At 38.8% G+C, this 144,179-nt stretch overlaps 1 protein-coding gene across 1 annotated transcript; it reads left to right on the forward strand.

Annotated features, from left to right (window-relative positions):
* Positions 1-14,474: 14,474 nt before the first annotated feature.
* PPARGC1A (PPARG coactivator 1 alpha) lies at positions 14,475-112,145 on the forward strand. The gene is made up of 13 exons (XM_004579175.2): positions 14,475-14,661; positions 19,547-19,726; positions 70,919-71,113; positions 73,253-73,375; positions 74,200-74,404; positions 78,253-78,298; positions 78,408-78,481; positions 92,023-92,938; positions 93,477-93,581; positions 93,735-93,855; positions 103,956-104,077; positions 104,423-104,574; positions 111,554-112,145. The coding sequence occupies exons 1-13, from the start codon at positions 14,614-14,616 to the stop codon at positions 111,655-111,657; spliced, it is 2,391 nt and encodes a 796-aa protein (XP_004579232.2). The 5' UTR covers positions 14,475-14,613; the 3' UTR covers positions 111,658-112,145.
* The last annotated feature ends 32,034 nt before the right edge of the window (positions 112,146-144,179 follow it).

Here is a 144,179-nt window from a genome sequence, read left to right on the forward strand (position 1 = left end):
CTCTCAGACTCAAACTGGATACGATCTGTATTGACCTGTTCTGTGCATGTGATTTTAAGGGTTTGACTCTTGCCTTTCATTCTGCTGGGTTTGTATTAATAACAGGGACAAAGGGTGACATAGTCCAGCCAAGGTTTGTGTGGTCACCTGACAGCATATTCCAAATAAACCCTAGTTCCAACTACGTCTTCTGCTGGTATCTTTCATGTGAATAGTCACCCGTTTGCAAATGTGTGGTCAGTCAGTAGCGAGGAAAGATGTCTTGAATAGCTTTATTTGATAAATATCATCACAGGACAGAAATCACAGGGCGAGTACACCGAAGAAAAATTACAGTACTGCTATATTTATTGAGTGCCTGTGCGCTAGGGTTTTATTTTCCACAGTTGGAAAGGGAGCCACCTGTCTCAGTTGCTGATGTCAGAGAACTCCCTCGAGACACAGAGCTGTTGGAAAGCACATGATACTGTACATATTTGCTCTTACGTCCATATCTGGCCAAGATTGAGTTTCAGACTTGTGCCCTGTGACGAAGTTCATTGAACAGTGACTCTGAGGTGCCTCCCACGTCATCATGCCCTTGTGAATTAAAAAGTAGCAAGTTTAAGTCCCAGGGTAAACAGTCCCTCAACTTGCGATAGGAGTATTTGCACTGCAGTAAAATGAATGACTACCTGCCCGCAGTTATCATCTATGGCTTCGGCTTTGCAAGTGAGTATCAGGAGGCATTGTCTCCATCCCTAGGAACCATTATGTTGCTGTTTTGGGGGATATTTTTTATTTCTTCTATACACATGCACACACACACACATATCAGAGTTGGAGGTTTTATGTGTCAAAGAGCAAAAAAAAAATAATATGTAGCATTTCTCTTTTTGCATGTAGAGTTTTATGCGTTTTTAAGCTGGCACTGTTTTGTGTGGACAAATTCTCTAGTAGAGTGAATGAAAAGCCTAATGTGGAAAGCCTGCGTATTATTACCGTGCGTTTCAAGTGATCTGCTGCGTTAGTTGTGTAATGTTTTTTAAGGTTTCCAAACCTGCTGCAGTTCTGTGTGCCTGAGGGCGGGGAGGAGGGCATTAGACCTTCTAAATGTAACTCTTTAAGGAAATGGGAGGACCGCTGTGTTGCACAACTCCAGGGGGTGCCATTGATGGCAAACACCAGGACTCACACTTCCACTCTCCTGCTGACTATATGTACAATCACAGGAAATATGATGCTATCAGCACTGCTCAAACATTACATAAAAATAGAATTGTTACCAACAATTGCAGAAGGCTAGCTATTAGTGAGGTTGTTCATTATTCTAATAGTGCCATGTGTCTGAATTTGAATATCTTTATCAAGTTGCAAATGATATGGTTATCACACAAAATAGGTATAAGGCAGAGTTTGAGGGTATAAATTACATTCTTGGGCCACATCAAATCAATGTCCTATTAGGGATCAGTACCAGAGTTCTTAATTCCCAGTCTTCTTATGATGCAGCCTTCAATTAAATTTATATTTGAAATGATGCTTGGTGTCTTTTCTCCAGTCCTAAAAATAGCATCAATGGGATGGTCTAAGACCCCTTAGTTCATCTAATCTTTCCCATGGTGCAAGATTTTCCTCTGAGCCATTAAACGTGTTGTAATATATGATTGATATTAATTAGTTTTCTGTAAAGAACTGCACTCCTTAACATGAGCTGAACTAGAAATAAATATATTACCATGAATTAAGATTTTATTAGTTGCGAAGAAGGATTGGATGACGGCACCTGTGTGAAATCCTTAGCGCAGGCATCAAGTTGAATTAATGCCAGCACTGCCTTGAGATTAATTTGAGTCCTGAATAAGAAATAGAATACCATAACATGACTGTGTTTACTGAATCATTTTTGGCATCAAAAACTAAAGCTACATTAATAGATGCAATAACAGACTTTTCTCCCTTGGAAGAGAAAGGCGGGTGCATTTTGTAATTAAAGTGAGTGTTACTCACTGAAAAAATGCTTCTGGTCCCCAGGAAGTCAACAGTCTTCTTGAGAACATTGAATTCCTGTGTATATCCTGTACCCGATGCTCTGGTTATCTTCCATGTCCTATTAGTTTTATAAAATGATTAACTATATATTCTACAATGCAAAATTCAGAATGCTGACCAAAATTCATTTTATAAATGCACATGTCATTATTAGGTCTATATTTTAAAAAGCTGTGAAAGTTAGTGAGAAGCTTTAGAAGATTGTCCATGGAATGTTCTGGGAGATCTTCTTAAAGATTTTGTATGGAACAAGGATTACATAATAGTACTTAATACAGGATAGAGGATGTGGTGCTCTGACATAACGGGTAAATCCACTGCCTATTTCACGAGCATGCCGTATGGGTGCCTGCACAAGTCCTGGCTGTTTTTCGTTGGTCCAGCTCCTGGTCAATTGTGCTTGATAAAGCAGTGGAAGGGGCAGGCTTGGACTGCTGCATCTATGTGGGAGACCTGGAAGAAGCTCCTCGCTTCTGCATAGAACTAGCCCAGCTCTGGTTTTCGCAGGTTTTGGGGGGAGTGAACAAGTAAATACAAGATCTCTCCCTCCTTTCTCACCCCTCTCTGTAACCCTACCTTTCAAATTAATAATTTAAAAAAATTCTTAAAGAAGCATCAGATACTACAAGCTGATCCTTGAAGCTGCGAGGATTGCTTTTCACAGCTGTGCCCCGTCATGGCCCACCAACTACCCTCTTATAACTTTCAAATTCCCTGATTCTGTAACTCATTAATATTATTTGCATATACTAAATCAAGCTTGGAAATGAAATACAACATTTTGAATGGTTTACAATCTTACATTAGAAATAAAATGAACACTACACACATAACTTCAAATTATTTAGTAAACACATTTTGAAAAGAAAAATTTAATTTTCATCTTACATTGAATGCAATAGACTCGAAATAATATACCAACGTGGATTCTATAAGTTGTTAAGATTTTACATTGTAGTTTTCATGCTAAGACTTTTAAATCAAAGGTATATTTTACATTTATCAAACATCTTAATTTTGAGTGGAAGTATTTTCTAGTTTTAATGTACATTCTGCTTAACTAAGAGCAGCTTGATATATTTTCAAGGACTCAGTAGCCATCAGTGGCCAGCAGCTAATATTCTGGCCAGCAGAGTTTATAACTCGTTTACTGAACTGTTCATATATATAATCCAAATATTCAAATATATATACACACACACACACACATATAGGAGCTAACATTCTGGCCATCAGAATCTGTAAGTTGTTTATTGACCTGTTAAGATTCTATTGTCCAAATATGTTTATATATACACAATAAATATATACATATTCATATATGCACATATACATTTATTGTATTCATGTAAGCACATATATACATTTATTCACAAGAAAAAATATTTGTAATATAATGTTTCCTTTGTCATTTTATCCATTTAAGAAGTGATTGTATGATTGATCACTAATGTGTGAGAAGTATGAATACTAAGACAATTTAGTTGATAGACCACTGGTGGCAAAATTGACTGTCTATTGAATTGTTTTGCTCCTGGGGCTTTGTTTTCCATTCTTCCTTCTGTGTGTATTGCAGATACCATCATTTAAAACCTGACGTGCTACTGTGCAGCTCTTCTCACATTTGCAAACTCATGGTATCTTGTCAGCTTTCACAGGCCATATGGATGTCTTATTTCTTAGAGAAATTCTTGGAAAAAAAACCACTTTGGCTGGCAGAATATTGTGGCTGGCCAATTGGAAACAAATACATTTTCTGTACTTAACTGCTTCTGGTCTTCTTAGAGGTGGAGCCAGGTCAGGAGTAATATGGGGCTGGTTTTCACTTGACTTCAGATAAACCAAGGAACCAGCAGACATGTGGCATGCTTGCAACCTAGATGAATCTATCCTTTGAAGGGATTTAGCTTAATAAAGCGGTACAAGAAAGAATGAGTCTGCTGTGCTTCCTATCTAGAAGTTATTAATTTTTTTTCTGAAGAGGAAGTCAAGGAATAGACTTACACATCTACTCCAATGTTGTTTGCTTTCCAATGGAGTAGTGAGTATTCATACTGAATAGGACATCATCGTTGAGTACTTATTCTACACCAAGCACCTGGCTCATATTTATCTCAATGAATCCTCACACCAACCATGTACCAGAAGTATTTATATAACTATCTTATTAGAGGAGGTACCTAACTGCTTTGTGATCACACAGGGGACTGGTACGTGGAAATCTGTACTCTGACTCAGCCCTCGACTCGGGGAAGGGACTTGCATTATTTAGCTAGAAAACTGACATCTTTCAGTAATGAATTTTGAACCAAGAGCAAATATATTGAAATTTAAGGGTTGGAAGTTTTGTTCCTTTTATTTATTCAATAAATACATACAGACAATCTTCTCCTATCTTTTAATAGAAGACAGATCTAGAAAGTGGCCTAGTACACGGTCAAACAAACCAACCCAGACATCGGGTTTCTTATTCCCTTTGCAGCGCTATTTGCGAGTGGTTTGTTGGTCTCCTTAGGAAGCCGGGGTGAACATTTGGAACTTGGTCGTTTAATGGAAAGTTAGCAAATTTCAGGTTTTGTGGCTTAGCAACACTTCTTTATATACTTAAAGTTTGTATTGATGTACTGTATAAATACCGAAAGATACATGCATCCAGAAGGCTCAGCTCAATACAGTTCCACCAACTGAATACATCCGAATAATCAACAGTGACAAGTCAGTCTGATCTGCCTTTTCACTAGAAGTAAATAAATCTTAAAAAAAAAAAAAGACTGGACCCAGTACGGTGGTCTGGCAGCTAACATCCTCACCTTGAACGTGCTGGGATCCCATATGGGCACCGGTTCTAATCCCGCTTCCCATCCAGCTCCCTGCTTATGGCCTGGGAAAGCAGTCGAGGATGGCCCAAAGTCTTGGATCCTGCACCCATGTGGGAGACCCAGAAGAGGCTCCTGGCTTTGGATCGGCTCAGCACCAGTCGTTGTGGTCACTTGGGGAGCGAATCATCCGACGGAAGATATTTCTCTCTGTCTCTCCTCCTCTCTGTGTATATCTGACTTTACAATAAAAAAATAAATAAATCTTAAAAAAAAAGACCAAACCTCACTAGCTTCCTAAGGCCTCTTCCCCTACGACAGTTAAACCCCTTACTCTTAAAACCACCATGAACAGCCAGCTCTCTCTAGACTTTCAACCATGTGGATTAACAAATACCTATTCTGTGCATTATACAAATGGATGCATATGCCATTTTCTGCTTGTGTCTGGCTTCTTTTCTATAGCATTACATTGGTGGGATTTGTTTTCTTTTGGTGTATAAAAATTGTATCTCATTAAGCACTTGGCCATACTTTTAAAGTATGAGCACTCCAATAATTATAATATGTCCAAGTAGAATGAATATCTTCATTTAACTTTAATTAAAAGTTAAATTGATTTCTCTGTAAAATTATTTGCTTGTTTTTGCTTAACCTAAAACAAAGTTAAAAAAAAAAAAGCTGGATTGTGTTATCACAGAAGTTGTAAGTCTTAACACATTCCAGCAACACACTTGCCTGTTCTGTCTTTATGTCATGTGCGACACTCAGTTACGTGGTGGAGAAGGCAAAGGCCCACGGCTGAGAATACTGCAGGGGAGTGCCAGGGTGGAGTTCCCACTCAGTGACTTTGGGTGCTTGAGCGAAAGGTTAGTTAGAGCCTATTTTTAGGTGGCCTGTGTGGAAAAAGATCTACTAAGATGGATGATGGAAAGGTCCACCTCAGGCTTTTGAAAAGATTTGGGCTTTGACAAGAGGGAGGAAAAAATCTATTTTGACAATTTGTGGCAAAGTTCAGCTTGGACTCTTGAAAGAATTATGGAACTTGCGGGTTGATTCCAAGGGGAATGTGTGTCTATCTCCAAGTGTGGACTGTTTCACAAGCAGACCTTGAGATTTCCTGTGTAGGTCTTGCAGTTGTTTCTTGGCTCTGACGGTATAGTATGGGGAAGGGAAGTCGATCCTGTCGGAGATCTGTGCTCTTGAGCACACAGCGTGGTGTGATGGTGGCTGAGCGGTTATCAAGACATTGCCTGATTGAGCTGTATCATTGACCTGGTCTTCCTTTGTTTCCTCTCAACCATTGTTTCTCGCTTCCCAAAATTCTGATAGGGGATTTGGTGTGCTTGTGGCTATTCCTTGTGCCCTATAGGAAAACCTCTGTGCTATGTGGCTTTAGATAGTGTCAAAGCACGGATCTTCCACCTTTTGCTAAATAGAGTTGTCTGGACTACAAAAATGGCTGAACAAGAAAACCCTGTAGCCCTAAGAAATATGGAACCTTGATTTAATAGTTTACTAATAATGCAACGATAAAATATTAGACATAGGACTTTTCTTTTCACTCCAAATCCTACAGTGACTTCTCAAATGATTCTTTCCAAATTCAAAAGAAGTGCAGTCTTCTTTAATCACATCTAATGAGCTCTTTGTTTAAGGAAGAGGAGCTCTAACACAAAGAGGCAAAGGTGTCATTTTAACTTTTATGTCCATAGGAATACATCTTATTCCTTTTGGCAAAGCCCTGTTTTTAGGGTCTATTTTTTCTTTTAAATCTCTTTTTTGAGCAATAGTATTTTGAATTTGCCATAAGACCAAATCACATATAAATTGTTGTATTGTGTCCCTGTGAAGATCTAAGAAGATCCTATCATATCATTTGTTTTGTTTGCACTTTGACAGCAAGGACTTGATCTTATCTATGACATATACCTTTTGAAAAATTTCTGGTAAGATGAAAACATGTTCCCTCCCTGGCACAATCATCTTAATTTTGTGAGCAACATGGGCATGGGTCTCCAGTTTTCTTATAACTAGTATGTAAGGTTGGAAGTTCTATTTCACAAATTTCCCTGTGTTTGTCTTCTGGAATGGTTAGTGGCAAAATTTCCGTATTGCAAGGAGGGTAGCATAGCTGTGCTGCTTTGAGCCACAGTTCCCTTTCTTGGACAAACTTCATGATTTTCAGTGTTTTTGCAATGACATATTTGAACTCAGACTACACAGAGGATTTTCTGAGTTGATCACATCTATCAGGGCAAATCCATTTTGGAATACTCATAATCTTAGATGCATTTAAATCTGCTCATTTCCTTTGACACAGAAGGGAACTGAGGCTGAGTCACTATGTGAACTGTCCAAGATCAAATTGCTGGCTAGTGCCACTTTGAATAAGGTTCTATCTTCTTCCTGCCTCCCTGACTTCCCACTTTGGGTGCATCCGGAACCACAAAGTAGATTTATCAGGTAGACTTGACTCTATCTCCTCCTGTCAAATCTCATGAGGTTTCCATTGGTTTCAAGCTCATTACTCCTTTTAGAAATCTTAATGGTCAAGATAATGATCGTCCAGGTTTAAGAAGATAGATTGGCAGGAAAGTTGCAAGGAACTGAGAGAACCCTTACTTGAACCCCATGAGCGCAAAGCCCACCTTTCATGTGCGGACCTTCCATGGAAGAGAAGATGGCTCAGCTACTCCTGTGCTGCTCACTGAATCCATTTCATTTGTGCCCTGTGAAAACCATGTATTTGAAAGCTATTCTCCTAAGCCTTCTCTCACTGCCCTCACCCCTTTCCTCAGTGACTGTAATTTCTCCTTGAGACATTCTCTTACTAGTTCAGTCACACTCTTCTTAAGACAGTCACTGTCCTTTGCTTCCTGGTATAAACCTCTCTGTTAGTTGCTAGAAAGGAAGAGAAATAAGACTCACAAGTACACAATTTATTAGAAGTAAATGAAATTTCTTTAACTCTATCCAGGATTACTCAAGTTTTGAAGGATAAGTCTTACTGAAGTGGTGAAATTTCAATTTGATAAACAGAATGGCTTCAGAAACTGAAAGCTTCCTTCTTGCTGCTATTCTAAGAGCAGAAGTTTCTGATAGTACTGGCTAGTCATGTCTACCATTGTCACTTCTAAGGCTTAGATGCTAAGTGGAGAAATTGTTCACAACTAAAGGTAGTAGACAAGTTGCCGTCATTATAAATATGAGAAGATCTTTAAAAGGTTCCTAGAGAAAGCATTTTATGGAAAAATGCATGCATGTCAGGGTTGCTTGCACCATAATAAACATTTCTTACAAGTTTTTTTTTTCTGTGCAATTTGTACAGCACCTTCATATTTGAAAGTGATATGGAATGTTAGGGTCTACTTATTGTTTTAATTTGGAATTATTTGTTTATTTGTGCGAGGGAGAAGGGAATAGAGAGAGGGGACCTCTCAAATTCTGGTAATGGCTCCCTGACTAGGCCACAGCTGGGTGCCTAGAAGTTTATCTGAGTCTCTCATATAGATAGCAGAAACCCAAACACTCCAGCCACCACTGCTGCCACCTGGGACTGCCCGCAGAAGAGCATCAGTTTAGAAATGGAGCCAGGGGGCAGTTCAGGGAATCTGGTGTTAAAGGGGTGCAAGCATCTTAAATGGGATCATAACTAGCAGGCTAAATGTCTGTCCCTTGGGCTACTTCTATTTGCTCCATTCCCTGAGTTTTGGGAGGGCATAGCTTTAATCCTGAATCACTCCATTTCTCTAGAAAAAAATAGAGATTATTCTTCTGAATTTAAATATTGTACATTTATTACTGAAAAATTGAAACATTACACATAAATAAAACTGGACAGTCATTATAATTGCCATAATCCACTGTGAATATCTTGCATACTCTGCTTGTCTTCCTCTTTGTTTCTGAATACACACACACACACACACACACACATTTCTATGTAGGTTAACTACTTATAATTATTGTTTCTTCATGCCTAATTTGAAACCTAAGTATATTTGATCTTTTATTGTGATTATATTATTAAATAAAGTTTACAGAATGTTTTAGGATGTTTTAATGCTAGTGTTAAAGATACACGCTTATGAACTGACTCATGATTTACCTAACTAGGCCTGTTAATGTTAGTCATTCAAACTTCATCAATTTTTCAATAACATAAATGCTGCAGCACAAATGATTGTCAGACCAAAAATCCTTGCAAAAACCCCTGTTATTCCTTACAATGAATTTTTAGAAATAAAATTTCTAGATCTTTGGTGTTACTTATTTTTAAAGTTTTCAATAAGCAATTCTATTTACCTATAGAAAAATTTCAACCATCTGTAATTCCACCAATAGTATTTGACATTTTTAAGTGAACTGCTGCATGTGGGAGCCAGTCCTGGTGGTGATCTTGGTTGTGGTTATTTCCTCAAAAATCCCATGTCTGATTGGTTTGCAAATCCAGATTAAGATTTTATGTTGCCATAAACTTTACTTTCAACCTGAAAGCTAATTGCTTACTAAGATGAGAATTTAGCTTCTTTCTGCCTTTCTTATATTTGGGAAATGTTGATTTGTTGTATTACAGTCACGTTCAAATATTAAAGTACCATGGTACAAACAAAAGCAAAATAATCAAACCCTTCTAAAGCTCTGTGTGGTAGGATTAATGAAAATAAAAAGGATAATAATGACTGTACTTATTCACATTTCCCTTTTAAGGTTGTTTGCAAAATACAATTTCTTCCCTAAAAGCAGGAACAGTTAAGCTAATTAGGAGCCATGCTCTAGAAAGAAGTTGAAGTACTAGTAGTTGCTTTTAAGCCTCATATTTGTGTGCCTCTATTTGGTGTGGTTCTTATGTACTTTAGGCTATGGAATAAACTATCTTTCTTATTTAATGGAATGTTATTGTACTTCAGAGTTATTTTAAATAATCAAATAGTGGCCAATCTAATAAAAGATGATTTGCCTTATTTTCAGCTTCAGTATAAAGAAATATACTGCTAAATACTCTGATTGAGCATTTCTTACAAAAATAACACTTTGTATTATAGATTAACTCACCTGATATAAAAATTAAGGTAATTTAAAATATTTATGAGTTCCACAAACATGGCAGAGTTGGACATCAGACAAATTCCTGTTTCAGCCATCCTTTTATTACCTTTTATCTGAGTGCTTAATAAATAACACTTCCTTCCTTATGTTTATAGTAGTCCAACTGACTACAGCTCAGATTAATTTTCACATTATTTTTGCCTTGATAAGTAAGTGCTCAAAGCTCACTTTGAGGTACCAGTTAAAATAGAATGCCAAAATCTACAGAAGGTTTATTGGAGAGAAGAGATGTGTTGCTGAGTTTACCCATCAGGTCTTATTTTAAAAGTAAGAAAGCAAAAAAAAAAAAAAATAGGCAGCATATATACTAAGTGGTAGCCTTCCTCTACTCGTGGCCCCAAGGGTCTGCTCTTCACTTTGACACCATCATCACAGTTTTGGGTAAAATAAGGCTTACTATGAGAGTGTGTATAAAATCGAAATCCCTGTTGTACTCTACGCTGCCCCTAACATCTATGCTTTGCACAGTCTTGGCTTCAAATCAGAGACCCAAAGTGTGTGTTCTGAACCTGATGTGGCCTATCATGATCAATTAGTCCCTCTAGAAATTAAAAGCCAGCAATTGAATGCCTGTTAGCAATGATTAACTTTGAAAACACTGGCAATTTGAGACAGACCTCTTTCCTTGCTGGAAGAATGCTCTAGGCAGGCAATATTCCCAGGAATTTTGGTCTCTAGATTCATGGCCACTCCATTGGATATAAGCTGCCTCAGGGGTGTTTTCTTTGCCTTGTATTTGAGGATGATTGTTATTCTTATGAGACTTCAGTTCTTCCTGGAACAGCTTTGGTAGGCTGCTTAAACCCTCAACTTGCTTATTTTCCTCTGTTGTAAAATGGGCACATACATAATGTTTTTCTTGGAGGATTCTGAGAATGACATTGATGGAGATTTGGAGCTTGGATTTTTGATCTTAATATCTAGCCTGTGAAAGTGTGGTAGTAAATGTTATTCTCACTCTCTGCTTTGAAAAGATTCAGCCTTAAAATTTTTAATATAGTTTATGTAAGGCTCCAAAACCAAAGACTTTTGTGCTAGTGGTTAATTTTTGTGCCTTTGCCTATATTCACATATACACACAAAAAAATTAATGTCCAATTCAGTTGCTTTTGCAATTTGATTTTTGGTTTGACCTCTTGTATTTAAATAGCTTTTAGATATGGACAGTCATCTGATATGCAAGATAGGATAGCCTGTGAATTGGAGTAGGAGTGGGGACAAGTATCTAAATGTTAGATACTTAACTTTTTTGTTGATTTTATAGAATTGAGTCTCTGTCTCTTTCTCTGTGCTTCTCTTTCAACTAATAAGAATGGGATTTTTTTTTCTTTCTGCCAAGGGCCATTTGGGTATTTATAACATTATTCACAGCCCATACAAAATTATCAACCTAAACATTAGCCTCATATAGATTTATTGAATTTTGAGTCCCACCCTGTGGCTGCCTTGGCAAGGCCAGGACAAATGTTCTGCGGGCCTCCTGGAGACATTCCACACTACTGAAAAATTCAGGTTCCTTCCAATGTTGGGGCCTTGGAGATGGTTAACAGAACCACTGAGGGAGAATGTGCCATTGGCAAGGAATCTGGCTTTGTGTGGATATGAAACATTACTGTACTCAACACATGTTAATAAATTCCTCTTTGTATTGTTGAAATAAAATAGGGTTGACTTAGGTGCAAATTATAAAGGAGAGAGTTGCAAGGTGTGTTTTAAGGCGTAGAAGAAGAATCTGAGTATGGAGGAAACTGACACTGCTCTTTCATATCAAATTATTCTTCGATTTCCTGCAAACCTGCCTCCCCCTTGCCCAAATAACATGGCAAACACTCTTGTATAGTATCAGACGACTTCTTGGGAGTGCTCGGGATACAGCGTTGTGATCACAGTAAGGTTTTAATAGATCCATGTTGACTGAAACTAGACATTTACCAATCTGGGAGGGAACCATGGAGATGAGGTGAAAAGGGGCTGTAAGGAAAGAGGCAGAAAACAGGACAGAGGGATTCGACACAGAAAGCAGCTGGGGGGAAGAAGCAATTCTGCTTGGGGAGTAACTAACAATTTGTTTTCCTGAAAAAGGAAAGAAAGGAACAAACATAAAGAAAAAAAATAGAATTTTGAACCTGAAGAGTTAATAACTATAAGATATGTAAGATATCTCTGACATTAGGGTTGCATTTTCCAAGCTTAACAAGCTTAAAGGTAGTGGAAGGTAGTACATTTGCCCCAAGAATCTATTTAAACTTTGATCCGTGTGGTGATGTGAAGTTACTGGGAGATGCGATGGGCTGCGGTTTACATGTCCTTTAAGTGTGCTTGTGCCTAAATCAGCCCCTTTGTGGTGGTGAAAGGGAAAACAAACTTGTGTCAGATCACCTCTGGTTTTGGTGGAGGTGCTGATTTGATTTTTTAAAAAGTGAAATTAGGTGACAAAAGAAAAAAAAGAAAGCAATGTAAGCTGTTTAAAATATCAAAAACAATGATATAACATGTTCCAGTGTAAGGAATGTCTTTAAAAGGTGTGAATAGGATTGACAAAAATCTTGCTAGAAGCCTAGCACTGAAAGGGCACAGAGAAAGCATTCGTGAATATCCTGACACAGGGAATCACTTGATAATAATTAATAAACATTGACTCTTCTCAGCCAAGTGAACAATATTATTTCACAGCTGACTGTGTTGGGGGTAGAGCCAGTAACCTTTGTCCTGAATTTTAATAATTTACTGAAGTTTTACGTGAAATCAGAGTATAATTGGGAAGCAGATGAGGGTTTCTTGTGTGGGGGTTGCAGTCACATCGCTAATTGCATGGCTTAAAGCATTCCCGAGGTTGTATGTTCCAGTTCTTTCTTGATTTCGAAAATCAAAACTCCAGTAATTTTCTGCCATCTGTAAAGAGGGAAAATGAGCCAGTGCAATGTCTTCAGCTCACTTAAAATGTCAAAACCTTTGAACATACTTTTATGTCTGGGAACGATGAACTCTAAATTTCATCACATTGTTAGGGAATTTAGAAGCAACTTGTTGCAGATATCAGAATAGACAGATCTCTTAGAATGTAGGTAGTTTATGCAGAGAAACAGCCGGGTGTTTTGTGGCTTTGTTTGGTATTTCTTCCTTTCACTTTATTGTTTGAACAACTTCATATTCAAAATGTGTGCTGGAACAAAATGCCACTTTTTCTTCATAAAGAGATTGGGAAAGAACTTGTGAACTTAATCTAAGAAGGAATTTAATGCAGTATTGCTTTCCCCATTCCTTTTGGAAACCTGGGATATTTTTTTTTCAAGTAAGTTACTATCAACTAAAGACATGGGCTGATTTTGAAAATCTGTTGGGTTGTCAATTCTTTAAAAATACATCCGTTCATAAAGACAAATAAGTGTGTATGTGTCTTGCCAGAACTTGAAGGGGTTAAATCAGTGAACTGTAGTGTTACGGGAAGCGAGTTTCTGCTATATTGAGTACCTCGAGTTTGTTATGTATTCAATATGTAGTGTCATCATAAAACAGTTGCACCTGCCTTGGCCTTCATTGTCTAAAGGTACAAGCTGAAAAATAAGAGGAAGAGAAGCTCAAGAAACGAGTCTTTCAGCTGAGAGCGTGTTGGTATTTTTCCCTCACTCCGTGGACATTCTTGATTTCCAGCACAAACTACACAGCCCAGGGCACCAGGGTTGGAATCCAGTGTTTATTCAGAAAGGCACCCTCAGGCAGTTAAGAGAGGAAATGCTCCGTGTAGACACAAGGCAGCCGAGGACTGAGGCTGTTCTGGGCACAGCAGCTGAGCCTGTATTTACTAACACTTGTTTTCTGGGAATCACAAGCAGGAACCTGAAAGGATGGGGTCTTGCGGCTTGTTCTCCTTACATGGAGCAGAGCAAACTGCAGCCACACTTCAGGAGCTGCTGTTTCCTCATTCCACGGGGACAGCCGGTTTCTGGGCACAGAACTTGCTTTAGAGCTTAACCAATACAGTCTGTTTTGTTGATTAAACAAACCCCCAAAGTGCCTCCCTTTGCTGAAGTCAAGCATCCACCTCCCCCATCAGAAAATATCTGATAAAAATGCATGATGTGGTAAACTGCCTCAGTCCCCGAGTGAGCTTGGGTTCCACTTGCAGATCCCAAAGTCCCCAGGGAATATATTTCAGTGAAACTATAGTCACGCTGTCCTTAAATCAGGAGCTTTGCCACTTGCTTGTTTTAGAAGAAAAATGAATTTTAAAATGTTGCAGGGGATTTGGCTTATTACATGGCCAGGGGTCTGTTTAGAGTGTGTGGCATTCAAGAATGTTTTTAACCACAGCATGATGCTTGAAGCCACCAAGGATCCAAGTGTTTCCTTTCTTTTTCTTTCCTTCTTGTGCTTCTTCTTGCTTTTTTTTTCCCCAAGCGTTACTTCACTGAGGCAGAGGGCTGCCTTTCAGTGACGTCACGAGTTTGAGCAGCAAGCTGCACAGGAGAAGGGAGGCTGGGTGAGTGACAGCCCAGCCTACTTTTTAATAGCTTTGTCATGTGACTGGGGACTGTAGTAAGACAGGTGCCTTCAGTTCACTCTCAGTAAGGGGCTGGTTGCCTGCATGAGTGTGTGCTCTGTGTTGCTGGGGATTGGAGTTGAAAAAGCTTGACTGGCGTCATTCAGGAGCTGGATGGCGTGGGACATGTGCAGCCAGGACTGTGTATGGAGTGAGATCGAGGTGAGCCGGGGCTGGGCTCGGTGCTGCAGCCAGGGCTGAGGCGTCCCGAAGATGCAATTATTCATGTAAAGGGAGTGGGGGGGATGGGCTTGGAAGAAGAGAAGAGGTAGAAAAGTAGCGGGGGCGGCAGCGGAGCGGGCGGGCACCCGGGCAGGCAGACAGGAGGGCGGGCGGGAGCTTGGGGAGGGGAATCTCAATCTTATCTTAACTCCAATAAGTTTGCTATTTTAAGGTGGCTCTGAGATGCCTTGAGCAAATCAAAGCTTAGCTGCTGTCATCAGTATCTGTTGCAGTTAGAAACTGTTTCTGTGTGCCTTTGGCTCTGCTTCCACTCATATACAATATTTATGCTCCCAGATATTGATATCAATCAGAAGCTGAAGTCTTTCCAGTGGTGTTTAGTGGCCTGCTTGGAAAAGTGCCATTTCCATGTATAATAAGAGAAGTAAAAATATTAAAATGGATGTGTTCAAATATAGTTCGTTTTGAATCTGGTCCACATTTCTCCTCCTCCGCGCTCTCTTGTGTCTGTTCATCAGACTGAGAACTTAACAAAATCCTAAATAATCCTGCTGGGGTATTTTAGATTGCTTTTTCCACACAACACAACATCACGGTGCTGCTTCGTTTATAACTCCTGTTTGTGGTGAGAGAGAGCGAGAGAAGTGGGCGTGGGGGGGGGAGCTGCCTTGCAGTGCAAGGTTTCCGTTCGCCTCAGCGGCAGGGACACCAATGGTTAAATCTCTGTGTACTGCGAGAGCTGCCTGTTCTGCCGGTCTGTGTGTGGAGCTGCTCGCTGCTCCAGTAAAAATAGATGGCAATACATCAATTCCACAGCCTCTGCTGACTACAATTCATACAGGGGGGCAACACCCAAGCGCTTTCCTCGTAATCTCTGGAGTCTGGCAACGGGAGCAGAGGATCTGGCCGTGCTTGCAGGCAGCACAACGCAATGTTCTCAGAAAGTTTGGGCAACTTGGGAAACAAGCGAAACTTTCAGTGCACTCTGGTGAGATGGAGTCGAATTGAAGTGCACCAAGGATCCCAGCTGTTAACAATGAACCTGACAAGGGATTTCGGGTGCTTCCTCCGGGAGGCTGGAAGCACTTAGGGTAAGGGGGAGGATCATGTGCCACACGTGATTTGATTAAATAAGTTATCCACGCGGTGCAGCGATACGCATCTAAAGTGAAAATGATTTGGCCCAGGCCGGCCGCGAAATGTGTTTTTGCTATCTAACCAGGCATGTCCCGTCGTCCTAACTCCTTGCTGGCTTTGTCTGTGTTCGCTTGATTTTTTCCTCGCTTGTCTGGGCGGACGGACTTGCCGATTGCAGTGGTTCTTCTCATATTGTGATTGCTTGGTAAGGCAGAAGGGCTATTGCATATCGCTTGTGAATGGGGCTTCCAAGTCAAGTCCTAGCTGTCTTCCAGTAGCCAGAGTGTCTGGTGGGTGGCTGGTTGGCTGGCATCGTAGGTCTCAGCTGCTTTCCTTTCATTTTTCCATCGTGTATTATTCCCAATGCTTCAAAAGAGTTGATTGAGGAACAAGATCATAAGGAAAGAAGCAAGATTTACTTTAATCGTTGGAATTTCAGCAGTCGTGTTCCAAGCTGCATTAGAACCTTTTAGACAGTATGCTTTGAGGTGTTTTGTTTGTTTCCTTAAGGAGGTCTCAGCCTAATTGTCCAGCCAGGGACTGAGTCATTGGCCAGCTAAGCCTGGCCGCTGACGGCTGTGTGGCTCTGTGAGCAGCCAGCTGCTCGAAGCCCTGCTTCAGCGGCTGCAGCCCTGGGAATTACCCCCGCCAGTTGAAAATATTACGAGCAGCAGGTAGCACGGGCAGCTTTCATTTTTTGAATCATTAATGTTTGCTGTCATCCTAAAACGCATTATGCCCTTTTGCACATAATGACAGGACAGCACGATGGTTCATAAAGGCCCATAGCACTAGAGTTACTCAGAGTCCCCGGTGTTTCGCAGTTTAATGAAGGTGATGTACAATAAGGTTACCAAGATTGATAGAGACACTTGACACGTACTCCATTGAGACTTGCTATTCTTTACTGCCCCTCTCCGCCCCCTTTCCCCTGTCTGAACTAATTTTTTTTTTAAGAAATTCTTTTTTTCCCACTAATATAATTAATGTGGCTGAGTCTACCCTGTCTTCTCTCTCTCTTTAAAATTTACCATCAATGGCACAAAAACCTCCAAAAGGTTAATGGAGAATTATACTTAATTATAATGATTCATTATCATTGGTGCAGTTAAGTTAATTTATTGTCTGCTCCTTAACTAAGAGAAAAGTCTGTTGGGGTGAAATAATGTACAATAATTAGCCTTTTGTGTTTGCTGACTGCTTTATCCTCTTAAATCTTACTATAAAATTAAGGCTGCAGTTGTGAAATCACTGTCATAGTTGCCGAATGGCTGTAGGAATTGTCTCTGTAATTGCAGGAAAGCACACCTGTTACAGATGTATAGGAAAGCCGTAAATATCACCATGTCAGCTGAGGACAGTTACAGGATTTGGACTGTTAAGTCTGGCATCATCCAAAGGCCAGATATAAATTAATAACATGAACATTTGCTCCTACCGACGTGTTTTAGGTTAGCAAGATAATGCCACATTTAGAACCACTGATTTTATTAGTATGTCAGCATTGTCACAAAATACATAAGGCATAAATGCCTTTTTTCTTTTCAGCCAAAATGTAAAATCAAAGGAGAGGGAGGGGAGAAGAAGTGACAGCAATCAAATGAGATCAAAATGTATCTGTTCTGCTTAGTCGTTTTCAAAAGTTCTTCTAAAATATGGATCTCTGGAAAGGTAGAGGGGTTTGAGTTGGTAATGCTTGGAAAAGGCAGTTGGAGGGACAGGAAGATGTTGTCCACTATTTGGCATGACACTTCAGCATTCCCAAACACAGCTCCTAGGTTCCACAGCAAGAACATAAAGCAGATATAGATAGCCCAAGTTTTCTAACTTATTTTTATTTGTTGTTGTTACCAAGGTCTTTTTTTGGAGGGGAAGGATCACCCATCCATGAAAGCCTGGTGTACTTTGGACACTGCAGAGCTCCTCTTAGCCTCCAAATTGGTGGTGTTGGGAAGAATTAACACTGTGTGTTTGTGCTTGGAGGACATGAGGTGTGGGCCAGACATAATTATACCAGTAACAAAATACAAATATTGGACCAGAACATGATCTTCTATTCCGTTCAGCTTCCACGGCTTATGGACCAGGTCCCGCAACTTTGTGACAAGTCATGTGATCAAAGACAAGACCACTCACAGGATAAGGAAGGAAGGTCCATCAAAAGGATGGTCCCCTTTCCTTTCATTGCCTTGTGTTAGTTTTTTGTGTGTCGGTGAGGGGGATCTCCCTGGGACCCGGTGGTCTTAGGGAAGACTACACTGAGTTGCGGTTTCCCCTCATCCTACTCTTACCAACTGCTGACTCTGTTATGCAGTACCTACTTCTCAGCATGTGGCTTATGATCACACTGCTGCATATGACCCATGTAATGATGCTTGCCTGGGATGACAGGAATGCTGGAGGGAAAAATCTGCATAGAACGTGTTCTATTCAAAATCAGAATGTCAGGGAGGAGCTTTCGCATCTTGCCCAACTGCTGGCTGGATGTGAAGCACACAACAGCATCTCTCCTGACCTTGCAGCATGGCCATACGTGCACCGCTTCAGAGTGGTGAGCACTGATGCAGGCATCGTGGATCCCAGGTGGAAAGCATCCTTATGGCCGGGTCTGGCCTCACAAGGACCTGCATCGAGGTTTCTGCAGTGTTGTTGTGGTGGTGTGTGGATTAGAATCCACAGTGAGGAAATTCAAGTGTGGGAAGTCTCTTCATGCAAAAAGAGTTCACTCTGCTTAGAAAGTAGTCTGTTAGGACAACGACAACACTGTTCCATGCAAGATGGCGAAGGGGTATGACAATCTAAAATAACCTTGGCGATAAGCAGCTCAGCCACTAGAGAATATTTTCAGCTTCTTAATGTGCTGAAGTCATAACTCCAAGCAAAACGGTTATTTTGAATTCACGTGGGACATAGTTTCGGTGTAGATAGATAATGGAAACAATATGGTTCTGGTGTGCTGTTGTGGTTTTTCTTTGCCATGTGCCAAAGGATCACCACACACACACACACACACACACACACACACACACGACCACATGGCTTGCAAGTGACATACAATGAAATATAATGGCTATATAGGGAAAACTATTATATTTGTTCTTGGTCTCAAACAACATGCTTTCCATTTGTTAAGAGTGAAGTCCAGAGACTCACAAAAAATGAAAATAAATAATCTAGATAATAAAAGCATATGTGAGTCCAAAGACTGCCTCATTCATCGATAAATGAACTATATGGATTTTAAGGCTTGTAAGGCCCATAAATGGAGACACAGTTCCTATGTTCTATTTTCCTTTTAGTAACTGTCTATTGAGTGTCAATTCTGTGCATGGTAAAGTAGAATTCATGTTTCTCAAAATGATCATAACCTTAGAAGGACAGTAAAATTTGGCCTATAACTAACTCAACTTGAAAATTTGTAAGTGTGAACTTCCAAAGAGGTGCAAACGGGTCCTTTTTATTTCTAACTGGAATGATCAGAAACTTTCATGAAAGTCTGGGATTTGCCATAGCCCTGGAGATGGAATTCTGGATGGAATAAATCACACAAAGTATCTTTGGGGAACGTAATACAGAATTTAGGGTGTTTTCCAAGGTGATTAAAGCCCCAGATCAGCTTTAGTAATGTCGTTGAATTAACCAGGCTTAATTCCCTTCACATGTTCTTGCAGTTTAATAAATTCCTGCAGTTAATAACAGCATTTTTCTCCATTTCTGCCTCCTACAGTGTGCTGCTCTGGTTGGTGAAGACCAGCCTCTTTGCCCAGATCTTCCTGAACTTGATCTTTCTGAACTTGATGTGAACGACTTGGATACAGACAGCTTTCTAGGTGGACTCAAGTGGTGCAGTGACCAATCAGAAATAATATCCAACCAGTACAACAATGAGCCTTCAAACATATTTGAGGTAAGGCCCTACTAAAAAAGTTAATTTCCCACTGACCTTGGCTTGGGCCAATCTAACATGCTAATAGGCCTGCAAGCATGATATGTTGTTACTTTGCTATTATCAGTAGACTTTTCATCACAGCTCAACACTTGCTATTTTATTGAAAATGGTGTTGAAAAAAAGTGGATTTTGTTTTAAGAAGGGGCTAAGAACCAAAAAAAATAGTGCATTAAACTATGTTGAAATACTGAAGGGTTGTGAAAGAATTTGTGACAAAGAAGAACAAAAGTCTAACCCTGTTTATCCCCATTTAATTCCTAGGGAAAGAGACTAAGGAATCAGTGATGCCTAGAATAAATTAATATACAAGAGGGGATTTATTTTTAACCAAGGGGTTAGATGTCTACCATTATCTGTATTACAAAGTAGCTGAAAATTTTTGATTATTATGATTAGGCTTTTGGTTCATGGCCCTAATTTCTTTATATGATGAAAACTTCTAAACTCACCATATCCAATATATACTTATGGATTAGTCAAAATGCACTTACCTTTCATTAGTTAGAACTACCTCCCAGATGCTAGACTCTTATTATAAACCTACCATATAATAAAAAATACAAATTTACTCTTATTAAATAGTTATCTAAGGAAAAGAAGTTCTTTCTTACAAGATCAGTACTCATTTACTTGATTTCTTGTAGAGACAAACATACAGCAGGTGCTCCAGAGAATGAGTTGAATGAAGAAGTCCAATATTAAAGTCACAGCACCATCATCCACTAATATTTTCTGAGCACCTACTATGTACTGGATTATATTTTAAGCTTTTGTATCTCCCAGTAAATACTTTATTTTTTTTTACACCTCGGTGTTATTTGGTTGAAATCCTGAGTATTTTAAGAAAGCCTATGTTACAATACTAATTGAATTTTATCAGCACCCAAGCATGAGAAGGCACTAAATGGTTGTCTGTTGAATAATGATGTTCAATGAATACAGTGAGGTTGATAACAATAATAGTGGCAGCAACAAGGACCTTTATTTTTTTTTAACACTTGGGAGTTGTCTTTTACCACCTCACTCATTCCTCAAAAAAAAAAAAAAAAAAAGCCAACTGATTTGGTACTGTTGCTATCATTTCTGATTTACATAAGTAGAGATGGGTCTCCGAGAGGACAGGTGTTTTTGTCAAAATCACACAATTGACAAAAACCTGGTGTTTGAATCCCAGATTGATTTCCTCTCCAAGCTTCTATCACTGGTAAAAATACGAATGCGGTGAATTGGGGCAATAGTCATCCTTTGAGAAACCTAGCAAGCTGCTTCTGGGCTTGATGTATTTAAAGACAGAATAGAATATCTCAGGATTGGTTGGTGGGCAGGTAAGGCTGGCTGGTGTGCTGACGTACCATGAGCCTCTGTCGCTGGCTTGGATATTATAATATATCTGCGACATTCAGTGGGTCTTACGGAAAATGCTGAGGGCAGTGTAGCTGGGGTTGGGGTGATGGAGCCAGGTAAAGGGAGCATGGAGACTGTGGTTAGCTGTACTTTCCCAGGCTTCTCAGCTGGGTCTTACAAAGTTCATGTGAGGACTCGACCGGTCAGAACTGGTAAATTGAACATTCCTCATTCAGTACACTTGTCAGGTTTCAAACCCATTCTAAGTCATGCTGCATTAAATAAACAGCACTTTAAAAAATGTCCATCTCGACAGCATTCTTATCGCAAGATCGGCTATTCCCTGTTGGGTGAGTGCCATGTGTGTGGTAGAGGATAGTTAGAGTATAACTCAAAGGCGGAGGCCGTGGAGTGATCAAGCCCTTCCTGGTATATTTGTTACTTTCAAAAAAGACAAGTGCCTCTGTGAGCTCACGTGCTCACCACACTTTGTCGTGCCTGCGTAAGGCACACTGTGAACATGATCAGGTGACTTGGCTCAGGAGCGGGTCAGGTGTCTGTGCACAGACACTGAAGTTAAGTTATGACATCCTTTTGCTTTCCCTGCATAACATTTGATCGAATGGTTTTCAATGCCTCAAAACACAAGGTCAGATTTATTTAATGTCTCATTAAATCATTTTAAACCAACAGTTTCAAACCAAATGTGATTTTGCCCACAAGGGGACATCTAACCATGCCTGTGGGTGTGTCTGACTAATAGGACAGGTGCTCCTGACACCCAGTAGGTGGGAACCAAGGATGTTACTGACTATTCTACTACAAACAACAAAGGGTTGTATGGCTTCTTTCCCATGAGATTAGGGTTGAAGCTGAGAACTTTATGTCTTTGAAAGTGTGTAAAAAGACATCTATTTTAGAAAATAACGTGGTTTTTTTTTTTTCCAGAAAAGTGCCTATAATTCCTTTTATGGAATCCTAACAATTAATCAGTCAGATTGCTAGTGAAAACATAGGGGACATTGGATATCAAGAGTAAGCGGCTGCTTGAATTGTTTAAGATGCCTAAAATTAATTTTCAGATTCGCTCAGTGATAAAGAGCGAAAGGATTGTTCAGATCAACCTCCATTACCATTTCTCTGATGTCCCAAGATGCACTCTTTTTGGTCTAGGCAAAGGGTCAGGTCATATGTGGCAATCGTGTTACAAACAGTGACTACTTCATGAGCATTTGCGTAGGCCTCTACTCTTTGCCCTCTAGTGTTCGACTCAAACATCTTTTCTATCATGGGAAAGGAAAGTGTGTTCAGGGTACAGGTGAAATTCCACCAATGATTGTTTCCCTCCCAAGGAAGTCCAAATGCAATAAAACAGCCTGTGAAAGGGCATGGGTTTGTGTGGCTTCTACCAAAGCTGAATTTAAGAAGTCATTCCTGGGACCCAAAGGCACACATGGACTTTTCTCCTGTCTTCCCCTGCCTCAGCATCCAAGATCCTGCCTCATTACCTTTGAGAAAGCCTTGTACTGGAGCAAGACAGTCATGGATCCTAGCCAGTAACAAGCCTTTTCTCCCCAAAGAAAAGAAAGTATTGCATCATCAACCACTTTCCCCTGACTCAAGTAGCACCATGGCACTGCAGGAAATGGACTGTGGGATTTTCAGATTCAAATCAAAGCAGAAAGAGGGAATTTGATCTACACAGTCATCACAGTCGTTTGGCCGAGCGTTAGCGTATTTAGAGTAAATAAGAGTCTCCTCTGACATAGCAACAGAGATTTCATTTTTGTTTTTGCTTTTCTTTTGCAAAGATTTATTTATGTATTTTTACTGGAAAGGCAGATCTTCTGCCCACTGTTTCACTCCCCAAGTAGCTGCAATGGTCAGAGCTAAGTCAATCCAAAGCCAGGAGCCAGGAGCTTCTTCTGGGTGTCCCACATGGCTTCAGAGTCCCAAGGCTTTGGGCCATCCTGTACTGCTTTTCCATGCCACACCAGGGAGCTGGATGGCAAGTGGAACAGCCAGGACAGGAACTGGCATGCTTAAGGGATCCTGGGGTTTAATTTTTGTTTTACTTCATGACCATGATGATACTGAAAAGAATGAAGCAGGGTGTCCCACATTATGGAAAAAGTGAATTCTGACGGGGAGCAAAGATGTGCTGTCATGCAATCGTACATGCCGGTTGGGTAACTGGACACACAAACAACAGCCTTTGCTTGCACAACCTGTGTTTGGATGTGTAAATTCGGTGAGCAGGTAGAATACAGAAGCCACTTTGAAAAACAGGACACAGGCACATAGGTGCAGGCTCCAGTGAATCTGATCCATGCCTAAGGAAAACAGGATGCTGTCCCTGCACTGGCTGGTGGCAAGATTTATGTTTCAGAATATTGCAACATCACTTCCTTCCCTCTTTTGCCTTTGTGTATTGTTTGAGGAAGGAGAATAAAGGGCTACTTTTACAGCACAGCAGTGTGTAAAGAGGGGTGGCATGGGGTTAGTTTAAATAGCATATTGGCTTTTCTTGGTCACTGTGGAGTGCCTTGTTCCTGCATTATTTTAACACCTGATTTAATGCCTCCGTGATATAACTGAATGGGCATCTTTCCTTCCTGTCTGTTCCCTCTAAATGCAGTTGTTGGAGGCTTTAGAATGGTGGCAAGTGAGAAGGCAGGTGACCCTGGTTCATGACTTCTCACGCAGTTTGAGGCCTGTCTTGACTGATGAGTCACAGCCCTGGCCAACACTCCTATGTAGTAAGTACTGGAACTTCTCAGGCAGGGCTGTGACTGTAAACTGTTGTAGTGGGAGAAGGGAGAACGGTGGTTTCTTGCTATCAGTGCACAAGGCAGCCCGCAGAAGGCCATCAATGGAGTGTAGAGTGGGAGTCTAGGATTATTTGATCTTTCTGCTCAGAAGGCACTCGGTTTTATATTCTTTCTTTTGGCTTTCAGTTATATTCTAAATGTCTCAAATAGGGGCTTGCATTTTGCACTTACTAAAAAATTAAAGTAGCAAATCTTGTCAAGTCAAGGAACCATGAACTTTTTGGGAGGAGGCAAGCTACCTTTCTTGTTCATTGAAACTATTCTGGACATTTTCTTAGAAAAGCAGAAATAATGAGTCTACCCTCATGTCATTATTGATAGTCAGAACTCTTAGGAGATGTGAAGCTGACATAGAAAGCACAAATGAAGGCTCTTTTCCTAAAACAAAACAAAACAGAACAAAACAAAACAAAAAACCAAAACCCGGTAGTGTTACAGGCAAAAGGAAAAAACAGTCAGCAAATAACATACGATTGTATATGAATCTATGTGTAAATGTTTTAGACATTAACAATTGAAAAATAGTACAGAACTTTACATTCATGTACTTGTATTGCACATATATACATGCATGGAATATATGTAATATCTACTCATATATTTGCAACTGGCACATATCACAGGGCCCCGGATGCATATACATGTGTTTATATGTGCATTCTTGTACATATATTCTTAACTAAGGAAGGAGAAAACAAACCTGGTAAAAAGAATGAGAGGGAAAAGAATGCTTTCCTGGAGGGAATATGTAGGCAAGGATATTGATTTACTCAAAGTCAAGTATATATTGGTAGGAACACGGGAATAGGGGGCAAATGTGAAAATAGGACAGGTACAACCCAACAGTGGGTCATGAGGTTCCAGACAGAAAGGGTTAGGGCTGACATGGGGGAAGCAGGATGTCATTAAGGATCTTTGCAGGAAAACAGTGCAGCGGCTGATCCTGCAGACACTTGGAAGAGGGCAGGCAAGGAGCATACAGGGCAAACTGGGCAGCAGGCAAGCTGGCAGCAGAGGGGTGGCTGACAAAAGGTGTGTGGGAGACAGTCAGCAGGGCTAACTCAGATGGGTGCCTAGAAGGGTCGGAAGGGCTCGGATACCTTTCCTGTTGAGTTTCTGCTCACCTCTGTGAGTTGGAGTACGTCCTTGGATGTGTGGATTATTTTACGAAGGGGCCTTCTATCCTCCTGCTGCCTCGGGGCAGAACATATTTAACTCAATCCATAAATTTACGTGGTGCCTGCTTTTCCTCACTTGTCTCCTTGGAGGAAATTTTGCAGCCTTCCATGGTAATGAATTCCTGCTTCTGACTGGGCCTGTGGTCACACAGACTTTTCTATGAATGGCAAGCCTCTTGGAATTCGAACAAAACAAACAGACAAAGGGAAGAAAAAAGAAAGCACGTGAAAACAACCTCACCTCACTTTAATCTTCAGGAGTATAAATTCTTCTTTGTTATGTGGAGAGACTGAATTAATTTACAATAACCACTTTTTAAGCATTTCAGTGATTTCCAATTTGCAATCAATAAATGTTTGTCATTTAAATTAAATTTACAGCCCATAACCAGATTTTTGCCACACTTGGTAATGACACTTAGAACATAGACTTCAAGTAAGAAAATAATGGCCGCTTAAGTGGGGAGATAATTGGCTGTAACATAAGAACATTGAAAAATGTTGAAACTCGTGGAGACTTATGGAGTATTTAAAAAATTTATGTTGTACTTATCTTTGCATTTGTAGTCTACCACAAAATTCCAAATTCTGAGTATAAATCAGTTAGATGTTCATCGCAGAGAGTCACAAATCAGGCAGCAACCATCGCTGTTGAGTCTGTGAGCTGCTTTATTTTCAACTTCTGTTGTTGTCTTCTTTTAAAGGCAGACTAATGGTGGTTGTGCTTGTATGTGGGTTTGTGTGCGTCTACACACCACAGTTAAACACTGAGAATTCTGAGCTTGATAGCATCTGCCTTATCTTGGGAACATCTGGTTTATCACCCTATTTCCTCCATGCCATTCTGCTGACCACTGGACAATTAAGCCACAGGATTTCTTATTCCATGAGACTGTGCTTGTTGGTATCAGCCCCTACTAATAAATAGCAATAACAGGGCATGCGTGCCCATTATCCATCAGCACTAACATTCCTGATGGTGGCTTTTATTAAATGGGAAGTTAAGAGTACAAAAGATGAGGTGAGCTGTTGGTCTTCATGGAACTTGGTATGGTTCTTGGCCATTGGCACTTTTGAGTGTGGGAGGGACTTTGCATGTTTGCTTAGACACAGGGACCCCTTCATTTTTTTTGTTTTTTATGATAAAGACCAACATTTTCATGTCCAATACGTTGGGCTCCCCAAGAACTAGGTGAGTCATTTTATGAACTCTTCTTAGGCTTTTTTAACCTCCTAGACTATCAAGAGGGTCATTTAAGTTAAAAAACATAATGACTTCCTGGATATCTTTAGGGTCCAAGGAAGGGAAGATCCAAAATTGAAAGGAGGGAATCTTGGAGCTGAATCAGAAAAAGGTGGTGCATTGCTTCTTAAATTCACTTCAGAGATATTTGCCTGGGTGGATAAAGTGTGGCTCATGCTGCTGCACTGAACAAACTGTCTGTTTGTATAGCAAGAGCATGTGCCGTGTTGAGTTGGCCATGGACCCGTTTCTGTAGACACTGTCCTGAAAGCACAGCCTAGCAGATGGCTCACCTCTGAATGAGAGGCACACAAAAGGCAGATCAAAAGTGGAACATGAAAAACCGCATTGTTAAACAGTCAAATGATGCCTCCCCATACCCTCTTCCGATATTTCACATTTTTAACAAGGTTAATTGGTTGCTGTAATTATGCTCCTCTTCTTTTATCAGTGAAAACTTTTGTTGTAGATTATCTCTAAAATGAGTTGCCTGTGATGGGAAGCATCTTTGCTGGGGCCCTTTTTGCTGCTGCTTTCACCTCTCAGGTCTCTGTTGAGATTGCGCACTCTGAGGCTCCCTTTGAAACCTAGGCAGGATACTGTCCTCTCCCTTGATTGGCAGAGATGCTAACGTCCAAGTAGCTAGGACTAGAGCAGGAGCGAAGGGAAGAGATAGCCACAACGCCACACACATGTTTATTCTTGGCAAGGGCAGCATTTTTCAAAGACAAGTGGTTCTCATGCATTTAACAATGATAGGCTCAAAACAATGGCAGGAGATATTTGCATACTGTTTTCTGTTGCAGAAGTTGAGACTAATTTGCACGATTTCAGATTCAAAACAGTAATATTTTGTAGGGCCCTGCCTATCTCCATCACTACTGCAAGTTATTCATTCAAAGCTTGCGGCCAGATGGATTAATGAATAACCAGATCTTGTGTAAAATGACTTGGTCTGCCTTTTAAAACAACTAGCCTTCTTTTTTTTGTTTTTTGTTTGCTTCTCTTCATTTCTTTTACTGTTTCTTTAACTCCTTTTTTTTTTTTCTCTTTTGCCATTGTGATTGGTGCTCGTAGGTTCTAGAGATTGAATTTACTATAGTGATCCTGCCTGGAGGATGCGTCTTGATACAAGCCCCCTATGTTTTTGTTTTCTCCTGAACTTCTCCTCTGAGGCAGTCAGTTCATAAAGGACACAGTCAGGAAGAGGGAGGGACTTGCTGGCCAGATCCTTGGAGGATGATGGCCTCCCCTCTGTCGAGTCAGCATGATTCCTCAATGCCTTCTCCACAGCGCAGCCGAGCTGGGAGTAAGTTCCATGGTGTTCCTCACACAATATGCATGGCTGGAGCACTGAACTTTGAAGGCAAGCCTCAAAGCTATTTGCGAAGTGTTGGTGCTTAGTGAATACTAAATTACATTTAGGAAATAGTCTACTGCTACCAGTTATACTTCATTTTTATTCTTGACACAGACACCTAAATCAGAGAACAGTAACATTTCAGAGATTATGGGAGCAGTTTGGGTATGTTCCAACACTATAATAGGATCAGAATTTTAAGGCCTTTTGTATTATTACCAATAGTCACTTAGTTTCTACTGCAGTGTACTTGGTAGGGAATTATAGCTTTTACTAAAAAGATTAAAATGCTATTATGCAAATGATTGCAGTATGTTATTATGTTTACAAATTAACATCCATGGCTCAACACACAAATTAACTAACTATTCTATCTGTGTTATTAAGGATTTAATAAAGGAACTGTTAATAAAAATGGGCAGCTTGGAACACTTAATAGAAAACAATTGTGATTTAAGGCACAGAACTTGAGCACTGTGTTTAATGTTCCAGGTGATATAATAGTAAAATTAAGTCGGGAGGCCCACTCAGAAGAGCCAGAACTGTGTAAGTAACAGAGCTCTTGGCCTGAGACACTAATGAGCGTTCCCTAAAGAGCTTCAGGCTCCAGTGTAGTGGGCAGCCTATCAATAAATCTAAGTGCAGCGCACAAAACATCCTCCGTTAATAAATCGTTCATTGAAATGATAACTGCCCTGTTTTGTATGTTTGATGTGTGCCATACACGCAGAGAATACTTACGTTATTTTTGTATGGAGCTCAAAGCAAATTTTGCTGTGGCAAATGGGATTTAGCTGCAGAATATGCTGTATGATAAAAGAGGAGAAGGCTTGGTTCAAACTAAGATGGTTTTATAAACAGGCTGCAGATTGCTATTCCTGGCTGTTCATAAGAGATCATAAAAGCATGAAGATAAGAACCGCCAAGGTCCCTGAGAACTGAATGTATGTGATGACGTTATCTTGTGGGTTGGATTCACTAGACAGACTGACAACACCTTCCCTGTAGCCCAACAAGAAAAGTAGAATGAGATGCAGATTGTGGATAGCACACTTTGTTGGAATGGAGAAGTTCCAGAACAGTATAGTTGTAATTAAAATGATGGAAGAGAGTTAGCATTCTAGTCATTGAATGCTCTGCTAGGTCCCAAAGCAACAGCTAGGGGGCATTACCTGATATTAAACAAATCAGAAGCAGCAGAACCGCTGGGAAAGTCAGGCAAGCACCTAATTCATATTTCAAACATTAGACATTTCTTTTTCTTAATTGCCAAATTAAGATGTTGAAGACACTTTGAAGTCTGTAAACAATTACCTGTGTGAGTTAGTATATTGAGGACTTCTAACTTGAACTTCTTAACAGGAATATTTGACCGTACTTAAGAAAGGTACAAGCAAAGTAACAACCACAAAGTTGGTGAAGCTTTGTGCCCTTGCATACAATACAAGCAATTTATTTTGTTCCAAATAGCACCTCTGTTGTTGAAAAACCATTTATGCAAATTTGTGATATCTAGCTTTAGCAAGGTGCCTGGTCCTTCATTTCTTTCCGCATTTGGATAAATTGTGTTGTTCTTCACTATTCCAAATTTGTCCTTGTGGAAGCGAACACTTGCAAATTGGTCGAGGCATACTAAGGGGAAGAAAGGGAGGGGAGAGGCAGGAGGAGGAAAAAACCTGACCAGAAACAGTTGCTGTGACAGCTTATGATTTGATGGCTAGTGGCCTTGTCCTGTTCCCAGGCACCTGATCAAGAAAGTGGTACAATCCTGTTATGCAGGCATTCTGGAACTCTTGCCAGCATTCACCTGACATGACCAAGGTTTAAAGTCCTTGTTCTAACTTTACAAAGTAGAGTAGAACTGTGTACCAGTGTGTGTGTGTGCATATACGCTCACATTCTTTTTAAGGGGAAAAAAAAAGAGGGCTCTTTGCCATAGAAGGGTGGTAAAATAATTAGTCCAGTAGACAAATGTCTTGGCCCATGTTTAAACAGAGCTTTAAGGACACAGTGTTCCCAACACTCACATATCTAAATACAAACCAGTGTCAGCTGCCATGCAGACCAAAATGTAATAGCCTGCTTTCACATAGGTCATCGTCAATCCATTTTGGTCACAGTCACACTGCACATCTGTTTCTGCGAGCTGCAGCTTCTTAAGGTGGCATTTGGACTTCATAAGAGCACAAACAACCGAGGTATAAATTGCCACTGCTGGAGTTATTTTGAATAAGTGTATACTGTTTCATATTTATAATGGTGAGGCTTCATAATATTCACAGTGAATATATAACACCGATCAGTTCAACAAGCATGAAATTGTATGTTGTCAACTTGTCACATAAATAGAGTCATATTCTGGCTTCCGATAATGTTGAACTAACATTTTTTCCCCCAAGAATTGTCGAGAGGGTCACCAGAAAGTGGGGAGGTAGCGCTTCCTCTGGGTAGATAAACAGTCAGAACTATTGTAAAGTTGATATTACTATTGACGAGTCCCTTTCCTCTCCTCCCCTCCCTCCTGGCTAGCTTTTCCTGGGTGAGTGCTAATTACTTAATCTGCTGTCATCCAATAGTATTTTTTAAGCCAGGGTTGAGAGGCTTTTGTTAGGGTTGTGTGTGTGTGTGTGTGTGTGTGTGTGTGTGTGCATACATGCATGTGTGTCTAGCTATTTTTTGTTCTCCTTTAAAACAATTGTGTGTGTGATTCTGTTCTTGCAGCACAAACCAGTGCTAATTGTCATGAAATTCTGTAAAGCTACTCTGGCAAGCTCTGCATTTGCACTTCAGTTAACTCTTAATTCGTTACTAGAACATTAAGTAAGAGTGAAAGCTGAACACTTGGTTCAAATTTTCCTGAGATAGAGGTTTTAGAGAGTTGCAGAAAATAAATTATTGAGCCAAATTTGCAACTTAGTGAAAGGAAGAAAAGACAAATGAAATGTTCTCACCAACAGCTTGGGAGCAACTCAGATACCGTTTTCCACAGTGGCTGATGTTTCTCTGCACCAGAGGCATGAGTAGAACTGATGCAAGTATTTTTTCACTTTTGAGAAAGTCTTAGATGTGCTCAACTTGCCTCATCTTTCTGCAAATGGCCTGAAGACAAGAAGGCATTGCAGTCTATAGCTGCAATCATTTTGACTTACCCAGTGAAGTTACTGGCTTCAAGACCTCAAGACAGAGCCTTGGATATGCTACAGCACTATGCAGACATTACCAAGGATTATTACTAAAGTAATTCTTTTCATCTCATATCACTTGGGGTACGGGCAGTCACATTTTCTCATATGAGAAACCATTTGCTAGCCAAAGTCCTTAATTTCCATCTTTGGCACAGTTTCACATTGCTTCACGCTTATGGATTTTTCAAGTTCATCTCTTCTCATACTGATTTATTTACTCACTTAATGAAAGATATTTAGTTTGGGCCACTAGGATTCTTAGTTTCCTTAAGACCTCTGGAGATAACAGTGGTTGAAAGTGGGTGCTCTTGGGTCTGGGAAGCTTCTGGCTAGTGATGAAGAGGAACCTTTAAAGCCAAGTGAGATAAGTTCTTTGTTGCACTGAGCAAAGCAGGGACTTTCTCCACCTGCCTCTTCTCCTGGACCTCAGGCATAGATAAATTCTGCCCTTCTTGCACTTACTATCCCCAAAGATGCCTTCACCTTGAAGTGGAATTTTATGAATTTTATTGTAGAACATGTGTCCTAGCTCCAGGAACCTTCTGTTCCTGTCCAGAGCCCAGGCATGGGGTCTGACAAACACAAGAAGTGAGGGGGGATAGTTTACATTGGAAGACCTGGAACTCATGGTGTCCTACGCTCATAGTATTGCGCGACATAGCACTGCGCTCATTGGACTGGCTGTGACAAAACCAGGAGAAGTCAGCCTAAGGGAAGAGAGCAATACTGTTGGCAGAAAGATTTTTTTACCACTGTGGAAATCCGATGGGATCGCAATGCCATACCCCTGGCAAGATGTGCAGGACTCCATGACTGGGAATCATTTTGGACCATGTTAGCCTGTCAACCTTTCTCACTGGAAGTGATGTCTCCAATCAGCTGGAAAGACAGAAGAACTTTTGGCTTCTAAGAGACACCCTGTGCATGTGGCTTTTCTGTCTCTTGGACCCTTCATTTCTAGGTGAAATCACATTGCTTCTAGCAGGAAATAGTGCTATGCAGAGGCTGCCATGTGGCCTTGGAAGAGCCTGTGTAGGAAGAAGGCTAACGGGCCCTTCCCTCTGCTCTCCGGAGATGCCAACTATCACACGCCTATATGCCTGATTATTCAACTGGGTGTTTTTCAGATTCCTGTAATACTCCAGCTTAAAGTTCTTTGTTGTAGTCCTTTCTGAGGAGTTTATTTCTGCCTTCTGGTTTTAAATGGCTCTTGCCTTGAGGGAAAAGTGCCTCTGACTCAAGAATGCCCTTGGTTTTTCTATGGGTTCTTGGCCTAAGGACATCAGCTTCCCTGGGTGTCATCTCATCTAATCAGAGGAGCAGTCAGTTTCGATATTCCAGACATAGATCTCTTGGGTGTCCAGGGATCCTTGCCAACCCTGACTCTGTCCAAAGACCTTCTCAAGTCAAGACTCTCTTGTGTCTTGCCAGCCCATGCTTAGCTGGTGACACCCTGCCCTCCTCTGAGCTGTGTATCTCAGCCTGGCTTTTTTCTTTTAGACTGTGTTGCTTGAAGGACAGGCTCATTTCCTTTTCCCACTGGAGAAGAGTCTGGGAAAATGCCTGGGCATCTGGACATAGCCAAGCTGTACAGGATACGTGACTTCTCCCTGCTGGTCCCTGATTCCAGGACTCTGCGTGTAGCAGATCTGAAATTGACCTTATGTCACAGTACCACTGTCTAGCTCCTTTAATCCTGTCACCTGTAGTCTCACTCATGGAGCTGAAGTGGCTGCACCTGTTCTGAAGGAATTTGTGTTGGTCTCTCCTGGGACGCATCTAGTCTGGAATGCTTTACAATATCTGTTCAAACTGAAAGTTTTAAAAAAGACATTCTATCCACATGGTACCAAAGAATTTTCTATGCTTAGATGCATTTTGGTAACTAAATATTGCCTGCTCTTGGCAGATAACCCAGTCTGGGAAGCCATATAGTGCAAACCATGACCTGCTTAATTTGTTTTGAATGGCAAATTTATTTCTTCTCTGAGTCAGCAAAAAGGACGATACCCTCCAAGAGGACTGGGTGACCTCCCTGCTGCTGTTGTGGTGTTGAGAAACAAAATATTGAGCCTATGTTTTTTTTTTCCGCCCTTCGGTTACCAATACATTTTTAGTTCTAGCTACACGCTTCCTCATTTAAAGAGAAGATGTATGTTCCATGGATACGATGCACATTTCAGTTAATCAGAGCGGCTATTTTTACAATTCACACTAGAAGACCTCATTTCTCTGGCCATTATTAACTTAGTGTTATTCGTTGTCTGAAACATAGCTGAGAAATACACTGTTTGTCAAAGTGTCTCAGAGATGCTAAACCAGATTCAGAAAAATCCCCTCTCAGAATACATTTTATTCTCAGATAAGCTTCTCTTGCCCTCACTGATGCTTGCTGTTTTCTTGTTTAACTTACAATTTACATGAATCTGGTTATCTGTTTTCGGGGCATATACGATGTTGGAAGAAATGACTTAGGGCATGAATGAGATGATGGAGACAAGGTGAGCTGAGACGTGAGAACCAACCAAAGGAGACAGAAACACCTGCAAAAAGTAGAAAAACACTCTAGCTCTCATAGTCTGGGACCCTGTGGGTGGGAGCCAGGAGCCCTGCCCCATGTTTCTTAGGACCTTATCATAATCATTTTACAATAGCATTATATATAACAGGAATTGATACTTGTAATTCTTAAGATGAGGAAAATATGGAAAAGGTTTTGAAATTTTTCCCATTAAAATGCTTCAGTAACAAGTTTGGTGCTTAAGCAAGTTGTCTGTTTGGGTTTATCTGCACACGCACCCAATGAGGACTAGTGCCTGCTAATGTAGGAAATAAATGAAGCAGATACGCACACACACACACACACACACACACACACACACACACACACAGGTGGATCGACAGAGTTTTGATCTCATCCAGCCCAATGTAACAGTTCTAAGTTAGAGATTGTTCCTTGAAAATGTTAACCATCTTTAAGTCACCTGTGGCATCACTTCCTCCATTAAGACCCTACTGTTTTTTCTTGTTTTGTTGTCAGTTGTAAAGATTTTCAGCCACAGGGTTATTGATCAAACTGAATGCAGCTAAGCAGAATTCTTGTTGAATAATTCTTCACATTAGTTTAGAATGAAACTATATTTCCTTTTTCATTTCTTTCCACATTTATTCTACCCCAGTTCCAAAATAAAGCAACACTGTAACAATGCACAATTTATTTGTATATATTCCTTTTTTTGACCTGCTAAATTATGTTGATATTAAATTAAACACTGATTCCTTCCCTTAATTGGCAACCGTTGTGAGTGCATCAGCATTCTTGGGACTTGTAAAACAATCATTGAAATGTGCTCCTTGATTTTGAAGAAAGAATTTCAGACAATGGATAAGACAGTTTCCCAAATCTGTTTTCTCCCTGGAATCCCGGAGATTGCTGTCGCTAATAATATCTTCTTTATACAGACTGTCTGGACTGGCCCAGCACCTTTCACCCGAGGGGCAGTAACTTGGGTTGCTCTATCTGGGCTCTGGTCTTTGGCTAAGACATGACCCCTCCTGAATATTCAAACTCTGGAGATTTCAAAGGCTATTCTTCTCCCTTGGCATTGTAAGCAGCCCAGTTCCCCTGGTACCGTCCACACTTATCCTTAGTATGGAGGCATTTTGTGTCTTTCTTTACGTTCTTTCAGGAGTAATTCTTATCTTCATTCAATTTTTCCCTTTCTCTTTATGGCTGTCATAATAGCCTCTGATTCAGTCAGTTAGCCACGACCTTGTCCATCACTCAACTGCAAGCTATTCTCAAACCACTGGATGGTCCCTGAGTGGCCCGATTAATTGTACCAGCAGTGAGCCTTTCCACCCGACCTTTCATCCAGTGGCATCAAAGCTTATTCCAGACTGTGCATGCTGGCTGCCTGGGCTTTGGTGTGCCCTCCTGTGGAGCCCAACAGCAGAAAGGAGGGACTCGGTGCAGATGAAGTGCACAAACTGAGTTAGAAGGGAAGCAGTCCAAGCTTCTCAGAAATCAAATCTATCCATCTTTGAGTGCCATCAGATGGAAGTCCAAAGGAGTGAGAAACACAAGGGAATTTTCCATAGAAACCACTTCCATAAATGGCATTGTCCCAATGTGCTATTTTCAAGACTGGTTGTTTTGGTCTGTCTTTAGACGGAGCCTTTACCAGCCTCAGGATAAACTATTAAGGACCTAAATTTAGGAAGGTATTCATGGCCCTCTTTGGCACAAAGAGAGTTGCCGCCACATGTGCAAAAGAGCATCTTTTGGTAAGGCCTTTGGGTTGAGGTGTAGCTGTCTGGGAGACAGCTTTTTGGCTCCATTATTCTGCTGTATTAGATGAGGAAAGCTCAAAAAGTTTGTGGAAAAAGTGAAATAAAAAATTCAGGGGATTTCTTTAGGTATAAATCCATACACTGTTTTCTTATATTATCCCTTTCCCATGAATTTTTGTGAAAAAAAATTGTGCATGGATTTGAATTTTTTCCCGCACCATAGTAAAAATATCATCTCATTCAGTTTTTGATGAACTTTTAGAAGGACTCACTTATCACGTTGATAAACTACACAGAGGTGCTGGGGACTTGTCACCTCAGTGCCTAGCATGAGAGTATGCACATAACTCTCTCTAGTGCCTATTGGTGGATGAACATACAGCATTTTGTTCAAACTGAGAGAGAAAGACACAAGACAGAGATGGAGAGACAGAAACTAAAATGGCCTTCTTGGCCATCGGCACTAGTCGTACTAAAAATAAGACATATCAAAGACCTGAGAGCATGCTCTCCAAAAGGTTTGGGAAGCTGAGCCAACAATAGCAGCAGCGTGTGCTGTACCTGCCAGACTGGTTGTGCACTAACCTTCTAACTTATTGCAAAGACTTGCTGTTCAGATCTATGGATTGTCTTCATTGCCAGTTAGGAGGCATGCGGCCACATTGGCACATAGAGGCATTACTAAGCGTCTACTGGAGATATGGAGCATTCACCTCTATCCCCAACTGAAGTGGGGGACATGTCTCATGTTCAATAAGCAACTAAGGAATAGACACCACTCTTAGACAACAGGGCATTAGAGTAACTCTTCCACTGTGCAAGGACGCAGCTATCACCTGTGAGCTCAGGCAAGTGCAAGACCACTGATTCACAATCGAAGAGGGCACTTCCAAAGGCTAATGGAACAATAGGATGAAAAATAAGCTGATTTTGTACCAAAAAGCTTAAATTGTATATATAAAGGGTCTCCCAAAAATCAATGAAAATACATATTATGAAAAAATTACACATGAATTGCAAAAATTTCTTTCACCAAAATAAACTACAACATCTGTTTGAAACCTCTTGATGGATTTGGCCTCTATAGTTTTTCGAATATTTTGTTTCATTTGTTGACAATTGCAAGGAAAAGGATTTATCTCTTATGGGCAAGTGATTGCATGATTATATAAGTTACCGAGCTGTGGTTGTTCAGCAGTTACCTGATTTTGTAAGACAATCAAGTCCAGGGACTAGATAGAAATCATTGAATGGAAAAGGAGAGCCAATGCTGTGGGAAATTTGGACCTGTGAGACCTTGTCAGTGTTTTTTGGCTTTGTTTTCCTTTATCAGCTGTAACCAAAGGAATGAGGGGGAAAAGTAGCTTGGAGAGAGTTAGCTTCACCTTAATGGCCTGTCATTCCCTGGTTTCTGTTGTGCAGCTGAATTCATGGGCATCTTGACAATTACAGCACGGACCTTGGTGAATGGAAGAGAATAGTCTACCCAGTCCAAGACTTTAAGATGACTTACACATTCTAATCCAACACATTGTTATGTGAGATGCCATAATACTGAAGATGATTTCATTCATTCTTACATGGATACATTCATTAACTGCTTAATGAGCCCAAACTACATACTAATTTGGTGACTCATAATAGACAGCTGTATGACAGAGAACATGCATGCCACTAGTCCTTCCTTCAAGAGTAGAAAACATAGTGCAAAACAAATGATTAAAAGATAAATACATGAGCTCTGCAGTAAACTTAGAAATGGAATGCCATGAAGTACAGTAACAATGTCTGCTGAAAGGATGAGAAAGGAAAAAAAATTGATCCTTATTGCTAGGTTAATTACTCCTGAGACTTCAATGAATCAGATACTAAACATCCTAATAAGACATAGTAAACCGCTTTTCCCATTGCTTAACACGGAGGCAAGAAGACTACATATAGTAGGTTCTTCTAAACAGATTTGAATGAACTTGCCTTGTCTACCTTGCACTAGGCAGGCCAACATCTCACTAGAGTTTAACAAAAACAGTAGAGCTAAATAAGAAGGATTCCTCCTTTGAACACCCCCCCAGGCGGTATCTCTGAGAGCAAATGTGACAAATAGAATCAGAAATGAATTAAACAGTCAGCAAGAGCAAGCCAACTTTTAAAAAAAGACTCTGAAATGACCCCAAATAGAAACATATTGCAGTTATCTGCATTCACAGTGCAGAACGAGCTGGTCGTATTGAAGATAATTCTCTAGTGCCTGCTGGTTTTAGCCCAAGGGCAAGCTTCTGTAAGAGTGTTTCCACGTTGCATCCCTTTAACCTGGCCTAACCAGCTAAGCCAATAAGCTGTCTGATTTTCCTTGTCCATCCGGGAATAAGAGAGATAGCTAAAACAAACCATTTGCAGGGAAAATGTTCAGCCTATCTTATATTAAGAGCTTTTTTCATATAGATGTTTAAAACATCCCAATATTAAGTGTTGCCTGTCAGAGACCAAAATGTCAAGCTTTGCTGTTTTGAAATTGTAGGCTCCTGGTTATAAAAAGAGGATTTTATAGGCCTAGTCTAATGGAAATAAACATTACTCCATTACCTTCAGTAAAACCAAATCTTTACAGTTCAAGCTATCATTATTAATGTCTATGAGAAGAAAGAAACATTTCCAAGAGTTTATTTATTTATTTCTTTTTTAGGCAAAGAAAGACTGGTGAGCTGTACCATAGTAAATGAAAGTTCTCTTAAAGCTTTCTCTGCGATGACTTTGCAGCCTGTAATTTAAAAGCAGAACGCAAAGAAAATGCAGTTTTAAACACGAGGCTGGCAAATCCCACTATATTTAGTTCTTATATATTTATAACTCTTGGTGACACTATTTTCTATCAGTTCTTATTTGTCTTTGCTTGGTGTCCAGTAACAACTCTCTCACTTTCTTATTGTTTACCACCTTTGTGTGTGTGTGTGTGTGTGTGTGTGTGTGTGTGTAGGGGGGTGTTGTACATCAGGTAGTATAGGTATGGGCTGTGTTAGTTTAAACCTTTTAATCACATGTGGTGATGTCAACACTTATCAGGGTATGTGCTTCTACTCAGTTCACTGGAGACAATGTCATTGATCATCAAAGTGGAAAACTTCCAGGGTTGATCCATTCACCCAGGATTCCTGTGCATTCAGAAGCCTGCAATGGGCAATTTTGTATGGCATGGATTTCAGGCACAGAAGCCATCTGTGAGAGTCAACTATCAGATAGTTTGGGAGCTCGTGTTTTGTGCAAGATGTTAGGGCGGGTGGAGTAGGGGTAGAAAGCAGTTCAACACATGGGCTCAGTTCTCAAGGAGACTTCTCATTGAACATCAAGAATGAGATACCTATGTCCATAGCTATGATTTGGGTGTGACCACTCAGGATTCCTGTGCTAGGAGTTTGGCCAGAGAGTGGTGATGCTAGGAGGTACTGTGGGACTGTTAAGAAGTAGAACGTAGCAGCAACTGGTTGGGTCACTGGGGCCGATTGATGTTGTTCTTGGGAGAGGCCGATTCTGACAGACCAAGTCTGATCAGCACAGTTCTCTAGTTCCTGTTGGGCCATATGATCTTGCCATACGATATCTGGCCATATGATGTCTGTGGTTCCACCACGGTGCCATCCTGAAGTGATACAACTTGGAGGGCTCTCTGCAGAGTTGAGGCCATGGACTTGAATTTTTAGCCTCCAAAACCACAAACACAAATAACACATTTTCTTTATAAGTTCCTCAGTCTCGGGTTTGTTGTAGAAACAGAAAACTGACTCCAACACCCATGGAAGTGCCGTCAAGGAAGTTGCAGGCATTTATAGAGATCCTACTGTGTCCTGTCTCTGGTCTTCTCTCTCCCAGAGCCTGATTCACCTGAATTACTGGCCTTCTCATAAACATTTTATTGGACTCCTGCAAAGTGCCAAGAACTATCCTTAGTTATGCATGCTTTCTGTCTTCCCCAGCAGATTAGGAATTCAGGAGTTAGTATTTAACCAGGACTCTAAATTTCCTGGTTCCCACTGCTTTTCCTCAATGTCAGTACGATTAAATGGGTCTTTTCTATCTGGAAGCCTCTGAAACAGTGACCAGCTACTTGGTCACCTCCAAGAACATCTCTGCTGTATTCAGACGCTGTGTTAATTGATAAATCATCCCTAGTGCCCACTTCCTTAAAGAACAAGGCCCGTGGACACTCCTTGCCCAGCAGTGTACTGTCGGTGAGGTGTTTGGTGCTTTGTGGTCTTGCACCTGTTGTCTCCAGTCCTCCTTTGAGCCTGGCTGTTAATCTTTAGCACAAGGCTGACACTGCAGGACTGTGCACATCAGGTTGCCTAACTTCTTGTTTGTGTGTATCCAGGGATCAGAAACCAATTTGCTATTTTTCCCTCAAACCATAAGCCTTGGGTCACTGTCTCTGTTTCTGTCCTTTGTTCTGCGAGTGCTCTCAGCTGCCAAAGGCTTCCTTCTGGTTCTTGGGGGAATTTTTTCTGTCTTTTCTTACTTTTGAAGAACACTAACTTGCAGTGATGAGATCCCAGCCTCCCTCTGCCTCCTGCCGGCACGGACCCCAGTGCTCCTGATGGCAGCACATCCCACATGTTCCATACTCCTTGGTTATGAAACCAAGTGTTCTTTTTTTCAGTTTCTACTTTGAGCCCAGTACGTTGCCAGAAACTATTGTAGACAGAGAAAACCTAGATGAGCATTACAGATTACTTTCTTTTGTAGGAAACAAAACACATCCATGCCACACACACTCAGACAAAAGGTAAAATGCAGATTGTCCCTTGACAAAGCACTGTTGAAGGCACCGTATGGGACATAAGCATTGATGAAGTACTCCTACTCCCAGTGTCCATTTAAAATGGTTGTAAGGCAAATAGATGCTCATTGGTAATATATAAGCAAATTAACAGCCTTACAGGTGAAAGTAAAGCCATTAAACTTGTGGATGAAGAAGGAAGCAAAGTTGTCTCTTTCAGAAAGTAACTCTCATCTAGTTCTTATTTTTAACACATCCTTAGCATCTACTCTGTGCAAGGATTCATTAGGAGTTGAAATGAAAAAGTGTATAGGGTAATGGTCTCCCATCCAAGAACTAACCAGGCCTGCCCCTGCTTAGCTTCCGAGATCAGACAAGATCGGGCGCGTTCAGGGTGGTTGTATAGGATAATGGTATGTGTAAAGCCACAGTGGTGACAAAACCCCAGATTGGGAAATGGAACTAATGTAGTTGGGCAGAAGGGAAAGCAGGTATAAGCGAACACTCTTAGAACTGGGTAAGTTTGCTCTAAAGACAGATTGAGTTGAACACTCCCATCTCACTGAGGCTTCTTCACTTTAACTGACTTCCATAAGGACTATCAACCTTATGTCACTACAAACCTTGAGTAGACATTCCACGATTTTTCAGGAACCGGAAAGACAGGTAGGTCTGGAAACATCATGAAAGAAGTGTTGCCTTGGACAGCCATTACAGACAGGAATTCAGGGAGGAAATTGTGGTTTCCAAGCTGGAGATAATGGACCTTGAATTAGGGGGTGACAATAACAATGAAAGGAAGGGATGGATGTGGGAGATTGCAGAAAGAATCAATAGAAATCATTACCATGCAAAGTGATAGGTTCCATTCTGTGGTGAGAGAAGAGAGAATAAAAATGGCTGTGGTTGTAAGGCAGGGTGATTTGGAGGACTTAGGGCCAGTGAATAAAAATAAGAGAATTCAGGGAAAAACCAAGGATGAAAGATGCAGAATGTGGCATGTATAGACTGTCAGACAGATAGCATGTTTACTGTCAGAACTATATCAACGGGCCAACGTGGTAGCCTAGTGGTTAAATCCTTGCCTTGCCAAGATATTTCCCTTCTGCTTTCATGTTGATAATGTGCCATGTTATCAATAATAGTAGCAGGCACGGGGTCAAACATATTAAAATGACATTTTATTGTAAAACTAACTAAATCCCTTTAGCTTTAGAGAGTTTGATTTAGTAAATTTAAAAAATAATAATCTCTTAATTCCCATCATTATGGTGATGGGTTGGAGACGGTACCTCATTCACAGTTCAGAAAGAAAGGCTTAGATAAATGACTTGTCCAAAGGCCAAATCCCAAAAAGTAACCAGATAAGCTAAGCATGACTGCCTAATTCTAGAACTTAAATTCGTAGCCACTCCCTATACTGGCTCTTAATTAATACCTCTATTGCCAGGTTCCCAGCTTCTCATCCCCTCCTACTCTCAGCCTTTTTCAAATTTTCCAAATGCCTAGACTTATTTCTGTCGTCTTATTTTCAATCCTCCTGAATTTTAAAATCACAGGAAGCTCTAGAATTCAGGAAGTGTTCCTTGATTAATTCCACCTCTACCTAAAAGTCTCATGGAGCCTCCACCCAGTCTCCTGGGAGAGTATTTTATGCTACGTGGAAGAGAATGCAGCACAAATCCATCCTTCCACATACCAGAAGACAGGCCAGAGCCGTGCCCTGTGGAGCACACTTAGCATCAGACCTTAAAATCAGCAGCCTAGGCAGAGGCATTGAGATTCTTCCACGTTCAGTGTGTATGCTCTTGATACTTGTTGGCTGCTTTGGATAGCATTTGGTTGAGAAGGGAGGGAATTACAAGCATTGATAATGCATCTTAAACTTGGCTGTAAAATCTTTTATTGAACTCCTGGGTATGTGTCTGTAAACTTGATTCAGTAGAATATACCTGTAAGATAAGTCTCTTGAAAGACAAGTTTAGTGTGAAGTATAACTCTTTTAAGATGCAATTGAAAATATGCATATTCTCCCAAACAAACCAATTCTTATAAATCACACTTGGCTCTGATCATTTCCATTCCCTTAGTGAGCACCAAATCATTTTGCATTTATAGCTATGTTTTTGTTGTTGCCATTTTCACTTTCTCTACTCCTGGGTTAAGTCTTCTTCATTATATACAATTCTTTGCATATAATAGAAGCCCAATTAATACATAATACTGCATATGCTTTCAGTTAAATTGTGAGGATAATGATTTTTATTGTATTTGTTTCCTGAGCTTCAGCAATTCCTCAATTTTCAGTTCACTATCATTTGTACAAAGGATCATTGCTGGATCAAGAATAAATGAATGAATGACATTTCACTTGTGTCGTTCTGAACTGTTGCAGGAATATTTGGGGGTGGGGAAACTGGGAAAAATACTAGAGTAACTAGATCTGGTAAGCAGCTGACTGGATGATTTCTGTGACCGTGGCAAAATCTTTAGATAAGTCAGTCATTTCATTGGAGCTTGCTCATTCTGTTGCAAATAGTACAGGTTTTTGTGCATTGATATTTAAGATAAAGTGGTACCCAGTTAGTATTTCTGGTTATGTTTCTAAAACTGCATTTTATTGTTGTCTAACCCTAAGAGTGCTCACAACCACTCTCACTACAGCGCACTGACAAGGCTGTTCTGTATCTTTGCCCTTAGTTTGAACTATGTGGTACTTGGAGGTCACAGTGTTCTGGTTTGTGTAGCAAATTATTGATCAAGGTATTATGGTAACAGCTGCAGTGCTGATTGGGTGAAGATAAATCTTGAAGAACTTACCTGGTGGTACCTGCCGTTGTTATTTTTCCGCAGAGCCTGGTCAATCCACGGGGCCTTTGTACCTAGAGTCTTAGCAGTGAGAGTATAAGCCATGACGCTCAATTTCTTCTTACCACCATGGGTTTGGATTCTAGCTCTCCTCTTTTGCTGCATCCATCTTTTTACTCTTTCTTTTGATTTCCTGGACTTTTTAGAAATTTTTTATTGTCCCATTTCTTTTGCCCTTTGTCTCACCAAAGACTCACTCTAAGGTGGAGTAGTTTTCCTGTGATGCCATCACCCCACATTTTGTTTTATTGTATTGATCTGTTATCGAGTATTTTAAAGTGAGCAGTATGATGTTCCAGTATATAGAAAAACAGTGAAATGTCCCTCCAAAGCAACAAATCGGTTTAGGCACCTTGTCACACAGTGACTTTTAGAATGTGCGGTAGGGGCACAAAAAAGCTACTCTTTTAGCACAGTTTCACTGCACAACACGATTGTATGAAGTGAAGTCCCAGGGTTCAACAAGATCAGTAACCTCACTCTTCTTTGCCATGTGAGTTGGCCCTCAGTGGCCTGCTTCTCCTCATTTTCTGACCCCACACCCATACCGCTTCTTATGTCCCCCTGCCAAGTTGCCTAACAGAGTCTCCTTTTTCCAGCTCCCATTATTGTTGAATTTCCTGTGCTACTTGAATGCTGCCTCCCCACCATGAACCATCATGAAACTTTTTTCCCTGTCGGCAGATGTTGCATATATAAAGGTCTCTTGATGTACCTCCTTCCTCCTTCAGACACATCATTCTTTTTTCCCCTCACTAGAAGATCTGAAAAGTTCCTTCTTCTATTCGCATTCTTCAGATGAACTCATGTTCACCAGCCAAGGCAAAGATGTCATCTGCATTGTTGCCCCGGTGGCTCCGGGTCTAAGTGGGATGGCATCCTCCTTGACCAGACAACCTTGTGTTGGCCTGACTTGGGTACTGGCATTGTAAGCAGTGCTGCCCTTCCTAACTGAGAGAATGGCTGACGAAAGGATGCTTCTGTGGACTCCAAGAATAGCTTCTTTGGGAAATGTGTAGAATTGAGAGTTCATTTGAAAATGTACAGGAGTGGGCTGGTATTAAAATGAATTACAGTAGCACCTTGATTTATGTGTATAAATACATATATTTTAATTGCATAAGTATATGTTTATACATTACCTTAATTTCAATTTTATTTAACTAATATGAATACATAAATTTATACTTACTTTGCATTTATATAATTTATATTTACATAAGCAGATGTTTATATTTAGTTCATATTTATATTTTTACCACACGGCGCCTGTTACTAAAGCTCTGACTAATTCTTCCTGTCTTCCTAAAGAGTCTAATGGATGAATGTTTTGGGGAGAGGAACCAAGTCAAAGCGTTAAAAGGCTTTGCCAGTCCACAAGCTAGTTATGACAGGTTGGAATTTTTCTCATATTCTCCTGCTTTCTGAACATTAATCTGAATCTGAGTTGTTACCTACTAGTCAAGGAACTATCTTGACTTCACACACACACTTAAAAAAAAAAGAGAGAGAGAGTCACATAAGAAGGAAACCAGGACTCAGAGGCAGTTGCCCAGGGGCTTGCTCTCTCTCTCTCTCACACTCTCTCTCTCTGTCTCCCTGCCAACCCTCCCCTCCCCCTGCCCCTTTCTCCCTGGAATCCAAAGGGAGTGTTGAGACTCAGAAAGGTATGCGTATCAAATCCTAGCTCTACCAGATAATTGCAGGAGAACCAAAGGCTGTTCTTTTTCCATAACATATCATCTGCCTCATCAAGTTAGTTGTTCATTCAGCACATATTCACTGGGCATTTAGCCCATGTGGCAGTCTTCCAGAGAAGCAGTCAGAAAGGGGGAGTAAGGCCTGGCTCTTGTGAAGTTGATATTCCAGGGGATGGTGTATTAGGGGGTTTTGGTGGGACCTGAATGCATAGATGATGTAATGAAGTGCATTGCACAGTGCCTGAAACAGAGTGTGGATGCCGTAAATGACTTTGTATAAAAGGAATACAGAGTCTACAGACTCCTGGAGGTGGTGGCACACGTCTTTCCTTCACAAATGCCTGCCTGAAGGTTATAAATGCATTAGTGCTAAAGCCTTTCCTTTTCTAAAAGCCATTTTACATCATGTAAACTATTCACAATTTAACTATAGTAAATTGGAACTTATAATTTAGTAGATGGGATTTATAACTTATAATTGGTTACAAACAACAGGTTGTAAAAAAATCCACTCAGCTTCTTCAAGCAGAAGCGCAGAAGGATACCATGGCCCAATGAATGCATGAAATGATGGAACTGGTGAGCGGGTGTGAGACGAGGCTTAGCAGGACACAGATCTGGAGCCTAGAATGAAATGGCAGAATTCAGGTCATGAAGTGAATTTTAATAAGATTCCCATCTGTCCTATGCCCACCCCTGAGCAACAAAGAGCAAGACCCGTGCTTTTGGCTATTGGGGTTTATCCAGAGAGAAGGATCCTTTCTGTAAAAAAGGAAATTATTACTGTAACAAACACATTGAGCAGTCAACAAATGACAGCTCCGGGTCTTAAAGCTGAATAAATGCTTTCATCAGCATACTACACTTGATATTAAGCAAAGTAATGGGATTCTTAGTCCCAACTAAATAATGGGAATTCTACCACCCAGTGGCTGTCCTCTGAAATTCCATTCATTGAAAATACTGCTTAGATTTTAGTGGGGTTTTTTTGTTTGTTTGTTTGTTTAGCAACATGGATACATAAATCAATATCTTATTACCTTAAATATCTACAAACTCTTCCAAAATTTTATGAAAAATGCATATTTTGTAAAAAATACTTTACATGGACTTAACAATTTTTGTACCATGATTAAGTTATATTTAATTTCACTGTTCAATAAACTTGTCACATTACCCTTACATATAAATAATTCAATATATATATAAACTATATATATATTAGACATATTAAATATTTAAGTTTACCCCTAGTCTCTGCATCACATCGCACTCCCACTAGGCATTACTTACTTTTTGTGCTGCCGATGTAATTCCAGAAACATTCACAGAGTATCCATGGTAAGGACCTTCGCTGGGCCTAGCAGCACGTGTCTCTGGCGATGTGAAGGGTTATGTTACATTACACTCTATAATTACATAGATTTCTGTCCTAAGAAATCATTCATGTGTCTCTGCCAAGAAATGTTAGGCTCCTCATTCTTTTTCAAGTTTTCAAATAGTATACGGAAAAATAATATGAGAAACGTGCATAGTTCAGTGCTGGTGCTTAATTGGTAGTCACTAATTGGCCTGCAGAAGGAACATCCAAAATCCTGAGCTTCTTGGAGAGCTCTGTAAACCAAAAAAGTGTCCTTGGGAAACAAACTGCACGAAAGTTTGGGTCAAGATTGAAATTCCAGGGAGGGAGTGTCCACCAGCTGTCTCAGCAATGTGCCCAACCCTTGTTCACGAGGGCTGAGTGGGGCATTCATTTATTGTTCCCTAGTATTGATCCAGAGGGTCCTTTTGGTTCCAAATAAATTCCACATTAGCCATTGTACGCTGTATTCTGCACAGTTCCCAGCACATAGGAAGCACCTAAGAAATATCTGTTGGAAAAGTGACCGAACTGGAAAGTACGAGTCCTAGAGGAATGCCTAAGCTATGGACTTGAATGGTTACGAACAAGGTTTAATGTTCAGAAGCAATCCTGGAGTGGGAAAGCTGTTTACTCTCTGTTATGAAAGGTAACTTTTGAAGGGAAGACACCCAATTGCAGCACAACTTGGTGGAGTGCGCTGCAGCTCTGAGTAATGCCCAGGCCTCCTTTATGGTGGCTGATGAGTCTCAACACACAAAGACATTTTGCATGATAAAATAAGTCACAATGAGTCAATGAAGTTTATATAGACAATGATGCTTATAGATGAGTCCTGGTAAGCAAAAACCGGGAAGCAGAAGTTCCCCCTATAGAAAATATCTGCTGTCAGAATTCTTGCTCCTAGGACTGGCTGCATAAGTTCAGCATTTGACATTTTCTACAACTGCTGTTTGGTTTTCTTTTGCATTTGTGGTGGTGCATTCTGGAAAGGCAGGAAGCTGTCATATCTATTATGTGAACTCTTCTGGGTGAGGAGAAGGGATATAGATGTTTTCTTTTGTGTTGTAATGATGGCAAGATATTTCCAAGTACCATATTTTGGTTTACAGTGAAAGAACCTGCTGGTTAGATGTCTGGTGGGCCTAGAAATATAACCCTCACATAAGCTTTTGTTTATATGATGGATTTTTAGTGGATATCTACTCTATGTCAAACCTGGTCACACTATGTGTTTTTGTGAGTGTAAGTTACAACGTGTGATTTCATTCTGTTGCAACGTATCCCTTCATGTACCTTCTTGCTTGTCAACTAGAGTTCCCTTTTTACATCACTTCTCCCCAACCACCAGCCTCAGCTATGCTAGGACAGCTTAAATGCCTTCTCAGTGAGCCCTGTAGCAGCTAAACCTTTCCGTTAGTATTTCTCCATCTGCCTCTTTCTTAATCTGTCCTCCCTGTGCCACATGGGATGGGAGGCTACTTGGAGGTCTACCCTGTGATTTTCACTAAATGCTGCTCTGTTAATTCATTGGCAGAAATATAGTAAGCGATCACTATGCCTGTGGTGAAGGGATGCAAGATGAGTAATTAAATAAATCTGAAATGATTCTTGATCACGTTATGCAAACCAAACCACTAAGTATTTAAGGAAGTATTGTCACAGTAGGTCTTTGCTGGCCCTACGCAAGACTTCCATTAACCATACTCAAATACTTGACAAGAGTTGTGTGCGCATGTAGTGTGTTCAAATGACCAACTCTGGAGAGTAAAAATAAGTATTTAGATAAATATCTGATAGGAAGAATGATTCTTCTTGAGTGTCAACAAGTGAACTCAATCAAGACATTAAGATAACTGAGATCAGAATGTTTCTTAATAAAAACACTGCTAAGGGATATAAAAGTTTCCAACAAAAATATTAATCAAAAGACCTTGCCTTTAAGCATGTTTTCCTTAATCCATTCCTTTCATTCATCTTGGACTTATCCACTGTTTATATGTTAGAAAGATTGAATTAGTGACCTGCAATACACATTATGAAGCATTTTTTTTCAGAGACCAACCTTGCTTTGGAATCACATTTTTGGTGCATGGTGGCTTTGTAGTATGAAAACTGTTCTTTGTGGTATAAGGCCACCTTTGTGTATGGAGATCTTATGCCTTCTTTCAAGCCACATTTCTTTGCTAAGCCTGTGGAACTGTTTGACCTGCAAACATTCTGGAGCAGGGCAGACATAGCTGGCAGCCCACTGGAAACCTCCATGAATGTCTGGTAATTAACTTGGTATAAGAACAATTTGTGTGTGAAGTGTAGTTGTGCCTGTGGTGTGCCTTCCTTCCCAGGTCAGGGGGAGAACCTGAATGCTTCCATATATGCAAACAAGGTGAGTTCTCTTTTGAAACAGTCATCAAGGAGGTCCATGACCAAAACAACGTAACTATGCTAAAAATGCTGGGATTGAATGAGAAATTCTTTGGATTCCTGGCAAGATTATTTAAAAGTATAAATGATTTTCCCTTGTCAGAACTAGCATGCAGTATCTGAAAGACAGTTCTGGCCATAACCATATACACCAGGCCATGGTGAGTTAGTGATATTTTCATTGTTTTACCTTATATGTGGACTAGATGTGAATTGTTTGACAATAATAATAAAAAAAACCCTTCAGATATTTAAAATTCATGCAAGGCCTCTGTGTGGCACCCAGGGTTGTACACCTTCCTATGTCTTATCCCTTTTGGTGCTTTTGGAAGTCTTAGGAGGCAATACTTTGCTGTTAGCATCATGGATCCCTACTGTGTTTGGTGATCTACAACCCAGGCATGTTTCATAGCTGCACTAGATCCTCTTTCCAGTTCCTCAGTGTAGGTCCAGCTCCTGTATCATAAGCTTCCTTACACATCTCCTGCTCTATTTCATGATGACTTGCACATGGAATATGCTCCAAAAATGTTAAAATATTCTTGTATTGCAAGCATTTTTCTAAATGTTTGTGGAATTTTACCAGGTTCCTACATATACGTCTAAGTAGAAGATAAAAGATGGCATCTCATCTGGGCAAATATTATGGTTAATAACTGATGAAATCTTTCTTCTTATCTGTTTAATGATTCTTAAGTTCAGCATAATAAAACATATAATGTAAAATGGACCCGTGATGTAAATGCTACTGTACGCTGCACTTTCTATAACATTTTTCTGACTTAACACATCTTTCATGGTTTCCTACTCCAAAAAAAAAAAAGTTTTAGAGAAAGCCTTCCACTGGGAATGATCCTTTCTTTCTGTATGACCATGTTTCTTAAGGGATATGAGAAATTGGGATAACAATTTTGAAATCTGTACCTAGGATGTCTTTAGAAAAACTCATTGAAAATGTGTGTTATGAAGAAAATTCATATGGATTTAGAATTCTTTGCAACAAAATAGTGATCTATTAATGTCAGTTTCTATCAGCTCATTGAACATATCTCATACTTTTTATCATACTGTGAAATTTTAAACATTTTTAAAATTTTTTTTATTATAAATAATACATATTTATTAAAAATTCAAATACAGAAATAAAAGCACAATATCCCACCCAGTATACAGACATCCACATAAATCCCCTTCCCTCTAATCCCATTCCCCAGAGGTTATCACTGTGAACAAGTTAAAGTATATCCTTTGAAACATTTTCCTTTGTATATACAAGTATATATAAACACACATAAATGCACTTTTGCCTTTTACAAAAATGAAATCATGTAAATGTACATATTAATCTTCAATTTCTATCTTCATTCATTCAATATACAGAAAATTCACAACAAATCTGATTATCAGTCCTCTTGGGTTCGTTTTCCATTATATAAAATTCATATTCAAGCATCAATTACAAAACTCTTGATAATATACTTCCTGCCATCTTTGAGTCTCATCTCTAACCACTCCAGTATGAAAAGACTGGAACATAAGTTACCTTAAATTCTTCCTGAAACAAAGGCAGTACAATCAAACAAACAAACAAACTAGGAACACACTCTGTCATTCCTAGATTTTGGCCTTTTCACTTTGTGTTACATTCTGCTTGGACTTTTCCATCTGGCAAGTCCCTAATTCTTCCAACAATCAGCTTAAAAATGATCTCTAGAAGACAAGACTTCCCAACTTTTTCTAAGACATAATCACTTCTAAATTTACCCCTATACTTTATAGCTAGCTTCTTAATTGTACTTATCTCACAGTACTGCAGTAATTCATTTACATGTTTTGAGTTACCTTTCCATCCAAAGGATCTGATGGAGTGTTTATCTTGGAGCAGGTACTCAGTAATTTAACTGTTGAGGAACCAATGCTTTAGGAACATTTGCTGAGCACCTACTATGCACAGAACCATATCCCAAGCATGAAAAGAAACATTTAAAAGTCATCCTCCTTATATATTTTAGTTTGGGACACACACACACACACACACACACACACACACACACACACACACACACTGATAAGAGTTAGTCTGTTCATTCACTCCCCAAGTGCCAACAGTGGCAAATATTGGACTGAGTCAGAACTGGAAGTCAGGAACTCAGTCCCAGTAATGCGGGAGGGACTCAGCTATCCGAGCCATCACATCCTGTCTCCCAGAACCCACTTGAAGCTGGCATTAGAAGCCAGAATCAGGACTTGAATCCTAGCATTCTTTTGTGGCATGCCTATATCCTAAACACTGTGTTTTTTTATTTTTTTTTTTAATTTTTATAATTGAAACTTTCTCCTAATATAGAAAACCAATATTCAATGTATGAAATACTTAATTTAAAAATTCCTTACAAACCTCTTATACCAAGGGAAAAACCTGTGAATGGAGATCTCATAACTTTAGGATCAAATCAAGGAATAATTTAGACAATAATTGGTTCATGTACCTCATTCTGTTAATCTGTAAATGCTACAATGCTTCACAAATTCCCTGACAACAGGGACAGTGTAGTTTAAAATTAAGATAATTGGTATACACCTATGTGCACAAACACTTGCACATCCAAGCATATGTTTATCTACATCATGCATCTCTACCTCTTTTACTGTGAAGAAAAAGGTCAAGGAAAGACACATCATTGTGAGAAGATAAAAAGTAGGCTTTACATAATGTGCATGAATATGGCATGGTGTGTCAAAAAACTTTAAGAAGAGGTAAATTGCATTGCTTAACCAATAACTCAATGGATATTAGTACTCAAACAAAACCTTTACTTTGAGAGATTTCTGTGAGAAAATTAAAAATGAGAAAAGCTTTTATATCATGTGTGTGGTAATCAGGAAGTAGAAAAGTGAGAAAAATATTTAAAACAGAAAGAAGAGTGGCCTGCAGTGCTGATGTGATGTAGGCAGGAGGGGGCCAGTACCCTGTGCGGGAGGGGGCCAGTGCCCTGTGCGGGAGTGGGCCAGTACCCTGTGTGGCCTGGGCCGCAAGAGATAAGGAGGGAAACACATGAAGAAGCAGCATGGTCAGCTGCCTGTCAAATTCCAGTCGTTCCAGATCTTCTGAGCTATTTTCTTAAAACAAAAATTTCAGATGACACTTAAATGCTATTAACTAGCGTGACAGTGTTTTAAAAATTTGTAGGCTTAGTGTGCAAAATTTTCTCTCATTCTGTTGGTTGCTTCTTCACTTTGTTAATTGTTTCCTTTGCTGTACAGAAGCTTTTTAGTTTCATGTCGTCCCATTTGTTCATTTTGGATTTGATTGCCTTTGCTTTTGGCGTCTTTTCTAAGAAGTCTTTCCCTGTTCCTTTATCTTGGAGTGTGCTTCCTATGTTTTGCTTTAATAGTTTGATGGCTTCTGAGTGTAGATTTAGGTCCTTGATCCATTTAGAGCTAACTAGAGACCATTATGCTCAGTGAAATGAGTCAATCACAAAAGAACAAATACCGTATGTTCTCTCTTATATAAGGAAATCAACATGGAAAGTGCAACTTCAATAATCCAATCCATACTGTTTTTTGTTTGCTTGCTTTTTTGGCGGCATCCCATGTGATTTGGTGTTTTTTTTTTTTTTTAATTTCAGCTTGGTTTATTCCAAATGATTTCTTTTTTTCTTGCCAAATGCATCACTGGCTCATGGATTATATGATGGCATCATTTTTCCCAAGAGACTTTTGTGTTTCCTTTTTGTCACTCATGTGTTGGATACTCAGCAGCGCATTTTTTTCATGGTGCTGTAATTTGTTGTTGATGTTGTTGTTGTTGTTGTTGTTGTGGCTGTTCTAACTCATACCAGTTGTTGACCTTGTTTCATGACTTCCCACTTACAGAAATATATAGTGATGGAGTACTGGGGTCTATCATATACAGATACCGGGGTATAATGAAACATACATCCCTGCTTCCAGACGAAAGATGGATCCCAATGAAATTGTTGGACATGTGTAAAAAATGGGATGTTGGAATGTCTGACATTGTTTCTATCAGCAAGCTGGGGTACACTTAAATAAGAGACTGATAGAATTGATTCCTTATGATGGACTTCACTATTGTAACAAAATGGGAATAATTTGATGGGGGGTAGGAGTTTGGGGAGCAATCCCAGCCTGTACAAAATTGTACCACACAACTCAAAATTCAAAATAAAAATATATTAAAAGTGAAAACAATTTGTAGGCTTAAAGTATGTTAGACAAACAGTATCTATATCTGAGTCATTTTTGGCTGGAGGCCTCCTGTTTGCAACCAAAGTAATAAATGATGGAAACATTGAAGTCTTAATTCAAAATGTGTTGGTATGCCTCTGTATTGGAGAAGCACTGTGCTTGTTTTTTCTATTATGTACAGCAGGGTCGAATACTAGAGAACGTGGGCTGAGATGAGAAAGAATACTAGAAGCTTGCCATGTAGACGGTGGCTAGGAACCAGCAGGCTGAGCACTGCTTGGAAGCACCCTAGACTTCCTCAATCATAATCACATTTTAACAGCACATTCGAGTGATTATGTGCATGTTCAGATTTGAGTGTACATTTACACTCAAAGATTTAGTGTACAAAGAGCTTTTCAGCGTTCGTGGAGAATGTTCATTGTGGGAAAGAAAGGAACCAACTATGCATGCTATCAGAAGTGATTTGCATTGGGGTAGACTTAACCTTTCCATTCCATTTTCCTTGAGCATTTTGAAAGATTCTTTGACTTAATGTTCTTGTTTTTAAATACCCCCAAAAACAAAGCAAAGGTCTGAAGGGATAATAAAATTTCAGAGAATCTGTACTGTAACAAGTGGAAAATGGAGCAAAAAAAAAAAAATGCACACTCCTACTAACTCTTGAGCAGAGCAATATGGAAATGTTGACATATTTAGTGATGCATTCCCAGTGTTAAGTTCCTTACAAGAACTGGATGAGACAAATATAAGGCTCAAAACAGGTAATGCATTTGTTTGGTAATCAGTGAATTATTTTATATAGTCAGTAAATTGTTGAATCTGGGACCACATAAGATCTTTACTTTCACATGTTTTTGCAGTATTGTGCTCATCCTCAAGAATAAATTGAATAGAGTGACCTTTTGGTACTCTGTGAAATTGACTGCATTTCCTAAGATTCTGTGGTTTCAATTACCATAAATTTTTGATATTGGGTCCAACACTATTGAATTGATCCCGGCATAACAATAGCTTCTCATTGGTTCTGCTAATATAGTTGGGAATGTCTCAGCATGTTGTTGCCAGGAGGTGTGTGAGAGTCTGTGCATGTGTGTATTCCTCATCAGAAGTTCATGTCCAATACAAGAACAATATGCAGTTCACCCAAATCAAAACTGACCAGTCAGTGCTTTGCAAAATGAGGATAATTTTTAGTACAGTGCTGGAAACTTGTGTTCTAGGTCGCTGCTGGGTCTTGAGCTTGTGAGACAGATAAGTCAATTAGTGGTTCCTCAGTTTATTAGCAACTTAATTGTCAGAATGTAATGAAACTTCTGAACTGCAACAGCTCATTAAAAGTAATGAAACATGTGACTTTTTTCATGGAGGAATATTCAGTGAACTGTGTTTTCCCCAAAGAGATCTTGAAAATAAAATTAAGCTCAAATTTATACCTGTAAAGCTATAAGGAATTTGAATTCTCCCATTGGTAAATTGCTCTAAAAATGGAGAACCTGTGTTGTAATTCCTACTATGCCACACATTTGTTGTGATCGACCTGATCTCTTTAAGGCTCAAGTCTTCTCATCTGTGAAACAGTAATATGATGGCTATTTTAAGAAGACTTTTATGCAGATAAAAGGGTATCGCCTGTTCAAGGCACTTAACAACCTTGAACACATAGCAAGAGTTTAATCAATGAATGTCACTGTCACTGGTATTTGTCAATATAAATGTATTTCTTCCCTTGTCTTTGTCTTGAAATACGTTTGATGTTATTTGTTTCTAGATTAAAGATAAACATTAAATAGCATGCAGTCCATTGTACCATCACTGGGAAAGGACATCTTGCTCTCATGCTTGTATTTTTTAGAAAATAATGATTTCTGCCCAAAACAGATATGCTGTTTAGTTCTCTGGTAGACTGTAGTTGCTTTTATTTGGCTTTTATGACAGTAATACTCTGATCACTGTCATAGAAGCTCAAAATGAAAATCTAACTTCTCTTTTAATGCTTTGTTATCCCTATAATCAAGAGAAAATCTTGGCAATGTTCAAGAATAAAGAGCTGTTGAGTGGTTGTGAATGGTGATTAAAGCCTTATTTCGCATTTCAAAGGTAATAATTATTTTCTGAAACCCATAGCCCAAACAAGCAATATATGAAAACAATCTTTCACTTCCAAATAAAAGCAAAGGCAAAATTATGAATTATTCCATTTTCCTTCTAATTTCAATTAGGTTGTCACTTTTTAGTCTATCTTTTTCTTTTTTCAACATTTAGGTAATTTAATACATTGTAGATCAGTGACCCTACTGAGCAGCATGATGGTGTTGCTATCCATGTCATGAGAACAAGGACAAGGTCTGGTCAATCCATTGTTTTGTCTTCACATGCTGAGATACCTGCCATTCAGGAAAGATTTTCTACATCTACAAATGAATAAAGGAAGGAATTAATGAATTAAAGTCAAATGAAACATGAACACAGTCCCCTTTCAATCTTCCTAAGAATATATTATGGTCTCTGCCTTGTGGTTTTTAAGAAGTATTCACAGTGGACATAACACTGACAGAATTGGTGGTAAAATGAGCGGTCTTAGAATAAGATTAATATGTCAGGAATGTTGAATGTTCTTCCAGGGACAAATAGAGCAGCAATGGATGTTATATTGGCACCATATTTTTTCGCTATCAGTTTCTGGAGTGTGATGTTTCCATATTATATCTGCAGGTGAAAGGATCTACTTGGGGGTCACTCCTAGTTTAGTTAAGAGCATCAGATCTTTCAATGGTGGGCAAATTACAGCTGGTTGACTTGATGCAGACAAACAGACCTGGAAAGTTTTACCACACCCATTTACATAGGCAGGGTGACAGACTCCAGGAGAGGGTTAAAACTAGGCCAGAGTAACTTTTCTTCCATTTCTGGAGGATTGCTATAAAGCCTCAGAAAAGTTTTGCATTCTTTTTACACAGGTTGTTTTAGTCTGCTTTCTATTATGAAGGCTTCTGAAGAAGTAATAAATTTAACTCAGATATTCAACTCTATGAGTCTAGTACAAATTCAATAAATATTGTTTGAATGATTTTATTTGAGATGCATGAATCTTTAGTACTACATTTTTATATAATGCTTCTTAACTCTTGCTCAAAGCACATCATTATTGTGCTTTTTATACATCCAATAACCTCATAAGATGGCCATGGAAGATTTCACTGCTGTCTTTTTACAGATGAGAAAATTAAGGCCCCAGGAAGGCAAATTCAAAGCCAAGGCCACAAAATTGAGTAAATCTGCACTCACCTTGATTAATTATTTAAAGAGATTTAAGCTCTTTCTCTTGCCTCTCTTTTCCCACACTACAAACCCAAATACACGCATTTTGGTTTTCTGCTTTTATATATTTTTGCTATTAGTACATATACATCCATAATAGAAGGGCTAGAAAAAGACAGATTGATTTACAGATATCTGAAGTCTCTACTCTTTGTGATACTTTTGTGTTTATTCTTTGAGATGTTTGTAAATATGCAGGAATGGATTACAAACTAAACTAATGTTACTTTTCTTGCTATATTTAGTAAAACTTAATGGATGTATTTTATTCTGTGAGCACATATTCTAATAAATATATATTCTAAAATATATATGTAAATTTCAGAAAGTTTATGAAAAACGTCACTAAAAGAAAAATCTATTTCGTTGCCAAAAAATGTGAAATCCATGGTCTAAGAGACCTTTTATGGAAAATATAGATTATGAAAAAACATTATATAAATTTGAATTAAAAAGATTGATTTATTTGATTTGAATGCATATTGTCCGGAAGAGAAAAAAGGAGAGATACATAGAGAGATGGAGAGATAACTTACATCTGTTGTTTTACTCTCCAAATGGCCATGGTAGTCCGGGCTGGGCCAGGCCAAAGACTAAAACAGGAACTCCTTTCTGCTGTCCTACTGGGCAGCAGAGACTGCAGCTCTGGGACCTCTTCGTTCTGCCTTCCCAGGAGCATTGAAAGGAGACTGGACTGGAAGTGGGAAGCTGCACTTGAAGCAGCACTTCTATACAGATGCCAACATTCACAAGCAGTACCACACCACCATTGTGTGTGTGTGTGTGCGTGTGTGTGTGTGCTGAAATTGACTGATGTTTTGATTTCATTCTCCTATTATTGGAAACTTCCTTATGTATTATCAATATCATTAATGCAAAGCGTTTCACCTTATATTTCCCTGAATGTCCTTTTCTCATACCTGGCCTACAGTCAGAAGCAACTCTAATGTCATGTGTGATGACCTTTTAATAAAAGAGATCTGGCCTGAAGTTAGCAGTCTTGATCATGAGATTCCTGGGTGCTAGATGTCCCCATCATACAGCTTGAGATGTATTTAATGGTCATAGAGCAATGACACAGGACCAGAGTGGGTAGCTGGGGAGAACACTGGCCAGAGAACCTCTCTAGGTAACAAGACCAGGCTTACTTGATGGGGATGAGGCACCCACAGCCTTTGGGACATGTGAGGAATTCCAGGTGTCTTAGTGTGGGTATGTTGCTCCTCCCAGGAGTCAGCATTCTCTACTTCATCCTACAGGGTAGATGAGAACAATTATTTTAATTTTTTCTCAAAGCCTGGATCAGCCAAACCTTCCCAGGAGTGATGCTTAGGTGTTGGCTTCCATTCCTGCCTGGAGAGCTTTAAGAATTTTTAAACCTCATCTCCAAAGATACTGATTTAATTGCTCTAGAATGGGGTTCAAATGGAGATATTTTTGAATGTATACTTGATTCTATTATGTAGCCAAAATTGAAATTGATTGCTTGCTAGGTATCTCACTTCACATAAAAGGAAAGAGAAAGCTATTCTTTGAGTCAAAATTTTTTTGGCACTAGTAATTATATTTTCATCAATTCTAGAGATATAATTGTTCCCATACCACTTTGAAACCTAGGTAAGAAAACTGTTCAGAAGAATACTATTTTTGCAGGCTAATCTGATATTTAGATGTATCTGGCTTCCCTGAAATACAAGTAAAGCTTATATTGCTTTTTCTACTGACATATTACTCACAGTTTTTATTTTGTTTACTATAATTTGTTTTGTCATTCATCTGACTTCTCTTGCTAGAATAAGCCCTTTGAGGGCAGGAATTTATAATTTTTTTCATTGCTATATCCCCAGTTTTTAGTAAATAATAAATATTTGTTACTGTGTTTGACACTCATTTTGATGCTCAAACTATGATTCCTACTCCCAAAGGGCTTATGACCTACTGAAAATTAATAATTGTAGTCTAGTTGTCCACCATTTCTCTAGATGTCAAATACTGGAAGTCCCTAGTTATTGTGTTTTAAGCCATGCTGGGGCTCAAAGAAGGAAAAGGACAAATGTAGACAAAGAGTCTGCTCTGATCTTCTCTGATTGAAAAAATAAAAATAAACAGCAACTAAGGGGTTCTTTGATCCAAAAGAAACAGAGAGACAGATTGGCCAGAAATTAATCTGTTTGACTCTTTAATTGTCAGTCCTCTCATCTCCCCAGTTATGCTGTTGAATGAGTTGACCCTTTGCATTTTGATGCTTCTGTATTACTGAAGCCTGTTGTTAAATCCATTAAATGACAAAATAGCAAATGACTTGATTTCCCTATTGTTCTGTAATGCTTACATTTTTATCCATATTAATATGTACTCTTGTCATCCCATGCTGGTACAGGGCCACATGCTTTTTTATATCAAGTTCACTTTTAAAAACATCCCCTTTGGTGTTATTAGCCACTTTGTCTAACCTGCTGTCACAAGCTACCTTATGTGCATGCTCACCACATATGCATATAAATAACTGATAATTGTGGGTGAATCTGTGTTTAGAACTGAGTCAATAGAAAGTATTTAGGGATTCTTCATGAAGGCTGTGCTAAGTCTGGCATTAAAAGGAGTCTTTAAATCCTGGGAGACTACAGAGACACTCAGATGCTTTGGGTATCTAAGCCCATGCGGAATACTTAGATACAAAATCTCAGGAAAAAAAATGAATTCTTATTTGTAAAGTGTTTATTGACATCCCTCTGCTCCATGCAGAACACTTTACTGGAATATGATTGCAATTGTCTGAGGAGTCTAATACACTTCCATTTTGGGGAAGAATCAGGAAAAGCACAAGTGATTACCATGAAGAATACTTTGATTTCCTTTTCCCTAGATGACCCCACAGAAAGGACAACTTTGCCACTAAATAGAATCCAATCCACTTGAGGGAACTTTCTCTTGTTCTGATGCTGTTGCCAGGATGGTGCAGTCATCAGATCATTGGACACGGCCTGTATCTTAGTGCACCCAACCTGAAATGCCATACAGATCCAGTTGTCAGAAACGTGCAGCTGTACAATTTCATGTATGTCTCATGGTGCTAAGTCTTTATGAAGAAGTGATATAGACCTTTTTGTGGTGCTTTTCTAGTCGTCACAAAATATACTGACCTATAGATAATATCATGGTTTTAAAAGGAAATTGTCAAAGACATTCCTTACATAATTCTTACGTACATTTATGCCCAGTGTTAATATAATCTAATTCGTGAATTAAGTGTTATGAGTTATTAGCAGTAGTGTACCTATCTGAAGTCCTACTGCTTCTGTTCTAATTCCTTATTGTTATATGCAATACTTATTAAATATTTTGACTGTCACCCTCTCCTGTTTATACTTAACTGCAAACTATGAAAAATCATTTTTTATTTCAAACTTCTGTCTTAGGGTATTTAAATTTGTTCTTACTATCCTTCAGCCTAGAACATTAATTTGGAACTAGTTTAGCTTGCTATTTTACTAGCTATTGTTTACTAGCTTACTGTTTCACTAGCTATTGTATTTGCAAAACACTACTTGGTTTAGTATTTTTCATTCTTTCATTACCAAATTAAGATGTTCTTAGAGAACAAACAGCACAGGGTGGATACTCAGAAAATATAGTTAATAGTACATATGTATGTAAATGTGCATGTAAATATGGTAAGATCTTCATTGTATATGGTACAGATGGGCATTTATGTGGCCAAGTAGAAAGTGTATCAACTGGAATTGTGATAGTTTAATGTGGTATGGATTTCAGGTAATATATGAGTGAACAGCAAGTGATCATCTCAGTCATGTCTGTTAATTACTGTGTAATAATCTTGACAGTTAACTAATATTCATTGACTTTGTTCAAATGTATTTAATAATTTTGATATCACACATTTTGGGTATTATGGTGGCTTTTAATAGAATGTCCAACCTCTCTGTCTTTGTTCATATTTTATCTCTATATGAAAGACTGCTTTAAATGTTCAAGCTATCACTGGTTATTCATCAAAATAGGCATCTGTTGTTTCACTTATTTTAAATTAAATATAATGCAAGAGAGAGATGCGAACAACAATGATAATAATGGCAAACACAAGTCCTAACCGTACATGAGACACTATTCTATAATATTTGCATGGATTAGCATAATTGATTCTCAAAATAACCTCATATGCTATGCCTTATTCTATAAAATACCCTCCTCGGACATAAAATCTGAGGCACAGAAAGGTTAAGTGACTTGCTGAAGGTGACCCAACTTGAGATCCCTAATCAGGCAGTCTATTCAGCATTTATATTTTGCTTCTGTGCCTCTTTCAAACATTTATAAAGATACCATAAGTCCTGGATGCACTTTTAGAGAATAAATTTACATAACTCCTAAGGATTTTAGCATGTTAGTCCATTTTCCTATAATAAAATACTCGAGGCTTGGTAATGCATCAGTGTGGTACATGGTTGAGGAGTGCCGACATATCAGTATTAGCTGGATTTGTTTGAAAAACATCCCACAAAAGATAGAACGCATCAAGTAGGCTTTGAGATGGGAGAAGCATGTGAACAGAGGAAGAAAAGCAGAGAACATTGGAAGAGAAGAACCAACCTCCTCCAGTGAGTTTATGTATCAGCTCTGTAGCAACTCAGGCCAGTAACAAGCAATGAAAAGAAACTGCAAAGCCACCTCCTCTCTCTACATGGAAAACCAACTCTGTTTCATGGAATGAAATGGTAAATATCAATTGGTAAATCACTGATCTGCCTTTCCAGTTCAACTAGCAACCCCTAATAAGAAGACAGATTGGAATAATCCACATAAACTCCTGTTTTTGTTCTGATAATCTCTTCCTTAAATGTTTCAAAAATATGAATAAGGGAAGTGAGAACAATACTGTTCTTGTCATTTTTCACACAAGTTTGGGTATTGGTGATAACATTTAATGAAATAATTTGTGAAAAATATAAAGGCAGTGTCAGGTGCATAGGAAGAAATTAACAAGACCAGCAACCATTAGCTATTTTTAAAATTAGAATAACTTTTAAAAAAAAGATTTATTTTATTTTTATTGGAAAGTCAGATATACAGAGAGGAGAAGATACAGAGAAGAAGATCTTCTTTCCAATGATTCATTCCCCCAGGGGCTGCAACGGCTGGAGCTGTGCCAATCCAAAGCTAGGAGCCCAAAGCCTCTTCTGGCTCTCCGTCGTGGGATCAGGGTGTCAAAGCTTTGGGCTGTACTCTACTGTTTTCTCAGGCCACAAGCAGGGAGCTGGAAGGGAAGTGGGACTACTAAAATTAGAATAACTTTTAATGAGAAAAATATGATACTGCTTAAATGAACAGATATATTAATTTTGGATTTGAGTTCATGATCTTATGAATTTCAGCACTTGAACGTTTTGTATTACAGTTTGAACAAGAAATGATTGAGATAATCTTGCTTTGTAAAAATGAATGCTTGTAAATGACTCCAGTATGTAACCTGCCCATTCTTACATCTCAAGTTACTTTCTTATTCCAAAACTAACAGAAAAGATGATTTGGTTGCTTAGTACAGTGAAGCTCTCCAATTCATTTATATCAAGATAAATAGCATGGGTTTTTTTTGAGTGTACACATTACTTTCTAAAAGATTAGTGATATTGACATGTAAATTCAATTCTTTAGATATATAAAATGTTATATACTACAATATTCATGATCAGTCCTCACTACAGCTGTACTAATAAATAGAATTTCATGGGACCTAGTTTAAAAATTCTGGTTCAGATTATTATTTATTCTCACCTCATACACATGTTTGTTAGTGTGTTTATTCCCAAAGGAGTATAGCAGTTGTTTTTACTTGTTCATGGAGCTCATATTCCTGCCTGGGTGGATAGTAGTCTGGAATGATTTTCTCTTCAAATACCCATCATGGCTTCATCAAGATGGTTGTAAATTGATGATCTGATGATGTGTTTCAGTATCCTCCCAAACAGTAAAGTTGGAGTGGATTAGTACCTGCAGCTACAAGGGCAATTCAAACCCTTTCCTTTACAAAAGATGAGAATTGAGTTTACTCATAGATTCAGAGCCTAGGGGTTCATTTTAGAATTCAGCTCTTCTGTAATTATAGCTATTAGTATCTCCTTGTTTTTCCACTGGCAGTGTATCAGTTGCTTTCCTAGGCTATCAGTTGGTGTGTGCGGAAGGAGTGCAAGTCGACTTCAACCCATTGTCTAAGATACACATTATTAAGAAGGTAAATTTACTGGGGGTAGGAAGGAGAAGTGATTAACAAAATGACCAAGAATGAAAAGGGTATAAGTTTAGGACTGATTACACTTTTTAGTTATTAGTCTCACCCGTTTTTACTATGCATCTACTACATGTCAAGTGGCTTAGTAGGCTTAGCAATAATCAAATAGGCTGCGAATAGTGTAAACCTTGGGAAGGTTCCCCCAAGAAGGTTGACAGAGGGGATGAAGGAGAAACTTCTCAACCGCCTGACAGAAAAGACTTCTAGCAGAGGCTGCAGCTTTTGAAAGGGTTGTGAGGCAGGACAAAGTGTGGCGTTTCTGCAATCCAGTGAGAACAGAATAACTGGGAAAGATGCACACAAGAAACTGAATGTTTTGACTCTGTAGATGGCACCAGCTAAGTGCAGGACATTCATCCACCCCAGTTAGTCTGGGATATGTGGGGTTAACTCCACAGTTATTTACAGCTTCTGCTGTTGCTCTTCAAAGTGTCCTAGCTTACAAGATAATTGTGTGGTGATCCCAGACTAGGATCTTGGCTTAGCATCTTGGCTGTTCCTCTAAAAGACATAGGAAACCATGCGAGATTTCGAGAGAAGAGGGCAGTATTTGATTTAGCTTCTATCAGAATCATTTAATCCTAGTGAGAACAGATGTTAGAATGGGCTAGTAAGTTAAGTGGATGCAAAGAGGGAGCCATAGGAATGCCAATTCAGAAAATTCCATCTAACCAGTGATCTGGTTTGTCTTACCTGAGGTGGTAGAAATGGAAGGGCAGCTTTCCTAGTGTGATAACACCACTCAGTTCTGTCCTCTTCACCACTGGGAGAGACAGGCATGGATCAGTGTCTACTTTTTCCTCTGAAATAGCCTGTCTTGCATAGATCAATTTGGAGTTTTTTTAGGCCACTCTGTTTTTGTATTTGTAATTTCAGTTCATAAAAGTTTCTAGAATAATGAATTCTTCAAGTTTAGTGTACAGTCATGTTTGATAGAAGATTGTTAGAATGTGGTCTAAGTACAAACCTGAACATGATTTTTGTGATTGACTAAGTAGTGTTTTTATTAATAAGAATTAAATGGATTCCCTAAAGTCTAAATCTGTAGATGAAATTTTTCAGATTTGCTTTTATTTTATTTCCATTTGATTCTTATTTTCTTTTCAAAGACCCCTACTCTGGTTTTGATCATCGTGTGCCTCTGAGTGGATAAGTGGAGGCAGAATGTATTTGTTGATTGGATCATAATTAACTGCAGCTGAATTTGTGACCATGTGCTGGGGGGCGGGGGGCACCTAGACTCTGTTTTAACTATGAATGCTTGAGATGTCATTTTATGAGTGTTTGAGAAGTGTTGATAATGTACTACTCACTCATTGACATACTTGATGTGTCATGTATCTTATATGCCCACAGAAAATTATTCATATATTTAAATTAAATTTTTTTATTTATTATCCCTTAAATTTTAACAGCATAGCCACGTAACAGAGAAAGCATACTGTCACATGCATCTCCCAGGACTAAAATCGGAATAAACTGATTCTCATCCCTTTTGTAGGAACTGCCTAGAAACAGGCATGTTTTAGGATATTGAGTCATGTAAGGTAGTTTCCATGGTCTTTGTTACTTTTCTGTTGTCCACATAATCTTAAATCTTTTTGTGCCTGCAGCTATTCACAGTCCCATATAACATACATTAAATGTGAAGTTACTGGGTTAGCAACCTCCTAATGAATGGGATAGGAGATGTGGGAATTTTACCAACTTTCTTTTGGAACTAGAGAAGCAAGGAAAGACAGTGAATTAAAGAGACTGAGGGACGCAAAAAAGGAGAAAGAGACAAGAAAGTAGTTCAAAAGTAGATATTCAAAATACTTAGCAATCTCTTCCTCAAAGACTCAGACCATTCATAGTGGACAAACGCTATAAATTATCAGCAGAGTGTCCAAAGTACAGTGATTTCAAGTAGCATGCTAAGAATGAGAAATTCTCAGTGATGTAGTCCATATTGTTATTTGAACATTTTTTAAAGATTTATTTTATTTTTATTGCAAAGTTAGTTACACAGAGGATGAGAGACAGAGAGGAAGATCTTCCATCTGATGATTCACACCCCAAGTGACTACAACAACTAGTGCTGTGCCAATCCCAAGCCAGGAGCCAGGAATTCCTCCAGGTCTCCCACGTGGGTGCAGGATCCCAAGGCTTTGGGCTGTCCTCAACTGCTTTCCCAGGCCATAGGCAGGGAGCTGTATGGGAAGTGGAGCTGCCGGGATTAGAACCGGCGCCCATATGGGATCCTGGCGAGGACTTTAGCTGCTAGACCACCACGACAGGCCAAATTTGATTTCAGGAAAAAAATCAACTTTGTATTCAATTTCATGCAGGTATTGAATGCTATTTTACATAGCAAAAGCCAACATTTAAGGATAAGCATTTAACATAGAGGTTAAGAAACTAGTTGAGATGACTACATCCACTACTGGACAGCATTGATTCAAATCTGACCCATACTCCCAATTCCAGTTTCCTGCTAATGCATACCTTGGGAAGCAACGGTGGATAACCCAAGTGGCTGGGTCCCTTTCTCATGCGAGGGCCCTGGATTAAGTTTGCATTTTGCAGGCATGTGGGGAGTGAATCAGCAGGTGGGAATCTCTTTTTCTGTCTGCCTGTTTCAAAAATATACACTTAAAAAGGAACCAGAATTTATACGTACAGGCATTCTACATTCTATGTGCATTTGAAACCAAGCTTTTGAGTTTTATATAAGTGGGGATTCAGGGAAAGCCCACCTATGGTCCATTGTGTTCTTTCTGTGAACTCCTAGATGTGTAATAAAACTTGCTTCCCCGTATAGTTGTTTGAAATCCTGGTGGGGCCTAGTGGAATAAATAATCCAAAATAGTGAATAATCCAGAAATGTCATTTATATTTGGCTTCAGAATACATTACCAGATGTTACTCTAGCAGATTTCCCTTCCTAATTAGGCCTCACTTAAAGGAGTTAATTTTGTCTTCATTAGCTGTTTCCAAGCCAGCAGGATGGGGAGAGGAGGAAGCCTAGGGCATGCTGGGTATTTGGGAAAGCTTGCCTCGTGCTAGAAGTTGGCAGTAAATCATGCTCAGATAATGAAATTCAAATATGGGAATGCACACTGGAAATGCTTGTGAACGTCTTTTGACAGTTCTTGAGTCTTTATCAACTCCTCATCTTTATATCAATCATGAGCAAAAAGTAAAATAAAATCCCCTTAGAAGAATTAGGCAAATAATAACCTGAAACATTAGGTAGAAAAAATAAAAGTTGAGAGGGGTAAATGATCTCTCACACAGATTGATCTCTGAGGGAACAGCGCCTAAGATACTGAAACTGATTAATGAGTGATAAGAAGACCCCACTGTTTCCTTCTTATTGATGATTTGAATAATGAAGAAGCAAGAATTCTCTTGGCCTAATTCACATTAAGAGAGCTAAGATAATGAAGCTGTGATTAAATGGCTATTAAACTATTTTTATCAAACAGATCAAGGAAGTGTGAGAATCTGGGGACACAGAGTGTAATTGCAATTCTACAAGACACAGGAAAATATTACTATCATAAGCAGAGTATAGTCCTTCTACAATAGCCACCTTCAGTTTTCACTCTGCATTTCTCCCTTCAGGTGGCCATTGGTTGGTTAGAATCTCAGTCTTCTCTTTTCCTTTACATTCATGGAATTACACATCTTCTGTGAGCAGTTGGAGGAATTGCACATGCTGTCTGTTTCTACCATGTAAAATCTGTTGGAAATCTTTTTGTTGATTACTTATGATGGAGGAAGGCACACGTACTGTATTCTGGGATCAAAATGTTAACCTTGAGCTGACCGTGGGCAAGTATGGGACATACCTACCATCTTTCACTGTGTCTTTTGGATTGTCAAACTTAGTGTAAGTCATAAGATCCAGCTGTCTCAAAGAGTGTTCTACGTAGTCATTTACTAGTGATAAAGCCTCTAATAAGCATTGTTTTAGATTTTAAATTTGAGGCTGTTAATATAAATGAATATGAATATCATTGCATCTCTGGGAATTATTTTTCTAAATTTCGTATTAATATAAAGAGAATATATTTCATGTAGTTCATAAAGATAATCCTAAGAATATAATACTTCCTTCGCAACACTTTCCCCTTCTCCTTGCTTTCTTTTTTCTTCTTTTAATTTTTGTGATTTTGGGTTTTTTATAATCAGCATCTTAATCTTCCACTAAATATTAAACTCAAAAGCTTAAAGTAGAAAGACCACTGTACTGAAGGAATATACACATGGCTAGAAACAGTAATCGAATTCCAAGCTGTCAGCTTGTAATTTTACTCATGTAGATTAAGTTTTTTTCTCCTTTGAACTCTTGGTGTGTATCTTTTGGGCTTTTGCTACTGTGCCTTCTTTCTTCAAGGAGAGCTCTTAGAGAAGGACATGTTGAAGTCTACAGATTTTTATGTTGGATGGAAGAGTAGGAGAATTTTATTGTGTAAGGAGAACATAAGAAGCAAAGTCACCTTAGACAATGTTGGCTGAGGAGTGGGCACTTTGGGAAAGCTCTTGAGTTGCTGCTTGGCGTGTTCATGTCAGAGTGCCTGGATCCGAGGTGGCTCTGTTTCCAATCCAGCTTCCTGTTATTGCACATTCTTACAGGCAACAGAGTATGGCTCATGCACTAAGGTTCACTTAACCAGTGTGGGGGACCCAGACTGAGTTAAAGGCTCCTGGTGTCAGCCCGGCCCAGGCTAGGGCTTTCAGAGTGTGAACCTGCCAATGGGAGAAGGCGTCTTTCTATCTCAGTTTCTCTTTGCTGTCATTATGCTACCAATAAATGAAAATAGATAAAATTTTACAAGATTAATTGCTGCCTGATGGTCAAAGAGCTCAACTGTGGAAATTCTTGTGGCTGATTTTTTTCTCTGCTTCCTGCTCTGCTGCCAGCTCTGAGATGGAACAAGATTCGTGTAGCTGTAGATCACTACCCAATGGGCGCACTGCTGTTTTTTCTCCCTACATTGCTTTTTTTTTCCCCCTTCACTGAAGCTGAGAAGTGTATTTTCGCTAAATAGTGATCTCAGACAATTAAAAAGCACTATCAGGACAAAGTCTTTGGAAGGTTATCTCACAATGTCATTTTCCTGACTAATGTGTTTCCATACCCTGTCACTTGTGAACAGACGTGTGTTCGTAGGCCAGTGTGTTTCATCTGCCGTGACTTTGATTTATTTGCTCTGTAAATTGGGACCAAAGCAATGATGGAAAGTGACATTAATTGTTTAACAGAGTCCTTTTTGTCACATCCACTGCCTTTTCTCTGGGCTGTGTGATGGTTGAAACTCAAACGAAACTAATTGAAATTGCCACAATGAGGGGCACCATCCACTCAACGTTGCATATACGGACATTTGATGGCATTTCAACACAAAATCCTCATTAGCAAATATCAAGATTGCTTCCCAGCCTTCACCGGTCAAAAAAAACAGAAAAATTTTTAAATGGTTACTTATTGTCGTAAGCTTGAAAAACTGTGCAACAGAAACAAAGAGAGAGTTGGAAAGATCGGTTATGTGCTGCATACTTTCCCGACGCGTGCAACAGCCAAGGCTGGGTTAGGCTTAAAGTGGGAGCCTGGAATTCTAGCCAGGCCTCCCACAAGCATGGCATGTATCTGAGCATTTATGCATTATTTACTGTCTTTTGGGACACATTACACAGCAGGTGCATCAGCAGGAGAGCAGTCAGAATTTGATCCAGTGGCCTGATATGAGATGTGACCGTCACCAAGTAGAAGCCTAACCCACTGTGCCACAGTAGCCTCAGACTTTAAAACAATCACTTCTCTCATTCCATAATTCAGGGCAAAGTTTTGAAAACTAATGTCATTGGAATACAGTACCCCCTGTCTCAACCAATAATACATATGTGATTCTTACAAAAATATTTAATAATTCAGTGTCATTTTTAATGGACATTGAATGTAAATAATAATTATAGTTCTACTGGTTTATTCCAGTTAAATACTACCTTTTTATACACACACAAACACAGCATGCCAGTTTCCCATCCCATAAATTCTCTCTGTCCATTGTGGTTCCAGTAGACAGAGGAATTAAAATAGTTGGTGGTTTAATCAGATCTTGTAAATTAATTATGGCATTATCAAGCTCAGATGTTTCAGCTTTTTGGTACCCATTCAACCAGACCTATTTAAAGAACTTGGAGAAAACTGGTTCATTTATGTTTTCTTTGTCATTTTGACTTGATTGGAATTATTGTCGTCTGTTGACACTAGGGATCCAGCTAAGGTGCTATTGTATTATATGATTGAAAGCAAATAGCGGTTTGTCGTATTGCTGGAAAGGCAAACACAAAATTTAAATCAGGGTAAACAAAACTACTCATTTATTGGTAAACATTCTTAGCTATTTTTCTTGAGTTGTTTTTGAACTTCAGTGAAATAAGTTTTGAAGACTGGAATGCCTGGGGAAAGTGTTCAGTGTTGGCAAAGTATATGCATATGTGGACATGTGTGTTTGACACAATCTCAAATATATTTTATTAAAAAACACATGTGTAGGAGTGCAACTTTTATGATACTAAATTGATTTAACTTACTATATGTTTCATTTTAATGTCATTTGGAATAATTGGATATTTGGAATTTAGCTGCTGGCATGTCATATAATCTAAAAAAGGAGTTATTACAATACTTGGATATTAGATTATGATCTTGAGAAGAAAATAAGACAAAATCATGTTATTATTTTTCTTCAGATTATGTGAACAGAGTCCAGAAAAATTGGAGCTGTGTCCTTTTAGTTTTGTTCTTGAATCTTGAGGTTGGATTTTAGTTAGCTTATTGAAGAAAGTGGTGCTATTTTTAACTTAATAATTTACCTCTTCTAATTAGGATATACTTCTTGCTGTGGAATCCTGCACCTGCTGTAGTCACATGACTTTGTGCCAAAACTACCTGACTTAGATTCTTAAATTCAGGGACATTTGGCAGAAGCAACATGCAAAAGTAGTAGTAATAATAATAACAACAATAATACCAGTTGGAGTCTACTCTGAGAACAAATGACTCTTCCTTTCTGCTGCATCCAAAAAGAAAAAGAAGTTGCTAGTTGATCTGAAAAAGACTGATCATTAATGGAGGAAAACAATTTCTATGTGAAAGTAGAATATATATGTGATAAAGGCCTGCCTAATTTCTCTAGTAATACAATTTGATTTTCTGATTAGCTGTCTTATTCTGTGATTCTTGTAATTTTGTCAGGTCAATTAACTGGAGTTCAGTGCGAGAGAGAAAGAGTGTGAATAGTGCTGGCTTCATTAGATGTCAGCAGCTTAGGTGCATTTGGTAATAGAATCTGTGTGGGATAATTTAGCCCATATTGTTAATGTCATAACATGCAGAGCTTAAAAGAAAGGACTTTTGAAGCAGGTCAAATTGGACAAACATTGTAAAATTTTTAAAAAATGAGAAAAAGACATCACACAGCCTGTGCTGTTGTCAATAAACAGATCAAAAAATTACTCAGCAAATAACCATTGATTATAATGTATGCTTAGCACTGGTACCAGTTGTCTAGATGAATTAGTAAAATATTACCTGGATCTTTAACAAGCTGTAATTTCAGAGTCTTTGAATGTTTTCATACAATATATGGCAATAAACATCATCTTTTATAATAAGTGGTTTATAGGTTGTACCTCTGTAGGAGAGGGGTCTTGGGAGGATCAGAGTTTTGTCTTGTTTCTCTTTGTGTCTCCAACACTCAATGTGCTGCTGACATAGAACAGGTGTTCAACAGTGCTTCTGGAACAACAGATGGAAAATTACCTTTGCAAGGTGTTTGGTAAAATGAATCTGGTAGATGGGAAAACAAGATAGAATTATTTACTGTAGCCCTCAGAAGGCAGGTTGAAGTAGGAGAGTGCCTGAGGTCACAGGAAAGTGACATTTAAGAGATACTGCAAAGCAAGACTTAGCTATGACTGACCAGATAAAGAGAAATCAAGGCACTTCCCAAATTTAAGTCTGAAGAATTGTTATCCAAAGGAAAGACGCCAAGAGAAATAGCAGTTTCATTTTTGCAAGGTCCAAAGATTGGGTTTTGGAGATGAGGGAACTGTTATAAGTTAGAAATGTTCAGTAGACAGTTGGAGATTTATGGCTAACGTTGGTGGAGGTGACGGGGAGAGAAATAAATGATTGTAGAGTGTTCAGTGATGAGGTTATAATTGAAACCATTAAAGTGTACAGTTCCTCTTGGAGGAATCTCAGTTTTGGTTGTGTTCAGAGACAGGGTTATTGAAACATTTTGGAGAGCTTGGTATGTATTCAGGGTAGCCTTGAGAATGACGTGGCATGTTGGACGATGAAATAGATGAAGGTAAAACCTCCCTCACGACCTGCGAATTTACATCTTCTCTCAAGGGTAGAGGACATGAGGTTGCAGAAAGCAGCTATGAACAGGACACATTCACACACAGCAGAAATAAACACTGACAACAAGCCAAATTGAACAGACAAATGATCAGAGATTGGTGCCGTTGAGGTATTCTTGAGGTGTGTGATTCTGACCAAAGAGGAATCTGGAGTGAGACGAAGATACCGTGTCCTGGAGAGGGATTCTGAACCCTCACCCTTGCTCTACTAATTCAGTTGAACACGTTCAGCCTAGGCTGACCCACAGCGTTACTTACCTCCCAATGTCAACGGTGTCTTTCGTTTCTTTCTTTCTTTCTTTTTTTTTTTCTATCTCCTGTTTCTGCAGAAGATAGATGAAGAGAATGAGGCAAACTTGCTAGCAGTCCTCACCGAGACACTGGACAGTCTTCCCGTAGATGAAGACGGATTGCCCTCATTTGATGCGCTGACAGATGGAGACGTGACCACTGGCAACGAGGCTACTCCTTCCTCCATGCCTGACGGCACCCCTCCGCCGCAGGAGGCAGAAGAGCCGTCTCTAGTAAGAACCCTTCCTACTGTTTAACAGCAACTGGAGTTGCCCCTGGCTATCTGCTGCATGGGTATGATGTAGTACAAATAAGGTTGGGAATTTTAATTTAGACTGATGTCAAAACATTCTTTTAGTATGCTCTGATTTGCAAAAATTCCATTGTTCTCTCTTTAAAAGTGCTGAGGCTACATCATGGAGTCCTGCTACAGTTTCCATCTTTTTTAAACTGTCTTTGGCTGTTCATGTGTATTTTTTTCTATCTTACTATTACATTAATGGTGAAAAGTTAGACAACTAAAAAGAAACGACTAAAAATTCACCGATGATTTCAAGTAACCTCTAATATAAAAATGGTTGAAATCTCATTTTTGATTTTTTGAGATAACATATTTTTAATTTACATAACAGTCAAAACTGAGTGCTCCACCAAATAAAAAAATCAATAACTAAGAAGTAAAAAAACACATTTTAGCTAGAATATAGGCAAGGAATATAAATGGTAATCTGATGGAAAGAAGTCTATTTCTTATAGTACATTTTAAAATAATCACAGATCATTAAGACTATAACAGTTGATCATTTTAATAATTATTTTACCAAGATCTAAATGTTTATCAAAGTGCTAATTTAAAAAATCAAAAAGGAAAAAAAAAAGAAAAAATGCTTGTGTCAGTTTTCCTGAAAATGTAGTGTTTTGTCAAACTTTAAAATATTTTGACAAAGACTTATGATGACTATGCCAATGGAATTTTAAATATGTGAATACTTTTTAATTTTCACAGAGTATTTTTTTGTATATAGATAGTCTACCTTATTAAGCAATCCCTGGTGATGGGAAACTTAAGTTTTTCCTCCTCTTTTTAATTATTACAAATTACACAGTAATTTAAATAACTCAATCTTTTTCTTATACAATTTTACAACTAGAAATGATAGCTCAAACAATATGCAACACAAGTATTTAAAGGTACTGAATTCATGTTACTTTTGACGATTTAAAAATAGCACATTTATTAAACCAAGTTATTTGTATTTATAATAGACAATGAAGAGTACATTTTGTTTTCTATGTTGTGCTTGACCGAAATTTCATGAGTGCCCAGTCATAGTTTCCCTTTCCATCTGTGGTCACCATTGTCACTTGCCCTGAGTCTAGTCTAAGAGCTTGGTGCTGAAGTTCTAGATAGCCATCTTCCAGACTCTACTGACGTGCTTTGGCACTGCCATGTTGAGTTGTTCTCTGTCATTATCTTCAAGTTTTTAAATGTTGATAGAACACCTCATGAACATAGGGGGTTGCCAGTTGCCTTCTTTTGCATTTTGTGCTGTTTTTTTTTAATCTTAAGAAGTAAATCTTGCAATTATTCCTTCCTTATTCACCAACTTCTCTGTCAGTGTTATTGGTTTTGCTGTCAACTGTCCTGAGTTCTTCACACTGTGCTTGATAAGTTGCATCTACACATCCTACTCTTTTGGGAAACCTCGTAGACTCAAAGACAAAGCCTGTGCCGGGATATCCTAGTTCCATCCATACAAAGGACGAATCAGGCCAGGAGACATAGAAGAGTCTGCCTGAGTCAGAATTGTAGCTTCCAACCTACAGGCCAGGACTCTACCTTTCTGTAAACCAGTGATATCCATTCTTTTAACCACAGTATTCCTTGGATCAGTAAGTTTGTATATCGGATTGCCACGCAGAGTTCAAAGCATCACAGAACTTTTCATTTATCACCACTTGATTGATTTAGGTATTTGAGGGGGTGGAAAATGACAACTTAAATTTTCCATGCCTAAGTCCTTATTAGCAAAGCAGCTTTTCTTACCTCATTAGTGGTGATTTGGAAATCATTTTAGGAAGTTCCTTTTGCTTTAATTTATCCTAAAAAACATTGACATAGATAGTCCAAACATTAAAATGTAGGAAAAGGAAATGCTTTTCTAGTTGATACTGAAATACTCATTTTTTTCCTAACTTTTAAAAAAGAAATGTTTCCTTTAGCACTTCTATGTGATATAATTGAAGAATGGCAGAAATATTTTTGTCACAATTATTGTTTAAAATTTATACAATGTATTCACATGCTTAAGAGATGATTAACTTTTCTTTCTTCTTTTTTTTTTTTTTTCCTGCCATGATTATGTTTCTAGCTTAAGAAGCTCTTACTAGCACCGGCCAACACTCAGTTAAGTTATAATGAATGCAGTGGTGTCAGTACCCACAACCATGCGAACCACAATCACAGGATCAGAACAAATCCCGCAGCTGTTAAGGTACAAACGTAAGCTTCTCCATACTGGGAGACTGCAGCAAAGGGCTGCTGCTTGTAGCTGTGAAACAAAGGGCAGCTTTACATGGGTGGACACAGCAGACATGCGGTAGCTGTTCGATAATGGTTAGATTGTGCAGTGAGTTTCCAAAAGCTACCCTTTAGCTGCTTGTAAGCGGAGTGGGACCCTGAGTAACTCCTTGTCCACTTTATGAATACCTGGAGCACTGTGGGCTACAGAAAAATTTGCTGATGGGCTGGCATTGTTTAACAGTGGCTTGGAGATGCAGCCAGGATGCTGTGCCAGCTGTCTAACCTGGGAAAGATTGCTTTGGAATCACTGCAAAAGATCTCTCTCTCTCTGTCTGCCATTAATTGGAAACAATGCTGGCAATGACATAATTCAGTTAGTGGGCTGTATTAAACAATGTTTGTGTTGCCATTCACTGTGAGTGAAAACGGAGCGTTAAGGGGTACTTAAGAGAGTTGTGAATACTGGGCTTCAGCAATCAGCAGCAAATTAAGGTTTAAACCAGTTTATTATTTTTTTTTATTCACAGTAAAGGTGCTGCAGGGTCTTGTTAGTTACATGTTGCTGAGTAGGAACATTGAAATGTAGGAGAAATGAAATAAAACGTGCATAAATATCATTTAGGAATTTTAAATGTAATTTTCTTTCCTTGTTCTGCAAACAATTATTCACAGCTCATAGATCGAGTACACTTAGACTGAACACTTCATTGAAAATCTCATCTCTTCAGAAAACCTATATCCATTCTGATAAGGTTCAGTTGACTAATTTTCGCTTTCTTTATGCCTTGTTTTAAGACTGAGAATTCGTGGAGCAATAAAGCAAAGAGCATTTGTCAACAGCAAAAGCCACAAAGACGTCCATGCTCGGAGCTTCTCAAGTATCTGACCACAAACGATGACCCTCCTCACGCCAAACCTACAGAGAACAGGAACAGCAGCAGAGACAAATGCAGCTCCAAAAAGAAGCTCCAGTTACAGTCACAGTCGCAACATTTGCAAGGTGGGCTGGGACCCGAAGGAACTACTGGGGAGGGTGCAGAAGGCAGAGGACCAAAGTCCAAAGTCCAAGTTCACAGACTTTGCACTTGCATCCCATCTGTGTCTCCCCATTGGGAGGGAACCCAGTACTATATGGCAGAGGGAGAAAAATACTTTGCTGGACCCAGATTGAGGGTATCATATTTTGCTGACAGGCAGTCTATTCACAATCACCAGAAGACACATGAAATGCTAGCCGGGCGGAGATGGGCCGGCTGGGAAGGGATTGCAACATCACGTGAGGCTTAGAGGGATCTCGGAGTTGCTGACATAATTGAAGTTATGTGAAGGCTGAGCTCGCCAATTCATTAAAGAGCTTTGATATTTTCCCCTTCCAGTAAGGGGAAAACTTAGGCATCGTAGATTTACTGTATTTACCTTATGAGTACTAAATGATACTTAAGTGCATTCTCTCTTGTTTTAGATCACATGCTATACTCAAAGATCTTATTTTGTAATTAAGGATTTGAAAATTCCTAAAGTTTTTTTCTTCCTTTCTATAAAAAGAATATGACCTAGACTGCACTGTACATCTAGGTTAGTTTCTACGATTCCCACACATTGCTGGAAGGTTGGCGCTACGAAGGAAGATTGGGGTGATTTGGGGCTAAGCTCGTCTGGCAGAGATGTACTTTTCTTTCTGGCTCCTCCTCCTTGCAATGCTGTCATGTCAGGGGCTTTACAGAGTTTGACGAACGGAACCGTTGTTTTACACTATGCCAGGCCCTACTGCTACAGCTCTCTCCCTAGCCTTGTCATGGGAGTAAGCATGTTCCAAAAGAGCGATGATAAAAATCCACTACTTTTTATTTTTTTCTTTTGTTTCTGCAACATCTCCTTCTAGCCGCAGAGTGGTAGTCCCTGATCCCTGTTTTGAACCATGCTTGTTTCACACAGGTACGCTGTTGTTGCTGCTGATTTTTAATAAGCATTTTCTTTATAGTCTTTTAAGTTTCCCTTCCTCATTTCAATCTCACCATTTGCCCAAAATTTCGAAGAAATTTTCCTTTCATATTTTAAAGAGCCCTCCACTTGGGGAAATACATTTATCAATATGGGCCAAATTCCCCTGCAGCTCTCTTTGTCCTGATTGGCTTCTTGTCACAAGTCAGGAGGGGCTGATTGTTCTTAGAGCAGAACCACAGTGCTGGGGCACCTACTGGGGTTGAAGGCCGCAGGTGAAGACCTGCCAGGTGGGCTCATTCAACCAAGTGAACTACAGGATTCTTGGGGCAACAGCCTCTTTTGTCCTGCTGTGTGTTCATTTTCTGGAGCTGATTTTTAAACTCCCAAGTTGAATGACTCTCTGTCGTCTGCGAAGCCAGCTGTGAGGGCACACGTTACAGAGCGTGTTCCTCTCCTCTTTCAGTTGCCCCTTTTGGATCCTGTTGTTTCACGTTCAACACTCATGCATCACCCACTACGACTAAACTCTTACCGATCATGGCAATGAAGGCTAAAATAGTCCTCTTGAAGATGTATTCTTTGGATGAGACACACTTTACCCAGACTTTTTAAGGTATTTATTTGTGGCAAGACATGGCCAGTTTATCCCAGAACAGTTTTTTGATTAGAACAAAGCTTGTAGTTTTCAATAGTAATGAAACATGTCTGGCCATCAATATCCAGTGGCTACCCAGCTTTAGAAACCAAGTTATAATTGAAAGCAAAAAGCAGGAACTGTATGAATGAGTACAGATAATGGCTGACTATTTGCTGAGGCTTCTTATCCATATTGTAATTTTTCTCATCCAACTTCTCGTGTGTTGTCTGTCACACTGTATCACTAGGCTCTTCCCAGTTTCTTAGAAGTATCCAGCCTCTGCCATGTGTTGGATCACGTTTGTTCATTTATTCATTCTTCACATGTACATTCATCCAAAACTAACATGATCTGTGTGAACAGCATGGATTCTTGCCCCCAGGGATCAATCAGTCATTGGAACAGGATGTTTGAATTCTCCCAGAAGCCAAATCAATACTCCTGTGTTGGTAGCATTGGTGATCCTGGGCCTCTTTAGTTCTTCGGTTCTTTATGGTGTGGGAACTGTGCCCCTCTGATAGTTCTCAGTTGCTACCTGCCTTTGCACTCACTAAAGATTGCTGCTACCCGTACCGTTTGTTCCATCACCCTGGACGTTTTTGCAAGCCAGCTACCAAAACCATAAGGTTCTTCCTCTGGGCCTTTCAGACAAACTGCACTACCACATTAACAACTAGAAGTTCACATTCTGATTTTGGATGTATGTTTAACGTGACATAGTTCACAGCTACTTATGGTTTCTACGGAACATATATGAATTATCCTAATTATTATTCAAACATCATAAATGCTGATAAGTTCCTTCATAAGTGGGTTCTTTTTAAAAGCTTTATTAAATTATCCATGCTAAAAATTGATGTAAAATAAACTCATTTATCTGTATATATGAAAAAGCCAATCAATCAGTGTGCCTCATTTGTAGCTGACAGCTTGAGCTTTGTGTTTTTTGCCTGCACATTGGATAGAGGATCTGCCACTCAAGTTAAAAACCAAATTAAAATCTACAAATTAAATGTAGAAATACTATTTATCCCAGCAAAGTACCTAATTCCAGGCTAATCTGGACATACATAATATTTTCACATTTCAAAGGACCTTAATTACCGGGATTGATGAATTTGCTTTAAAGTTTATTGAATGTAATTCCTTTTGATAATAATGGGCAGGAAACAGAATCTCATCCAGTGTTGCCAGTAACCAATTTTATGATCCTGGAAATATAATTTAGCATCTTTGGATCTCAGCTTCTTCATCCACAAAAATGAGAGTTTATTTTGAAGATCTTTGTGTTTAATTCTATGATTTTCATTAAATGAATGGCTACCTTTTGAAAATATGTTTGAGAAAAATTGACAAGCCTCTAGGAATATAAATATATGTCATTGATAAGCATATATGTATATATATGTGTATGTATGTGTGTGTATATATGTAGTAGGGTTAGGGATAGATATAGATATACACACACAAGATACATGGCTATATATACCAAATATGTTCTTATCATATTCCCCCCCCTTCTTTTCAAATACAAGATTGCCATGAAGAAGCAATTGAATTTTGGGGTGAGAAGATTCTTACTCCACCGTTCGGTAATGGGAAATGCCTCCCGTGGGAAGTAAGATCCAGGAAAGCACAAAGGCAAGCAGTGAGCTCTCTAAGTCTCTAGATCTCTCAACTGATAAGTAGAATATCTGATTTTTGTTGTCAGTGGGAATCTAAACTCTATTGAAACCATCTGGATCAATGCCTACAATTTTTTATAATCTCTCAGTTAGCTTTCAGTGAATGGAAAGGTTATTGCTTGAGCTTTGGCCTCATGGAAATAACCTATTCTCAGGGCTACATATAAAATTATACATTTCAGGAGGAAAATCAACTGAATATTCATAGCGTTCTGTCACATTGTAGTCACTCTGCCACGTCTCATCTAAACAAACTATATGCTGTATTCTAAATTAAAACAGAAAGCATTATTTCTCTCTGATGGTTTGATGCAAATTTTGTATCTTTAGCAATGATGGCACACTTTGGGGAAAATTCTGTTTCTGTATGTGTTTTCAAATGACAGCTTACTGATGCAAATGTTGTTTGGAATTTGTTTTAGCATAATGGACTGTTGTCTGACTTTGATCCAATATTCGAGGATTTCCTTAGTTTAGTCTTTCAGTCTCCTCGTCGTGTTCCACGCGTCACTGAAGTAGAAGGGAAATAAATCTTAATATGACACCATATTTCATAATTAGTTTCCTTTTTTCCCCCTTTAGCCAAACCAACAACTTTATCTCTTCCTCTGACCCCAGAGTCACCAAAGTAAGTATTAAGAAATGGAATCATTTTCAGAAAGGGAAGGGGGATCTACTACATTTGGCTACAGCAACTCCATTTCAGTTTGTTTTTATAAATGTGCCATATCTTCCAGTGACCCCAAGGGTTCCCCATTTGAGAACAAGACTATTGAACGAACTTTAAGTGTGGAACTCTCTGGAACCGCAGGTAAGACTTCACTTCAAACTTCTGCATGTGTGTTGGAATTACATGTTAAACAGTGAAGTAGATTCTCTATGCGTCTGGAAAAAAAAGAAATTAGATAAAATGTGCCTGCAAACATTTGGAGTTATTTCAATTTTTTTTTGGAAAATTGGTTAAACGTGTTTGTTTTTTAAAGAGAAGATACTCCTTATGCGTCACATCCTAGCCATATCTCCTGATGTACATGGTTGTTTTGTGACCTCAAATAACCTTATTTCAGATTAAAACAGTAAAACTTGAGTAGGAGGAGAAATAGACATTTATTGATCTCTTGGTCAATAAGTTGCCAGGCATATACGTCATTTTGGTTAATTTCACAACAAGCTCATGAAGATGATGGCTATTCTCTCTCTCTTTAAAAATGTATTTATTTTCTATTCGAAAGACAGTTTTACAGACAGAAGGGGAGACAGAAAGATGTTTTATCTGCTAGTTCACTTCCCTAGTGGCCACAATGTTCAAATCTGAGTCCATCCAAAGCCAGGAAACAGGAGCATTTTTCAAGTCTCCCACATGGATGCAGGGCCCAAAGTCTTTGGGCCATCTTCCACTTCTTTCCCAGACCACAGGCAGGGGGCTGGATAGGAAGTGGAGCACCCAGGACACAAACTGGTGCACATATAAGACCCCAGTGGCTGCGAAGGCGAGGATCTAGCTACTAGGCTACCACACTAGGCACTGTTTTTTCAGTTTGAAGATAAAGGAATAAGATCCAGAGATATTAACTTTTCCAAAATTGTGGAGTTGAGAAGGAAAGGCCATAAGATTGAATTCAGGCTCACTGATTCTCATTGTTTCTGTTGGAATATTTTTGTAATTCTCTGTTGTAGCTCAGAGCCTAATATTACCTTCTCTAGGATACTGGTTTTGTATTTTTCCCGCACAAGGAAACAATGATACATGTAAACTTATCAAAACAAGGTGTCCATAATAGTTTTTCAGCAAGATTCATATCCAAAGTCATTTTGGCCATCTGAGCGCAATTCAATAGTCTGTACTTCACATACTGGAGAGAGAAAGGAGCTTCAGAACTAACGTCGCGGGTGGTTGTAGTGGTGCTTCCGCACTGAAATGATTTACTTAGGCACTTGGCCCCAACACCAACTGTGTTTTTGGATGTCTGAACAATGAATTCCTTGGCACTTGGCCATTTCTGATAACAGTAAAGGAGCAGTATGTTAAACAAGATGCTTTCGACTCTATACAGTTTAATTTCATACTTTGAGTTTGCTACGTTATTTCCTTATGAAATGTCTGTTACATGATTATATAATCTGGTGAAATAGAAAAGCAGTTAATTGCATGATGTATAAATAACACGTGTATATACAGGCTGTCACATATAAATGTCAGCATACAGCTGTGTCTGTTCATTGTTACCTGTCACATACTTACCATCACTTACAGAATGAACATATCAAAGTATTTGTTACATCAAAGCTTGTACGACATGTAGCATATACAGTCATAGCAGAATGAACATATCAAAGTATTTGTTATTTCAAGGTTGCACAACATTTTAGCATATACAGTCATTTCTTGAATACATCATAACTTACATATATAATTAAATGTAACATCTTTGTTTATATATACATATGTAAATATGTGCATAAAATATAACATTCAGAGGGGATTTTCTGTCTGTCCATTGATAATCAGTAAGAGGTGGGTTTAGTTAGAAAGCTGATTGCATCATGCACAATTTTGTCATTTTACTTTTTGCTTAAAATACTCAAGGGCTTTTCAAAAAGTTCCTGGGCAATATACATTTTAATTTAAAGCCCATTTTTTCTTGAATAGTTTACAGATTTTTATTTATTTTGATTTTAAAGGTAGAATGAGAGGCAGAGCCTGAGAGAGGTCTTCTATTCACTGGTTCATTCTCTAAATGACCAAAATGGCTGGGAATGGGCCAGGCCAAAGGCAGGAGTTTCACTCAAGTCTCTTACGTGGGGTCAGGGACTTGAGCTCTAGAGGCATCTTCCGCTGTTTTTAGAGGTTCATTAGCAGAGAGGAGGGTTGGGAAAGGAATAGCCAAGACACTAGGCAATGCCCATCGGAAATGCAGCATTGAAGGCTTAACCAGCTAAGGCCCAGCACCAGACTCTTCCATGAATTTTTTGAGCCTTTCTCCATGTAAATATGTGGTCAAGCATCATGGTTTTGGAAGCAGACAGAGCACATTACTTTGAGACTGATTGTGGTAACTGGGACCCAATCATTTTTCTTACAAAATCACACCAATGATGCATCTTAGATGGTTTCTATGTTTTCTTTCTTGCTCTTTGAAGGAAAGAAATGAAGAAATATAATTTTATGGTAGATCAAAGGCAAAATATTTTTGAAATTTTATGATTTCTTCTACCATTTTTCCAAAACTAATTTTGCAAGACTGGACTTCTTTTAGTGAAAAATCTTTTATTGCATCTTTTTTTAGAAATGACTTTTTTTATACTCATACTCCATTCATTTATGTAATATTTTACCATCTTAAGTAATTTCAAACACCAGTGTGATTGGCATTGGTATGAAAAAACATACTACTGTGACTCTTGGTAACAATTCAGCTGAAAGGAATCTGTTAATTAGTTGTATTCAAAATGCTGTGGGCATTAGTCAGTTTCTGTTTTAGAGAGGGGTGAGAGAGCTTCCATTGTATATTCTAAAACCAAGCTCTCCATTAAAGGCCATTTTAAATTCTGTCATAATAAATAATTTTTAAATGTCAGAAATGTTATGTAGCAGAAAAATACTCTAATCTAGAATGTGTAGTTATCCGTATTATTGTTTTGTTTGGACATTTTAATGATTACTCTTGTATGTGTGTGCACTCATTCTAGTGTATTCATTTTCATCATAATTTTGTAATTAACCTCAATAAGGAAATTTTGTATTACCTTAAACAATTTGTTAGCAAGCTTTCAGTGTATCGTATAATATTAGTCAGTGTAGGCACATCAAAATTTAATCATACTTCTATTGTTAGATGAGAATATGTTACTGTTTTGAAACTGCACTGAATTGGAACTATTTATTCAAAATTTTATCTCTTTCTAAGATTTATTTATTTTGTTTCAGAGTTAGAATTACAAAAAGAGGGAGAGAGACTGAGAGAGAAAGGGAGAGAGGAATCTTTCTTCTGCTGGCCTAGTCCCTAAATGGCTGCAATGGCAAGAGCTGGGTGGTCTAAAGCTAGGAGTCTAGAGCTTCTTCCAGAATTTCCTGTATGGGTGCAGGGATCCAAGTGTTTTGGCCACCCCCTGCTGCTTTTCAAGGCCATTGGCAGGGAGCAATATTGGAAGTGTATAGAGCAGCAGAGCCTAGAAACGGCCCAGTGTGGGATGCTGGTGCTGTGGTTGGAATATTAGCTTGCTAAGCCACCAGCCCCTGGAATCTTTTTTTCCTTCTTTCTGCTTCTTGCTCCTCTTCTCTTCCTCCTCTTCTCCTCTCTCTCCTCCTCCTTCTTCCTGCTCCTTCTCCTCCTTCTTACTCCTCTTGTAAGATTCATTAATTTTTATTGGGGAGGTAGATTTTACAGAGAGAAGGAGAGACAGAAAATCTTCCTTCCATCTGCTGCTTCACTCCCAAAGCGGCCGTAGCAGCCAGAGCTGGGCCGACCTGAGACCAGGGCCTTCCTCTGCATCTGCCACACATGGGAGCTTCCTCCAGGCCTCCCAAAACTTTGGGCCTTCCTGGATCACAAGTGGAGCAGTCAAAACATGAACCAGTTCCCATATGGGACAGCATGCTTGAAGATGGAGGATTAGCCAATTGAGACATCATCCCAGCTTCCTAATCTGTTTTTCTTTAAATTTATTCCTAAAGTTATGAATATATAAAATAAACATATGAATATCCTGGAAGGATCATTTTTTTTCCCATTCTCTATTCCTATTAACAATGTATGGGATATACATCTTTTCTGCCACTTATATGTTTGTCAACTTTATAAACATGAACATATCATTTAAATTGCATTTCTTCTATTAGTTAAATTTTGATAAAAGCCCTTAATTTTATTTTCCTGTTTTTGAGCATTTCTTCCTATTAGATGCTCATTTTTAATAATTCAGTTTTCATTTTGAAATGTGAATGGATTATTATAAGATAGGTAAATATAACACGATATTTTGGTTAAAAAAAGGAATCCTTAAAATTGTACACAGTGAATTTATTTCTGTTAGGGAATCAATTTACATCTTGTTAGTTTAAAACCTTTATTTCTGGTTGTGTTGAAAGATCACTGGATACAATGGAAATCAATTTGCCAACGTATTTTTAATACCTCTCTTTGCTGGCACCCTAGTAAGAGTTGGTACATGGACAGCTAGAGTAAAGCACAGACCAATTTCTGACAAATTTTTAGCATACTACATGGCCATAATACATGCTCAGCAAATGTTCCTGTGTTTAACATGTGTACTTACATCTGTTGAAAGATGCATGTTGGCAGCCATGAGGGTAAAATATTATTCACTCTATGTGAAATTGCTACCACCTCTGAAAAGTCAGTCCAGAAGGTGGTTCTAGTTTGTTAAGCACAACAGTCAGTTGTAACTGTGAAGATGTCAATTGGAGAAGATGAAGGAGTTGAACTTTATACTTAAGAGAAGGAATTTAGAGCAACATGGAACAAGGAAATGAGAAGGTGCTTGGAAGATACCGAATGAGCTGAAACAGTTAGTTGAGAGATGATCTGGAGGGTAGTAGAAGACACAAATGGGTGAGGGGAGGGACATTCTTTGCTTCATGGAGATGTTTTGGGCATGCACTGCAAGCCATGTGTCTAGGACCTCTATTTGTCCTAACACTCTTTAGTAGAATATGTTGCTCTTTTTTTTTAATATTTACTTATTTTTATTGCAAAATCAGATATTCAGAGAGAAGTGACAGAGAAGAAGATCTTCAAACCAATGATTCACTCCCCGAGTGACTGCTGGTGCTGTGCCAATCCGAAGCCAGGAGCCAGGAACTTCCTCCAAGTCTCCCACGTGGGTGCAGGGCTGTCCTTGACTGCTTTCTCAGGCCACAAGCAGGGAGTTGGATGGGAAGAAGGGCTGCCAGGATTAGAACCGGCACCCATATGGGATCCTGACGTGGTCAAGGCAAGAACTTTAAGCGCTAGGGCACTGTGTCAGGCGCAAATGTGTTGCTTTTTAAAATGTATGTGAAGGATGTGACACACACTGTTAAGAAAAACACAGAAGGGGGAAGGAATGATCAAAGGAACAGCCTAATCTGGCTTTAAGTTAAAACTGATTCTATGAGTTAACCTGGCTTCACATTCTAAATATATGTATATTTTGATTTTGAAATGTAGGTTAGAGACAAGAGACGCTACTGACTGGACAGAAATAAAAGGACTGGGAAGTGAAATCCATCAGGAATAAGATGGGGCACAAACCTTCCCGCTTTAATCTTTTAATTGTTAGATGCTCCTCTAAATCCTTGATTTTTCTTGGCTTTAATTTTATCTTCTTTAAAGCCATATTCATAGCAACCAGAATAAAATCACTGAGTCAAATGTCTGCAATTGAGATTGAAATACAAAATCATTAGTATATGACTATTATTGATATACAAAAACAGCAATTGTATGATTTTCAATTTGTTGTTGGGGGGCTGGTGCAGTGGCACAATATGGTAAGCCTCTGCATGCGGAGCTGGCATCCTATATGGGCGGTGCTTTTTGTTCTGGCTTCCTACCAATATGTCTGGGAAATCAATGGAAGGGGAACCAAATCCTTTGGCCCCTGAACCCATGTGGGAGACCTGGAAGGAGTTCCTGGCTCCTATCTTCAGACTGGCCCAGCTCTGGCCTTCATAGCCATTTGGAGAATGGAAGAGCTGGCTTTCAAATCAAATAAAATTAAATATATTTTTAAAAAATTAAATATTCTTAAAAGATATGTTGTAGGTAGCAAGGCTCCAAATAGAAGTAAGCTGTTCAGATTCATCTGAAGGACTTACAGTACAGATTACCGAAGTCATGCGGAATCTTGCTTTCATGTTGGACAAATTCAGTTTCAAATTCTGGGTCTACCTTTGTGTAGTGAATTGCCTTGGTCTGTCTCAGGATCTTTAGGCAGCAAATGAAAATTGTAATAGTGCCTAGCTATCATTGAGGCACTGTGTGCATTAAAGGAAATGAAGTATGGATGCAGTGAAATACAACACTAGTCAATACTTACTTACTCATTCTTTAATTATTTGTTTTGAATAAATTTTATCTGTGGGGTTGTCTTTTCAACTATTCACTCTCAATTCCTATTCTCTCTTGTTGACCCTACTACTGTATCCTTTCAGGCCTTCTCATGTATGAAGTCCTTTATTCTTATTTGAGTAGATGCACTCTCCCACTGGTGTACCCCAACATTCCCACAATGTTGAAAAAAAAACTGTTTTGACTATGGGTGTGGAATTTAGCAAATCAAGCTGGAGCAACAGCTCTGTTTTATTATTATTATTATTATTATTATTATTATTATTATTATTCTGAACAGCTATTTGAATTACTACTTATTTTATAAATTAGGCATTCCCTAATCAGCACTAAATATATTATCTTTCTGACTCTCTATGTTACTGATGAGGAAACAGCTATATGTTGGCACAAGTGACTTGGTTAATACTCTGAATGAAAGGCAGGTCTGTCTGACTAGAAATCCTTGAACTTCCCTACAGCCTGAGTTTTAAAGATAGTAGTCAACATGTGTTAGGTTTGATGGTTTTCATTTCAGTTGCCAAGAGTCATTGATTGATATTGGCTGCAAGGAGCAGTGTGTTGAGAAGGATTCTTGGGCTGAGTCTGTACTCAGTAGGAATGTCAGGATCAATTAGTAATGTCTGTTGTAGGTGCAGCAGGGGTGAAGATAGTAGAAACAGCAACTGTACTGCCGTTTGTTGATCTCCAGCCTACACGCGCAACATTCATATTAGAGGAGGTGGATCAAGCTGAAATCTTCTTGTTCTTTACTCTCTGAAATTTTAGTAGGAATTTCCAAATGTGTAACTGGAAATGTAGAGTCAACAAAATTCAGAGACCTCCAGAGTAGTGCCTCTGCCCCATCTGTAGTGTCTTTGGGAGAGGATGGATGAGTTAGCAAGTTTGCTTTATAAGGCATTGCCAGTTGGCCTGACTTCTTTGTGATTGTCCTAAACCAGCCCATTTTGGCTTGTAAACAAACAACTTTTTTTTGTAGGTGTAAAAACTAATTTGATTTCCAAATAGCTGTTAGTAAAGCAAGATGAGAGAAAATAGAAAGCTCTTTTGGCAGAAGGCATTTAAATCTATTGAATATAGAGATTTTCAGAGTGCACACATTTTTGGTTCTGAAATGAAAATGGCAAAGCAGTGTCAGCTCAACCATAAGATGGTTTTCACCATAAGATATGAAGGACTTTGGTTAGGGACCCAAATGACTCAACTGAGAAGTATACGTTTGTGGATATTAAAATTGGGTTTTTTTTGGCATTACTATAAACATTGTAAGAGTGATATAACTATTTTATACCTGATTAACAAATGAGAAATGAGACAGATAAAGCAATCAGCTATTTCATCATCCTAACAAGCTAATCTTAACATTTTTTTCCTCCAAGTGATTGCTGTTTTTCCTTATAACTTTAATCACTGTACAGGGGCTTGATGTATTGATTTTTCACTTAATATTTCCTTTTGTTCCAATCAGTAATCCAATTATATTTTATAGGGCTTGTGATTAAATTGTTTTTTTCAGCAAAAGAAAAGTTCATCAACCAATTAATTTATAGCCTCTTTTATGTGAATTTTTGTGTTATCTGTTTTTGTACTTTCCACTTAAAAGTTCATTTAGTGAGAAGAAATGTTGTCAAACAGTATAAATTTGCTCTGCCCTTTTGGCATCTTCTTACGTATGTGACATATCTTTGCGAAAATAGAGCAAAGCAAAAATATGAGCAGTAGTTGGTAGTGTTATAAAGTAAACCACAACATCAAAAAACTGGAAAGTGATTTTGACAGGTCATATAATACATTCCTGTGCCTGAGAACCCAAGGAAAGGAGACCTAACAAATTCTATTCACAGCCGATTCCAGTGTTTGGCAACTCTTGCTGTGAGGTACTTCTTCCATGTTTCAACCATATCTTTCATTTTCTGTTTCCTGTCTCATTCTTCTTGACTCAATGTCTATAATGATAATTTCTTGGTTCTTCAGATTTCTTTCTTCAGTCTGGAGAAGAACTATCCTATTCCTTTTAGGACAAAGATAACAATGCAGTTTGCTCTCACACATAAGCTTTGAGATGTGAAGGTGGAAACCTGGGAGCCTAGGTCCCAACCTGCATTCGCTTTTTGTTACTACAGAAGAATACTTTAAACAGGCTACCTATGAGCAAAAGAAGTTTGATTTTCACAGTCCAAGATCAAGCACTCTCAGGAGTTTGGCCTGTGTAAGGGTGGCCTATGGCAGCAACGGAGCAAGAGCAGAGAAAAATCACCTGGTAATCGGGGGAGCAAAGTGCATGGTCAGGCCCAAACTCAGGCTTTTCCAACAGTGCTCCCGTGAGAACTATCCTCTAATGATGCACCAATAGCCTGGGTATCTCCCACTGGGCTTCACCTTTAGGCATCATGACTGGATTGCTTCCTTCTTAACCTATTATGAAATGTGAATGTGGTAGTTGAATGATGGTCACATTTGATCATTTTACTTCTGGCTTCCCAAATCTCATTTCCTTCTCATATGCAGCTTACATTCTGCCAAGCGCTGTGGGAAATTGCTTGAGAGTCAGGTAACATCTTCCTCTTCTATAAGCAAGAATTAGACACCTGTCATAGGAATGTGTTGCAGCTTTTCTGGAAAGCCAGGCTGCTCCCCCAATCATCAGGTATACTGGAAAGAGACTTCAGCAACAGTCAAGCAGGCACTCCCAGTTAGGATAGACTGAGGCCAGCTGGAAGACCAAAGCAGCATGCAGGAAGCCCCCGTGTGGCATATGTTGACATGCTGCTAGTTGTTGGATCTCGTGGCACTCTAGAGAATGCTGGAAAAGGGGAAGAGTGGGCTGTGAAAGTCACCACAGTAGCTTTTCATCAACTAATTATTTTAACCAATTGTGTAGAAGTAACAGTTGATACCAAGCAGATGCTCATCTTCTCCACGCTCTCTTGATACCCACTCCAGGTTCTGAAATCCTAAAATATGTGATTTGAGCAGGTCATGTCATTTGTCTCTGTGCCAAGTGATTCTAATTTGGTAAGTTTCGAAACAAACTAGGCACTCCTTACTTACTGTTTCTTTCTGAAATGACAAAAGTGGCGTGCAACCTAAGTGATCCCATTGTATAACAAAGATGCAAATCACAGTCAAGTCTGTAAAATGGTGCAAACTGAACCATGAAAAAAAGAAAGACAGAAAGGAAAAGGTCCTCTGAATGAAGTCAGTGGGTGGAATTCGTGAAGCACAAGAATCCAAGCAAATTCTTCACCGTGTTATCAGAGCCGTTCAATTAAACAAACAGACCCAAGAGAGAAGTCCTCAAAGAAAATTATTTTATAGCACATAATGGAAAACAAAACCAAACAGAACTTGCCATTGACTTTTTTGGTGAAATGAAAGGTCTGTTTAAAATGATGACTGTAGAGTGTGTACCACTTCTTCCAGATTTGCTGTGCAGAAGTGCGTAAGTGTGAGTGATGTAGAGGTACTTGTTTATTATAGAGCACATTTCAATGCAGTAATCATAAATATTGCTAAGGTTGTGCTCTGTTGAAATATGACCTACATACTCTTGATTGTTTGTGTTACGTGATTTGTCTGACACCCATTACATTCTGGGTAATAGCAGCCATTTGTTGCTCTGCACAGCAGGCTCTTTTGACAAAAGAAAATAGGCAGCAATAAAAAAGCTATAGTCTGAATTACATTCTGCACAGAGCTGCACTGCTGAGAGTTTGTGCAAGTGTGTTAACAATGCTCTGAACTGCCTCTTGTCAGCCTTCAGCCTTCAATGGCCATCTGTCCTCACATAAATCTGTCAAAACCTGAGAAGTTCAAGAGAGAGCATGGGATATACCTTGTACTGTCAACAGCAAAATGTACACATTCTCCAGAAAATCAACATGCAGGAAGTAATCCGAGGTTACAGGAAATGGTAGCACTGTTGATTTAGGTTTGTGGCATGAAGTCGAAAGTCCAGCGATTAGTGGGGAAATGAGCGAAGACAGTGACATTGAACAATTGTGTGTTGACTTTTCTCCTACCTCAACGGGAGAGAGTTCTGAGTCGAGGAAGCAAGGTTGGTCAACACCATGGGTGCAGGGATAAGAAGAGGTTGTCTGTTCCATCAGCTCTGAGAAGCTTGACATTGTGTCAAAAGAAGAGGATGCTTCTTGTATTGTATCATTTTGCTTTGAATCTCAACTATGGGAATAGCTTTTCAATTAAGCACATGAGTTGGAAAGTCTTGTTATCTGTGAGATTTCTCAGTTTTACACGAATCTCTTCTCTGATTAAAGCCATTTTAGTAAATAGTAAAATGTTTGGAAAATTATCTAAGTTATTTTCTCCTAATCACCTACTTACGGATGCTGAAACAGGTCCTAAGCTATAAACACCTATTATGCATTTGTTTCCTGAAATTATGCCAGCAGAAATTAACAACCCTGTTAACTTATTCACAGGGCATATTCTTTTTGTTTCTTAGGGTTTTCAAAAACTTTAAATATATCTGGAAGGAAACATACTTTGTTCAGAATTTGAAGCAGTTGTCTCTTTGTTAACATGAACCGTGACATCCTTAGAACCTGACTTCCAGGAACCCCAGCATGTGTTGTATTTGGCATACAGTAGGACTTCTGGAACATCTGCCTGACTGCCTTCGGCTGCCTAATATGTGGAGGACCCAAAAGGCTTCAGTTTTAACTGATACAATGTCCAAATCAGGGTGTCCACACTTCTAACGGCAGCTTGAGAGCCAGTAATTTAAGCAATAATGAGCTTAGGTGGTAGGACAAGGGTTTCAAGTTTTCAAGACTAAAATGAATGTCTATATTTAAAATCCCTAGATAGCAGAACTATTTTTAGAACTAGTCTCTCTTTAATAGTGGCCTAATTTGGCATTTCTGAAGTTTAGGGTTTCTTTTTATAAATCTAAAGTGTCAGTCAAAATATGTGTACCTGGGAATACGAGGCAGTTTGCTAGGAAGACATTCTTGGGCCACAGTTCTCTACATGTGGTCTTTGAACCCTCTTATTGAAAATGTTTAACATGCTTCCTAAGTGACCCTTAGGTCATTGAAATTTGAGGCTCACTACTATCTGGAAAAATCAAAATGAGCCAAAAAATGTGTTGTCCCAAATAGGCTCAAGTGACATGCCAGCAAAAAGCTGATAATCTATCTGGAAAGACAAGATGTAATTCACATTCAAAAAGAAATAAGAAGATGCTGTGATATCTGATAAATATCAAGTGAGTAGGCCTGACAGTAAATTATTAGAGAAGCAAAAATTACCCTAAATTGGAATCATCTTGAAAGGATTCATGGAGTTAAGATTTTAGGATGTTGAATGTCATTTCCTCCAATTCAAGGATGTGTCATTTGGTATATTTAACTAGTATTTATTCAGGAAAGAGAAATTGCTCATCGTTATTTCTTTAAGCTCCCATGGGAAACATTTGAGAACTTGCCATGTCATTAGTTGGAATTCTCTTTAAATTTGTTGCAGTGGTAATTACAGGTAATGTGTGATTAAAATCAATATGTTTCCATATGAATAGAACAATGCAAAAGGTGATCAAAGCTAGAAAATAGAACTAAGTTGGGCCACATAGGAATTTCTCAGCTGTGTGAAAGCACAGTCGCATATGTCAGTGCGGCAGATACTGCACTCAATGATACAGGTCGCACTTGCTGCCACAGCAGTCTTAGGGCAGGCATCCAACAGTGGCTGTTGACGGAGGAGGCTGCTGTGCCACTCAAGCGTGGTGTGAATTCAGAGCAGGTTCCCTTCTTTTGTGTGGGCAGGTGCCTGTCTTGGAACTTTCCTGGATGGACTTTCAAAGGCAATCCACCTGCTATTGTCCTCCTTCTTCACTCAGTTAGGGAGAATAAGCAATGAATGATGATACAAATTGTCAAGTACTAGTGCAAAGTATTTCATTTTCAAGAAAGCCTTAGTTTCTTTCATTTTTTTATTATAAAGGAGAATGAAGCAGCAGCTTCTGCTTTCTATCAAAAGTTCACGCAGCTGTCGATGACCTACTTGGTTGTTGATAGGTTATTTTTGCATTTTTTTTCCCCCAGCAAGGTAGGATGTCTCCTTGGAACCACAGTTGCCATAAGTCTAACCCCAGGCTTGTTAGCAGCCTGAAGATTTTTTTTTTTAAATAGCATTCAGTAATACTGAATAGTATTACAAGCCATAATGTTCCCTGGTAAGACTCAAGCCATTTGAACTCTATTCTACCCTTTACAAAGTTCTTGGAATTCTGAAGCCATTTCACAATGATTCTTCTTTGATGTGAAAAGATGGATGGCATTTATTCAGGGAGAACCTGAGTAAAGGAATTACTATGCTTTACAGGCTGCCTTGCCATGCTTCTCATGGAATTCTCTCTCCTCTGGAGCAAGGAAGGGCAACACACCACCAGCAACTCCCTTTTTCCCGTTGTTACCCATTTATTAAATGAGTTAGCTGCTGAAGCTCTTTTTGGGTTCAGTCCCTCACTGGCCCTCAGTGATGCTGTGTTCTGGATAAAGTAGTCCCCGGTGGCTGCGGTATTTTGTGTATCTGTTCACTTAGGTTTCTTTGGCAGAACCATATTTTAGACAGAATGTATTAGTTATGCTTACAAGAATGTATTATACCTACATTAGCCATGGTTTACTAAGTTAATGAACTGGAGGCAAAGAATCATTGCTATTAGGTGGCAGCATCACTCTGCTTTCCTGCATTTGTCTCTACTATTTTACTCAATGTGCTTTCAAGGTGCCTACATTGGGTCCACTGTGTCCCATATTTGCTGCCATCCTATCTTTTTTGTTATATTGTTTAATTTCATAGTCATAAGCATAGATTTCTACCTTTGAACAAAGAACTCCCATGCCACTTCATTCCTTTCCACATTATTTGCACAAAAATATCTCGTTAAAGGTGTCATGTGTTTTCTGAGTCTGACCACATGGAGGGCTTCTATGAGGCAGTCTATATCATACCCTTGACAGTGTGAGCTTGGTCATGTCCAGGTTTTCTGGGGAGCAGGATTTGTCAGCCCTGCTGTTAATACCATGGCTCTCCGTAGCCTGGCTTGGTAGATCCATCTTGTGCTGGAAGAGTTTGTTTTTCAGGCTTTGTCATTAATTCAGTTTCCTTTTTTTTTCCCCCACACAATTTTAACCCTTGTTTGTAATCTTCATAAGGTTTGAAAATGTGTCTTTGCATTTAAGAACCTTAACTCTGTCTCTCTTTTTCTCTATCTCCTTTTTATTTATTTATTTATTTTAATGTTTTTACTTAGGCCTAACTCCACCCACGACTCCTCCTCATAAAACAAACCAAGATAACCCTTTTAGGGCTTCTCCAAAGCTGAAGTCCTCTTGTAAGACCGTGGTGCCACCGCCATTGAAGAAGGCCCGGCAGAGTGAGGCTTCTGGGGCCCAAAGCAATAACTCTACGAAGAAGGGGCCCGAGCAGTCGGAGTTGTATGCACAACTCAGCAAGTCCTCAGTGCTCACCGGGGGGCACGAGGAGAGGAAGACTAAGAGGCCCAGCCTGCGGCTGTTTGGTGACCATGACTATTGTCAGTCGATTAATTCCAAAACGGAACTACTCATTAATGTATCACAGGAGCTTCCAGACTCTAGACAACTAGAATACAAAGATGCCTCCGCTGAGTGGCAGCGGCAGATCTGCTCTTCCCCAGCTACAGACCAGTGCTCCCTGAGAGAGACTTTGGAGGCCAGCAAGCAGGTCTCTCCTTGCAGCACCAGAAAACAGCTCCAAGACCAGGAAATCCGAGCTGAGCTGAACAAGCACTTCGGTCATCCCAGTCAAGCTGTTTTTGACGACGAAGCAGAGAAGACCAGTGAACTGAGGGACAGTGATTTCAGTAATGAACAATTCTCCAAACTACCTATGTTTATCAATTCAGGACTAGCCATGGATGGCCTGTTTGATGACAGCGAAGATGAAAGTGACAAACTGAGCTACCCTTGGGATGGCACGCAATCCTACTCATTGTTTGATGTGTCGCCGTCTTGTTCTTCTTTTAACTCTCCATGTAGAGATTCCGTGTCGCCACCCAAATCCTTGTTTTCTCAAAGACCCCAAAGGATGCGTTCTCGTTCAAGGTCCTTTTCTCGACACAGGTCGTGTTCCCGGTCACCATATTCCAGGTCAAGATCAAGGTCCCCAGGCAGTAGATCCTCTTCAAGGTAAACCTCGTGAAAACTCACCCAGTCACATGTGGTGTTCCCAGGAAGTCACGTTTGAAATCTGCAAGCAGGCTGAGCTTTCACCAACACCTTCCCAGTGCCTCTAGAACTGATGAGAATGTTGTTGTCATGCCTTCCTCCCTCTCCTCTCTTAAATCTGTCAGTCCTGAGCACGGTGCCTTCAGCCAGTCAGATCAGAGAGAGCAATTTGTAAGAAACTCACTTGTCTAACTTTTTCCATTACCTGGAGAGCTGCCCTCGGCCACGATAGTTGAGATCCATGCAAGATAAAGCTGACAGTGTATCAGACCCAGTGCTCGGTGTTAACATCAATGAGAAATGGGAGAGAGAACACATCACTCCCAGCCCTGAGAGCTGAACAGCTGATCACACGCTGGCCCAGGGAAATCTCACTGGGAGCCTGGAAGGAAAACTCCGTTTATGTGATCGCATGTTGCAGAGGGGTGCTTCAGGGGTGCCAAAAGCCTTGGATGAAATGGCAGTCACAAATGCTGCTTTCATTTTTCTCCTCTCTCAGATCCTGCTACTACTACGAGTCAAGCCACTACAGACACCGCACACACCGAACTTCCCCCTTGTATGTGAGATCACGTTCAAGATCACCCTACAGCCGTAGGCCCAGGTAATGAGGCATGTCGCTTTTCTCTAGCCCCTTTGATCCCCTCCTGTAGATGACAAGATGTTAGGGAAAGTCTTTCCCTCCTCCCCAAGTTATGATTCATTTTGCTCTTGCAAGCTGAGGTGGTTGACTTAATGATGGAGTTGTGTTTCCCAGGTATGACAGCTACGAGGAATATCAGCACGAAAGGCTCAAGAGGGAAGAATACCGCAAAGAGCATGAGAAGCGGGAATCCGAGAGGGCGAAACAAAGGGAGAGACAGAGGCAGAAGGCAATCGTAAGCAGCCTGGAGCTAACTTGCATCTCAAAGGAGGGGTTACTGTTGCTTGTTTTGTTCTCTGTGCTTTTTCAAAATAAATGGTTGGGAGAGAGAAGAAAATACACTAAAGAGAAGTCTTCGAGAAGAATCAAGGAGTTTTGTGTGACTCTTACCAAAGCTGATTGGCAAACCACATGTTAAGTCAGGACAATTCTCACACGTAGTTTTGTTTTGAAATTCATTCCTGTCGTCAGCTTTTGTTTTGAGAAATGGAGACAGTAGAGAGAGATTCGGGCAGATATGGCTTCCGCGTGATTTGATCAGAGGGTGGAGTTCTCTGCATTTCCTTTTCGTTTCTTTCTCAGCGTAGAAGATGAGGCAATGCACGAAGATTTGCTAAGAAACTCCTTTCTCTTGCTCCACAACTGCCATGCGTATTTCTTGTGGATCAGTTTCAATCAACTGCTGTGGATCTCAGCAGCACTCTCACCACAGGGCTCTCTATTCACTTGCTATGTGGACAGAGCTGACCCTTCCATGCACGCATCCCGATTGTACACACTCGTTTGTTCTCTAAAACCCAGGACTCTCAGCAGCTTCCTGTGATTGGATTGACTGTTCCCTCGCTCACTACTATTGCTTGTCTACCTAAACTTTGGAGAGCAAAAATGAGGGGCCTCCAATTGTCAACATCCGGTATATGCCTCTGGCAGACATCCCTAATCGATCATGGAACTCTTTCCTGCTGAGCCTTGACAGTGTTCTAGAGTCTTTTCCAACATGGTGCTCCAGGGAGCCATAGCTAATCAATCAGATGTGGTGTGCTGCTTTCATTCATTGCAGCTGCCACCTGTCTGTGCTAGCTGCGAACAGTTCAGTGAGGATCAACATTTTGACATATCTGGAATATAGCTACCTGAGGTTTGCAGAAGTGCTTTTCAAAGGCAAAGGTTAGATATCTATGGTTCCTTTAAGAAAACCCACTAGCATCAACAAAATTTTGAAAAATCTTTGTAAAAGAGCTGACTAATGGAATGAAATGCAAGCATTAGCCAACAGTTACCAGCTGGAGGGAAAAGGTTAAATGAGAGGTTTGTTAATCGCAGGCACTCAAGGAGAAAAAAAGTGAGAAGTAATTGAATGCTTAGGCTAAAGTTCTGGGGTGTTTGCTGCCATTTAACTTGAAATCTACTTAAGAGTGATTCAAAGACCCTGTGTAAATTACAACACTTTCCCTCATTTTTCTCAACTTTCAAATGAGCTGTGATATTAAGATCTAGACTCTAGAACAGAGTATCATTAGTTAACACAAAGACTAATGAAAATTAAAAATTCAGTGTTTCTAATATTTTATTGAATTAATGGTCTATTCAATAATGATAATAGCTCACATTTGTATAGAGCCATATAGTTTACAAAGATTTTACTGTAGTACATTACAGTTAATCATTGCAGGATAGAATCATGTTGAGCAAGCATATAGGAAAACAGTGATTGTTGTGTTTCCAAATTTTGTAAAATCTTCTAAGCTCTTTCCAAAGAAATACGATTTTTGAGAGAGAGAGAGATGAGTAGCTACATCATAAATATTTTCATTTGTACATAAAAATTATCACAGAATCAAAACCAGGTTAGTATTTTAATGAAAAAAAAAAGGCACACATTCATTTTATGCCTCCCAAAGATAATTTTGTGTCAATTGCTATAATATAGAAAAGGGTTTTTTTTTTTCTAGTTTGGCTGTTTCCAAATAGCTCAGATTGTGTTGCCAGTCTAAAAGAGTCAAATGTTCTCTTGTGGGGCCAGTGTTGTGATATAGTGGGCTAGGCTTCCTCTTGCAATGCCATCATCCCACATAGACACCTGTCGGAGCCCCCTGGCTCTACACTTCTGATCCAGTTCCCTGCTAATGGCCCACGGAAGCACTGAAGGATGGTCCCAATACTTGGGAATCATCCACCCATGAGGAAGACCCAGTTGCAGCTCCTGGCTCCTGACACTGGCCTGACCCAGCACTTGCCGTGGTGGTCATTTAGGAGTGACCCAGTGGATGGAAGATCTCATTCTCTCTGAGCCTCCTCGCGCTGTTCTTTGCCTTTCAAGTAAATATGTAAATCTTCCTTTTTTTCGATTTTTTTTTAAGTTCTTCTGAGTCTTACATTGGAAGCAGATAGCATTCTGCTTGGCTATTTTTTTGTCTTAAATATTGACTGTCTAATACAGTCTTTGGTCTCTGAAATTTGGATTATATTCAATTGGCATGCATTAGCCAGATACTTGAAAGGATTTTGTCTTTGAGGTTCACTTTTGTATTGTTATGGAAAATCAAATTTAGAAAAACATAGGATATGCCTTCAAGGACTTAGCGCTGCACTAGATTCTATGTGGAGAAATCACATGCTATATCCATTTAGTGTGAGTGAAAACTCCAAACTCCTTTTGGAGCAAACTTTGCCTAGATGTTTGGGATATAAAATTATTTAAGACATGGGCCCTGATTTGAAAAAATTTTAGCTGTACCATTAGGTACAGTGCGTTAAGTGTTATCAGCAAGAGGACATGTAAAGTGCCACTGTTGCAGGTGTAGATCAGCAGACACAGGAGTGAGGGAGGGAGACCCCAGCCAGAGCTTGAGAAAGTCTCTACATTGGTAACTTTCAGTTAACTGGAATGAATACATTGGCTATCTAAACTAAGGATGTATTGTGTGATTGGATTTTGCATACTTAATATAAAAATAGAAATAGCTCATTGTGTCTTATTGACATTTCAGTATTAGCCACAAGCTGATATGATTAAGCTAGAGAAAATATGTTGTTGCTAGAGTTTCCTGCTTGCTTTTTTTCCTTTCTAAATGTAGCTCTTTGAAAATACAATAGTCCATATGCTACATTGAGTTTTATTGGATTTTGCTGTCCTAGACAGTGTCTACAGCAATATGAGGCGTAAGGAAAAGAAAAAGTTATATTGGGAATTTTCCTGTTATTTGACTGGAACACTGGGACGCAAGAAATGTATAAAGAAACTTGAGAGATCTCAATGAAAACAGATCCAGAAGGGTCCTGTAATGCATACTAAAGATTTTGAGCACTATGTTAAAGGCATGTTGGAATTCACGAATTCCAACAGGAAGATTTTCTGGTTTATTTCTTCCTCTACATGATCTGTTTTCTTGCACTATTATTTTATAAAACATATTTTTATGGACTTGAGCACAAAAAAAAGGAGCAAAAAACTTCAAAATTTTGGTAACGGATACTTAAAAATTTGGATTAATTTTATCTTGCGGGCTATATTTTATCATGCAGGCTATATTTTAGTCTAGTAGAAGAAGGTGGCTTAGGAATTTGGCAAATTTTTCACTGTTTATAAGTCTAAAATTCTTAATCCAATGCAACGTGAATGCATTAAATTAGAGATTTCAGGGAACATTCATAATTAGCGATTACTAAAGCAGAATCATATATAAACATTTTTCCAAAGGAAACAGTCCATTCCCTGACTTTTAGGGTCTCTTAAACTTGTAGTAATTCTGGCCATGTTGGGGACCTGAAAGTTAGTATTTATTACTTCCTGGCTAAACTGTTTCCGCTCCAATTTCTTTTGGAGTTTAAAGATCACCTCCAGTTGCAGTGTGTAAAGTTCTGTGCCTGAAAACGTGGTAATGAGATGTTAATTCACATGACCAATCTAGATATTTTATGGCTCAGCACTGCATAAAACCAACCCCAGAGGTTCATATGTACCATTAATACCTCTCCATGGGACCTCTCCATTGGTCAGTACGAAGCTCAGGAACTAGGAACAGAGTAGTATCTGTGTTGTTATCAGCTTTCAAGTGAAAGCAAGATGTGTACTTTCCCAGTTGTAATGTTCACATGTCATTCTTGTATCTCTAAAGAAATATTACATGGGGGTGCATGTATGTTGCACAGTAAATATGCTTAATCTTTGGAAATTTTAAGTATTATGTCAAGATAGTCAGTTGTGGAAATCTGTTGTATGATATAGTTCTTACAGTTAGTAATAGTGTACACCTCAAATTTGATAACATATTTTATGTTAACTGTGCTAATATACACATGCACACAAATACAAAGAAAAGCAGAAACACCTACAAAAGGAGACAAAGTAAGTTTAAATATGATGAGTATACTGTGTACCTCAATTATGTTGAATATCACAGGTTTATGTATAGGTCTGAATTCATTTAAACGTGCAAACTAAATATGTGTTTTTTGTATATCAATTATACTTCAATAAAGCCTTACAAAAATAGTTATGATTACTCTCAGTCTAATGTTATGCATATTTCTTGGTGCACCTATCTATTATCTTGAGCCTTAGCTGTTCAATAGACTATCCTGGATTTAGTCACATTAACCTTGATGCTAAACAAAAATATTCTGGAGAGCACTTGAATGAGTCACTTTGGAAAACTGAATGCTATAATTTTGTTCCTCTTCTAAAAACGACCCCCTACCACAGCAGACTCTTCAGATGCCTTCTGAATCTCATGAGAGTAATCACTGTTCAAAGCAAGGCATGAATAAGTCTGTTTTTAAGATACTTTTCAGAGTTTTTGTCATTTCTTTCTGCATACTGCATCTTTCAATAGCAATACACCCATTTGTCCTTTCTTTCAGTTGAAGACCGGCCTTATATCATTCACTCATCCATGGCATTTATACGATCTTTAGAATCTTTTAATATTTATTTATTTTCATTGGATAGGCAGATTTTCAGAGAGAAGGAGATACAGAGAGAATGATATTCCATCTGGTCGTTCACTCCCCAAGTGGCCACCATGGCCAGAGCTGAGCCCATCTGAAGCCAGGAAACAGGAGCTTCTTCTAGATCTCCCACGTGAGTGCAGGGTCCCAAGGCTTTGGGCTGTCCTCTACTGCTTTCCCAGGCCACAAGCAAGAAGCTGGATGGGAGCAGCCGGGACAGGAACTGACACCCATTTGGGACCCTGGTGAATGCAATGCTGGGCCCAATCTTTAAAGTTCTAGAGGCTGTGAAATTGCAGTGAACATAGAAATGAACACACACTTTTCACTGCCAAGATTGCTACACAGTTTGCTTAGCATAAAAGGAGAACATGTGACATTATTTTGGCTTAAAGATATAGAATAAAAATTCTAGGAAATGAAATATAAAGCATGAGGAGGGGGCTTTGAAAAATTCATGGAAATGTGGGCAATTGACATATTGTCTAAGTTGCTGGTTAAAACAACTACAACTGAGAGCCTGGGTTCGCATCATAGCTTGTGTGTGTCTGTGTATGTGTGTGTGTGGGTGTGCTTCTCAACTAACTTACAGGTTTTCACAAGTATGTGAAAAGATGGCCTTGAAAGAGGATGCAGCTTTCCAGGGAACATTTTGATATCCCCATCCATGCCAGTCTCATTATCTCTACCTCCAGAACTTGACTGAGATAACCTATAGGAAATCACCCACAAAGTAACATGCATGTGTTATGTTTCAAAACATGTGTTTATCCTAACTCTTTCTATCGAGCCCCTCTTACTTGTAGCTTATTATTTGTTGAGAAATGATCATTTTTTTTTTATCTGAGACTAACTGGAATACCCTGCACTCTTTCTGATAAAATTTTTGGTGATGCACTGTCGGTTAAGTCAGTCTGTATTTTTCTTTATTTATCCCCTGTGTTTTGGTATAATGAGGAATTACTGTAGCTGTTAATGTAGCATAAATCTTCAATTTTATTATCCTCCCCATCAGCAAGCTATTCTTGTGAAAATTGAAGCTAAAAGTTATTTGATAAATGTTCCCTCCTCCTCAATAGTGAAAACTTGCCTAAAATCCATTTTTCAAGGGGCTTTTTCCAAAGGTTTAGAGTTCCTCCAAGCCTTTAAGATGTTGGAAATGTTATTAAGCATTTTGATTTCTTTTCCTTTCATCTTCTGTTTAGAAATTAATGTCTGGAAAAATTGGCTGCAAATGTTAAGGTTCTTTAAAGATATGAAATCTATTCATCTGTCTAGTACAACTGCACCATGTTAAATAGAATCAGTTCTTTGCTAGACATTTTAGCCAATCTTGTAAACATTTTTTTCCCTGCCTTCTAAACTCTCAAATGCCTTTTGTTTTCATTTTCAGCACTGGAAAATCCAAGCACTTCTATATATTTTTTTTAAATCAGGATTTCAATACATGTTATTTTTTTCTTTTCTTTTTTTAATAAACATGTATTTTGATTTAAAAAGGCAGACTAAGGGATAAAATGAAAAACAGTGGGGACAAGAACTTCCTTACACTGGTTCATTGCACAAATGCCTGCAACAGCTACAGCTGAGCTGATGGGAAGTCAGGAACCAGCTTATTCCAGGTCTCCCAACTTGGTGCAGGGGCTCAAGGATTTTAGCCATCATCTGCTGCTTTCTCAGGTTATAAACACAAAGCTGGAATAGAAGAGAGGCCACCAGGGCATGAACTGGTGCCCATATGGGATGCCAGTGCTGCAGGTGGAGGATTAGCTTGCTGTGCCACCACACGGCCCCTCGGTACTTTTCAATTTGTGATCTTTGTAAAGCAGAAAGGTGTGATCATATTCTTGTAATTCTCAAAGCAGATGATAGATAAAGAAGTGAAATAAGTACTTTGTGGAGCAGTTCTTTCAATTTCTGTTTCTTCCTTTGAAGTTGTATCTTCTTTTACTGCAGAATGTATCAGTATCCATTATAAGAGGTCTTCTGGCTTATCTTGCAGCATTATTGCTGCATAAAACTTTGTATAAAACTGCAATTCAGAGGCTGTCCCAATGTGTCTGCATATGGACGTACATATGGTGGATTTTGGCTTTAATTTCCATTTTCTTGAATACATAGGCAATGTGTATTCCCATAATGGTAGTTGAGCAATATCTCTCTGATGGCTCAGTTGCTCTCTCTCTTCTGCCTTTCTCTTTCTTTTCCCACTATACAATGGTAGCTTTCCTAAAAGGCCCATTAAAAAAGAAATCCCTAACATCATGCAAGCAGATGCCAAGAAGTTTAAGTTTAGATAACAGTGCCATAATATCGGCTGTTTGGCTAGAGCTGAATTCGTAAATAGAATTGAATGTGATGCTATGATTTGCCTTGCTAAAACATGCAGCAATGCCCTGGGAGAAGCCTCACCATCCATTTCTGTTTACTGACCGTCACAGTGGGCTGCATGCTCTGAGTCAACAGAATTCCAGCCTTCAAGTGAGATGTACCATCTCCATGGAAGTGAATCAGGTGCTCTCTCTGTTGCTGCCTTTCATCTGGTCAGTTACTGTGGCTGAGGCGCGTCTTTTACCGACTGCTTTAGCAGAGTCCCTCCTCTGATGTCAAATGTTGATTTCTGTGAGAACCTTGCAAATGTGTAGCTACACTATATGTCTTACACTTAAATCTGTAAACATGAAGTGTGGAAAGAAAACTGTGAATTTACTAAGCTGAGCCTGTGGGTATGGTATCTGTATGATAAATATCAGAATCCACTCATTCTTTCTCAGGTTTCAACAAGGACTAGACGTAGCCATCATTTATACAACGAAGGTACAGACTGATTGATTAGCAGCATTGGGTTCTGTTAGCCTGTAGTTAAAGTAGTGGTGATATACAGTATGCACTAGGGAATGCCAGAAGCTCAGATTAAGTGGAGAACAGAGTCAAGTAAGGAGTGGGATGCAAGAGGAAGTCCATAATGAAGTGAGACTCAGACTATGCAAGGCCTTGTGGCCCTGCCTAATGATTTCAGGCCTGTTGATGTACGTTAACTGAATCCGTTGAAACATTTTACGTGGTGATGGACATTGCTGGATTCCTGTTTCGTTAGTGTTTTTACTGCGATGAGGGAATAAACTGGAGAAAGGTAAATAAGAACCCAGGAATCCAAGTTAACAGGCTGTTTTATTAGTCGTGTTGAATTAGGAGAGCTGGAATAAAGGAGAAGGACCAGGCAGGAGATTGAAGGCAACAGGATGTAATGCATGATTCCACACATGGAAGGGAAAATACAGGAGGGGTACTCAGCTTTTTGTCCTGAATAAGAAGCTGAAGATGCTTTTTATAAAAAGTTGAGGTTCTCCCCTGCTGGTATGAGAGCGCTAAAAAAGGACCAGGTTGGTCTCTTGTGAGGTGCTGAGGAGACAGCTGGACGAAGATGTCATGTCAGGAACTGGCCATTTGAGTTTGGAGCTCAAAGGAACATTCTTCTCATTTTAAAGCAGAGACGCAAGACTGCGTATGAGTGGTGGCACCATTTAAAAGGGTTGGCTCAACACTCGCTGTATTCACAAGTACTTTGGATGGTCTGCGCTTGTCAGATTCATCGTTAGAAAATCATGAAAAGAAAAGGTTTTCAGTCAATAACACAGGGCATCTCTTTGTCTCTAGCATGCTTTTTATGCCCTTTAAGACTGGAGGTCTGTCATTACAAGCAGAGAAAAGTCTTGGTTATATGTGTACCTGAGTACAGACCAGTGTGAAGTATTTGTGGCATACTATTATTTCTGAGTCTCCTTCAATTGAACGTAAATCTAAGGCCCCGAGTTTATTCCATTGTTGTTTGTCCTTGGTAGACACGGAGCAGTAGCTACGCACGTTCTCTATGTTAACTCTTCATGCTCTTCTGAAACATGTTTCTCAGTCTTGAGAGGTCGTTACTTTGGCCTTATCTTTTTGGAGCAAGGGTCATAGGATTCCTTCTGACATTAAAAAATCCATCATTGTTCTTTCAAAGATTCACTATTGTAATTTTGTATGTATAATCCCTCAATGTTTTACTGTTATTATTTTCCATGATACGATTTTGTGGGTTTATGGATGAAGATTTAGTTCCTTTCCCTCCCCTCCCTCTCTCCTCATTTTCTACCTCCCACCATCACCCCCCCCATATTCTTAGAGAAGTATAGTACTGTAGTAACAGTTACCAGTTACATATTCTGCTATTTAAGTGCATCACAACATTGTAGGTATACACAGAGGTGGGAAATCCTTTTTTTTTTTAAAGATTTATTTATTATTATTGGAAAGCTGGATATACAGAGAGAAGGAGAGATAGAGAGGAAGATCTTCCATCCGATGTTTCACTCCCCAAGTGAGCCGCAACGGGCCGGTGCTGCGCCAGTCCAAAGCCGGGAACCAGGAACCTCTTCCGGGCCTCCCACGCGGGTGCAGGGTCCCAATGCATTGGGCCGTCCTCGACTGCTTTCCCAGGCCACAAGCAGGGAGCTGGATGGGAAGTGGAGCTGCCGGGATTAGAACCGGTGCCATATGGGATCCCGGGGCTTTCAAGGCGAGGACTTTAGCCGCTATGCCACGCCACTGGGCCCGGAAAATCCCTTTTTTAAAAAGGGTTTATCCTCAAGCTTTAAGATATTCCTTCTAGATTTGACAGGTTATGAACTGCTAATGACTTTCAGATCATGACGATATTGACTCATGTGTAAAAATGAGGCCACACCTCTCTGTTCTTAAAGTAAGAGCAGATTTATTGGCAAAGTGAAATGTATAGCCTCTTTTATTTAGTGCTTATTCTTCAGAGGCTAAAGGCTTAAAACAGCGCAAATTTTAAATTTGTATTTCTCAGATCATTGTCTTTAGAGCATTCGCATCAAAATGATTGGAGTATACTGGATAAAAATGAAGATTATTGAATCTTGCCTTCCAAAAACAGTCTTAACACAGCTTCCATAGACTGCAATAATTTAGAATTTTAACAAGCACCTCAAGTGATTCTTTTCTATTAGAGTGTAAGAACTTTTGCTGACATCAATGTTTGCGTCTGTCATCCTTAGGTTAAGAATTAGATCACACGTGGTAGGCATTTTTCAGCTGTTCAATGAAAACAATCTCTGCACAAACCTCTTCTCTAACACATAAGAGTTCACTTTGGTGAAGATCAGAAATCAGTAGGAAAAGTGATACAAAGAACAGCACAGAGAAGGACGCCTGTGTTCGGTCCTGTCCTCAGCTGTAGCCTATGTTTGGTTGAATTGGCAGGTGTATGCATACTTACTCTGCATGCCTGCACCTTTGTAAACCGTTTGGAGATTGAGCTGCTTTATTACCTCCAGAATGAGTTAAATCTCTTCTTCTTCCCTCCTTCCCCCAACCCCGCAGGAAGAGCGCCGGGTGATTTATGTTGGTAAAATCAGACCTGACACAACACGGACAGAGCTGAGGGACCGTTTTGAAGTTTTTGGTGAAATTGAGGAGTGCACAGTAAATCTACGGGATGATGGGTGAGAATCTTCAAGATTATTTCTTGTTTAGAAGCTGACGTATGTAAAAAATTATGGCCATAAGATTACTGGGATGGGAGTTGCCAATGTAAGTGCTTTGACAGGTGACATGTTGAGTTCAGAACCTTATTTATTTTCTTTCATCCCTATTTATTAATCTTTCTAGTTGAGATTTCCTGTCCCAGAAATAAGTATTTAACTGCTTGACAGGACAATCACACTGATAAATGGATGCAGTGGCTCCGACATGAGCCCTGGCACGATCTTCCCATGTGGAAAGGGTTACAGTCCTGTATGCTAATGTCTCTTAACCAGATATGGGCTTCTCTGCTTTGTACCTTACAGAGACAGCTATGCTTTCATTACCTACCGATACACCTGTGATGCTTTTGCAGCTCTTGAAAATGGATATACCCTGCGCAGGTCGAATGAAACAGACTTCGAGCTGTACTTTTGTGGACGCAAGCAATTTTTCAAGTCTAACTATGCAGACCTAGGTATGGATTTTATTGTACATGGAATGAGGAATCCATAGCAGAACCGACAAATGAGAGTAAACATAACTTGTGGGCCTTGTGGACTGGACCATCACTTTATTTTATTAGGAGGAATGTTTGAATATAGTTTTTTTTTGAGGAAAGTAAATATGGCAATTTTAGAAGAAAAATACCAAGGTTTTGGTCATCAGGGGCAGAAATACGTTCTTTGTACTCCCCAGGCGCGGAGATTCTCTGCTTGGATGTGTGTGTTTGTGTGTTGTTTTAATTTAGGCGCCGACACATTGTGCATGTCTACATGTCTTTGTTTTATGTTCTTGTGTGTATTGTTATCTTATATTTATTTCTGTGCCTGTCCCAGATGATTTTGTATAAACTACAGCTTCACTATTATTGTTTTTATGGAACAGAATATGCCAAAGTTTTGTTCTTTTTCCACATTATTTCACAAATTCGGGAGGTACACAAATTGGGATGAGCAAATAAAACGTCACATGTTGACTTACATTATATTTACCTTTTTAAAAGAAAAAAAAATGCACCGAAAAGTAAAACAAAGCCTGGTTACACGTCAGCGGTTTCCATGTGCTAGGCACCATGCCAGCATATTGTCAGCATTTTCTTATGAAATTATCAGAAGTATCCTCAAAGGTAGATATGATTATCATTGCCATTTAATAGATAAGGATATAAAGCATACATATACATCGGGTTTTCTTTATTAGAAACGTCATACAAATTTAAAGAGTGAAGTTTGGAAAAGATAAAAGAAATAAATTCAATGATAAGTAAAATCATCCAACAGCCTGTCAGAGTTGTTGCCAGTCAGTGAATTGTCTTCAAGGACTTACAGTGTTGAGTTTCTTATAACCAAGGTCACATACAAGTGTACACTCACACACTCACACACAGTCTCCCAAAAGGTCATGAAAAAGATGGATTAGAATACAACCATGCATACATTTTAAACTATTTTGCACCATATTCACCTTTAATTCCATTCTGTCTGAACTTTATTTAAAGTGTTGTGTGCATATGTATATATTTTCTTCACTTACCATCAGGATTGACACAATAGAAATTGTTGTCAGAGGTGGGATTTGGATTGACTAGTTAAGATGCTGCCCAATTCCCACATGGGATACAAGTCCCAGCTTTGCTCCCAATTGCAGCTTGTTGGAAGCTGCATCTTGGAAGGCAGCAGGTGACAGCCCAAGCAGTTGAGTGCTAAGGATCTCAACTCCCAGCTTCAGATCTGGCCTTGTCTCAACGATCACGGATATCTAAAGGCTGAATTGCTGTTCAGCTCTGTAAATCTGTGTCCCTCTCTTTTCCCCAAAGACGAACATGTGCAAGAATAGGCAAAAATAATGCCTCACATATTTGAAAGAGTGTACAATATTTTTGACAAATGGTGTCATTATAACTCATCATTCTATTATAGCTAAGGAATTATTCTCTTTAATTTTTGATATTATGGATAGTGTAGTACATCTTAATTTTTCCATTTTTAATTTTGGCCCTTTACATGTCATATCCTGTGTGATGTGTGCATTATAAACCTTTAAATTCTGTGAAGAAAGAACGGCAAGTAACAAATATCTTGTGTGTATGATGTGACAGTTTTAAGTCAATTGAAATTAAATTTAAATTAGCATTTAAATGTTCTTCAGCATTATTAGAAATCTATTTGTACTTACTGTGGCTTTGTGTAAAGAAAGGAATATCAAATACAATGATTTCTTTTCTCCCCTCCAACGAAGTGATGTCTTCCTGGAGTAATTGATATAGGTGATGTGCATTGTTCAGAGGGAATATGCTATAATTCACTTCACAAGCTAAATAGATAGTGTGAAGGAGGGGAGAGGCAGTTGACTGTTAGAGAGATAGAGGCCTAAGGAGGAAAATATAAAATGTGGCAAGTCATTTGTTCAAATGTTAGCTGATAAAAACAGTCAAGACAGATTGAAGTCTTGAGTTGATTTGACTTATTTTCTTCAGTGATATAGGCCAGGGTGTTTCTAGTCTCTCAAAACATCTAGAGTTTAAAATAAGCTACCTAGAGGGACCTGTGGATTGCAATTTATCACTGGTCAAGGGAGGATTGGATGGTATTTCCAAATTGAATGGAACATCCCTGAAATATTGCTAAAGAGGATGCTGCTCTTCTCCTTATCTCCTTACCTGGCCAACAGCAAGAGGAGCATCCCTATTGTTAAGCTTGCACTGTATTCTCTGAAAAGCATGCTTTACCTGCACTGTAGTAGCATAGGCTTTGCCATTACCCTCCAGCTTTACCTTGGCACGACAGGCAGTTTTCCTGAGTATGGGCTTGGTGCACTCAAAGAAGCTCTGAATTTTTAAGTCTTGCAGCTTTCTATGTAAAATATGCTTACCTCTGACCTTAGAGAAACAATTCAAATCTCCTAGCTCCTTGTTGTTTAGTAGTAAACTCCATTATAATGATTTTTGAGATTAAATGTGTGAAGTTCTTAACAGAGTTTGACATATCATAGGTGTTCCATAAATGGTAGGTGTTTACAATCTAAAATGATGGCCATGAGAAGTTAAAACTTAACAATTTTTTTGAAAATGGACACGTCAACACTGGAGGCCAACTTTGGAACTCAGAATTCTCCCATGTCTTGTCTCTCACACTCAGTAGTTCAGGAAACGAATTGGCACTAAACATAGTGAATATTAGAGTATCCAGCATTCTTGGAGGGAGTCGGAGTCTACCTGTATACCAGGAGCAAAGTGAAAATGGTGTGACAGAGATTCATGTTACAGAGACAGCAAAATGACTGAACGTTTTGGACAAATGAAAGCAACTTTTTGTTTCAATTTACTCCCATCAGATTAGCTTTTTTTTTTCTCTCTACTATTTAGACTAGTTACTCCTCATTACCATATTATAATGAAACATAATGCTTCCAGTTTTATTTGATCAGCCAGTTTTATAAATTAGAGAAATGGAAGAAACTTGATCAAAGTTATTGAGATAAACAAAAGTTTGAGTTCTGATTGTTGTGAATCTTACATATTTCTATTTACTTTCTTTCAAGCAATGGTTGTTTCTAAAAAGCCTCAATGAAGTATTAAAAACAAAAAACACAGAAATTATAACTTATTGCATTAGAATAAAAGAATGATCATCTTTATGAATGCAATATTTTTCAATGTGAGTTAGTTATACATATGTGTATAAATATGGTATAAATAACATATTCATCACAAATTTGTTAGTAACTTATAGAAAGTTTTTATGTTATCACTATCCTGAATAGAAACATGTAGCTTCACATCTATATTTGCATTCATTGGTAAAGCATTCCCAGATCCAACTCAAATATTGTCACTCTTGTTTTTAATAATATACTAGTGTCTGAGATTCATACATTCACTCAACAAATAGTAATTTGAATACATAACATGTCAGTAGTTTTTCAGGTATTAGAAATACTAATGTGATACAATTTATTCTTGTTAATGTAGTATTAATATTTGCATCAAGTTCTTTTGAAGCAGATTGGTTATTGAGTTATTCCTATAAAGTTTCCATTATACTGAATAGTATTCTAATACTTTGTTATTGTTGGGAAATAAAATGGTAGAGAGGGTGTTAGTGCCTAAGAAAATGCAAGGGATAATAATACCTCTTCTGGGACAAAATGTTTCTGGGTGCTTACTAGGTGACAGTATGCCTGTGTAAGTAGATAGACATTTGAGCACCAAAACTTGACAGGGAAAAAATTGTCATGAAACTGCTTTTTAAAAAATATTTGCTCATGGAATTAAAGACACTGAAATGCTGAATTTCCTTTAGAATGATTCAGTCAGAAATTTTACACAGTCTCCAAATTCCTTCCAAAGGGAGATATGTGTATACATTGATTTGCATTTTAAGAATAATTTATTTTGAGAAAGTAAGGGTGAGAAAAGGATAGAGAGAGCTGCTATCTGCTAATGAACTTAAAAATGCTTGCAAAACTCAGGGTTTTGGCATGCTGTTAGGAACCAAAAAGTTAGTTGAAGAGACCCATTCACTTGGCTCCTCACCTGTTGACTCTCATGGAGTCAACATTAGCAAGAAGTTTGGATTGAGAATGGGAGCTGAGACTCCAATCCAACTTCTCCAGAAAGGATCAGAGTATCCCAAGGGGCAACTGTACAACTGCCTGCACCAACAGTCCCTGTTTTTGTGTAGGTAATGGTACTAGGCTGACTTATGACAGAGGCTGTCCTTACTGAGAAAGTCTTCCAACTTCATCTGTCATGCAAGTGGAACTCCAAGTTTAAGTTAATCCCTAGTCATGAGATAGATTTTTCTTTCTTCTCTGCAAAACATTTTTTGAGCAGCTGCTCATGAGGTCTTAGTAATACAAGCAAGCTGCTCATTTGTATGTAAAGAATTGTGAGACTTTGTTGTAATTTATCAATTGAATAGTGGCAACATTATTGAAGCAGGGGGGCATTTTTGTCCTCATCTTTTGTTGGAGAAAGATTGTAATTATTGTTGATTTTTACTGGAAAAAATAAAAACAGGAACCAGAGATGGCAATTGTAAAAGAGAGTAAGAAATGAAGCAATTTCTATATTTTAAATGCAGGATGATGAAAATAAATTAAGGTTTGGAGGAAAGAAAATTGGGCTGGTGTTACAGAGCATGGGACATTGAAATTTTTTTCTGGCAAAGCAGTTTGTTACTACAATGGCTGTCTTTCTGTTCTCCACTACTACACTCTGCTTTAAGCATTTCTTTTATAATTTAGTTTAGGAAAACGTGAATATTCCTATTTTTGTAGAGTTATTAATAACAACAAGCACATTTATAACCTTGGAATATATTATTTCAAAAGAAGGGGTAATCTTTGTGTCGATGGAACTGTATCATGAAAAAAAAAAAAAGAATGTATTTGTAACAGATTTTTTTACTCTACACCTGTGCCACCATTTCTCATTGATAAGACTGACAGAAATATCTGAGTTTTTTGTGAGATGTCAGTGGAGGAAAATCAGAAATGTTTTTCAGAATTTGCACTTTGAATTCAATATTGTTTAAACACGGCCGTTTTGTTAAGAACTGTTTAAGCAGAATGCAAAGCTTGGCAAATTATGTCTCTTGGACCAGCTGGAGAATCTGAGAAAGGATATCATATTATTGATACCTGCATATTTTCCCTCTTCAGTTAATGAGTAAAGAAGTGGAGTGTACTTTCATGAGATATAAAGTATTTCTCTAGACATTCCAACTTGGGGGGGCAGCGTTTACACCCCCATTGTTGGAGTGCTCAAAAGTACTGGAGATGGCTGGTTCATATATCCTTCCTGCCTCAAAGAGGAAGAGCAGCTGGCACATCACACCAGAGACCTGCTCCAGCTGACTCGATAGCTTGCAAAGGATGTGTGGATTCGTGAGTAGACAAGACGAGGCAGAGGAGACATGGACCACTATGGCATGATGCTCGTAATGGACAACTCAGAAAAGTTGCCTTCTTTATTTATAGACAAATTATCACAGGCTTTTGCACAACATCCAATTGTTTCATTTTTACTTCATTATAAAAGAATGATTACAAAAATAATCCTATAAAATATTATCATTATTTTACTTCAGAGAAAATATTTTCAGCAAGCTATTACTCATTCAAACCTGCAGTGACCTGGCTGAAGCCAGGAATTCCACCGTTGGCAGCACATGCAGTTACGTAGTAACAAGTGGTTTACTTATATCCAAAATCGATTTTCACTAAACATAAACTAACTAATATTACTTAAAATATCAAGAGTACAGAATTAAAAGAAAAAGCTCATAAATGAAAGGAATTTATACAAGCATATAGCAGAGATTCTTTATTAAATCTTATAATCAATCATGCATTAATTACCACCACTTTCACCTAGTGCTGATTCAATTGTTTTTTGTTCTTTTGCTAAAGGGCAACTCAGCCATTTTATAGAGGGCCTTTACAATAAAGACCCTTCTTTTTATCTTTATAAACTGTCTTCTTTCCCTAAATATGAGTGCCAATAGAAGATAGAAGTTTTTGTAAATTGTTTCCTTTCCCTAAATATAAGTGCCAATATAAGGTAGAAATGTTAAGCCATTTTGGGGGCAGGGGTTCATATTTGTCTCCCTTTAGAAGATGCCCCATATACTTTCTGTTTTTTGTGGTGAGAAATCAAAATGCATCTTTTCATGTGTTGAAACAGTTAAAAGCGCATGATAAACAAACTCTTTGTACCTCCATGATTGCAATCTGTTCCAAGATACTATTAAGCTGTTTCTTAAGAAAAACGTTACTTATATTAGGGCAAGCTTCAGGACAAAGATAGACACATAACAGGATGTTTGAGACATTGTGGGCTCAATTGTACTATTGTATGTGTGTCATTGCTTTAAGGTTGTTTTTGTCATAACATGATTGATCAGTTTGAGGTGTTATACCAGTTTCAGGAATCACTTCACATTAGCAGAAAAACAACACCACCACCCTCAGGAGAATTCTATGAAACATCACAGAGGTCACTGAGTGTCCATAAAATGGGGTGAGGCAGCAATGAGGTGACCAGAGACATTGTGCCAGGCCTTGCCACACAGCCAGAAACTCCTCGTAGCCTTGCTAACCGAGGAGCAATGCTCATCACACACCCATGCCATCCGACCCAACGGCACGACTTCCTGCAACATTAGGCAAAGTGGTGATCTATGCAAGACATGTTAAGTTTCCTGTGTCTATCCCTGCTCCAGGAATATTTAGATATAAAATGAATCAATAGATGAGTGTTTTTAAAAACTCACAAGTTATGTGTGTGTGTGTGTGTGTGTGTGTGTGTGCAATGAAAGCTAGGAATTATTTCTTTATACTAAATTAATTGGATAAATTGCTATTGAATCAGGCAGTCTTGAATAGGAATGGGTTTTAAGTAAGTGCCTATTGGTACAAGGTGCATCTAAACTGGCTTGGGTTTCTTTCAGATTCAAACTCAGATGACTTTGACCCTGCTTCTACCAAGAGCAAGTATGACTCTCTGGATTTTGATAGTTTACTGAAAGAAGCTCAGAGAAGCTTGCGCAGGTAACATGTTCTCTAGCGAAGGATGACAGAGGGATGGTGAATACCTCACAGGACGGTGTGTCCTTCCCGAACAGACTACTGCAAGTCATACTTAGGATCTTCTCCTTCACGCTGTCTGTATAAAAACAAACAACAACAGCAACAATACAACAAGAACAAGAACAACAACAAAACAACAACAATGGTTTACATGAACACAGCTGCTGAAGAGGCAAGAGACAGAATGCTATCCAGTAAGCACATGTTTATTCATGGGTGTCAGATTTGCTTTCCCTGGAATTACTTGGTGATGGAATGCTTGTATGTGTGTGCATGTGTGTGTGCCTGGAGTAGGGGAAGTGTGTGTATGCACCTGTGGGAACTGGGGACACTTGACTAGAACGTGCAAGGGCAAACCACTTCAAATGGCAGCAGTTCCATGAAGACACACCTAAAACCTAGAACTTCAAAATGTTTGTGATATATATAGATATAGATATGTACATACATATATGTATATACATATTGTATGTATATACATATTGTGTGTATATTATTTGTATATACATATTATATATGTGTATATAATATATATCTATATCTATATATATCAATCAGTTAAGAAGGAAAGAAAACCAACAACCAACCAATCAACCAACCGACCAACGAACCAACCAGAAACCACCCTAAAATGGCAGTCGCTGGTGTTTGAGCATCAGCCTCCGTACTCTATTTTTTAAGAAAGTACAGAGTCAACTTGAAGCAAGCTTCCTCTTGTAACGTAATGATTACATGACAATCCTGAAGAAACCATAGGTTCCTAGAACCAATATCCTGTCTTTCTTTTTCTCTCACTCCCTTTCTCACTCTTTCTCTTTTTTTTTCTCTTTGTCCTTTTGCCATGGAATCTGGGTGGGAGAGAATAATGCAGACACCAGAATGCTATACTTTCCTAACATTTTGAAGTTTCTGCAGTTCATTCTTTGTCCTAATACCCATGTAAATGTCCAAAATGTTGATCTTCCACTGCAAATTTTAGCAGCCTTGTTAATGGTCAAGCGTGCAGCTTGTTCAGCGGTTCTCTCTGAGGAGTGGACACGGTGTTACAGTCCTAAGGAGAGTTAGGTAGAACTCTCTGTGATGTGTTCAGATAGTGTAATTGCTACATTCTCTGATGTAGTTAAGTATTTACAGATGTTAAATGGAGTATTTTTATTTTATGTACATATTATACAACAATGTTCTTTTTTGTTACAGCTATGCACTGTAAATGCAGCCTTCTTTTCAAAACTGCTAAATTTTTCTTAATCGAGAATATTCAAATGTAATTATGAGGTGAAGCAATTATTGTACACTAACATATTTAGAAGCTGAACTTACTGCTTATATATATTTGATTGTAAAAAAAAAACAAAAAACAAAGACAGAGTGTGTGTCCGTTGAGTGCAACCACAAAACGATGCTCTACGCACATCCATCCCTTCTTAGGTGAGCTTCCATCTCAGCATCTTGTCTAGAAATAACCTAGTCCCCTACAGGTGTAACCACTTCTGCGATATTTTTCCACATTTTCTTGTTGCTTGTTTTCCTTTGAAGTTTTATACACTGGATTTGTTAGGGGAATGAAATTTTCTCATCTAAAATTTTTCTAGACGATATCATGATTTTATGTAAAGTCTCTCAATGGGTAACCATTAGAAAATGTTTTTATTTTCTCTATCAACAGTAGTTTTGAAACTAGAGGTCAAAAATCTTTTTAAAATGCTGTTTTGTTTTAATTTTTGTGATTTTAATTTGATACAAAATGCTGAGGTAATAATTGCAGTATGATTTTTACAATAATTAATGTGTGTCTGAAGACTATCTTTGAAGCCAGTATCTCTTTTCCCTTGGCAGAGTATGATGATGGTATTTATCTGTATTTTTTACAGTTATGCATCCTGTATAAATACTGATATTTCATTCCTTTGTTTACTAAAGAGACATATTTATCAGTTGCAGATAGCCTATTTATTATAAATTATGAGATGATGAAAATAATAAAGCCAGTGGAAAATTTTCTACCTAGGATGCATGGCAAATGTCAGGTTGGAGTGTAAGTGCTTCGTTTGGGACATTCAGCTTTTGCAGAAGCATTGTTTCTACTTGCACTAGCATGGCCTCTGACGTGACCATGATGTTGTTCTTGATGACATTGCTTCTGCTAAATTCAATAAAAACTTCAGAAAAACCTCCATGTTGAGCATCAGGATTTCGTCTGAGTGTGGAGTCCCTGGAATGAAATTCACTAAAGTTTGGAGTGTGTATTCAAGTTTCTAAGTTGAGATTCAATTACTGTTTGGCTGACATGACTTTTCTGGAAGACACGATATACCTATTACCCGTTCTTTTCCTTTCTCTCACCCGACGCGATCTTATAAAATGGGTTTCACCCCCCAGGCCAATGCGGCTAATTTTGATAGCTGCAACATTTATCACCAGCATATTGTGTTCTGAGTGAATCCACTGTCTGTCCTGTCGGATGCTTGCTTGGTTTTTGGGCTTCTTATTTCTAAGTAGATAGAAAGCAATAACAATACTATGAAAAACAAGAACTTGTTCACAGGTTCTGCGTTACAATGGTAACACATCTTTAATCCGCCTAATTCTTGTTGTTCTGTAGGTTAAATGCAGGTATTTTAACTTTGTGTGAAACACCAAACTAAAGTTTACAGTCTTTCTTTCTGAATTTTGAGTATCTTCTGTTGTAGAATAATAATAAAAAAAGACTTTAAAAGCAATAAATTATTTTTAAGAAATCAATATTTAGTAAATCCTATTATGTGTTCAAGGACCAGATGCATTCTCTATTTTGCCTTTAAATTTTTGTGATTCAATTTTAAATACATTCTCCTTTTTGCCCTGTTGACATGAGTGAAATACTTGATTTCTTTCCTTACATATCAAAGACAACACTGCAATTTCATGTTGAGGATTCATTTACTTCCCCTCACCCCCATTCCGGCCTGACAAATGTCACTCCGAAGATAGTTTTCCTCCATGGACTTTGAACTGCATCTAAAATTAGTGGAGCTTTTGTATCTTGTGCAGATACTGTGGGTAGCCCATCAAAACTATTAGCTGTGTTCCTTTCATTTTTCTTGGTAATTTTTTCTTTCACAAAAGAAAAATTTCAAATGAGCACATGCACCTCATCATCACTGGAGGCAAATTTCAGCATAGATCTGTTAAGATTTCTAGATGACCACGGGCCAATGCCTTCATGCTGTGGTAAGTACCACATCTACAATTTTGGTAACCGAACTGGTGCTTTAGAAATGTGGGGGTTTTTTTATTATTATTTTAGAGAGATGTAGCAGAATAATTCTTCCAGTATAACAAAATCAATTTTGGCTAAACTATGCCAAGAACAACGGTAGGGCTGTCAACATTCAAAGCAGCAGAGAGTAAACATCTCCCTATTGGGGTATGTGGTTTGGGTCAGTTGAAAAAAGGAAACCTTTTCATGCCTTTAGATGTGAGCTTACAGTAGGTTATGATTATGTGTCCTTTTTTTGATGGCTGTAACGAGAACTTCAATCACTGTAGTCTAAGACCTGATCTATAGATGACCTAGAATAGCCATGTAATATAATGTGATGATTCTAAATTTGTACCTATGTGACAGACATTTCAATAATGTGAACTGCTGATTTGATGGCGCTGCTTTGAGATTTGTAGGTGAAAGTGTAACACTGTTGGTTGAACTATGCTGAAGAGGGAAAGGGAGCGATTAGTTCAGCCCTTGCTGGGCTTTTATTTCCACCTGCCAATTCTACATGTATTGTTGTGGTTTTATTCATTGTATGAAAATTCCTGTGATTTTTTTAAAATGTGCAGTACACATCAGCCTCACTGAGCTAATAAAGGGAAACGAATGTTTCAAATCTACTTCTGCTTTTCTTATTTATCGTAATACAACTCCTGGCATGTTTCTCAGATCAGTACACATTAGTCCCTTGTTATTATTCTATTTCCTGTCTGGCTTTCCCTCCCTCTTTCACTGCTTTTCCATATTCATGGGCGCATTTCAACTTTCAGATAATGTGTACCTTCTGTAGTTTTCCCTGTCTTCTTTCAAATGGCAAAGGCAGGGGTGGTGATTTGTATAATGAACATTCAGAGATGAAAAGTGACATGGGACTTCATTAAATGGATTACTTCGATTTCTGAACTTAAGCCTGGAAAGTGTATGTTTTAAGTACCAGCTATTGACTCTAAGAAAAAAAAAAACTCTAAAGTTACATGGTGTGGAAAACTATTCTGTTATAGATGAACTGAATTCTTTTCTAAGACTTGCAACAAGATGCAGATCTGTGTGATATAGAAGCATCACATCAAATCTGGTATGAACTGACAGCTGCTGCTGAGTTTGATGTCAGGGTGCCCATGGTGAAACTACTGGCAGTGCGTTTGCTATGCTCTCTTCACTCCTAATTTTGGGTGGCTATTCCTATGTCCGAGCATAGTATAGCATTTTGGAAAGATGCCTCAGTCTGTTTCACCTCTCTCTCTCCAGTGTATCCTTAAGGAGAAAGTAATGTTTATAAAAATCAATATAACATTACAATCTGCTAAGCAACACAAGGAACACTCCACTTCATACCAGTGTAAAATTTGTGAATTACTTTATGAACATAGACCATAAAAATGTAACTATTATCTCACCCAATGATGCATTTATCTACAAGTGTGGGGACTCAGTACTCCTGAGGTTTGGTGGTAAGTCTTAATTTCCAAATTATCTCCCACTAATGCAAAAATTGTGCGGGTCATTTTAAATCATTGGGGTGGAACTGGCAAAGATGTTTCAGCAATGTGATTGTTTTCTAAGGTATGAAATATGGTCTTTTAAGGAAAAAGGAAAATGAGAGATTTTAAGGAACAAGTGGTTAGTGCCAGCTCTGTGTTGACACATGCCTGAGAGACAAAGTGTTCATTCCATATTGTCCTCAAAACACTAAGTTATTTTCATTATTTATGATACATATGATGAAATATTTTTGAAAACTAAATTAGGCCAACAATATCAGATGAACACCAAAATGCATACCTCATTTGAAAAGTACTCCAATCTAAAATCTGTCGAAACTAAATACACTGTGATATTAATTTCAAAATCTCTTTCAGCATTTTATGGTTTATCTCCTTTTTGTGGGTTACTTACCTAATCATTGGATATAATTTATCTGCCTAACAGCATTATTATACTCATTCAATACTACTGTTCCCAGCTGCACAATTGGGACTCAATATTAATTGTAGACTGCTTTAATTAAAGCCTGATTTTTACACTATTTACTTTATAGTAGTTTTATTTTCCAATTCTCCTTGCTATTCCTTGTTCTCAAACACACTATACTACCACTATAAATCAATCTTTGTGCTTTATCAAACAGCCGAGAGTAATAAAGAAGGTCACAATTCATAGAGGAGTTCCTCAGAGGTTTGTAACATCATGATTTAAATCTCAGAAAGATTTAATCAAAAGCCGAATTAATCCCTGGGGGAAAAGATGCTATACAGATTCTACTGATGGGCACAAAGCAACCTATTACTTTTCACTGGTCTCTGTTAACATGTTGTGGGAAAAGAACAAGGGGTATTTCAGTGAGAAGGAAAAGATTTTCTTGATGGAGAAGAGATAATATGAAAAAACCTTTGTGTCATGCTTCATCTCTTCAGTGGGTGATTTTATTCTACTTAAGATGATGTTATCTATTCTGGAACTGCATAGTTAATTTAAACGTGCTCCACCCTCTTGCTGTATTCAGCACACCTCCACGTGATCGGAGCAAGTGGGCAGAGTCCCCAGAGGCTCCACTCCAGTGAAGCATGTGGAATGTGCAAGTCACATGGGCTGGTTTCCAGCACTCTTCTGTGGCAATCAGGTGACTGCTCAGTGGGCAAATTCTCAACATTCAGGGGCACTGGGAATGTCCAGGAAGAAGTGAACATAAAATGTGGGCATTTCAAAGACAAGGTTGTACGGGAAAACCTTTGCCAACTTGAGGAATCATGTTCCAACATGCCACCTTCTGTCCATCAATCTGTAAGAATGTAGCCATATTTCATTTTAGCTTAGAACTTGTTAGTTGCCATAAACATGACTTATATAATAGGTAAAGTGGGATTAATTAACTGAAAAAAAGTGAGAGAATTTTTAGAGGAGAAAAGCAAATGATCACACAATATTTTCATGATTAAATTAAATGCATGAGATTTTACATGCACCTATGCACACTAAGGCATTGTTATAATCAGGAACCTTAAACCACTTACTGTATTGTTTCAAATTTATGCATAAAGCACTGATTGAAGGCAAGTAGCTAGTGCGATATTTGAATGTGCATATTGACCATTTTTATGTATTTTATATATTAATATCTAGGAGGAAAAAACTGAATTATCAGGAACAATTTTGGAGTCATTGAGAAAAAAATATTGTTCGTCTACTCGTTTTTGTACATCAGGGGCACTTAGCAACATTATCTTTTTTTCCACGTAGTTTTCTGTGATGGATTTTCAACAAGATGACATCCAACTGAAAGCTGAAATTAAATGGGAAGGAAAGAATGTTAAGTGGTAAAATCCTAAATAGCTTATTAGACTATTTAATTGGAGGGAATTTATTTTTGCTGCAGTTAGGAACTCTGTATTCAAGCTTCTCTTTAACAATACTAATTGATGAAAAAAGAAAAGTGGCTATGGTAATACAGTTATCACACACCACCCTCCAGCAAGTCATTTATGGAAATTTACAGGTACTTTCCTTTGATTGGCTTCGCTGTTGTTGAAAATCTAGTCTTGTCTTCACTCCGTCAGGGCTTTCTCACTTCATTTCAAACCAGTTCTCTTGCTTATCCCTAGAGTAGCCTCGCAGTGCATGTAAAAGACTTACTTACTTGTCAATGGAAGATGAAGCCATGCTTATTCCACATTTAACTATTTAGCAGGTGTTTCAGCTTGATCGCTATACCTTTTAATCAAATGTATGAGTAATATTTCTTGGTGCTTACGGGCATTACCCTCTCTAAGTGTTTCCCTATTTGCTGGCAGGAATATGTGCATCCTATCACAGAATGATGATTAATTACCTGCTTCCTAGTGAAGAGTACGTTAGTAAACTGGTCACACAGCATGTGACATGGCTGAGTTACAACGTGGCTGTTACTTTCACGTCAGGTAACTTAATGATGGAGTGCAATGCATGGCCTAAATCTTCACTTATCTGGAAATATGCAAAAAGCATTCTGATACCACTTCAATGAGCAGCTTTACTTAGGGCCAACAATCTGAACTGCATCTTAAACTATCCAAGAGCTAAAACAATTAGAAAGGGAGTGAGACTGGAGTTTCCCTACTATCAATTGTTTGGCTTCAATATCTGGAAAGTAGGAAGAGATGTTTTTCCATTTCCAGTGTCGGATTTTTTTTCCATTTCCAGAGCAGCACACAGAGGGTGCCAGTGTATGCACCTGATGAATGAAATGATTCATAGACAGCTCATAAGAGTTTCTTTGTCACATGCCGCCAGAGCCTTGTTGAACCACTGTGCGCCATGGCACATGGCAAGGACTAAGACCAGAAAGGTCACCTGAAACAAAGAGGAGGAATAAAAAGAAGGTTAACTAAACACATTTGAACTTCAGGTCCAAAGCAAGGTTTAAGCAAAAATATCCCATGGTTTCTTATTTATATTTTATGCTGAATCATTCCATGGTATTATATAAATAAAAGAAGCAATTGTACAGCAGGGGCAGTAGAGCTGTGAAGAAAGAAGAAAATTCACCTTACAACGCCAGTGCAATATGTTTGGGTGGTTCTGCGGTCAGCCAGATGGTAACTGGTCTTTAATGGCCTGACCTTTGCTCAAAGGAGTTTGTTAAAATCTTGTTTGCTGCCTTGATAACTGTACTTATGGGAGGCCAGTAGGAGTTTCCACAGCTAGGTTTTCAGATAGAACTTTTAAGTCTTAATTTTTTTGAAAGATGAAGAGATGACTCTATCTGCATACAATTAAAAAGAGTTCACAGTTGGATGACTCATTGAGGGATGGTGTCTGATCTTTTCTAATCAATTCAGTATTGTTATCCCAAAGTAGGCATGTATTGCAATACTTCATAGATTTTCAGCATCCTAGAGATAAAACTTGAAGTCCTATCCTCTGGATACCATGGAGCCACTCAAGTTCTTGGTACTATAATGATGTAAATGTATTATTTTGCTTTTTTGTTCTTTTAACTAATAAACTTTAACTAATAGCTTTCTCAATCCCATCTGGAAACTTGAGCAACTGAAAGGGCTACTTTGTCAGAAGAAGCCCTAGTGACATACCTGCTACTTTTGTTACCTAGAAATTCAACTTCTGGCTCTGATGTAGCTGATTCCAGTCGTCTTCCTCTAACATCTGCCTTATAAAGTTGGGTGAATCTTTTTGACACCGCAAAAGGTTGAATATGGAGAGCTGTCCCATCATTTGGAAGTCCATTAGGTTCAGTATGTGGTTAACACAGTCAAGATAATTATCATGATAATGTTAATTGGGAATTGACTTTCAGTAATGTGCAAAGCTTTTTTATGTGAATTTCCTAAATTATTCCTCCTAAAGGATTATGTCAGATTACAACTCTTACCACTTTGCAGGATCAGAAATTGAAGTTTAGATAAATTAAGTAACTGTCCAGATTTGGCAAAATCCAAAAAATCAAAATCTTTGTTTTCTCAACTATATTGCTTTATAGAAGGTCTCCAAGAAATAAATGGTAGTGTTCAAAAGATGATTGTTTTTTCTTTTGAGAGTAATATAGTATTAAAAAGTTTGTGTAGTTTTTGTTTCCTTAGGGTGCAACCAATTTATATTTCTAGATTATTATTCATTCTACATTCATTGAACTTTTGCAGTGTGCCAGCAGCCACACTAGAAACTTTGATCAGAATAGCACAATGTCTCTTGGTCTTATATCACAGCTAGCTGGCAATAAAGAGAAGATGCCAGGACACTGAATGTATCAATTCTATCTGTCTATCATCTGTCTATCATCTATCCATCCATCCATCTACCTATATACTTACTTATCTATCATTTCTGTATCTGTCATTGTATATATATATATCTACATGCTGAATTTTCTAGAAAGTACGTTGCTATATGTGCAGCCAATATCTATGAATGTTGAGACAAAAGAGCCTCATTTTAATCAGGAAGAATAGCACGGTGTTGTGATTCATTGGTACCTTTGTGTGATCTGACTTAAAAGCACTGATAGCCAACTTTAGGAACAAGTAGAACTCTTTTCCATGTTCAAATGGAGTTGCAGGTATCAGCTGGTATAACCTTGCCACTGAGGGATTGCATAGCAAAGATAATCAATAATTAATTCATTTTTATGTTTTTTCCCAGCTGTTTTACAACTTTCAGGACTAGGACTTGCGACAAATGATAGACAAGTTGGCAAACCTCCTTTCTATTCGGATGCTTCCTGGTTCCTGTAGCTGTGTTCATGGTTATGGCACAAGTGTTGCTAGAATATCAGCTCTTCATAAGAACAGACTTTCTGCATATTTCTCAAAGATAACTATTGGGATTTCTTTCTATAACTCTGAATGTTCTGCAGTTAAACCTTAGGACCACCACTGTGAAGACAGATCACTAGATATTCACAACCACACTCTATAGGTGGCCCTTTGCAGGCAGTGTTATTGTTCCTGAAAGCAGTGCTAGCGGGGGTCTATTTCTAACATTACAGGGCCTGGACCCCTTCTCTAATCCGGTGGTCATGCTCAGAATGGAAGCAGTTAAAAGTCCTCAAGTGTGAAAGAAGGGAAGTTAGTCATGACTTTCACCTCTGGAATTCTAGGAACCTTAATCAAAATAGTCTAGGGATTGTGATTTCCACAGAACAAGATGGTTTTTGAGAAACAAACTCAACAAGGGCTGCAAAAGTGATGTCACGCTTTTTTTAAAAAAAAAGCATTTGTAACTTTGTTAGAAATTATTTCAAATAAACACATAAATGTACAAGTTATAGAATTGAGCCCCATGCATCTCCCACTCAGATCTATGAGATGGTAAAATCTTTCTCACATGGTCAATATGGTTCTTGAATCCCAAACATCCCCTTTTTCTCTTCCCTATCGTAATACTAATCTCTCCCCAGTGGTAACTCTGTGAGCATCTCATCCATGTTTTCCATCAACTACATCTCCCTGTACCCCATATATCCAAAAGTAAAGATGCGGGGTTTTTTTGTGTGTGTGTTTTGAAATTAGACTTAATGTTTTCTACCATTTGCATCCTTTTACAGTTTGCTAGTAATGTCTTTTAATGCAAATGTAATTAGAACAATTGAGCCTTGGTGTACGCCAGAAGGAAACCCTACTTTCCAGGTGGTTGACATTGCTTTAGCAGCTGCTCTAACTGTCCTAGCTAATCATTCTTCACAACATTCCTGACATTCATTTGGGTTTCCTACATATCATTTTGTTTCATGGCTAGTGCATTTATATAATACCTGTAAAAGTCTTTGACCCTTAATCCACACCCTCATCATGCTTATTGACTGGTTATAAAGTTGTTCCAAGGGAACAGAAGATCATAAAGTCACACCAGAATATAGAATCCTACATAGTGTTTTTCTTTTCTTCTTTTTCTTTTTTTTTCTTTTGTTAAGTAAGAGAATAGGTTCTTTTATTTTACTTCCTTAAGCCAGATTTTGCCAGATTCCTTTCTCTGCCATTGCACTTATACATGGCCATACCCTCTCTTGAGAAGACAATGGATATCCCCAGAACTGAAAAAAATTAGTTCTTATAATAGTAACTGATTAAACTAGTTGCCATCAAGAGAACATGTTTCAGCACTTAAGTTAATTGAACTGTTGCAAACTAAATATGATTCTAAATTGTTTCAGTATTCCAAAGCACTTCATGCATGCAGATAAAAGTGGAAAAAATACCAAGTTGGTTTGGAATGTGCAAATCAGGCATATAGTGCTGACATTTAGATCTATGACCTGATAACTCAGCAGTAGGTACCTTGAATAACTTTGTGGGATTTTTTTTCAGTCTTTTGCTGAGCTTTCCTTTGAAACCCCTGATCCACTGCTTGATGTGATATTCAATCAGTGTAAGACTGCAACCAGAAGGAGGACTGTCTACATCGGGTTTTTCTACCAATTTGTCCAGAAAATAATCTGTTCAAGACTCATGTCATGGGCCTAATAAAAAGAGAATTGTAGAAAGAAGTTCAACCTTAGTGGAGGAAACATAATATTTCATTTTTGGAGAATTTAGTTAGAATTGCATGTCTAAGTCTGTTTGGAGAACATAGTACTTGACATGGCATCCTTCTGAGTGTAAGAATACTGAAAATAATTCACAATCAATTAATGTCTACATTCAAGAAGAGGATAATCCTGAGGAAAATCTGGGTGGCAAAAGGTCTGACTTTCCTGACATTCCTATCACCTCTCTACCTCTACCTCATCACCCAATGATGCTCTACTTCCATAGTCTACCGTTGAGACGTCCTGACCCTCTCATGGATAAGATCAAAGACTTGGAAGAATGAGTTGCTTGAACAGCTTGGGTGACCGGTCTGGAACACTTATGCATCATCTTGAGTAACGAGTCACTCAAGGCCCACAGAAATGCTCACATTCCTTTAAGATCACTCTTTGTCCTCACGAAAGAAACCTAAGAAGAAGATAAAATACTCTATCAGTTTATTACATGAACTCTGTTTAAGAAGATAAATTAACTCAAGCTATTAGAACTAATGTCAGGACATGGGTCTTAGAGGACAGGAACAAAAATGTACAGGGTCACAGGTAGGATGATCCTGGCTTCATGTGACACAGTGGTGGATCTGGGTAGGAATACAGTCTGCATTGTTCTTTGATTATACAGCCAAGAGTTTTGGTGCCACATTATGACAACATCACACAAACAGCCCTTTGACAAAAATAAGAGATAGTAGCAATATTGACTGAGCTATTAGATGTGGCCAAAAAAGGAAAGAAGCTGTCTCATATTTGGCAGCTGTGTCCATATCATGAGTTCAAAGATCTGGCCTGGATCCTTTTCTGCAAATATCTCTTCTATTGCTAGCAAATAACGCAGGGAATACAACTTTAAGTGATTCATGTATTTTTGTATTATGTGGGAAAGGGAAAAACTATAGCCATTGCACTCTTACCCAAGCAAGTTTAAGATGAAAGCTAGTTGTATTAGAGCAAAAGTGATAGAAATATGGATACATAAATCCTTGCCACCTGAAGAATTGGTGGAAGAATGGAAACACTCAGTGTTCAGAGGAAGAACATGCAATATAGTGAGTGGATCACTGTCATGTTGAAGTTGGAGCGGGCTTCTCATTCATTAGACATTTATTGAAGCATCCACCTTGAGCACTGTGCAGATATAGAAGGGATAAATCATGTAGTACCTACATTTAAGAAACTCCAATTGATTAGAGTAATAGATCATATTCAACAAACTTAAAAACAGAAACCTATATGACAGATGCTCTTCTGGTCATGAAAGTGGAAAAAATGAATTAATGAGACTGTCCTTAAATATTCCACAATTGAATGGATGCAAAGAGTGTGATAAGCATAAAACTAAGTAATGTCCCAAAGTATAAGGAACAAATCTATTACTCAGAAAGGAGAAAGGACAGAGAAGGCTCCATGGAGTCAATGCTGGCTGAGCTGGCCTCTATATGTAGAGTTGGGCTGTAGAGCAAGCCGAAGTGGTAACACACAATCCTCCATTGCCCCCAACATCTCTCCTAGAATCGAGAGCATTCAAATTCTGCAAGCTATTTTCTTAACACCATCATGCAATGCCTTAGTGCAAACACTGTTTCTTCTTAAAATTTTTTCTGACTCAACTATCCCAACAGTGTGTCCTCAGATAGGCAGAAGTCACTCCTCATCTTCTCCCACACCTTTGGTGAAATTATCTATAGATTATTGCTTCTAAACAGCTTTTGCCTTTCTTTCCTAGATTAATGGTTCTAATTTTGGATTCCTTGGATTTATACATCAGCCAGGACATGAGTTTTGGTTCTTAACTCAAGGATGTACTTGGGTCAAGCAAAGAGGCTGCTGAGGGTTGGGATACAGTTATAGCGTCACAAAACGACCCTTTGTTTTAAGAATTTTGGTTATTTTTTTAGGGGTGCTTCTCTGAGGGCCTGGATTTTTCTGGTGATTCTTAAGGAGTTAGGGAAGTTTGAAAAATAGTATGGAAAACTCACTTGGGCTCAGATGGATGAAACTTGGGGAGATTTGATCATCCATTTCCATTTGTCTAAAAATGCCTCATTTCTGCTATTTCTATGATCAAATAATTGTCACATCCTTGTGCATGCCTTATATAGAAATCTTTTTATCGAGGAATGGGCCAGTCATCTCACAATTTCTGCTTTCCAGATGATTGATATTAATTAGTTTGCAGCAGGCACAGTTTATCTGTGGCTGAAACCAAAGCAGAAGAAAATGCTGCAGAGCAGTATTTTTTTTTTTTTTTTTTTTTTTGCTTCTTGAAACAATGAATGGGATAAAGATACTTATATAGAAGAACAGGACACAGATGAAGCTTCCATCAGAAGTTGTTTGACATGCATTGTTAGACTATGGCTGATCTGGATAAGGAATAAAAATACCATGTTGTATTGTGCCTTCATTAGTTCCTTTCTACATAAAAAGCTTTGACTCCTGCACCATGATAAACTTGTTTTGCAAGCAGAAGGCAGTGGTGTTGTCCATGACTACAAGGCTAGTTCCCGATTTATTGGTATGTCTTATAAGTTGTTTGTTGATACCCTTCCCTCAGAATTGGACCCCTGCTTTAGCATTCATTTCAGTCTTTAAATCATCCCATGTTCCTAACCTTTGCTTAGTTATTACAAGGATTATCCCTTAAAATAGTCCCTTCTGTATAACGTGCATTAAAATAAGCATTGATTTCTTCAAAGTTAACCAACTGAGAAATGACAAAATAAAGTAACAATAAAATAATTCTACATCTGCTATATGATTCTAGAGTCTTTATTTGTTTGCATCTGTTAGTCTTGGTTTCCACAACAGAAAAGAGGGAAACAAAGCCAATTTGGCAAGGTGAATAGGGAATGTCCTGGACTGTATTGTCTCCAAAAGAGCTAGAAAATACTAAACACACTTCTTTCTCAACTTGGTGGCCCAGGTAGGCAATGTATTTGAAATCCAACACATCAAAACAGAAACTAGTTTTCAAAACTGAGGTCAAGATGAAACATTTTTGAAAATGTATTTTGGTCAGCTCAATGGACTATCATACATTATTCCAGACAGTGTCAAAGACACAAACATGAAAGCAAAACACATCAAAAACACTAGCCTAGGTTGGAAACATAGGCTCTGGGTTCTGGTCTGCTGCTAACAGCAATCAACTATAAAGATTTTGCCCCTGGGCTTTCTCCTTGCCACGTGCCATCTGCTATATCTTGACAGTGAAAGAGATAAATTGCTTCCAATGCCGACATGCTATGAAAACAGAAAACCATACTTGGCTTTCATTTTTTTTCTTGGCACATCTCCATTCAGTTCTTTTCTCCCACTTGTAGCTTTACTGCTTATATTCCCTTGGCTTTTTTTTCATTATGCATCTTTAATTTCTTCACTATGAATATTCTTGGGATTTACCCATGACCATAGTAACACCATTTCCCAAATCACCGGCTCCAGCATAATGCTCAGAGATGCTTGACCACTGGACATCATTAGAGTTCCCACCAGAAATTTAAGCACCGTATGTCCAAAACTGAACACTTCATCCCATTTCTACTTACACCTTTGTCTTCAGCAATTGTCATCAACTCAGACTGCCCTGGACAACGCATTAGGAATCATCATGACCCTTCTGTACCTTTCTGAATCACAGATAGTTGACCAACAAGTCTTCTCTAATTCTACTTTTCAGAGCTCTTAAACGGATATGCTTCCATTATTGTCATTCCATTTATAACTGATTCTTCTCTATCTTATTATCTGCAGTCTGATCGCTGCTCTGAAACTCTAACTTTATCTTGGCCCCGTATTTAGAAGCAAAGTCGTTACCATCAAGTGCAAGTTTATCTGCGAATGCTCCCTATTCCTTCCCAAACCTTTTCCCCTGGAGTTCCTATTCGGTTGTTGAATGTTTATTTCTTTCTTCGCAGCTCATGAAGGAGACTGCATCATATTTCTAAGACTTTGCAAAGTCCTTTCCCACTCGTCAAAAATGTGTTACTCTGCCTCCTTTACCAGAGAGGCTGAGATGTATTATTATTTTTATTATTACTACTACTATTATTTGCATGAAAATTCTTATCTTGAATTTGAACTTGGTGATGATAGAGAGTGTATGTTGCCCACATTTATTTAGCATTTGTCACTTTCTGACCACAGTATGCCCATCATAAATTGGCTGTTCCTCTCAAGATTCAGCTCAGATGCCATTTCTTTTGGAGCCTTTACAGAAAATCAAATCAGCCCTTGACATGGGTTAAATATTTATTTTTAAGTGTCTGATTCCTGACACATTTCTCTGTTCCATTTAGTAACACTCAGGAAACCTGAGGCAATGGCCAAATGTGTGACACACAAAGGAGTGGATTCTCTTTTCTCTCTATTTCTTTTTCTCACTGTTTCCTCTTATCATGCTCCATTTACATCCTAATAATTATGCAGTAATTGAAAACCAGTATATGTCTGGCAGGTAAGAATAAACGTTGTAGACAACCCCAGTTAGTGAACAGGTTATCCTGTGGATAGTAAAACCTGGGAAGGCAGGGTTCCTTTATTAAGAAGCTTTACATAAGCTCTCCTTTGAGCAAGACCGTGAGAATAGCACACACCAACCGCTGGGGAGCTTCAGAGAACCTCCGGGAAGTGTGTGTGAGCTGCCCAGCAGAGAAATGTTCACCAGGCCACTGTGCCCTCAGGAGGGATAAGGAAGGGTCTGGTAAGGCTGTGGATTCCCATATGCCCCTATGATGAGTGATAATCTGAAAAGCAAGACAAAGAACTCCACACTTGGCTCTCTAAGCCGTGGCCTCAAAACCACCTTGTAAGGCAAGGCAAAAAGTCGAACCGAGCCTGATATGCATCAAAATGAAAGTTTGTGTGCAAATCAGACAAATTCATTCAGCACCTACAGGACTGGTGCCAGAGAGTTAACATTTGGAAACCTCAGCTCAGTGCCAGGTTGTTGTTTGAAAAGGAGCTGATTTTGGAGCAAATGCCAATGAGGTACAAGGGGAAGAAGTAAGGACAAGGACTCGAGGAATTAGCTATTCAAGAACGTTCCAGAAACCAGATAGCCCTTTTCCTTGTCAAAGGGTGGGGTGGGGGCAAAGAGGAAATAAAAAGGACGTTCAAAGGAGTGTTCATTGCAGCAGTCTGTTCAGGGTTTTCAGGGGAATTGGGAGGGCAGCTGCTACAAGGTTATTGGAGTCAGTGTCAAACGTGAGTACAAAGTGGCAGTGACATGAGCTAAAAAATGACTAAGCACTGGAGCCCTGGAATAGCTACTAGATGGATCCAAATGCCAAGTGAAGCAGTTGTCTTAACCCATTTGAATACTTCTGAAGAGGTGATGAGAAAAATAGCAGGAGGGTTGGACCCTCTTCTGTTCTAGTGTATTGCAAGATTATAAGATCACATTGGGTGACTCTGTTACTCAATCATGGTGATTGATCAACCTTCTAGTTACTTTCCCCTAGTTTCAGGAAAGCAGGTTATTGTCCCAGAAGCACTCAGTTTCCATGGGAGACAGGTACCTTTATTCCAGACAGGTGTCTCCTATTTTCAGTGTGGGCGCTCTCTCTGAGACAGAGCTGCTCCCTTTTTAAATAAAGGGCATGATCTGGCACTCAAATGAGCCTAAGGTTGATGAGGAATGTCCTCCTTTTACCCCCCCTTTCTCTGTCTCATTTTCTCAATCTGTTTCTATGTAAAGGAGCCTGAAGAGTCCAGGTCTGATAGACATAGTGAAAAAAGAGGAAAGATAAACTAAAATCCTGCAGATGAATTTCTCAAGGAATGTTCTTTCATGAGGAATGATTGAGTAAATATTTACCGTATTAGGATGCTTTCCCATCCCCTGTGGACTGCATCTTTTCTTGGCTTCACTCTCTCCTTGCTTTATTCAACTTGGCTGTGGGGAGATGGGAATAGGTTGGAGGAAATAAGCGATTTTCAGCCATGACTTGCTGATTGTCACCTCTGCACCTGCCTCTACTTTAGGCATTTTCAACGTCTCTCTTTTTTTTTTTTTTTGCATTAATTTCAACTAGGCATGGGAGGGCAACTATAGCCTCTTTACAGATGAGGAAGTTAAACTAACCCAAGGAAGTCGCTTGCTCCTGTAACTGAAAAGCGATGGAGCTGGATGTCAATTCAGGTGTTCCAGACTACAGCCTAGGGGTGCTTAGAAGTACTTACATTGCTGAATGAGGCGTCACAGGACCTCCTTTCGTCATTGCCCATTCCACTCCCTCTGTACACACAAACTGGCTCTGTATGCAGCCAATTGCACTGCCCTTTTGTTCAAGTGCCCTGTGACTATCTCCAACAACTGGGGCTCACCTCTCCTGTCTCCTTTCTGCTCAGGCACAAAGTCTCAATCAGCTAATTAAATGTTCTTATCTTAGTTAAGAGTTCTTAATTTCAAACCCACTGCCCTTTCTTGGGCACTGGCTGAACAGTCAAAGCATTTCAGTTCGTCAAAGGTTATTGAGAGGGACAGATTTCAGAAGCAGATGGAATCGCATTGCTCATTACAAAGTCCCTGAATGGCAGTCATGCCAACTACCTCTTAGGAGCTTCATGTTCCAAACGCCACTGACAGTGTTGAGGTCGAAGGCTCTGGTTGTGTGAGAAATACGTTCCTATCATGCATGGATTTTCTGATTAGATGCTTTTCTGGCATACCCACTATGTATTAAACACTTTTGAGGCAGTATATATTAAAGTCCCTGAGTAGGGTTTGTGCTGAAGTTAATCCTGTTTTTCCTTTTTCATTGAATAATTTGATAACTTGTTCACTGTGTTTTTGCAAGGATCAAGTACATGGCAAGAGAGAAGAAAGATTAAACAAATATGAGATAAAGATTACTTCTAAACTTCTCAGAACTACTAATTTCATTCAATGGTTGTTTTAAGTTATTAAAACATTCCAGAGTGGACAGTAAAAACAAGACAAAAAATAAAAGGAAATGAAGAGGGAAAGTTACTGATACTTTCATGTTTTCTCTATTAAAATGAAAATCAGTGATAAAAAAATAAGCATCTGGATGAATACGTTGCCTGAATGCTACTGAGTTCTAGAAAGTTATTGTAAATTCCCTAGCAGATGCAGCTCCAATAAGTTGGTTCTGAGCAAGACCTTCAGTGGAACTGGGCCACAGATCAGCTATTTCCTCACCATGTATAATTGTAGTAGTTATCTGCTTAGTTACCTTGTTGTAAAGCACTCTGGGTGTTCTCGGAGTCAAGACAGGAGGAGAAGCAGGTATTCCCAGAGCCCATTGACTCTGAACTCATTGCTATTTTGCTAAGAAACCTCATTCCTTTGCTAGTGACCACTGGGACCACACCTTTACTCTCCCAATGACAAGCTTCATGACACTGGGCAAACACATCATTCCTCCGAGCGTCTGTATCTTTTATCTGTAAAGTGGGAGTCACAGTAACAGCACAGCTAATAACAGCAAATCTTACCGCAATGCTAATTCCACCTTGAATCATGACCAAGCGGGAGATTCATCTCATGGCAAGCTCAGAGTGGCCACAGCTCAGTGGGATTGTACTCATCAATAACTACTATAAGTTCATGGTGGTGGTTCAGAACCCATTAGAAATGGCATGTTGATTAGCAACAAGAATAAGAACAAAAAAACCTTGGATTTTTTTTAATCATGAGTGGCAATCACCACTGCCAGTGAAGAGTTTTCATGCATTGAACAGTACCCTTTCTAAGAGCTTCAGTGCTCGGCGAGATAGCACTGTGTCTCACTCCCACAAAGTCATCTCAGTGTAGTAGGAAACAGATTTAATTGCCTGAAAATAAATACCTACTGATCAATTGCATGGAGTGCCTTTGTGTAGTACTAACTCCCGGTGGATGTCAGAATTTTCCCATATGCCTGATTTCAGCAGCACTGACAATGAAGGGGAAGCCAATATTCTCGCCTGAGATGCCAATTCTATGCCCTACTCTCTTGTTTGACTCTGGAATCCCCAACGGGGCAGAACATTGGGATAACCATGTCTCATATAATGCTCTTCTGGGCCAAGGAAAGAAGCCCTTCAGCTTGGCCCCTGCAGATTGATGTCTTTTCGCCACCTATGTTGTTTTCAGCCTGTTCTCTGTTCCACACTTGTTATTCTATTTGTGAGAAAAGAAATAAGCAATTGTCTAGTTAAGGTCACCCAGTAAAATTTACTCCTTAGGTGCCCTAACCACAGCCTGATAGATCCAGCCACATTTGTTCCTGGTTACAATTCATACAGCCTCCTAATGGCCTTTGTCATGACTTCTGTATCTCCCTTCAGCTGTGCGTTTGTGCTCACTTATAAGCCTCTTTGTAGGAGGATGATGTTATCTTTCATTTGGGAGGTGAATTGAGCTGGAAGGAAGAAGGTATGAACTGAAAAAAAAAAAGAAACAGTCTTGGGCTTTCAGCCACATCTAGTTTTTCATTTCACTTTGCAGTAAATTATTACAACAACAAATGTAGCTTCAGATGACACAGGTGGGGATAGGCAAAATGCAGACAGCTCTTGCCTGGGCTCCCCCAGTTGGTAAGATGTCATGTAACGTCTTGTAAATCTTTCACCCATTTGTGACAAGGAAGATCTAGAAGCACCTATTATGTGCTGGGTGGTGTAGCTACCAAGAAAAGAGTTCCAAGTAGTTATTCACAGTGCTTTTACCCAGGGAGGAGATTAAAGGAATTTAGTCTCAACCTGTTTTGCAAATTGCAAGAGGAGCACCTGTTTCCCTGTATGGGGGCAGGAAACATCAGTGGAAGCCTTTCTAGGCACAATTGCAGTATATTGAATCTTGAAAGTCAAGTAAGAATGAATTAAGGGAAGCAGCAAAGTTAGTAGTATGATCAAATATCAAACAGTCATACGCTGCAATTTCTTTCTATCACGCATCAACTGTATTGCTCTAGAGAGATTACTGATCCCCTCAAAAGGCATGTTCATGAGCTCTAGTCAATCAAATTCCCATTCAGGGATTTGGTGAATATTAGGAAAATACATGGAAGTGCTAGACTCTCATCCAACATGAAGTGGATAATCAACACATATTCTCTTTTGTTATTTTTTATGATTTATTTATTTTTATTGCAAAGTCACACATATATAGAGAGAGAAGGAGAGAGAGAGGAAGATCTTACGTCCATTGATTCACTCCCCCAGCAGCTGCAACAGCCAGAACTGAGCCAATCCGAAGCCAGGAGCCCGGAACCTCTTCTGAGTATCCCTCATTGGTGCAGGGCCCCAAGGCTTTGGGCCGTCCTCAACTGCTTCCCCAGGCCACAGGCATAGAGCTGGATGGGAAGTGGGGCTGCCGGGATTAGAACTGGCAAACCCTATGGGATCCTGGTGCGTGCAAGGGGGGACTTCAGCTGTTAGAGTACGCACTGGGCACCTCTTTTCTGATTAATATAAATGCCAATTGTTATGAGTTTACCAAGGATCAATACATTGATGATGAGAACTTGAGCTTGATCCATCCAAGAAATGAAAGACTGAATTTGGCTGCTGTAAGTGTGGTGGGAGAAGTGAGACAATTGCTATGGGGCTGCATGTGAAGGGTTGGGCAGAAGCCAGCTCGTTAAGGACCCTTCTCCCTGCATTGAGGAGTGCAGATGATTTTCCCAGAGGGATGGGAGCCACTGGCATTGGCGTGGCACCCTTTAAGCATAGAGTGCTGTGATGATGCAGTCGATCTTATTGTTAGCTGGCTTATCCCAGTTCACCAAGCCTTGCCTCATTTCCCACCTCGCTGTGGAAGATAAAAATCCGGGCACTTCTTTGCCTCTGTAGAATTCTCAACATTTTTTTTTCAGAGAGTAAAACATTCCCTGTGAAAATTTTGAAGATTTCTCCCCCTTACTTTGAAATGCCCTGAATTTCAAGCAGCTCCAATGTTGCTGACTCATTTCTAGTTGAGTTGTCATATGTTATAAATCTCCAGTATATGGAATTGTTCCTTTTGCTGAAAGGTAGTCCTGGAAGTGTGTCAGAAGAATCTGTGGTCAACTCCACAAAAGCTGTGCTTAAAAAGATCTCATAATTTCTCTCTCGCTCTCTCTTTTTTCAGTGAAAGGAGATATTTAATGTTTTTACAGGGTGTCATTATTTAATGTTTTGTCTTGCGGAGATGTCAGGGTAGACTTCAAAGATATGTCTAAGCAAGACTGGTAATACGAAGCATACCTTTTGCAGGGCTTCCTTTAGTGCTTGATGGAATCTCTGGACATTCTTCCCGGCCAAAGTTTGTCAGGCTCTCATAGAAGGCAAATGCTCTGTGTCTAGGATTTTAACATAACTATGTCCTCAGTGGATAGGGTCATGCAAGCACTTTGAAAACAGGGCACTCAAGCCTTATGTGTAAAACAGCAAATATTAAGGCATGACATTATATAGGAAAAGGAGACCAATGCGGTTAATGCTGCAGTATTTTGTCTTGTTTTTGTGTTTGTGTCCTAAGAATTAGTTCTGTTAGCAACATCTCCTGCCTAAACACCCGAGGGCTTGGATGTGAATGTGCAAATCAAGTGTTAGCCACTTAATTACTATGAAGAAATACCTGGGACAAGCTAATTTATAAAGAAAAAAAAATTCACTTTGGTTAGCACAGCAGGGCCCATGTCCTTGCAAGGGCGTTTTCTACAGCATAATGGAAACAAGTGAGTATCTCCATCTATATTCCCAACCCATGGCCTTGTTCTCACAAAAGCACCAGGACTTAACTGTGATGTTCTATCCCAACAACCCTAATGTAGCCATAGTCCCTTTCTAAAGACATCACTTTTAAAGATCCTCACTGGATTCAATTTCTACCCCATTAGTACCATTAGTTTATGTGTGGCGGTTAAGCTCTTGTATGAATTTGGGGACCAACTAATATTCAAACAATAGTAGTCAACCCTTGAAAATTCACATCCTTCTCACACCCAACATAGAGTTTAAAACAGTTTTAAAGTCTTGGCACTAATTCAAATGTTCTAAGACTAAAGATTCCTCTGTGACCCAAGACAGACTTCAGGTTGTGAATTCCTGTAATGGTAAAACCAAGCACCTATCAAAATACAGCTGTGAGATTGGTGCCGGGTGTAGAAGCTCTAGATTAGGGAACATTCTTTTCTACCAAGGAAGTGCTTGCTATGCCTTTCATGAGCTGCATATGCCTTTCAGAATACACACGTTGTCACCCATTGCTAGATTTATTTCAGCTTTCCAAACAACAAAATATCTTAGTGCCCTGATTATTTTTTATCTGGAGGTTTTAGTTTTTGCTTTTGTCCTGTAATCTGTTTTACTCTTTTTTGGGGATGTAACTTCCTCAGATTAAACTGAGACCATACATTGGTCTATTTAATAACAGAACTATTTATTTTGATTTGATTAAGTTTCCTTTGATTAAGAAATAGAACATCCATCTTCTACCACGTCATGATTCCTTGTAAGAGGAGACACTGACTCACAGAACAGGCAAAGTAATTTGTATTTGTAAATACATGATTTGTCTCTTACACTGATTTTCTTGGATAATGATCCATGGTACTGGAGAAGTTGTTAATACTCAGGTGCACTTTCACATAATGACACAATTAGCATGGCATTGATTACCTCTGCTTCCCTACTGCTCTCACTAGAATACAGCTCCATATGGGCAATGGTTGAAGATTTTTCTTGACTGATGTACATCAACACCTATAAGAGCACTTAGCACTAGTAGAGACACACTAAGTGTTTGGATCAATAACGGATAGAAGCTTAGAACCTGCTGCTGTTTCCTGTGTGGGCTTCAAGCAGACGCTTGGTCTTAGAGAGGGCTCCCAGTGTAGCCTATAATGAGAAAATTCGCTGTTACTTTTAGAAATCATGCTGATGGAACACAAGGAGCTGGGCTCATTTCCTCTGACACATTAGATAATTTTAAGTCTACCATTCTTTTTTTTTTCCCCATAAACTTTAAAGTTCTGGCTTTGCTGCAGGAAGAATCTCTCTTCTCTCAGATTTTTATGTACATGTAATTGATTTCTAAAGCCTTACTAAACTTAATGCTTCATGTTGTTCCCCACAAATGATTTTCTCTGTGGCTTCTCATTTTCTCTTCTCATACGGAATTCTTCTGAGTAGCCAAACAGCAATCTTCCTGGATCTCTCGATAACATCTCTCTTTCTTTTGTTATCCTCCACAGTATCTTTTAACACTCTTTCATCACAGCCTAGATCAAATAACTACATTTTAGGTACTTGGCAGGAAAGTGTTAAGTAGCCTACTCCATTTTATCTTCCCTGTAAGTTGCCAGGCAGAATTGAATTGGGAAATGGAAGGTAACTCAAGCAAGGATCTCTTTCCTGGATAGGAGAGAGGCAGTCTACCAAAAGTTGTATCAGGAAAAAATTCTTTTTAGTGACAGCTATAGTTTATCCAAAAAGACAAATAAATTATCTCCTACAAGAGGATAGTGGAGGCATCTTTTTGTACATAATGGTAATAATTTTGACTGAGTTTCAAATGTTCAGATACAATGACAAAGGAAAGGAGATAAAAATAGGTGATTATCAACACAAAAGGTCTCGACTCTGTGGCAACCTATGGCCATGAATACAAGTATCATGATAATAACAGAGTTTTTAATAAATTCAATGACACTCCTTGTGTCATCTTGAGCAGGTTCTTACGAAAATGCCAATGTCAAGTAAAACTTAAGGGAGAAAATGGTGATACAGAACATGATTAAAATGCCTAGTTATTATATTCTGCTACCCTTAAGCAAAAGTATATGATCACTTTCTGGTGATTATGAGTTTGTGTTCAAGTAATGAGTCCTATACCTTCATATTATGTGCATATAATCTTAAATATATATATATAGGTAGATGTCATATTATCCACCAGTTCTAATCGATCAGTAGTGGCTGCCTAGGACTTCCTCAGGAGGGACTGTCAATTAACAAATAGTATCTGTGGGATAATATGGTATAATCCCCACCAATGTCTTGTATGGTCATGGCACTGGCAAGTGCTAGCATGAGTTGTATGGAATTTAAATTGTTGACTCCTAATTATTACTTTATAGTATCTTTTATTTTATTTCCACAACTTTTTAAATTATCTCAACTTAGCATTATAAAATTTGCTCCTGGAACAATTGATGTGTCATACTGGCCATCTGGCCCTTATGTTGTGTGCCCAGTTGGGCCTCTTTAGGACTGGACCTTGACAGATTTCACAGCAAAGAGCACGTATCCCACCCGGGCTGTGAAGAGGTAGTGATTTTAACCAGAGAAAGCAAAGAGATGCACAGGAAGCATAAATCAGTGTTGTTTTACCCAGGGAAAGAATGCTAGAGACTTCTACCACATTGCAAAGAAACCATTAGTATGAATGTTTTCAATAACCAATGGGAGTAAACCCAGGCAAGCATAGCTCAAAATATATGAGTAACACTCTCTTACATTATAACAATCAGGACCTGAGTTATTGCATACAAGTTTGGAACTATCATAATGTGTCTCTTTGATTTTGAAGTTTTTTTCACAGTTATCAGATGAATTTTACATCCTAAATCTTTTGTTGACCTCATGTTAGCAAAAATGGGTTAAGGCAAAAAGCAACAACCGTGGAGTATTACTTTTCTTTAGTAAGGATATCAGACGTGGCCTTTGATCTGGGTCTCTTTAGCTGTAGGGGAAACTGAGAAAACAGTTTTTTAGCCTTGCTGGTCTCTGTGGTTCAAGAGGCAAATGAGTAGCAGGTTGAGCATAAGTATTCATTAGCACTCAATAATTTCTTCTTTGATGCATGCATACTTCCTCCTATATAAACATTTTGATGATATCTACTCTTTTCTCTCCCACAGAAAGCAAATCTCCTTTTGATTTGTTTTATACTTTAGATGGAAATTCAGAATATTTTCTATGATCAGATCCAGATTTGCATTTTTCTGACCCACTACTTTATGGTTAAAAGATGAGTTAACTAACTGTTCCCATCCTCCAGCATGCAATGGTGCAAAACGAACAGGGTAACTGCAATGATAGTTTCATCTTGGAAAAAGGAATGATGGGTCCGGCATGTGAAGTACTAGTCAGTTCTATACATCAAATGTCAAAGGCTTTGCGTTGGTAGTAAGGAAAATCAGGTTATTAGATAATGGACTTTACCTATGTTTTTTGGAGAACTCATAGTACCTGGGAGGTTTTAGGAAAAAAACTGTGGTTATGATCATGGCCACATTCAGAGTCTGGTAAATATTCTCTTCTGAGACATGTTCAGCTTCCCTAGTTCATTTCTTATTTATAGAGGTTCAAGTGCTTATGGATCTAACTGTTACGGTTTGTGGTTTCTTGAGCAACATCATCTCCTGAAAAGATCATAACTTTAGGGCTCATTTTTCCAAGTAATTTTTGTGTGGGTAACTAAAAGCCAATGCATGTGCAAATATAGTTTTTAACTGTGAAAAATTCTGTCTTTTTGTGCCTATGGATGGGGAATAATCATATGGACAAAACCTTACAGAAATATGAAAATTAAAAAAATAAGATTATGGTTGAAGATACCATTCTAGATGAAAATCAGTGCCAGGGTACAAGCCGTGGCTGCTGTTAAATGTTATAATAATTTCATATTGCCTACCCACACCTGCAGTGGGTATCCTGAGATCCCACTACTAAAGGATTAATGCTAACATCATAGAAAAGACTTTGAGATCTTCTTCTTGTCCTGTTTCCAACATTCAGTTTGATTCTTTATTGCTTCTGCCATAGCAAATATCAAGTATTTTGTATACCACCTCTGGATTATGTAGTGTAAGCAAAGCACAAAAGTATGTTCATCAGTATGGGGATTCTGGGACCAAGCCAAATACTTTCCAAGGAAATGTCACATTAGGAGAATGCTAATTCAAGCTTTAAAAAAAGACAATATTAAGTAAGAAGAGCAACTTGTAAGAAAGTAATAAAAATAAAAAGAAGGTCAAAATCGGTTGGCTAGAGACAATATGAATCAGTTGAAAGTTGATTCAGAGATAATTATGCTAATACAGACCAATGGTTGTGACTTTCCTCTCCTTTTGTCTTGGCACAGTTTACTGTCTAGGGGCATGTCTTTAAAGCCATTGACCTATCCTGGACGCTAGCCAAACAAGGAAGGGTCAGGAGCAAACACCCAATTAATCAGGTACCACCAGTGCAGGCAGACAAGAAACCAAAGACTAGAAGGTCAGCTGTGGCAGAGGGAGCAGGAAGCTGTAATAGATCTCAGGACACAGTCCAGGTTCACAGTCTTAAGAGGTTAGGGATTTGGCAGATGGAACTTTAGATGTAAGGGTTGACACTGATTCCTAGTAGACAAAGTGTTTCATTCTACTCTAGTGCTACCTGCAGCATGTGGACAAATCAGGACTACAGATACTGGGAATTGTCAGAAAGCCTCAGAATTTTTTTTTTTGATAATTAAGGCCAGAATATAGAAGTCAAATATATTTTACTATTAAATTATCTCTCCAAAACTTTTCATCATTTATTTGTCATACCTTTGAGAACAAGCAATTATGACTGTTGGTAATCGTTGACATTTTGAAGATGAGTGCTTCCAACATTACAGGTATGCTTTATGCATAACAAATATCTCATTTAGTCTTCACAATAGCAAAAAATGAAGTTTTACCTATTTATTTATTTTTTTGGCCATCACCATTCATACAAGGGGTGACAAGTCTTCATCTGCTTTCTTTATATTCTGTTTACAATCTCTTTACTGAAGTGATCTTAGTCGATTCGAATAATTATTCAGCCACTTAACAAACCAATAAGCAAGTTATTGTGGTAAGTTCTGAGAAACAACTGTATGTTAAATCAACTTTCTTTGGAACATACAGTCTAACAGGAGACAACTTTTCACTTGTGATAAAGTGTGATAGATACAACAGCAAGTAGGGTGCAAGACACAATGTGAACTTATAGAGCTTAAGGCCACATGAAGTGATTTGCAAGAAGTAGAAAAGCTTTCAGCAGTGATATATAACATGAAAAACAGTCAGCAAATATAAGTTAAGTGACATTGAAAAAGTTCAGCAAATATAAGTTAAGTGACATTGAAAAACCAGAAAGGTATTTATTTTCTAATGGAAGTATAAACTGGGAAGAGCAAGAGGAAGAGAGAGGAGAAAAAGAAAGGCAGATTGCAGCATTATCAAAGACACCAGGAAACTTAGGAAGAGGTTTAATAGAAGAAAACCATGAGTCATTGGGCTCTTGAAAATGCAGTGTATGCGGCAAGAACGTGGGGTGAGGTCACCTGATAGGGTGACAGTCTTCAGGTGGCAGATGGTATAGTGGTCTGAAATGAAGGAACAGACAATAGGATATAACAAAAAGGAGATGGGATGGAGAGACACATAGGAAGTCACGTTAAGCAGAACTTTGCCACAGGCCTTCCATATGGAATGTGTAGATAACGCATATAGCACTATTCATCTGTTGTAATCAACAATGAGTTAGAACGTTTGGTCATATTTTTTAACCTCTAATTGGGTGATTGGAAGCTGACAGAAGCTGCTGCCTGCAGAATACACATTTTAATACTTGACAGTATGGGAAAAAAAGACCAATTTTCATTTTGATACAATGAACCCAACATTATGGCAAAGAATGAAGTTGTGAAAATATTACAGTGTTTGATTCTTCACTTGAATTATTTTCCCTCAATTATGAAGTAAATGGAAGCTGTACTGTTGAGACACTGAAATACAGGGTTCAATGGGGAGGTTTGGCCGAGTTCTTCTTTACAGTATAGCAGATAGTTGTTTTGAAATAATATGCTAAAAAAATGAATGTCCTAACACTGAAATTCTACCTTTCCTCTCAAGTGACTTTTTATTTAAGGCAAGAATGACTTGCAACTAGATGTTGGGAAAGCTGAATGACAAGCAGCAATTTGGAAGAGATTTGACTCAGCCTGAGGTCCATGCTAGGCTGTGACATAAAACCAGAGAAGCCCCATTTTTCATCTGTTTCCTAACCCGAAAGTGCATGATAGAAGCTCCTTTTTAGAATTATATTGCCTCCCTATTGAATTTAACTTTCGTTCAATTGAAAAGACTCACATTTTACTACTACTCCTATCAGCTGCTCTTCAGAGGAACATCCACAGCAGATTTTCTTGCCCACAGAACCTACTTGGATTGTTGTTTCCACGATATATTCTGTAACCTGGTATTATTTCCATCAGGTGGCTGGCTCAGGCTTGCTTATCAGACTGTCATCATTTCTGAGCATCAGCCCTCATCCTTTGTCTTGTGAAGGTTGATATCACATATTACATTGACATCCAGATGTGACCAGTTGGAGTGACTTCTTCTTAGCACTAGGTTATGGCTTTCTTTCCATTGCTCCCTCCATTTCCTGGCAGTGGGGAAGGGGCAGGATTGTCAGTCAAGCCTTAGTCACAGAGCACAATGTCAAGCAAACGCAACAGATAGAATGCTTATCATATGTCATCAGTTATCAGTTTCAACCTGCATGATTACAGAAACCTGCTTTCTGATCTTTCTCTACCTTTACTTCTGCCCTATGCCAACACACTCTCCAAATTGCCATCAGTGTGACTTTGTCTAACAAAGCTTTATCTTTTCTGTAGCAGGCTGTAGGCCCAGGAAGCCCAATCTTATTTGTTGCGAACTTTGCCAAGATTACTGTCACCTGACCATGTCTCCTTTGGGTTTCTCCCATCCACAATTGCAATATGTAATTTTCATTGTGTAGAATAGCCACCGTATCACTCTACTAATTCTTCAGCTCTGAAGTTTTGCTCTGGATGCTTTCAGTAATTATCCGAACATTTACAGTCTCCTTACTTCCTTCATTATGTGTCTTTAAAGTCTTCATTAGTGTCTATAAGCATGTCTGCTCCCCTTGTTAGGAGGAAACGGGGATGGTGACTTTTACCTTCAGATCCTCAGCACTCGGCACAACAGCTTCCACACAGTAAGCGTTTGTAAATATCTCTTAGCTCTTCGGATAGTAAGAAACAAATGTTCTCAGCTTCACAACAGAAATCTCCTTCATTAATCAGTGGAAGTACCTAATACTAATTAATTCACTCATCTTCACTCAATAAATATTTTGAGCATCTATGAATATATCAAGAGATTATTTTAATCACTGAAGACATGAAAATGAATAGGACATTTTCCTTTTCCTCAAGACACTGCAAGTTTGATGGGGAAACAGAGAAGTAAATAGCTATAATCTGATGTGATATATGGAACAAGAAATACACGCATAAGTAAGTCGCCATTGAAACACTAAAAAAGTACTTAAGAGCTGAACATTGAAAGAGATGTCACACAGGCAGAATAGTTAAACGAGAAAACAGTAGCAAATATTGGGAAAAGCCAACATATGCAAAAAAGAGGAAGAGCAGTGTTGACATCCCTGTTAAACTCAAGAGTCAGTGGACTGCCTGATGGTGACTCCTTAACCCTATCAGCTAGCAAAAAGCAGGTCGCTGTCTTTTGATGTAATCAAAACTGAAGTTATTTATAGATCTCTAGATAGGAGAGATATACCTGGAGTAGTATTTTACTACAGGGATAACTATAGGATTAGCATAGGAGGTAACTGATAGTAACAGAAACTTGTCAAACCTGGTAAAAGACTACTTAATTTTTTGCTGAGAAATATGATAAACCTACTGAATGAGTTTACAGCAATGTATCTGAAGAGAAAGAAGAAAGTGTGTAGGTAAGTTAGAAGGTCATTGTATTGGTCTACATTTTCCTTAGCTAATTACCATCCATCACTATCATTCAAGGCTGCCTCTGAAAGGTTCCTCTGATTCCAACAGAAGTCTGATTCAGATGTCCGTCTTAGGCTCTTGTTGATTGAAGTACGAACTTCTTAATGTAGCAGTATGATGAACAACCAAGGTTTTGTTTTATTCAACATACAAAGTATAATCAGAATATCTGATACATGTCACATTTAATAATCGTTTCTCATGAGTGAATGTATGAATGACTAAATGATAGCTCGGAAATGGGAATTTGAGGACCAAGAATAAAAATTAATTCATAATTTTTTGCTTACACAACAAATAAGATGATCGGGACAAATCTCAAAGGTAGGTAATAGAGGTGGAGTGAATTGGGATAACAGCTGGGGAAGAGGACAATGGTGACATCTACTTGCTATTTTTGATGGTTGGAGATGAGTGGTTTGACTCCCAAAAGTGACCTGGTGTATGGTAAAGATTAGGTCTTACTGACTTACAAACAGTAGCTGAAACAGATGCACCTTGCTCATCTAAGAATATTGTGTACACTGAAAATGAGATTTAACTAAGTTCCAATGTCAGCAGCGTACTTGATTTGAGAACAGATCTAAGTAACTCACAAAAATGCGTAGGCACAAGTAAGGAGACAGTGTTGCTATAGACGGTACATGAAGCTTTTTCAAGTAATTGTCAACAATATCAAAATGTCCAAAGAACAAGTATTAGGGTCGAAGATAATTTTCATCTACAATCCATTTGTAAAGTTATTTGTTACTTCTAAAGAGAAATATTAATGGAGTATTGGAGTACTAAATACCCAGTATAGTTTGAAAAATGCAAACTAGAGCCTTAGTGTAACAATCTTCTAGAAAACTTGGTGATAAAGCATAACTTGGGATAAGAAATAAGGAAAGGTGAGAAGTCAGATACATGGACGACTTCTGACTAGAGGGAGGTTTTTTTTTTTTCTGAACAGGAAAAATGAGAATGATTACATGTGGAGAATAAACAATGATTTAAAAACAAGGTTTAGGATAGCAAGAGATCAAGGGATGAAAAGGAGGGATTAGCACTGTCTAACAAAGATACTTTTCTATGATGTTTGGAAAGGAAGTATGTATACATTAGTTTGAATTATGTGGGAAATTCATATGTAACTAATGTTTTTCAGTCCTTGAGAATGGAAGTGACAGAATTTATAAGCAGTGACTGTTCACTGGCTTCAGTGAGAATTAAGCACACAACAAGACATCGACGAAGAAATGCCCTGTCCTTTGTAGGACCTGGTGAAATGGAAACAGCCATGCCCATTGTGTATTCATATGAGAATGTTCGTGATTTGTTCACATAAGGAAACGGCTATGGCTAACTGAAGAAAGCATCTGGTCAGTGGTTCAAGTTGGCTTCAACAGGGTGCACACAAGGGTTACTATCCTAGAATCCATGTCTCCTGGTTCATGAACATCTTTGGGAATAGTTTCGTCAATACAGAACTGTGGGTATGCATGAATTTTGTGATGGCAAGAGAATGGGTCCTCAGTTTTCATATAATTTTTAAATAAGCTGTGATTAAAGTCTTAAGATTTAAAAATTTAATAATTTTAGCTAGCTGTGTTACTCAAATAGTTACAAAGGACAAGAATGTCATTCCTTCTTTTGAGTCACAATATCTTCAGTTGAGTATTTACATTAACAGTCACACTTATTTGAAAATATAACTAGGATGCACAAAATACTTATATATTATGCTTATTGTTTATAATAGAAAACAAACAATCCAAAATAGACAAAATATTTTGGCTGACAGTCCACTAGTGAGGATATGTAAATAATAATCAAAGAAAAACATGTTTTAAAACCACAAAGAGGGCCCGGCACATTGGCCTAGTGGCTAAAGTCCTCTCCTTGAATGTACTGGAATCCCATATAGGCCCTGGTTCTAATTCCGGCAGCCCTGCTTCCCATCCAGCTTCTGCTTGTGGCCTGGGAAAGCAGTTGAGGACGGCCCAAAGCCTTGGGACCCTGCACCCGCGTGGGAGACCGGGAAGAAGATCTGAGCTCCTGGCTTCAGATTGGCGCAGCACCGGCCATTGTGGTCAATTGGGGAGTGAATCATCAGACAGAAGGTCTTCCTCTCTGTATATATCTGGCTTTACAATAAAAATAAATAAATCTTTAAAAAAAAACCCAAAGAAATACCATGATACAATTCTTAAGTGAATCTAAAAAAATGTCTTTGATGATGGAGAGAAATAGAAACTGTAACATGTTGCTGCAGCAAATACAACATGATACATTCCTATATAAAACGACTTTTTAGTTTTTTGTTTGTTTCTTGGAAGTTTAATGTATACTTATCATATTACCCATTAATTCATTCCTAGTTCTTTCTAAACAAATGAAAGTATCTGTCCCTTCATAACCTGATATGCATTTATGTTTTTTCAAAAC

Source organism: Ochotona princeps, chromosome 11 (assembly GCF_030435755.1).
Source record: "Ochotona princeps isolate mOchPri1 chromosome 11, mOchPri1.hap1, whole genome shotgun sequence".
Taxonomy (NCBI): Eukaryota; Metazoa; Chordata; class Mammalia; order Lagomorpha; family Ochotonidae; genus Ochotona; species Ochotona princeps.

Excerpts from the sequence above, each read along its gene's own strand:
- PPARGC1A (XM_004579175.2), top strand. The coding sequence starts at position 14,614 with ATGGCGTGGGACATGTGCAGCCAGGACTGTGTATGGAGTGAGATCGAG. Across the intron at positions 71,114-73,252 it reads AGGCAGAAGAGCCGTCTCTA|CTTAAGAAGCTCTTACTAGC; the intron begins GTAAGAACCCTT and ends TTATGTTTCTAG. Across the intron at positions 104,078-104,422 it reads GTAAATCTACGGGATGATGG|AGACAGCTATGCTTTCATTA; the intron begins GTGAGAATCTTC and ends TGTACCTTACAG.